Here is a 144,179-nt window from a genome sequence, read left to right on the forward strand (position 1 = left end):
ACTCTTCTCATTTTCGATTTTCATGATAACGCTTTTGTTGAACTCTGGTTTGCGCAATTGATTTTTCACGGTGAATGTGAAACATTTTCTATACACAAGAATAAAAAAGGTTGATTTTCAGAGTATAGTTTGTAATAAAGACATTTATACATTTTTCAATCATACAAAATCTATATTGAATTTGCAGTTAACAATTGTTGCGTCTAAAATTATAATAATTAAGAGCTTGACTGTTTAAGTTTATTTTCTATGAACAGGGAACGAAGATAAGTAAATTACTAAAATACAATTATTTTGCAAATGTCGTCAAGTGATTTATAGAAAAACAATGTAATACAAGTACAAATGTTGCTGCAAAAATGCGCTCAAATTACTAAATTATTCCTACGCACAGGTCATGTTATATTCAGATTAAGTACTATTATAGATTTTTTTCCGAATGTTTTGTAAACCATTTTTTTCATAAGTATACTTATCTTATGCACTGTCCATAATTAAAAAGAGGGGCCAGATATTTAATTTGAAAAAATGCTTTCACTGATGCCTACCTGTTACGGAAAGTAACATAAGTAACATCAGATGAAAAAAATATAAAAGTCTGTTTTTATTATTTAATTTATTATAATTGTAACAAATATACAAATAGTAACAAAAGGGACTTATATTATAATATAATAATATTACATGCATTTTTTATGTCAAATTAAAAAAAAATGGTTTCTTTCAATACTGATAGAAGACTGTTACCTGAATTTTAGGCAGGTATGAGGAAATTCACTATGCGAGTCAAACATAGAAAAGCTACTTGACATAAAAGATAAAAGCTATTGTTTATTGGGAATGAAACCATTCATAAAAAAAACAATACACCTCATGTTGAAACTGCATATCAAAGTTTCTTATCTTTCTATAGTCTATGCTTAATGAGGGTCCTTCCGCCCGTACGGGCACAAAATGAAGCTTTCGCTGTCGAGTACGGTTCCCGGACATGTCAACAATCATGCCCTTAAAGAGTTAATTTTGAAACACAGTGTTGATAATTTACCTCCGTGCAAGGCGTGCATTACCAATGTTACCACAGAAATGTTACCTTATATACTAAAGTTATAATTATTTCAAAACAACCAATATATCAACATGTTATTATTAAACATTTAGTTTCATAAATATTAATTAAGAATAATTGTCAAAAGCAAAATTATTAAAGTCTTATGCCTGAAATCTTCTTTATATTGACAAATTCAATCACTAATAGTATACTTGATATGCTGTGTGTAAATGTAATTCAAAATGTAACAAATTATAATTTCATGTACTACTAAAATAGGGGAATAACAAATTTATTACGTGTCTAAAATCAGAACATTAATAGCTATTTATAGCTTTCGATTTCATGTACAGCAGAATTGCTTTCCGGTTCTCATTTAATTAATATGACACGCTGCGAATCACCGAAGGGGGAACCAATATAATAATCGAAAGGAGTTATTAAATCCGAATTTATTTTTAGCTGTAAATCGAAGGGATTAATTGATAAAATCCGGGCCCATGGACAAAAAAAGTAAACACAAATAGCTCCGCGACTGTGCGCGCGGAGCAATGAATGTTTGATGGATTAAAGCTGGATTAAAGGTAAATCAAACTATTTTAAGAAATTAAAAATTTGGAAAAGGTAGAACGATTCAAGGAGCAAGTAATAATCTACATTTTATTTGCAATTATTGAATGATTTTGTCCTACTTATCAGCATTTCTCTACTGCTAGGTTGCTCCTGGTCAAAACATAAAGACGGTATAGGCATTACTTTACCGGGCATATCGGCTAACAAGTTCTGAATGCTCTTTCCATTGAAATAATACATCACTAATTTGATCATATATAACCAAAATGTTAAAACTTGCATAAAACTGAACGCCTAGAATGTATCAAAAGTTATAAACTTTTTATGGGGGGACGTTTGATAATTTAGCAAGTTGCCTTAAAAGTTCATTGTACAACGTAGGTTTATTTCTTTCTTTTAAAGGTGTGCTAGTTTCGAAACTGGATATATGACCAATGAAAATATTCTTGTAAAAAAGAGCAAAAGTCTTTATGATGATAAAACAAAGATAATAGTAAAATGTTTCAGTTTAACAATATGCAACATTATCTACAGCATTTAATTAATATCAGCATTAACTTTGAGAACCTTGTGACTTATAATTATATACTGTTTCTAATGGAACAGTACTTTTTCACAGTTAAAATCTGAAAAAGAAAAACCTTTAAAAACAGTGTCCCAATGAAGAATTCGTTCGGGATATTCAAATAAATGACACATCGGTTTGTAAATAACAGCAAAAATATCACTCCTAAGGCTTGTAAACAAAACGAGTGATAATATATTTATACTGTTTCTCACAAACCTATGTGTTATTTATATATTAACTTTGAATAAATCGGCTATACAGCTTTTCAAAAATCCCGTCAAGGTTGGAATTGAATTGTATGGATATTTTGTTCAATATATCCGAGCGTAAAAGGATATTTTCTTTAAATCTAATGCAACAAAAAATCAGCTTAAAATTACATTAAAACATTTGATTTAATAAGACCTTGAGTGACTTGCTTTCCATTTATAATTTATACTACCTCGTGTCTATAGCTCGTATTTACATTTTTCATTATGATTGTTGTTATGGTTTAATAATCTATTTTTGGAATCTAAAAGCTAAATGATTATGACATACTTTCTAAAGTTTATATTAATTGCGCATACACCAAAAGGAGATCGGTAAGCAAATATCAAACAAATAATAAATTAATATATAAAACTGCACTACAATAAAGTTTTGTCAACTGGCAGTTATTTATTAGGGGTATTCTAAAATGAGGGGGGTGGCTTTTTCATATCGCATTTAATGAAAATTCTTTACATGATATTTAAAGAAGAGAAAATGATTCTTTATTTTATAGAAAAGCATAAATTATGTTACAACCAATGATTTGTTCATATCATAATTATCCGTCAAGCTAGTTTGCCGTGTTTGCGGCATATATCAGTATTTCGAATACATGTAAGGTAAAATAGTTGATTGATGGATGCCCAATCATATTTTATCAATTACCTCGACTATAAGTGTATTTTTTCTCTTTTTGTTTCTCTCTATTTATTTGGCTAGAGAAATAAAATAAGACAAATAAAATAATAAACTTACTTCTTTTTAGAGTCGCTTCCATCTGCATTATCTGTAGATGTGCTTGGTTTTAAAGGTTTGGAAGCCATGTCTCCGTCCCTTGGTAAATTTGTTAAGATCTGAAATGTCTTTTTATAATAAAAAAACATATTTGCTAAAGAGATATTTTAAAATAAAATAATACATAATATTATCAGAAAAAATGTGTTATAGTTCGAAATATTGTACATTGTACTTATCTTCCAAAAACACAATCTTGATTGTACTTTTCAAAAAACAACACTGGCGCATCCTCTCTCAAAAAGACCAATAAATATCCAAACCGGCTAAAACGAAACAGAAACAGTTAAAAAAAACTTTAATCAATTGCACATCACAAACAACTGTTTCCTATGTCAGTTTTTTTTTAACGAGAGCTTGAAAATATATTTAAACTAACCTTTTATGGTTATGAGTTTTTCTAATGGTTATGAACTGGCAAACGCATGTATGTCCACCACCTAATCGGTCTGATATAATAACAACTAAACGTTTATCCGGAAGTATTTGATATTTAGGTACGGTAGATCGATATGTTTTATGAAAACAATTAGGGTATCTTAATCCCAACAATTTAAATTATACTTATTTTCTATAAAAAAAACTCTTGAACTAACTTTATTTAGTTTAATCAGTGTGTCAAATAACATTCACAATTTAAGTGGCAGTTTGCATTTTTATAAACTTATAGAGCTTTAAACTGTTGATGGGCGTCCGTGGCCGAAGGAACATGCTCGGTGGGACAACAAACAATCGATACCACTGAAGTATTGTGGGGGCACAGACTATTCTCTGCTTTAAAATGGCAAATGTTTTTATAATCTCAAAATGGTGATTTAAAGACAGCTTAAAGTCAAGTCTTGTGCAATTAAGATGTATTATTTGGCCCATTTCTTTTTAAATCTTAAATAGATTTTATGTTTTTTATTTGCCATTCATTACTATTTTAGGACACTTAAACAGTATTAAAAAGTGACCCACTTAGTTGAAAACGTCAAAATGGGTTTTTGTATTGGCCATTTTTACATCAAAACTTGCTTGAAAGGAGATATTTAACCTGAGTCATGGCAAAGCCTGTAGAAATAGAACTTGCTATGTCAAGTATATATTTTAACAAGGATTTGTGTCAAAGTAATTATAATTGTTCCAAAGATCTAAATAGCTTTAGTTTTTGATAATGAAAAGATTTGCCATACCCATAGAAAATGTTCAATACCCATATCATTAGTAACTACAATTAGTATTTAGTGCAGACAAAAGAACTTTTTAATAACTGTTATTTATCACTGTCGGTATAGGATGATAAATATTTTTGTCAAAACAACAAAGCTTCCGTGTCTTGTTTAAGTCATTCGGAAAAAACCTCAATAATTCAATAAAAAATGTATAAAGTAGTAAAAACAAATGCATATTTAAAAGCCAATTATGCCCCAGAAATGCTTTTATACTTATTTCTCAGAATTTTGTTATTTTTGTTGTCCTATTAAGTTTCCAAAAATATACTTTACCCGAGTCATGTCCTTTGCTTCTGTTGCTTTTTTTTTTTTTTTTTTTTTTTTTTTTTTTTTTTTTTTTTTTGGCAAGTAGTACACTTATTGTGATTTACTAGTTTGTATAGAAGTCAAAATACTAGAAAGTGACTATGTTTACATTTTGCTAACTTACTGGAGAGTAGCAAGTAATTTCACATGCAGTTCTACTTTCTTTCGGTAATTAGCATCTAGCATACTACAAAACTTTTATTTACACGTTTTAAAATTCATATTTGCTCTTTCTAAGAAATAAAAAAATGTAGTTATTTCTGAGACAAAATTTGCCGCCGGTTTCTAAGGCAGTGCATCTGGTTAATATAAAGAAACTTATAAGTTGCAACCATCCTATAACTTTTTGACATTCATCTGTAAAATTTATAAGAATTATATAAGCAGGAACTAGTTTTATAACAAGAAAAAATGTTAATTAAGTATCGTCAAGCCTACTACAAAACATTGTTATTTTGTAATGCTTTAAATTTGCTATATGTTAAGAATGATTTTGAAATTGAAATTTATTGATTGATTCGGTTCACGATTTAAAGAGACGCGCCAAATCACAATGAGCCAGCAGACCAAACAGTTAATCCATTACTGCATGAGCATTTTTTGTGAAAAATAGCTGTTTTCATTGAAAAGTCTCCCGTTACAAGTTCAAATTGCTATAAAACTAAAAAATCTGCTTCAATAGTAATCAAACTTGGCACAAATGTTAACTGGACCATTGACTTTGTAACAACGTGCTCAGTTTTAAATTTCCTGTTGCCATGGCAACGAGGGGACATCTCAAAATTGCCGAAAATCACTATTTTGCGTTGATTTTTTTCCATCAAAATTAATTTTAAAGTGCTGCAACTTCTCAATGGATTGAGATAGAGTCAACGGCTTTTCAGCGTTGGTTACAAGTTAATTTATGATCGATCTGTGGTCATTTGTAGCCTCTCACAAGTCCAAATTTTCTTGGCGATGACGGGGACTACCGCTCTCCAAAGCCCCGAACAGAAGGGGGCACATCCCCCTTCTGGAAACCGCCTGATGTATCTTTTGAATAGGGAGCCACGCCGGAAAAGTGGTCACTTTTTTAAACAACATTTCTCAAACAAAACAAGTGTTGGAGGCCTAAATAAGGCATTTTTTCACCATTTGAGACAGCGAAAAGGGAGGCGGGTAAAAAGGCGTTAAAATGCGTGTATATTGTGTAATGGGTTAAGATAAAGGACTATATGATGTAAATAAATTTTAATAAGATTACCTTCCTAGCGAAACAGGTCCCGAATCTCTACTAGGACTTTCAATTTTATTTTGTTGACCTATTTTTTTTATTTTATATTTTTTTTTGTGGCGGGGGGGGGGGTATTTTATAATTAATATAGAGACTCTTAAGGTGTTTCACCCTGTCTTTCAGGTCTGAATTCAGTTACTTATCTTACTATGGTATCAGTTAATCGGAAGAGAAATTGAGACTCGCGAATATTTTAGTGGAAAATGCAAACTTACTTACCTCACTTATTTTAAGTCTCTCAGCATAAAATTATTCCCTAGGGATGAATATATTTTGAAAATATGTTTAAAATGATTTTTTCTCTATATTACACTTTTCGTGTCCTCTAAATTATACAGTTACCTTTAAAAATTTGTTGTGACAATAATTCGTATAGTTCAGGTATTCTATTGGCTTTTAAAGTATATAAGATATTAAACTGTGAAAAATAATTATGTATGGGATATTATGACGTGTATATTCATGTCCTATACATTTTAAATAAATAACAACTTTTTTGCCTTGATAGATTTTACCAATGCATTTGATTTTGTGGTATGTAATACAATATGATTTGAATTGATAAGTTTGTGCGTTAGAGGAAAAATATTTGACGTTATTAGATCAATAAAGGACATTGAGGAACAATTCATATAACATGTATTTGTAAAGCTAGACATGTTTAAACTCTCTTCCTATGACAAATACTGATGATATTGATAATTTTGCTGAAAGGAAACGAGTTTACATAAAGGTTAGGATTTCTTGTTTGATTGCTGAAATTGAAAGTAACAGTAAATGTTAAAAACGGTTATGGTTTTTAAAAATGGTGGCAGAAGGGCAAAAGAAATATTTATTTTACATATAAAATTAACACTTTCGTATTAAGGTATTACATGTACCACAGGTGTTTCGTGAACCTTAACGCATGAGGCATTTGCCAACCAGGCCATATTAAACTCAAGTTTTATTAAAATAAATTCACTTATATTGATGTTAAGCATTTCTTTTTATTAGTTTTTATGCTATTTGTTATGAATGTCAAATATCGGGATTCAGAGAAACAAATGCTATGGACAGAATACATTTACAATAATGTAAACAGCTACCCAAACCCAAAATGATTTGGTCTAATACTAAGTCGTAAAGATTTAATTACATATAGGTTCATAAGTATAGCAAAATCATAAAGAAGTGGCTAGTTTTTGGATGTATTTTAGCATAGATGACGATTATTGCTTGCATCTTTGGAAGGCTCAATTTAGAAATTTTACAAAAAAACAGTTTATATATTTTTAATGGTTTAGATATCAGCTATATTAAGGAATTATAAAAATTACGAACATCTCAAAAGTTTTAATAAAAAGAGACATTGTACTTTTTTAACGGTAACCCTGACCTCATGTATATCATGTATATCATATATTAAATCTGTTATTATATTTAAGAGTTGGCTTTGTGATAGACCTTTTATATGTGCATCATGCCATTAATATGTATTGCAAATAATTGTACGTGGGGCATATTCTAATTAGAGGCAACTATTTAATTAACCATGATGTGAAAGTACATGTATAACATACCGTTGGAAAGATTGAGGTTTGTATACTGGTTGTAAGCATGGCTGAGTTGCTTTTAAATTTTTGATAGGGGGCAGGGCTTATTGAAAAAATTCGTAAGGTTAATGGTAAATGCGCGTCAGAAAAAAAAACGGATCAAATTTTTATTTTATAAAAAATTTCCCCATTTTATCTTCAATGTAAGAATCCAAATTTTAGGATGGTAAACTAATGTTAATAAGCTCCCCAAATATCCCCACCCCCTTAAAAAAAAAAATCAGTTGTCAAACCAAGTTATGCCAATGCAAGTTTTGCAGTGGGGGAATAAGTAAATCGTCCTTGGTGTTCATATTTTTTTCCATTTTAAAAGAAATATAAATGGGAAATGTGCCCCTTTTTGGATCCCCATATTTTTATTCTGCCAAAAGGGGGGGTTAAAAAAAACCCTGGGCCTTTTTGACTAGCTCAAATCATACAATAGCACCTAAGAAAATTTTTAAAGGGTTAAAACTGGCTTTATTTTATTTTTTTTTTGAGCCCGAAAAAAAAAACTAAAATGGGGTAGGTGAAAACAGCATCCCCCCCTTTTTTGCTCACTAGCAGGAGCGTTAAAAATATAATTTTTCTTTTTCTAGAGTATAAAATTTATGGACCTTTCCTTTTTCTAGATGGGTAACCGAACATTCCCTTTGGTCGCAATTCGATCCTAAGTCCCGGTCAAAAGCTTCCATACCAGTGTTTTAATAGTTAAACCCCAAAGCACGTTCAATAAGTTTTTCCCGGAATAGATTCTGAGGGTAAAAAATTTGTAATTCCATGATCACTTTTGAGTATTTCCTTATAATTAACATTTACATCGGTATTACACCCAAAATTTATACAAAATTGATAAAATACCAGGTTAAATTTGCTAACTATTAGCATAATTATCTTATAAAATTTCAGCAAATATCTATAACGATGACAATTATGAAATGTTTATGCCTCTTCTGCTGTCTTTCTATCCTTAGATGTAACATTATCTCTTCTGTCAGATCAACGTCTTCTTTTCCTTTGTGTTTGTGCGTTCTGTTATATTAATGCAGTTGAATATTGTTTATTCATTCTTATTATCTGTATTTGTTAATGTATCATTTGCCAATAAAAAGAAACGCTGTTGACGGTGTTTTCGTTATACGCGCGTACAATGAAGTAATTATCAATGTTGAAAATTTTAAATTTAACAAAACTAGTACTGGCACTCACACTGAGCCTGGCGGAGAATCAGCGACAAAAAGGTATTCTGTTAAAATTGTTTTTTTCCTTCCTTATGTTTTATCTATATAAATATATATTAGGAAAATATAACTACAATTATATTTAAAGATTATTATTAATTATGATTAATATAAAGTGGGATTACTATTTTATTTAAGCTAGAGCACCACGTTTTTCATTTAAATACTCGATCTAAAGTCCTGTCCTCCTAATTAAAAAAACACCTATGAAAATTGTGAATAAATACCTTTAAAAACAATGACTTTTGTCTAATATAAAAATTTCAAATAGAGATAGTGCCAACACATTGCTAACACATTGCACTCAGACTCTTTAAATGTACATGCTTTTGGGGGCTGTGCATGATTACATGATTTAGTTTAAACATCATCCTTCGACAAGTTACATTTATTCGTTTTCCGTTCATGTTAGTGTGATTAAGTTTACAAATCGAAATATGGCTGATTACATTTTTGCGAGATTTAGTTTACACGTCATGCTCAGTTAAGAATACAAGTATGATGATACGTTTTAAATGACACATCGCACTAAAACTGTTTACATGTTTTCGCTTACAGTATATACATGTACTGTTTCAGCTCTTGTTAGGGATATAGTGAGATTTGTTCTTTCAAACTAAACCCGGCTAAATCTCTGTAGCATTCTTCCTTGATCAAGATCACTGTACTAAAAAATGTGTTTTTTTATACTTTTGCCAACACAATTTTTATTTTTCAACAGATGGGTTTCATAACTTGCATGATATTCTTTGTTTTGATTGAGGTAGGGGTCAGTGGGTCAATGTAAATGATGCCAATTATGCATGTCTAAAAATTTGTTTATACAGCCTTTATTTTATGACTGGTGATTTTTTTATTTTGTAGGATAATAATTTGTATCGTCTTTTTCTTTTGGATTTAGTAAGGGGTCGATTTGGTCAACTGAAGGTCACAAGTAATTAAAATAGATTTTTACACTTTTGCCCATAAGACCTTTATTTATGGAGAAAAGTTTCATATTTGGAAGGAAGATAACTTTCATGATGGTCTCCCTTTCTATTGAGTAAGGCATCAGTGGGTCAATGTCAAGTGTGCTAATAATAGACTTGCACACATTTGCTAAAACAGCCTTTATTTTTTATGTATTTCATATTTGAAAGGATTTTTTTGGATTGAGTTTGGGGTCAGCTGGATCAAGATCATTAGTACTTAAGATTATTTTTACCGTTTGCCGCCCATTCAGCTTTTATTTTTGGACAGATGTATATTTTCTATATTACACCAACAATTTTTATCAAGAGGATAGCTTTTACACAGATACCACCTTTCTCTTCTGAAATTATATGCTAGTACTTTTATACATTTGATGGTATTTAATTTATGTTCTTAGATTAAAATAGATATTGCTTAAATGAACTATTGTAACAACACAATATTATAAACAATGCAATAAAAAAATCAAACGCGATAATTATACAGTCATCAATGCTATATTTGCTGTGCAATACATGCACATATGTTTTGTACGTTGACATAGGCCTTAATCAAATATTCAAGTTTCTAGTTTACTAAACAATACACAATACTATATTATAAACAATACTTTACAAATACAAACACGATATTATGCAATTTATTGTCTGCTGTACAATGCAATTGCAAATACATAATACAATTGCCGAACTATTCGCACTGGTCATCATGACGGCTGATTTCACTGTATGAGCTCCAGCAGAACCTTCATCCCGTCTTCGGGTATTAAATTACTTATACCTAGAACGAAAACAAATGCATCACTTAATATATCAAATGCAATATGTGCATGTAGATGACATTGGTTCGTAAAGCGCCATTTTGATAAACAAATGTGAATTGCTATTAACTTATTTTTGAGCATATGCATACATTTGTATTTGGAACAATTTTTATGACAATATGTTATAGAAAATTTGCCATCACATTTTTACTTTCTGTTTAATTCTAACTGTGATACGCTATTAATCTCTCTTCAAACAATTTTATGCACGGTTTTGCGTCGGCAGAGCATATTTTATATCTGGATTTGTTTTTAAAACATGTTTTTATTATAAAATATATATTTATTTATCCAGATTTTTGCTAATTTGCATGAAAACTTTGAAAACAAAAAGTAATTTATTTTAAAGTGAACAAAAATTTATTTACACATGCAAACTGCACTTAAAACCACGTACATAAACAAATAAAGGTGAAAATTTGCTAAAAAGCCCTAACTGCGTTTATCTTGCAGTAAAATGATCGTCACTAGTACTGCAAAATTAAAATTTAGTTCTTTTATTCTTTAGCTTTGGTTTTTTTATGTGACGATGTTAAAAATACAACATGTTTTATGTTTGTTTTGAACCTTACCCCTTTCCGTTAGTTCTGGCTCAGTTCTTATCTCCCAGGATGATTCATTTTTCGAATAGAATTCCCTTTCATTTTTGAATATAGCTTCAATGACATATCCCCGACTCAAGAGATATTTCACTGTAAATCTAAAAGATTTTTTCTGTCTGTTATAATCAATTTTCATGTCTTGCTCGTAAAATGTTATGAAATAAAACAAATTGTTAAAACGCAAAATTCTTTCAAGTACATTGAACTCCCTTTTCCTATTTACACAAATATAATCAGCTTGTTTTTAGTTTGCTGAACCTACAAAAACTAAAGAAGTATTTGGATGAAACGTTAAAAGATCATTAGATGATAAGGACGTACGAATTATGAATAAAAAGGACAAGAAAATGAACATTGAGCGAGCGTGAGATTAGGTTCCGATGACTCGGCCACAATAATTGTTCGCGTAAACTTTCCACCTGCTCAATTAGAAAAATTTGTCAAGCTTTAAATCCGAAAAAAATAATTAATTAAGAAATTAAGGTATTTCATTGTTACAAACATAAATACTGAGAAGTGTTGAGCCTTATCAAACTTCATTGTCAAAAGAATTACTATCCATTTAGGGGTGTCCAAGGTCAATTGGTTAAAGTCGTTGACTTCATATTACTAGCCCTTTCACCTATTTTGGTTCAAATCCCGCCAGGATGTTTTCATTTAAAGAATTAAATAGCTTATGTAACGTCAGTGGTACTACTCGGCCTGAAATAATTTATGACTAGTAAAGCTGTAAAGTCCCAATATGATCTTTATTTTGCAAGTGAGACTAAAATCAAACACGATCAAAGAATAATATTTCTAGCAGATTTACAGTAAATATTGAATTCTTTCTCGAACAGATAATTGTTGCTCTTTATTACAAACCTTACCTTTCAGAACTACTCAATTTGCAATTGATTCAGATTTTTGATATATTTAAATTATACATATGTTTTTTTGTTGTTTTTTTTTGTTATTGTGCAATTCGAAATTTGCTCTTGAGTGAAAGTATTTTGACAACTTGAATCAAAATTCATTAATAGTTATTCCAATAAAGAATTAATGAATAATAGGGGAAAACCCCTACTAAATAGCAGCAATTTGTTATTAATAATAAATTTTTTATTCAAAAATATATATCAGATGTTTTAAAGAGTTTAAAGCCGTACATATTGAAATATTTATAAATTTATTAACAGTAAAATTATATATTTCCATAGCTTTATGGTTGATTCAGAAAACATTTGTAAAATAAAATGTACTTTCTTTCACATTCATGCATATTGTACGACAACAGAATAAACTGTTCTGGAACAAAATATTATGCAGCTGCTTTTAGTAGGGTTGTAGCCGTTCAGCAATAACTTCCGTTTTTGCAAAATTCGCTTTTAAAGATTAATACAAACAGGCATTTTAAAAGTATTATATATTTTTCAAAATTAAAAAATAAAGCGTTTTGCTGCATATATATAGATAAACACTCTAAATTTAATAGATAAATTGAAGTATACTTTTCCATAAGTCCATTCTGTTCATCAACTGCCTTTTTCATGTACTCAATCAGGGGACTCTTTTCATTTTCGATTTCCATGAGAACACTTTTGTCGAACGTTGGTTCGCGCAATGGATAATTCACGGTGAATGTGAAACTTTTCCTTTACACAAGAATAAAAGAAGTTGATTTTCAGAGTATAGTTTGTAAAAAAGACATTAAATGTTTATACATTTTCCAATCATACAAAATCTATATTGAATCAAATAAGCAGTTTAAATTTGATGCGTCTAAAATCATAAGTATTATTAAGAGCTTGACTGTTTAAGTTTATTTTTAATAAACATAGAACGAAGATAAGTAAATTACTAAAACACAATTATTTTGCAAATGTCGTCAAGTGACTTAAAGACAGACAATGTAATATAAACGTTTGATAGATTAAAGCTTTATTAAAGGTAAACCAAACTATTTAAAAAAAAATTCAAACTTTGGAAAAGGTAAAAAGATTCTAGTAATAATCTACATGTTATGTGCGATTACTGGCTTATTTTGCTTTACTTATCAGCATTGCTCTACTGCTGATTCTAACTTGGTTGCTCCTTGGCAAAACATAAAGACGGTATAGGCATTATTTTGCCGGGCATATTGGCGAACAAGTTCTGAATGTTCTTTCTATTGACATAATACATCACTAATTTGATCATTTAAAACCAATATTTGAAAACTTTGATAAAGTTTGAGGAAATGTTTGATAACTTAGCGAGTTGGCTTTAAGGTTAATTGTACAATGTAGTTTTATATCATTCTTTTAATAGTGTCCTAGATATTTCATTATATGTTCGAAACTGAAAATATATCAAATGAAAATTGTTTTGTGAAACAGGGAAAATATTTATGATAATAAAACAAACATATTAGTAAACTGTTTCAGTTTAACAATATGCAACAATATCTACACCAATATCTACACTATTTGGATTAGTATCGCTTAAAACATCATCATTAACATCTCAGTAAACTATGTAAATGATAAATAATTATTGCTGTTTTGGGCCCCCACTGTGAAAGAGGGCATTTAGATTCGTGCGTGCGTTCTCATGTTGTGTCATGTGTAGCTCTTAAGTTAGCTCGTAAATAACTTTAGAGGAATGATGATCAGCATGTAAAAATGTGCACCTGGGGGTTTGCTTTTGCATGTGTTCAGATTGACCCGGAGTCATGAAACGTTTCAGGAATTATGCAGACTTTATAATAATTCATTTTGGATCAATGTGCGTTATTCTTACAGTTAAGTTAATAGTTCTTTGTGACTTATCATTCTGTACTATTCATAGGGAACAGTACTTTTGACAGTAAATTCTGAAAACGAAAAACCTTAAGAAAACAGTATCTCAATAAAGAATTCGTTCGGGATATTAAAATACCTGACATATCGGTTTGTAAATAACAGCAAATATAAAAGGCTTGTAAACAAAACGAGGGATAATATATTTATACTGTTTTTCACAAACCTTTGTGTTATTTATTTATTAACTTTGAATAATATCGGCTATACAACTTTTCAAAAATCCCGTCAATGTTGGAATGGAATTGTATTGATATTTTGTTCAATTTATCCGCGCGTTGAGGGATATTTTCATAATCTTATGCCAATTAAAAACAGCTTTAAATTACATTAAAACATTAAATTAAATAAACCCTGGAGATACTTGCTCTCTAATTTATACTACTTTGTGATACATTTTGTTTACTTCGTAGCTATAACTCGTATTGACATTATTATTCTTATTGTATATATAATTATAGTTTAATATTCTATTTTTGGATAGTAACTTGATAGAAAAAAGCATATTGATTATGACTTGTTTTCTAAAGTTTATGTAAATTGCATGTACACCAAAATGAGATCGATGGGCAAGTATTATACAAAAAATAAATCAATGTCGTATAAAACTTCACACTTGAATAAAGTTTTTCAACTGGCAGTTATTTATTAGGAGTATTCTGAAATGAGGAGGGGGTTCCTTTTCCCTTTTCATATTGCTATTTTTGAAAATTCTTTACATGATATTTAAAGGAAAAAAATGGTTCTTTATTTTAAAGAAAATCCAACTTATGTTAATAAAATTACATATATCAATGTATTGTCCAAATCATAATGATCCGTCAGCTAGTTTGCCGTGTTTGCGACATATAGCAGTTTTTCGAATACCTGAAACTAAGGTAAAATAGTTGATTGATTGAGGCCCCATCATATTGTACCTATTACCTCGACAATAAGCGGACATACTATATTTTTCTCCTTTAATTTGGCTGGAGAAATGAAAGTAAATGAAATAATAAACTAACTTCTTTGTAGATTCACTTTCATCAGCAGTATCTTTAGATATTTTTAAAGGTTTGGAAGCCATGTCTCCGTCCCTTGGTAAATTTGTTAAGATCTGAAATGTTTATTGATAATAACAACAAATTTGCTAAAGAGGTTTTTTAAGATACAATAAAACAATATCATCAGAAAAATGAGTAATGGTTTAGATATACATAATTTATACATTGTACCTATCTTCAAAAGACACAATGTTATTTGTACTATTCACTTGCGCATCCCCAATAAATATCCAAACTGGCTAAAAGGAAACGGAAACAGTTCAAACAATATTTTGATCAATTGCTCATCACCAGCAACTGTTTCCTATGTCAGTTTCTTTTTTTTTTTAAACATGAATTTTAAATAACCATTTAAACTAACCTTTTATGGTATTTTTTTCTAATGGTTATAAACTGAGATGCGCCTGTATGTACACCACAACATAATCGGTCTAATAGAATAACAACTAAACGTTTATCAGGAAGTAGTTGATATTTAGCTACGGTAGATCGATATGTTTTAGGAAAACAATCAGGGATATCGTAATATCAATAATTCAAATCATACTAATTTTTCTAAAAAAAAACACTCTTGAACTAACTTTATTTAGTTTAATGGGTGTGTCAAATAACCTTCAATATTCAAGTGGCATTTTGCGTTTTGTGGCGGTAGAAACATGATCGATGGTCGGTACAGCAAGGAAAAACACAGACAAAAGAAAAACATTTGAACTCGTTTAATGGACATCAAAGGAGCGATGCCACTGAAGTATTGTGGGGGCACGTTCTATTCTCTGCTTTGAAATGGCAAATGTTTTTATAATCTCAAAATGGTGATTTAAAGACAGCTTCAAGTCTCGTGCAATTAAGATGTATTATTTGGTCCATTTCTTTTAAAATTTTAAATATATTTTATGACTTTTATTTGCCAGTCATAACCATTTAGGACACTAAAACAGTATTAAAAAAGTGACCCCACTTAGTTGAAAACGTCAAAATGGGTTTTCGTATAGGTCATTGTTACTTCAAAACTTGCTTGAAAGGATATATTTAGCCTGAGTCATGGCAAAGCCTGTAGAAATAGAACTTGCTATGTCAAGTATATATTTTAACAAGGATTTGTGTCAAAGTAATTATAATTGTTCCAAAGAACTCAATAGCTTTAGTTTTTGATAATGAAAAGATTTGCCATACCCATAGAAAATGTTCAATACCCATATCATTAGTAACTACAATTAGTATTAAGTGCAGAAAAAAAGAACTTTTTAATAACTGTTATTTATTACTGTCGGTATAGGATAAATATTTTTGTCAAAACAACAAAGCTTCCTTGTTTTGTTTAATTCATTCGGAAAAACTTCAATATTTCAATAAAAATTGTATAAAGTAGTAAAAACAAATGCATATTTAATAGCTAATTATGCCCCAGAAATGCTTTTATTCTTATTTCTCAGAATTTTATGATTTTTGTTGTCCTGTTAAGTTTCCAAAAATATACTTTACCCGAGCCATGTCCTTTGCTTCTGTTGCTTTTTTGGCAAGTAGTACACTTATTGTGATTTAGTAGTTTGTATAGAAGTCAAAATACTAGAGAGTAACTATGTTTACATTTTGCTAACTTACTGGCGAGTAGCAAGTAATTTCACATGCAGTTCTACTTTCTTTCGGTAATAAACATCTAGCATACTATAAAACTTTTATTTACACGTTTTAAAATTCATATGTTTGCTCTTTCTAAGAAATAAAAAAATGTAGTTATTTCTGAGACAAAATTTGCTGCCGCCGGTTTTAAGGCAGTGCATCTAGTATGTAGGTCAATATAAAGAAACTTATAGGTTGCAACCATCCTTTTTTGACATTCATCTGTAAAATTTATAATAGTTAAGCAGGAACTAGTTTCATAATAAGAGTGAAATGTTTATTTAGTATCGTTAGGCCTACTACCAAACAAAGGTATTTCTTTATGCTTTAAATTTGCTATTTGTTTAGAATGATTTTGATATTGAAATTTATTGATTAATTCAGTTTACGATTTGATGAGACGCACCAAATCACAATGAGCCAGCAGACTTAACAGTTAACCCATTACTGCATGAGCATTTTTTGTGAAAAAATAGCTGTTTTCATTGAAAAGTCTCCAGTCACAAGTTCAAATTGCTATAAAACTATAAAATCTGCTTCAGTAGTAATCAAACTTGGCACAAATGTTGACTGGACCATTGAATTTGTAACAACGTGTTCAGTCTTAAATTTCCTTATACCATGGCAACGAGGGGACATCTCAAATTTGCTGAAAATTACTATTTTGGGTTGATTTGTTTCCATCAAAATTTATTTTACTTATCATATGGATTGAGTTAATATCAAAGGCTTTTCAGCGTTGGTTGCACGTTACCTTATGATCGATCTGGGGTCATTTTAGCCTCTCACAAGTCCAAAAGTTTTTTGACGATGAGGCGGATTGCCGCTCCCTTTCAAACCCCCAAACACACCCCCTTCTGGAAATCTCCTGATGTATCTTTGGATAGGCAGCCGCGCCGAAAAAGTGGTCACTTTTTTAACAATATTTCTCAAATAAAAACAAGTGTTGGAGGCCAAAATAAGGCATTGTTTTCATAAATTGAAACAGCAAAAAAGGGGGCCGGTGAAAAAGGCGTTAAAAAGGGGTGTATATCGTGTAATGGTTTAAGATAGACGACTATATGAAGTAAATAAATTTTAATAAGATTACCTTCCTAGCAAAACAGGTCCCAAGTCTCTACTAGGACTTTGAATTTAGTCGACCTCATTTTTTCGGGGGTTTTTCCCGTTATTATTATTATTTTTTTTATTTATTTTTTTTTTGGGGGGGGGGTATAATTAATAAAGAGACCCTTTAGATGTTTCAAAATTATTTATCATACTGTCTTCCAGGTCTGAATTCAGTTACTATTACTACTTTGATATCAGTTAATCGGAAGAGAAAATTAAAACTTACTTACTTACCTCACTTATTTTAAGTCTCTCAGCACAAAATTATTCCCTATGGATGTATATATTTTAAAAATATGTTTAAACGATTTTTCTCTATATTACGCTTTTCGTGTCCTCTAAATTCTACAGTTACTTTTAATAATTTGTTGTGACAATAATTCGTATAGTTCAGGTATTCTATCGGCTTGAAAGTATATGTACCACAGGTGTTTCGTTTACCGTAACGCACGAGGCATTTGCCAGCCAGGCCATATCAAACTCAAGTCTTATTTAGATAAATGCACTTATGTTGATGTTAAGCATTTCTTTTTATTACTTTTTATGCGAGTTGTTCCTGTATTAAGCTATGAATGTCAAATATCGGGATTCAGAGAAACAACTGCTGTAGAAAGAATAAATTTTCAATATTGTAAACAGCTATCCAAACCCAGACTAATATATAATAATATTTCTTATATGGAAAATTAAGTCGTAAAAATTTAATTACAAATAGATATGTATAGCAAGAGTATAAAAAATTAGAATACAAATGCAGAAAATATATTAGACATGTATACAATATGATGGTAAGAAACTTAGAAATGTATCCCAGCACGATTTCAAGGGCATATAACATTACAGATTTGTTAGTCTAAGACTATTTAGGTTTAAATCATAAGAAGTGGCTAGTTTAAGGAGCTGTTGTTGGATGTACTTTAGCATAGATGACAATTATTGCTTGCATCTTTGGAACGGGCCTTAGTGTGTCATATCTGTTTTGCATCTTAAAAGAGAGTTAAAGTGAAGGAAAGAATGCGCCCGTTGAATCCAGCATATGGTTAATTCTGACCGAAAACGGGAGTGGGTTGAAAAAGCCTTGGCCTTATTGACTAGGTTCAAAGATCGAGACCCTAGACGCTTGGGAGAATTGATCACAGGGGATAAAACGTGGTTTAATCTTTTTGAGCTCGACAATAAATTAAGTAATAAAATTCTCTTTCTTTATAGTGATGATATAGTGGCCCATGTCGCTGTGCCTGAGAGGGGTCACTGGAAGTTTTACCGTGACCTTGTTCTCACTGCCGAAGTAAATCACTACTTTACAAAGGACCTAAGGTCCTAGGTGCGCAAAATCAATAACAACTCCATGATAATGCACATGCGCACCGGTCAAACTTGGTTCAAGGCAATTTAGAGGAGCAGAGACTTGCAGTTTTGCTACATCCTGCTTAAATCTTGGCCTCTCTTCTTGTGACTTTTGATTAAATCCATACATCAAATCTTGCTTTTGTGGTCTTGATACCCTAGTGCCGTCGGAAGCGTTCACTACCAGTGTATACTAGTAAATAGTTAACCCAAAGTACAGTTCAAAAACGCTTTTTCGGAATAGATTTTGATGGTGAAAAAGTTTGTAGATGGTGCACATTTTGAAGTATTCTAAAAATTATACAGTTCTACATTGGTATTACAGCCAAATTTAATACAAAATTGATAAAATGCCAGGTTAAATTGGCTAACTATTAGCATATTCATCTTATAAAAATATCAGCAAATATCTATACAACAATGACAATTATTAAATGTGTATGCCTATACTGTCTTTCTATCCTTAGATGTAACATTATCTCTTCTGTCAGATTAACATCTTCTTTTACTTTGTGTTTGTGCGTTCTGTTATAGTTATGCAGTTGAAAATTGTTTATTCATTCTTTTTTTCTGAGTTTGCAGACTTAGAATACTAGAATACTAATCCCGTTTTATGACAAGTATATTAAAAATCCGTCTTTGAATAAATTGAGTTTTATCAATTAAAGTATTCCATCCATATGAATATTCATCTAAAAAATTAATTTTCTTATCAACGTTGGAGTAGATAAAGTGGATTATCTTGAAACAATCAAGTACATGTATGAACTTGAGACAAAGTTTGATAAAATAAGACCTGTAGTAACAATTCGCGGCTCATTTACAAAATTTTCAATGCAATAGCTTCAATGTAGAAAGCTTATAAAGATAGTATGGATTATATAGTCCGTATAAATGATGATAAAACGTTATGAAACAAATAAGGAATAAGAGTGTAACAGAAGATTCCTCCACCGAACATAAGCATTGTAGGAACAACTTGTAGACATGGACAAACGGCCATTCTATAGCTCGCTATGTAATATCGGATATATTTAAAGTTTTTTGAATTTTACTACCCCATAATACTTTGATAATTTGTGAAAGATGATTGGATTAAAAGGGTGTACAAAAAGAATTGCTCACCAAAAGTAAAAAAATCATTTATAAGGACATAACGCTAGAAACAAAGTGGACTTCAAACAACGTTCTCGACTTGATAAGACTTTAAAGGGACGAATAATCGTTAAACTACAAAGCTTGTCATTAGGTTTTATAAATTATTTTTGACTGTACAAAATATTTTTGTGACGTACATAACTCGTATGTTCACAAAAACAAAATAATTACCAGTATATATAATCAGTATCTTACATAATTTAATAATTAAGATATCAAATAATGACACGTTGTTTTGAAATGTTATCTGTAACAATAATTATATAACATAGAAAGTGTATAAAACGTGGCAGTCATAAAGTTATATTTCCTAAATTTGATCAAGGTAATTCATTTTCTGAAAATATATTTTTTCCCTCTCCCTAACAAATGTTGACAATAATAAAATTATGTATTTTTATATTGCTGCAAAAGATCTTATACATTTACCACTAGAGTTTTTTTCTTCATTGTAATTTCTTAAACAATTCTATATTATACACAATACAATACAAATGCAAACACCATATTATATAATTCATTGTCTGCTATGCAATGCAATTGCAAATACATAATACAATTGCAGAACTATTCGCACTTGTCATCAGGGCCGCTTATTATGAGGTCCAGCAGAACCTTCATCCCGTCTTTGGGTATGAGAGAACTTATACCTGAAACGAAAACAACATTCATATCAAATGCATTATGTGCATATAGATGAGACATTGGTTCGTAAAGCGCCATTTTGATAGAAATCATATTAACTTTTCATTTAGCAAAATGCGTATCTAAAACAACTTCCATGTCTTACTATGTTAAAATTGGCGCAAAGGATATTTGCCTTAACATTTTAAATTTTGTTCATTTCTTAGAGTTTTACGTTATTTATCCCTCTTCAAACATTTTAATGCACGGTTTTTGCCCTGGATAGAAGCATATGTCACAACAGGATTTGTTATTAATATATACGATAATAAATAAAATATATTAAAGTAGCATGCCTCAAGATTCATACCTATTTCCATCATGGCAATTTTGAAAATGTATTAAAAATGAATATCTTCAAGTGAACAAAAGAGTTATTGACACATTTAAAACTGTACTTTCATTCCACGTAAATAATCAAATAAACAGTCAAAATATGCTACAAAGCCCTTACTGTGTTAGTCACACAGAAAACAATTGCCTATAAAAACAGCAAAATTAGCCATTCGTTTAAAAATTAAAATTAAAACTTAAAATAACCTTTCAGATTAAGTGCGTATTCTAAAGCTTTTTATTTAGTTTGTCGGGAAGCTAAATTAACAATATTGCCAAATAAGTCGTGATAGAGATTGGTCTTACATGTCATATCTAACAAGTAAATAATCAAATACATGTATTGTGAATCGGCTTGTTTTATGTACGAACAATTTTGCAATTATAAAAGAAACTTGACTTTATCATATTAACTTATTATAAAGATTTATTAAAGTGGGAAAAGTGAATAAATTATTGAGCAAGTAAAGCATAACAGATGAACGGTAAAATGTTTTATCCTTACCCACGTTTGCTCGTCCTAACTCTGTTCTTATCTGCCAGAAGGATCCATCAACTGACCAGTTTCCTTTTGCATCATTGATAGCTTCAATAAAATATCCCAAACCACCAGAGAAGTATGTCACTGTAAATCTGCAGTTATAATAAGTGTCATGACTTTTTTGTAAAAGGTCTTGTGATAAAATAGATTGTTAAAAAGCAAATGTCTTTCAAGAACTCCCTTTTTCATTAATATATTGTCAAATCAGTATATTTTTAGTTTGCTGAAACTACAATAGCTAATCAAGCATTTAAAGTAAACGTTTATGGAGCATTTATGATTGGAGTGGGTACATGTAAATGAATTATATATAAAATGAAAGGAAAAAACGTTGTGGAGTTAAGTTCCGTTGACCCAACCACAATGAATGTTTGCGTAAACTTTCCGCCTTCTGAATTAGATAAATAGATTTGTGTAGCTTTGAGTCTGAAATAGTTGATAAAAAGGATTTTATTATCACAAACTGAGCTACCAGCTGTATTGTGCCTTATCATACTTCACGGAATTATTACAGGATTATAACTATCCATTTAAGGGTGTCTTTGGCTAAGTAGTTAAGGTCTAGCATAACTGCATATAAAAGATTTTTGATCAATTGAAAAAAGAAAAAGGGTTTTTTATTAATAAAAAATAAAGAAGATTTGAAAGGTTTAAAGCCATATATATAGACATATTTTATATAAATTTATAAACAGTAAAAATATATTGTTTCCATTGTCTTATGGTCTATTTTCAAAAGATTTGAATATTTAATAAAACTGCATAGTGTACGAAAACAGATTAAAATGGTCTGGAACAAAAAATATAATGCTGCTATTGTAGTACAGTTTTAACCGTTAAGCTATGATTTTGTGCTAGCACTGTTTGCTTTTGAAGAAATATACGCACATATTCTCATTTCGGGCATTCAGTCCTTTTTTTCAAAATTAAAAAAGAATTTTCTTTAAAAAAATATAAAAGCTTTATACTCTTTAACAATAGTTAATTGAAAATTACTTTTCCATTAGTCCATTCTGTTGATTTACTGCCTTTTCCATGTACTTAATCAGGGCGCTGTTCTCATCTTCAATTTCCATGACAACGCTTTTGTTGAACTTTGGTTGGCGCAATTGGTTATTCACGGTGATCGTAAAACTTTTCCTATACACAAGAATAAAAACTAATGATTTTCAGAGTATTATATATAGCTTGTTATGTAGGCATTTATACACTTTTCAATCATGCAAAATCTATATTGAGTCAAGTTTGCAGTTTACAACTGCATCTTAAATCATAATTATAAAGAGCATGACAGTTTAAAATTATAATAGTATTTCTAAAGAGTTTGTTTAAGTTTATTTTCAATAAACAGAGAACGTAGATAAGAAAATTAGTAAAATACAATTATTTTGCAAAAGTCGCCAAGTGACTTAAAAAAAGACATTGCAATATGAATGTTTGATAGATTAAAGCTGGATTATAGGTAAACCAAACTATTTTGAACAAATTAAAACATCCGAAAAGGTAAAATGTTTCAAATATCAACTAATAATCTACATGTTATGTGAGATATAACTGACTTATCAGCACTTTTCTACTGCTGATACTAACTAGGTTGTTTCTGGGCAAAACATACAGACGGTACAGGCATAACATTACCGAGCGTATCGGCTAACAAGTTCTGAATAGTCTTTCCATTGATATAACACATCACTAATTTGATCATATAAAACCAAAATTTTAAAATTTGAATAAAAATGTACGCCTAAAATGTATCAAAACTTATAAACTTTTTTTAAACGTTTAATAAAAATCATTTTACATCGTAGATTTTTTTCTTTCTTTCTAAGGTATGCTAGACACTTAATTTATTGTCGGTTCGAAACTGGATATATGACCAATGAAAATATTTTTGTAAAAAAGAGCAAAGGTCTTTATGGTGATAAACCAAAGATAACTATAGTTAAATGTTTCAAGTAAACAATATGCAACTTAATCTACAGCATTTAATTAGTATCAGCATGAACTTCCCAGTGAACTATGTAAATGATGTTTATTGCTGTTCTTTAATTCTTACAGTTTAGTGAAGAGTACCTTGTGACAAATAAATATATACTCCTCTGTTTTATAGGGAACAGTACTTTTTCACAGTAAAAATCTGAAGAAAAAAACCTTTAAAAACAGTGTCCCAATGAAGAAATTGTTCGGGATTTTAAAACAATTGACACATCAGTTTGTAAATAACGGCAAAGACATCATTCCTTAGGCTTGTAAACAAAACGAGGGATAACAAATTCATACTGTTTCTCACAAACCTAATAGTATGTGTTATTGATACATAAACTTTAAATAGTATCGGCTATACAACTCCCGTCAATGTTAGAATTGAATTGTATTGATAATTTGTTCAATTTATTCCCTCGTTAAAGGCTATTTTCTATCAATCTAATGCAAAAAAATCGGCTTTAAATTACATTAAACATTTTATTTTACATAACCTGGAGTGACTTGCTTTCCATTTATAATTTATACTTCTTTGTGATTATTTTGTTTACTTCAAGGCTATAGCTTGTATTTACATTTCTATTATGATTATTGCTATGGTTGAATCTAAAAGCAGATTGATAATTACCAATTTTCTACAGTTTATGTAAATTGCACATGCACCAAAAGGAGGTCGATAAGCAAAATATCAAACAAATAATAAATCATTGTATGAAACTGCACTACAATAAAGTTTTTCAACTGGCAGTTAAAAATTAGGGATACTCTGAATGAGGGGATGAGGGCTTTTTCGTTTCCTTATCGCTTTTAATGAAATTTTTTTTTCATGATATTTAAGGAAAAGAAAATAATTCTTAGTTTTATAGAAATCATAAATTATGTTAATCAAGTCACGTTTACCAATGAATTGTCCATATCATAATGATCCGTCTAGCTAGTTAGCCGAGTTTGCGCTATATATCAGTATTTCAAATACCTGTAACTAAGGTAAAATAATTCATTGATGGATGCCCGATGATATTGTAGCTATAACCTCAACAATAAGCGGAATAGATTTTTTCTCTTTTATTTGGCTAGACAAATAAAATAAAACAAATAAGATAATACACTTACTTCGTTTTAGAGTCACTTCCATCAGTAGTTTCTGAATATGTCCTTGTTTGTACAGGTTTGGAAAAAAAAACAAGAAGAAAGATTATGACTTGCGAATATATGCCAGTCATAAACACAGAAGCCATGATTCCGTCCCTTGGTAAATTTGTTGAGATCTGAAATGTTTTTTATTTATAAAAAACATATTTTCAAAATAGGTACATGTATTTTAAGATAAAATAATGCATAATATTATCAAAAGAATGTGTAATGGTTTGAATATATATACTTTGTACTTATCTTCAAAAGACACAATCTTGATTTTACTATTCAAAAAACAATCACTGGCGCATCATCTCTCAAAAAAGACCAATAAATTTCCAAACCAGCTAAAACGAAACAGAAACAGTAAAAAAATCTTTTAATCAATTGCTCATCACAAACAACTGTTTCCTATGTCAGTTTCTTTTGATAACAACAGCTTGAAAATATATTTAAACTAACCTTTTATGGTTATAAGTTTTTCTAATGGTTATGAACTGGCAAACGCATGTATGTTCACCACCTAGTCGGTCTGATATAATAACAACTTAACGTTTATCAGGAAGTTGTTGATATTTATGTACGGTAGATCGTAATGTTTTATGAAAACAATTACGGGTATCTTAATCACAATATTTAAATTATACCAATTTTCTAAAAAAAATCTTGAACTAACTTTATTTAGTTTAATCAGTGTGTCAAATAACATTCACAATTCATGTGGCATGTTCCGTTTTTATAAACTTATAGAACTTTTAACTTTTGATGTGCATCCGTTGCCTAAGGAACGTACTCGGTGGGACATCAAACAAGCGATACCACTGAAGTATTGTGGGGGCACGTACTATTCTCTGCTTTAAAATGGCATTTTTTTACAATCTTAAAGACAGCGTTCAAGTCTCGTGCGATAAAGATGTACTATTTGGTTTATTTTTTTTCCATTTCTTTACATACATTTTATGATTTTTATAACCATTTTAGGACGCTAAAAACAGTATCAAAAATAGTGACCCCGCTTAGTTTAAAATTCGTATGGGTCAATGTTACTTCAAAACTTGCTTGAAAGGAGATATTTAGCGTGAGCCATGGCAAAGCCTGTAGAAATAGAACTTGCTATGTCAAGTATATATTTTAACAAGGATTGGTGTCAAAGTAATTAATGTTCCAAAGAACTCAGTAGCTTTACTTAGTTTTTGATAATGTAAAGTTTTGCCATACCCATAAAAAATGTTCCATACCCATATCATTAGTAACTACAATTTGTATTGGATGCAGAAAAAATAACTTTATAATAACTGTCATTTATTACTGTCGGTATAGGATGATAAATATTTTTGTCAAAATAAGAAAGATTCAGTGTTTTGTTTAAGTCATTTAGAAAACGTTCAACAATTCAATAAAATTGTATAATGTAGTAAAATAAAAAGTAAATGATTACTTAAAAGCCAATTATGCCCAAGAAATGCTTTTATTTCTATTTCTCTAAATTTTATTATTTTGATGTCCTGTTAAGTTTCCAAAAAGATACTTTACCCGAGCCATTTTTGTTGCTTCCGTTACTTTTGTGAAAGAAGTACACTTATGGTGATTAAGAAGTTGTATAGAAGTAAAAATACTAGAGTAACTATGTTTACATTTTGCTACCTTTGGCAATTTCACATGCAGTTCTACTTTCTTTCGAAAAGAAGCATCTAGCATACTATACAACTTTTATCTAAACGTTTTAAAATTGATGTTTGCTCTTTCTAAATAATATAAAAATGTAGTTGTTTCTGAGACAAAATTTGCCGCCGTTTTTAAGGCGGTGCATCTAGTCTGTAGGTCAATATAAAGAAACTAATAGGTTGCAACCATCCTATAGCTTTTTTGACATTCATCTGTAAAATATTTAAGAATTACGCAGGAATATTTTTATAACAAGAAAAAATATTAATTTAGTATCGTTAAGCCTACTTCAAACCATTGGTATTTCGTTATGCTTTAAATTTGCCATTTGTTTAGAATGATTTTGAAATTGAAATTTATTGATTGATTCGGTTCACAATTTAAAGAGACGCGCCAAACCACAATGAGACAGCAGATTAAACAGTTAAACCATTACTGCATGAGCATTTTCTGAAAAATAGCTGTTTTCATTGAAAAAATCTCCCGTTACAAGTTCAAATTGCTATAAAACTATAAGATATGCTTCAATAGAAATCAAACTTGGCACAAATGTTAACTGGGCCATTGACTCTGTAACAACGTGCTCAGTCTTGAATTTCCTGTTACTATGGCAACGAGGGAACATCTCAAAATTGCCGAAAATGACTATTTTGCATTGATTTTTTTCCAGTCAAATTTGATTTTAAAGGGCTGCAACTTCTCAATGGATTGAGAAAAACTCAACGGCTTTTCAGCTTTGGTTACACGATACTTTATGATCGATCTTGTGTCATTTGTAGCCTCTCACAAGTCCAAAATTTTCTTGGCGATGAGGAGGACTGCCGCTCCCCTTCAAAGCCCCGAACAGAAGGAGGCACATCCCCCTTCTGGAAACATCCTTATGTATCTTTTGGATAGGGAGCCACACCGGAAAATGGTCACTTTTTTAAACAACATTTCTCAAATAAAAAAACAAGTGTTAGAGGCCTAAATAAGGATTTTTTTCACTATTTGAGACTGCGAAAAAGAGTGCGGGTAATAAGGCGTGTATATCGTGTAATGGGTAATGATAGAGGACTATATGATGTAAATGAATTTACATAAGATAATCCTTCTTGCGAAACAGGTCCCGAGTCTCTACAAGGATTCAAATCTTGTTAACTTCATTTATTTCATTTTATTTTTTTTTTTTTTTGGGGGGGGGGGGATTTTATAATTAATTTGGAGACCATTTAGATGTTTCAAAATTATTTATCATCCTGTCTTTCAGGTCTGAATTCAGTTACTTATACCACTTTGATATCAGTTAATCGGGAGAGAAATTGAGACTCGCGAATATTTTAGTGGGAAATGCAAACTTACTCACTTACCTCACTTATTTTAAGTCTCTCAGCACAAAATTATTCCCTATGGATGTATATATTTTAAAAATATGTTTAATATGATTTTTTCCCTATATTACGCTTTTCGTGTCCTGACAATAATAAGTTCAGGTATTCTATCGGCTTTCTATATGCTGTAAATATAGTCACGCTCCAAGATATTTAAGTGTGAAACATAATTATGTATGGGATATTATGACGTATATATTCATGTCCTATACGTTTTAAATAATTAACACTTTTGTGGCCTTGATAGATTTTACCAATGCATTTTGTGTTATGTAATCTATATGATTTGAATTGCTTAGTTTGTGCGTTAGAGGACAGATATTTGACGTTATTAGATCCATATAAAGGACATTGAGGAACAATTCATATAACATGCATTTGTAAAGCTAGACATGTTTAAACTCTTCCTATGACAAATTGCTGATGATATTGATAATTTTGCTGAAAGGAAACGAGTTTACATAAAGGTTAGGAATTCTTGTTCGCTTGATAAAATTGAAACTTACAGTAAATGTTTAAAAATGTTATGGTTTTTAGAAATGGTGGCACAAACAGAAGAAATATTAATTTTACATATAACGATCACGTTGTAGGTAATATTAAAACTTTTCCTGTTAAGGCATTACATGTACCACAGGTGTTTCGTTTACCGTAACGCACGAGGCATTTGCAAGCCAGGCTATATCAAACTCAAGTCTTATTTAGATAAATGCACTTATATTGATGTTAAGCATTTCTTTTTATTAATTTTTATGCTAGTTGTTCCTGTATTAAGCTATGAATGTCAAATATCGGGATTCAGAGAAACAAATGCTGTAGAAAGAATAAATTTTCAATATTGTAAACAGCTATCCAAACCCAGACTAATATATAATAATATTTCTTATATGGAAAATTAAGTCGTAAAAATTTAATTACAAATAGATATGTATAGCAAGATATGAGTATAAAATATTAGAATATATATTAGACATGTATACAATATGACGGTAAGAGACTTAGAAATGTATCCCAGTACGATTTAGGCATATAACGTTACAGATTTGTTAGTCTGAGACTATCTAGGTTTAAATCATAAGAAGTGGCTAGTTTAAGGAGCTGTTGTTAGATGTTCTTTAGCATAGATGACGATTATTGCTTGCATCTTTGGAACGCTCAATTTGGAAATTTTACAAAAACCAGTTACTATATCTATATGTTTTAGATGTCAGCTTTATTAAGGAATTGTAAACATTACGTACTTCTTAAAATGTTAAATAAAAGAGACATTGTACTCTTTCAACGGGAACCCTGACCTCATGCATAGCATGTATATTATATATATTAAATCTGTTTTAAGGATAAGAGTTGACTTTGTTATAGACCTTTTTACATGTGCATCATGCCATTAATATGTATTGTAAATAATTGTACGTGGTGCATATTCTAATAAGTGGCAACAATTTAATTTAACCATGATGTGAATGTACATGTATAACATACCGTTGGAAAGATTGAGGTTTGTATACTTGTTGTAAACATGGCTGAGTTGCATTGTAAATTGATAGCGGAGCATAGAGCTTATTGCAAAATTCGTAGGTTACTAGGTAAATTCGCGTCAGAAATAAAAACGGATCTAGATTTAGTTTATGGAAAAATACCCTTTCATATCGTACAATTACCAGGTGGGTGCCAATGTTTTAGGATGGTAGAACTAATGTTAATGATGGCCTGTCAATATTCACCATCTCTTAAAAAAGACATCAGTACTGTCAAAGCCATAGTTGATGCAGATGCAAGTTCACTACCAGTGTATAAATACTTAACCCAAAGAACAGTTCAAAATGCTTTTTCGGAATAAATTGTGAGGCTGGAAAAGTCTGTAGAGTTCTATGGTGCACATTTTGAAGTACTCTTATAACTATACATATCTACATTGGTATTACTGACAAATTTAATACAAAATTGATAAAAATACCAGGTTGAATTGGCATATTATTAGCATATTCATCTTATAAAAATATCAGCAAATATCTATACAACAATGACAATTATTAAATGTTTATGCCTCTACTGTCTTTCTATCCTTAGATGTAACATTATCTCTTCTGTCAGATTAACATCTTCTTTTCCTTTGTGTTTGTGCGTTCTGTTATAGTTATGCAGTTGAAAATTGTTTATTCATTCTTTTTCTGAGTTTGCAGACTTAGAATACTAGAATACTAATCCCGTTTTATGACAAGAATTTTAAAAATCTGTCTTTGAATAAATTGAGTTTTATCAATTAAAGTATTCCATCCATATGAAAATTCATCTAACAATTAATTTTTTTATCTACGTTGAACTTGATAAAGTGGATTATCTTGAAACAATCAAGTATGAACTTGAAACCAAGTTTGATAAAATAAGACCTGTAGTAACAATTGGCGGCTCATTTACAAAATTGTCAATGCAATAGCTTCAATGTAGAAAGCTTATAAAGATAGTATGGATTATATAGTCCGTATAAATGATGATAAAACGTGTGAAACAAATAAGGAATAAGAGTGTAACAGAAGATTCCTCCACCAAACATAGGCATTGTAGGAACAACTTGTAGACATGGACAAACGGCCATTCTAATAGCTCGCTATGTAATATCAGATATATTTAAAGTTTTTTTTGAATTTTACTTCCCCATTATACTTGGTAATTTGTGAAAGATGATTGGATTACAAGGGTGTACAAACCGCCTCCGTGGTCGAGGGGTTAGAGTCGATGACTTCTAATCCAGTTACCTCTTTGGCGTGGGTTTGATCCACGGGAGATGCTTTGGTAGTTTAGCACGGAGGAGGGTAGTCTAGTACTGGTGTAACTCTCCAGGAACGATGGTTAGGAAACTATCCGCCTATATGACTGAAAAACTGTTGGGAAAAGGCGTAAAATGAAATAAACAAACAAACAAGGGTGTACAAAAAGAATTTCTCACCAAAAGTAAAAATTAATTATAAGGACATAACGCTAGATACAAAGAAGGTGGACCTCAAACAACGTTCTCGACTTGATAAGACTTTAAAGGGACGAATGATCGTTAAAGTATAAAGCTTGACATTAGATTTCATAAATTCTCATTTACCCGATGGAATACATCTTCATAATGGTAAAGTTTTCGTAACTTACAATTACATTCGTTATTAATAGGTCAAGAAATTAATTGAATTTACTACGCCGAAATAATTCTTTTCTGTACAAATTATTTTTGTAAAGTATGTCTACAAAAACCAAATAATTACCAGTATATCAATCAGTATCTGACAGTTTAAACTAACATATTTTAAACATTATTCTTCAATATATTTTGGGATATCAAATAATGGAACATTATTTTGCGATTGAATATGTAACAATTATACTAAAACCTAGAATATTAATCAAACGTGGCAGTCATATCGTTAAATATGATACTAAAAGCTTTTCAAACTTTGTCCAAGGTCATTCATTTTCTGCAATTACTTTTTTCTCTCCCTCACAAATGTTGACAATAACAAAAGTATGTATGTTTATATAATTGCTGATCTTATCCATTTACCAGTTAAAATTGTTCTTCATTATAATTTCTTTACCAAATAATTGTTATATCCTTTTTATTTATGTTTCTTTGATGAAATACAATCATTTTATAAGTTCAATTCTGAATATAATTATATTTTATCAAATAGCTATGCATGAGATGTTTGCACATAATGTTTATCAAGTAATAGAAAATATTACAACGTCTGTCAGATGTTTTGTATTTTCCGTGTATGAAAAGAAGAATTCGACAAATGTTAATTCAAACAAATAGTCCTAAATATTTAACAAATATTAACAGTAGACAAGAATATAATACTCTCCGCTGTGTCATATTTATTGTTTATGTGGTTATGAATATATAGAGGGTATATGTTTGTTTTGCATGTAAGATTGAAATATAATTTCACTGAGTGAACACCAGATGCAATGTTTTCACGAGTGGCGTAGCCACGAGTGTAAATATAATAGCTGGTATTCACGAATGAAATATATTTCAATCTTATATGTAAAACAAATTAATCTTTTTATTATTTCATGCTTTTAAGTGATTTTAAGTATTTTTTACTGATTTTGCCGCGTAATGTCGGACATTCTCCTTTGTGACGTCATCACATCATGACGTCACATCGTCAATTTTGAAATATAGTTATGTTAAATTTCTCTAACTTTGCTCCATTCTTAACATGATGTATGGTGACATCGACTTTCTTTTCCTTTAGAAGCAAAATGTACGCATGACAGCATTTATTTCTGCCTGTTATTCCATTAAGTTATGATTTTCTTTTCATCAGCATTCAAATATAGTCCGGCTACAGTGAAAATTATATTTTATAAATTTCACTAGAGGTTTATCAGAATATAATCATCTGATATATTACAATAAAACACGGGAACGCATGAAATAGGAACTTATCGTTATTCATTCAATCATGCAAAATGCAAGTATGTGTCAATAAATATTATTCATGTTGAGAATGCATTATATGCTTTGTCATGAATAGCATAGAAACTTGAAATTTTATTTATAATACCTATTGTATTTGCCAATAAATGCCATGAAATAAAATGTAACCAAAATTGACGCATACTGAAAAGTAACTGTCAACCTTGAAAATTCTGAATTTAACAAAACCAGTACTGGCACAGTGACTGTTAACTCATACTGAATCCAGGCGGAGAATCAACAGCAAAGGGTTTTCTGTTAAAATTGTGTTTTTTTCTTTCCATTTCCTTTTTAATGACATTTGTTTCGAAATTTTGTTTTAATCTCATTTTTGTAGCGATTTTCTTTCTGAATAAGATAGTGAAAACTATTTTTAAATCAAAAGATTATTTATTGAGATAAACCTATTTCAAAAACGTCATATATTTGAACACTTTATTAACAAATGACGTCGAAAAAATTAATTGACGTTTATTAATTGAAGAACTTTAAAGCGGCAATTTTATTTATCTTAAATCAACTCAATTAGTTTGATCTAACTGTAAAACAGTAGTTTCAAAGTTTATTTCAGAACTCAATTCATGTACACACATGACAATATGAGCTATAGCATATAAGCATACATTACATAAAGAGGCATGGCATAGCATACATATGTAAATTATAATATTAATAAAATTCATCATATGCCTCTGTATATCAACAATATTAAATATTATTTTGTGCACATTTAAAAAAATTATTTACAAGAATGGAACAACTTGGACAGCTCCGTAAACATGGTTACGTGACTGAATTTCATATACTGTTACTGTCAGTTTGTGAAATAATAAAATTTAAGACCATCCTTACTTATAAAATCAATTTAATTATAGAAGGAATGATATAGAATGTATCTTATGTTTAAATCTTTTACTAGATTTGGCTTCAATATACTCGTTAAGGACCACGAATACGTTCTAATTATACGGTTTGGACATTTTTGACTACATGTTATTATAAAAATGTAAGTAAAGTAAATTAGAGTTACTGGTAAACGATTAATAAAAACAATACACCCTTACACTTTCATGTGTAAGATATTTTCTCTTTCAATGGTACAGCAACTCCGACTTTAAGTAAATTACTATTACAAACCGTTTGACCATTATATCATTGTAAATAATTTGCTAAAAAAATACCGAGTGTATCGACAAGGCAGGAGTCTAATTAACTTGATTCTGCAATGTCCAGTTTACCATCGACAGCACAGCGTCAGGTTCGCTTGTCCCTTTGCCATCTGGACGACCTATCATTTGGCCTTCGTCATTCAGGAAGTTGAGTTGTTGTAGGATGTCATCCAGTCTGGATTTTACGCAGGGTTAAAAAGTATATTGGGCTCATCTGGTGAGAAAAATAGAGGCAAACTGATATTTTGACTGAAGTGGCAAACATTTTTCTTCAGTATCACGTGTGGGAACACTACGCCGTATACCCTCATTACCTATGAATTAACAAAAAAGAAATCCATAGTTAAACATAAATTAATGTGACATTATGCCTATTCAAGTATAAATGGTAGTTGAAAAGGTCAAAGTCAAAACAACTTGAGATTTTTCGATAATAGGTTTCAATTTTAAATTTCAGATAATAGTCCATGTGAATAATTAATAACAGACACGAATCTAGATATCCTTCGGAATATGCCGTTAATGCACCATTGATAAAATGAGTGGTGCAGGCCTTTCATATTTCAGGCAAATTATCTTATTTTATCCTTGGCAATTTTCATAATCAACTGCTTTTCAATGGCCATTATAATAGTCAATCTTTTTAAATATATAGTCAATTGAACTCAATCAGACAGATTGAGCTTAATGTTCCTTGAAGATAGGGGTAAAACAGCGCTTTTGAACCTTATTAAAGCAATGATCTTGATAATTACGGTAAAAAATCACGATATCACCTGAATAGGTAACATATGGTACTAGTTAATGCTTTTTAATTCTTTACTTTTTAATTCTTTATTTCGTTCAATATATGAAAATATAATTACGCTTCAAACCAAAATATATATTATTTATACAGAAATTCATACTAGGACTTTCGAGATTGACATTTTATCATAATTTGAGTAAATAACATCAATTTACTATTTTTGTCATTCATTTGTCAAAGTATCCCTTTAATTAATTCTATAAAATATACTTTATAGATACTTACTTCAAACTCCTCCTACATCTTATAAACTCTCCTCAGAATTCCGTGTTAGGTAAACTTTAAAAACTTCAATAACACAGTCATGATAAAAAGCATTTCCGTGTTAACATGCGTTTACGCCAGAAGACTGACGTCATTTAAATCGCTGTAGTGCATTTTATTGGCGTGTCATTAAGACCGTTTTTCTCGCGTCGTGCGTCATATGTTTTTCATACTTGTAAGGAACATCTCTTAGACGATCCAGTGCTGGGTGTCACAAGGTCAACGATACCAACGATACATCTTTTTCACTACTTATACATCCTTTGTATTTGCTCACAAATGTATCATATTTACAATACATACCTAGGGTTGTTCTTTAATTTTGGATCGAGTTTGGGGTCACAGAGTTCAAAATAAGTCTTGCATTTTTATAAACTTGATAAAGTTAAATACTTTTGACTTGCCAAATAATATTTTTTCTTAATAACAAAATGCCATGACTCTGTCAAGTTAATATATAACTGTTTTTTTTTTTTTTTTTTTTTTTTTTTTTTTTTTTTTTTTGAAACTTTTGCTGACAATATCTGCATAGTGGATGAACATTTTTGAATATTGTTATTGACAAGAAAAGAACCTAAGCCGGTGCAGTTAGTGTTTAGTAATCACGTTCTTGTTTAAATTTAAATTGTATCATAAATCGTATCATTATCGCTTATTTGTGCATCACAAAAATAATTGCCTATCTATTTGTTCGATTTCAAGTGTTATATGCTTTTTATTCCCCTTCAAACATTTTACTGCACGGTTTTTGCACCGGTTAATAGCATTTATTATGAACATTTTTCATCACTGGATTTGTTTTTATTAAGATAAGTTATTATGAAAGAGCATGTCTCTTGATTCATGCTTATTTAAATAAAATGTTGAAAATGTATTTAAAAGTTATCTATATTCAAGTGAAGAACATGTAATCTACAAATTGCAAACTGCACTTTCAATCCACCTTAATTACCAAATAAAAGTCAAAATGTACAAAGAACTATTAATTTGAAATTAAAATTAGTCAAATGTTAAGTTCTTATTAATAAGCTTATCAATTTTGGTTCGTCTGGAGGCATGCTTCCTTAAACAGCAATCATTCAACTTGATTAAGATTTGATGTTCATTATTTTTGTCATATAATTGAAATCTGAACTAACTAATCTTGTAGATAGATAATCAGGTTGTTTCGTGTATGACAACTTTTGCGATTATAGTAGAACTTAGAAGTTAGTTAGTAAAGTCATTTGTTCAACAAATGTTGTTTTACTTTTCATCAACATTACCTCTAGGAAAATGAAAAAAAAAATAAAGCGTTGAAGCATTACAGATAATGTTAAAAGGACACTTTGTTCGTGCAGAACCTTATTCGTTTGTGTTGGTCCTAACTGATTCTTCATCAACAGGGTTGCTTTTGCATCATTTATTGTTTCAATTGTATATTTAGAATCAGCGTCGTATGTCACTGTAAATCTAAAGTGTATCATTTGTCTGTTATAGTTTTATTTTATGATTTGCTTGTAAAAAGTCATAGATAAAAATAGATTGTTAAGAGGCCAACTTATTTCAAGCACTTCTTTTTTATTTACAACATTGCCAAAATCAGTAAGTTTCTAGTTTGCTGAGTCCCCAATAGCTAATGAAGCATTTGAATTAAAAGTTTATGGACCATAAGATGATTAGCGATTTTGATTTGTCAAGCAGCTGCTGTAAATCTTAAATAGTTCATTGAAAATTTTAGAGATTTTGTTATCACAAACTTAGCTACAGTAATTATTGAGACTTATCAGACTTCACGAATTATAACAAGATTATAGCTGCCAATTAAGGAGTGTCTTTGACCAAGTGAATGAGGTCGTTGACTTCAAATAACTTATATCATAATTGATACATAGTTTTATATGTAGCATATTTGCATATAATAGATATTTTTATCAATTGAAAAAAACATTTTTTTTTATATTTACAAATATATAGAAAATATTTGGAACTCCACTGAGGCTCAAAAGCCGAAAAACACAAAATTTGATTGTTTCACAGAGATCAGCTGGGGCACTTAACGAGAAAGATAATTAATGCAGAAGATAATTCAGAAAAATTCTCAGTTGAAAATTGAAAATCTATTTTTCTCTTTTGTCCGACTTAAGTGAAAAGCGTTGCAACGCTTTTCAATTTATGGTCAATTTTCATAACTAAAACAAATATTCTGGAAAATCGGAGTTTTACGTAAAAGTTACTATTATTGCATTTGTATACAGAAAACAACATAATGAATTCATGTATAGCATTTTTATTCCATATAATTGTACCATTGTTATTCTTTGTACATTAATCTTGTTTTGTCGTATTTAATATTTTATCTAAATCCAATGTGCATATTAATTTTGTCAATTGTTTAAGGAAATAAACAAGTTTTTTGTTCTTGTTATAACACTTTTTAAAGATCAAGTTTGCCGTGAAAGCAAGGCCATACTTTATAACTTGGTGAGATTGTTACTCTAAGTGAGGTCTGATAATCATTATTACAACACAGTAGTTAGATTATTTTTTATAAACGAAAGAGTCTATAAAACAGCTTTAACATTTTATATGATTTATGTACTTGGTGGTTTTTACTTTCTTTTAATTAACCGTTTACCTTATGAGCATATTGTGAAAAATGGCCGTTTTCGTTGAAAAGCCTCCTGTTTCAAGTTCAAACTGCTATGAAACTATGAAAAATGCTCCAATACTGATGAAACGTGGCATAAATATAAATGTTTACTGGACAGCATGCTCAATCTTATATTTCATGTTACCATGGCAACGGGAGACGTCTCAAAACTGCCAAAAATCAATGTTGTGTATTGTTTTTTCCCCATCAAAACTGATTTCAAAGTGCTGCAACTTCTCAATGGCTTTAGATCATAGAGTGAAAGGTTTTTCAGCGTTGGTTACACGTTACCCTACGATCGACCTGAGACGATTTTTAGCCTGTCAAAATTTTCTTGGCGATTAGGAGGTCTGCCGCCACCCTTCAACCCCCCCCCCCCCAAAACAGAGAGGGGATGTGCCCCCTTATGGCAACCCCTTGATATACCTTTTTAAAGGGGACGGCGCCGAAAAAGTGATTACTTTTTTAAACAACATTTCTAAAACCAAAAACAGTGATTGGGGCCTAAATATGGTTGTTTCTCACTGTTTAGGGCCTCAAAAGGAGGGCCAAAAAGCAGTCATAACATGTCTATATGAGGAAAAGGGTTTAAGGAATACTGTTAAATTAAACTACAATTCAATACCATACGATATAATATACAATACAATATAAAACAAAACGATTCGATATAATACACAATTCAAAACAATATAAACACGATAAATACACATTTCAATATCATTCATTACAATATAAAAACGATATAATACACAGTTCAATTCCATTAAATACCATATAAATATTATATAATACACAATTCAAAACAATATAAATACGAAATAATACACTATTCAATATACTACGATATAATACACAATTCAGTACACATACAATGCACAATACAATACGATATGATACACAAATAGAATTTATCATTGGGTACGATAGAGGATAGGGAATCCCCAACCCGAGGATGATCGGTTCAATCGGGAACGAGCCTTGGCGAGTTCCCGATAAAACCGATTGCTGGAGGGTTGGGATTTCCATATCCTCTATCTATCTCAGTGATTGATTATTTGTCTGGACACACAAGAAACAAAATATAAACATCAGTGAAACTACTTCCTATGCGCATTGCATCCTAGTTTGCAAGGCGGGGACGAGGCTTAGGCGCCTTCTATGGGTTGACAAAAAGCAAACAAAAAGCATTTTTATATCCGCAGTAAAATTCTACTGATCCAGATAATGTGTGAAATGAAAAAAAAAATACAAATGAGATTCCTCATTAAAATGCAAGCTCATCATGACAAAATACATCAATAATAAAGCCGGGAAATATCACAAAGTTAGTGTTTATAAGGAATTTAGTCCATACATCAACTGGTTGACAAAAGCGTTTTACCTTTTGCAGGGATTTATCTACTTAATATTCTATTATTTTGGCTAAATATTCAGTCAAAAATACATTAAAATGAGATTCGTCATCAAAAAACCTCGTTATCATTTCAGAAAACTTGCATGTTTTCAGACAAAGTGTCAACATATACGATTTTCCGAAGAATTTCGCGAATTTTAAAGTGTGCTATTTTTAGTAACAGATCGATAAGGAAAACGTCGGACCAAGATAGAGTAGGACTCATTGAAGCGTAAAAGTTAATATCATTTTTTTATTCTTTGTACAATTAAATAGTATTCCATAGTATATTCATTGCAATATTCATAAAGACAGTTTTTGGTTTATTGTCACAGCAATATTGTTTATAAAAATATATATATATATATATATTTTCTCCGATGATATATTTATATTGAACACATTTGCATAATGCATTGGTACAAATAGATCTATTTATCAATTGTAAAGGAAATGTTGGGGATTTTTGTATTAAAAATACATAGCAAGATTTGAAGATATCTATCGAACTGTTTTATATATTAATTAACAGTAAAAATATATAGTTTCCATAATCTTAGGGTTAATTATCAAAAGATTTGTCAAATAAAATGTCTGTTAGTTAACAAACATGCATATTGAACGAAAACATATGAAATTTCCGGAACAAAATATTATGCTGCTACTTTATTCACTGTTGTTTTAACCATTCAGCAATGATTACGTGCTTGCATCATTTGCTTTCAAAGAAATATACGAACAGTTTGGAAGTATTATTTCTTATTCAAAATTAAAAATAAAGTGTTTTGCTGCATATACATGTATATAGCTAAATACTCTAACTTTAATAGATAAATTGAAAAATACTTGTCCATAAGTCCATTCTTTTCAGCAACTGCCTTTTTCCATGTACTTAATCAGGGGACTGTTCTCATCTTCATTTTCCATCTTAACGCTGTTGTTAAAAAAATCTTTGTGCAGCTGATTATTCACGGTGAATGTAAAACTTTTCCTATACGCAAGAATAAAAACTGATGATTTTCAGAGTATAGTTTGTAATATAGACATTTATACAAAGATTGAAATATGTCAGACATATTGTTGGTAATACAAACTTGGATATTGTCTTAAACAGGATAATATCATGGGCGAATTACGTTATATATCATAGGGAGAAAAGACCTGCATTAGTAACTTTTGAGGCGCAAACCATTGCTAATTTAATATTGACAATGTTTTGTCAAACAAGTACGAAAAGTTGGAAAAGTCATGGAAAAAAATAATAGTCTTGTTATTCCAGTTTTACCACAATAGAGAATATCATATACATGTACTTCATAGGATTGTTATGCAATTTCTATTTTTTATAACTACACACAAAGCATGACTAGTACTGCAGATAAATCAGAACCAAGAAAAATGTTTTTTGTTGTTGTTGTTGTTGTTTTTTAATTATAACCCAACACTTTTATGTTATCTTGTCCTTCGTCGCCTTATTAACAAACTTGCTGATTCTTTTGTTCTATTTATACTTTCACTTATAAGTGTCAGTAAGAAGGAAACACTGTAAAACCTTTAATCTCTCTCCCTCACGAAAGTTTACCGTCTTCGTATTTTTAACATTTATATTTATACTAGCAAGACAAAAGATATCAATTTTTATTTCATAAATGTCTATAAATCTGTCTATATATAATTTGTAAAAGGAGAATAGAAGTCATACTGTAAAAGAACTTTTTCACATTAACAAATTGAAAATTGTAAACATCAACTTATTCGTTCAAGCATTTATGCATAAAATAGTATTGCCTATCACTATATCGAAAGAGCTGATCTTATGGTAAATTTACTCTATACTTTGTGTAAGGGTGACTACGCCTAAGTCATTCCTGGAAAAAATGTCACTATGCGCGGTAGAGTTTACTCTCTTACAATTAAAGTTCATAAGCAGTTGTTATTTTTTGTCTTTCTTTCACATCTAAGACTTTGTACGACAACACCATAACCTAGATATGGTACGTAATTTATTTCTGGACGTGTAAGTACCGCTATCTAGTCTCAACATATTTACATTTCTTTTAAAAAAAGAGATAACTAAAATTTTGGCGTCAATAAAGTAAATGATTGACCTAAATCAATATTATAAGAATAAGGCAAACGAGTCATTTTAACTGATAATTTGCGATGAGAATTTACTGGCAATATGCATATTAGAATCATATCTAGATTACCGTAGTCTGTGAAAAAGGTTAGACAGTTTTACACTTATGATTGAATGTAGGCATTAAATATGTGAAATTGTCAGTAAAGGCAATATTATCTGCAAATTAAACATGACAGTTAGCTTTACCCAGAAAGGATTTTTAATATGATATTTGAACTGAGAAATATACCCTCGAGAACAAAACGCAGTAAAATTATTTATGCTACATTTTAACAACATGCACAACGTATGCAAAATTAATAGTATAGAAATAATATTTAGAATATTGTTAACACCTTTAAGGAATACGTAATCAAACCCAATGTAGATTTGTCTTTTGGAGGGACAGTCAAGTAGACATAAAAATAGGCTAATATGTACAGTAAGATATTTGATTAAAATATTACAATGCAAATATACAAAAATATAACATGTATAAAATACGATGTATAGATACTTAAAAACGTATCTTAAAAACATGAAACATTACAATCCTCGTGTTTCAATCATGTGTGGCTATTCTTTCGATGTACTTCAGTATAGTCTGAATAAAAATGAACACTCAATCAGAACAATTGATAACAGTCAGGACATACAGACTACATGTTTTTTCAAGTTTTAGATATCAGCCATAAGACATTGTTAAAATATAGAAGCTTACAAAACCGATAATGCCAGCCCATTATCTTGAAGTAAAAGCAGATAGATGTCATAAGCCACATACGATATTACTTGATCAAAGTAAATGTACTCTATGTAACACTATGGATGATGAATTTCATTTTTTATTCGGATATTCACTGTACTAATATGTTAGACAAATGCATATGGAGAAGACATAATAAACTAAAACTTAGAAAATTACTTGAATCGGAAAATGTGTGCAAAGTTAAATACTTAGAGATATCTGTTTTAAAATGTTTTAATAAAGCAGACAGTGTACTTCATCAACGATAATTATATTCTCTGACTGTAACGTTTATATTATATATTAGATAAGTTATAATGAATAAGAAATGACTTTGTAATGGACGTGTTGCATGTATATCATGCTTATATCATGCAATTGATATGTAAATAACAATTGTATTTATTTTATTACTGTATACTGATGGACATACCGCCTTTGTATAAAGAAAAAAATATTGAAATATATAAACTGAACAGTGGAAATGCACAAATAAAGTTTACAAGGGGAAAACTTTATATTCTATATCAGTTCACACATTTTAAATGTAATCAATGACCTTCCTGTGTTTCAAACAGGTGCAATCATTAAGGGATCCATTCTTATCAATTTAGCCTCGCTCTTATCAAGTTTATGTTTTATTTCATTAAGCCTCGTTCTAATTTTCAGTAACTAATAGATCTATATCAAATCTATAATGTAATCTTATTACGATTGCTGCTTGTTGCAGCTTGTACATAGCTACAATTTCTATATTGGACTCGACTGAACCTCGGATATAATAGTTTTGACAGCTGTGTGCTCGTCCAATTGAATTCACTATTGTACTCAACGATGTTTAGCAATCTTATGATGTTAAACAGTACCAGTGATGCACACAATTTCGAGTGAGACTAAATAAACGATTGGAACACCACACTAAATACCGTATTCCGGTATATACCGGACAAGGCGCTTCAATGATAAAATGCTAAAATCTTGCTTTTTCATCCAACGGAATGAACTTTAAATCGTCTAATTGATCTTTTCACACCGATTTATGTCTGATAATGATTGAAAAATGTAAAAATCCGCGAAAAAAAGATATTTGTCTATTTTGTGATCATGATTTCTGCAAGCGTCTACAGGTATTGCTCCAATCCTGTATTGAGTTAAATCCCACAATTTCCCAACTATTAAGATAATTATGAATAATATTACTACTCGCGTTATGAGTACAGTTAAGAGGATGGTTTCCTTATGTTATATATCATTTGTTATAGAAGATACATTAATTGTTGTTTCATCAAAATCTGTGGTTTTGATTTAGATAAAGAAACAGAGAATACCTAAAGGGGTGTCCTTCATGTCTAACTCAATGGTAGATCTGTAATCTGTTCAGTACAATGAAATACAGTCACACAATACAATGCAAAATAAAACACAAGACAATACAATTAAAACTACAAATACAATCATTATAAATTTAATTGTGTTCGTTGTCTGGAGAGCTGATAGTAAGGTTGAATAGGACCTCCACTCCATCTGTTGGTATAAAAGAACTTACACCTGGAATTGAAAACGAAAAACGTATGAACTATGGTAAACTAGATCAACAAGGAAACGCAACCCCCACACACGACCCAGCAAAAAGAATCAGCGGCAAGGAGCCCAGGAGCAGTTTTATTGAATTGTGTATTGTCATTTGAAAGAAATGAAAGAAAAAGTCATTTTAAATTAATTGCCAAGAACACTTAAAAAACATTTAAACAGTGTATTGGAAGACACTGTTTATATTTTTATATCAAGTTGAACCAAAGATTTTTGCCATGACGTTTGGCCTTAATTTATGGCTAATAAACACATATTCTTAGGTTTGTGTATTTGACAGAAATCAAATTTAATTTCTTTTTCTTTTGCGTATGACAAACGTTGTGATATTGTTAGTGACTTGAATTATCGAATCAAATTATTTGTTTTTATTTTGTACATATAGAATATGAAACTACAAAAAGCTTACACACATATTATCTTACCCACTGTTGTTGGTCCTGTCTGTGTACGTATTTCCCAGTATGATTCATCAACTGCAAAGGTTCCACTAACGTTATTGATAGATTCGATGAAATATCCCAAACCAGAAAAATACGTTGCCGTGAATCTGAAGGATCAAAAATTCGACATACACTGTTTGATCCTTCAGATGGGCTATCAAATTTTGATAAAGTCATATGATAAGGAAAAGACGGCATTGCTTTTAGAACACGAAAATATTGCAAAAGAAATCTGCTTTTTACTTGCAGAAATTGAATACACATGGAGTAATCATTGATTAACGAAGTGAGAACGCGATAAAAAGTAACCATAGTAAAGTTCAGCTACAGGAATCACACAAAATGATTGTATAGATATTGGAATGGCCATACATGTATAAGTGGGACATTTTTTTATATACTTTTTTCTCTTTGTCAGAAAAATGATGAAATAACAGATGCGTGATTTTGAAATATACACCACTTAATGATGTTTTTTATTTCTTAATCAGCTTTATTATTATATTTATTCCTCTATTACTTATGAAATCTCTCTGTATTATTTTAAATTTACGTCTTTTTTTGTCTAGTAATATGTGTTTAAATGGTCTTCTTACAACCACACAGAATAATGTTTGAGGATTTTATTATTTAAAAAGACAATGTACCGAGAATATAAAATGCAACGTTTGTCAAATTAATTAAAAATAATTTATAATATAAAGATAAAATAATGAAACATAAATCTACTTTGTAAAAAGTGTATTATTTTGATCAACTGCCCTTTCCATGTAATCAATCAGGGTACTGTCTTCGTCTTCGATTTCCATGGAAACGCTGTTGTTGAAAAATGGTTCTCGTAGCTGATTATTAATAGTGTACGTGAAGCGCTTTCTAAAAATATTGATAAAAAATACATTTTATTACTGTATCAAAAACAAAGTAAAAATAAATGCCCTATCCATTTTGAATATATGCTTAAAATCGATACTCATATTTTCATTTCCGATAATTATTGGTAGTATTCGTGTTTCTCATGTCAAACGGATGATTCAGTTTCAATAAAACAAAGAATGAGTAAATAACACTAACAAAATTGTAACTGTCGTCAAATGACTGCTTGAATATTCGAAAATGTATAAGTTTGACAAAACAAATTAAAGCGTCGAATGTCTGCCATGTTGGTTCCATGTACATTAACTACAGTTTCTAGGCACATTGTGTGGAACAATTGCCACATATATGTACATTTGGCATATAAAAACAAAAATCAAAACTTTGGAGAAACTTCATTTCCTTCATTGTCATATTTAAATGATGATATTTAATATGATTTTTAAACTCTGGAAAAGGGGGAACTAAAATATAAGAGAGAAAAAAGATGAAAGTTGTAATAGGGATGCAGTTTTGCAACCGGAATGATGAGCAGCCAGCAGAATCGGGTGCTGTCAGACATAATGACTGCACATGCTCGTATTTTTTTGTAATAGTAAAGTTGGATGGAGGAAGGTCACAATTTGCGAGTCATTCTTGTAAATAAAACAAGTTGAAGGCGTTTTGTTGAGTTTCTAGTCCCATCAACACCGGTCATATGGCAACGTTCTACCTTAATTGGTTAAACTTAGGTGCCCATTTGTCTGTAGTCACTCGAGTAGAACAACCGACCATACATAACAAAATACGAGGTAACTGGCTGTGTTGAAAAATGGTTCTCGCAGCTGATTATTAATAGTGTATGTGAAGCGCTTTCTATAAAAGATCCTGTTTGTTTTTTTATTGATATTGTTATTGTCTGTATACCACACTTGCAAAAAAGTATACATGTATATAATTATGCAAATAAAACAATTTTCAAACATCGAACAATATGTAAAATGTGTACTGCATATATTTGTGCACATTATATTTTATCAATAAATTACATGCATTCATTTCTTATTGAAATTGACTAAGAATTTATAGAAAATAAATTTCTAATTACCTCCCTTTATTTACATGAAATTTTAAATTCGGTAATATCTTTATAAATAATTCTTATTGAAACTTACAATATTGACAAATCTTAATTTAAGCATCAAAGTTATGAAATAATCCTGAAAAAAATGTGTTACAGGATCTTTAAATAGAATGTCGCATTCGCACGACTATAAGGTAATATTCATATATATATCAATAAATTAAAGCAGCACGCCTCCAGATAGTTTAAGAATAAAAAAAAGTTTGCATAGGCGTGAAGCGATTAATGAATGAATATCAATGGAAATACACAAATTCTACCGGGGAATCACGAATTTTACCGAAGAATCATTGATGCTATGAATCAAAATGTTAGGATCACAGATAATAACGTTTAATTCGCAGACTGAAAAGATTGAATACTTTTGAATCAATGTTTTCAGATGTACGATTTCGCTTTTTACATTATGTAATTAGTTTTAAAGGTAAATCAAATAAATACGCTATCATACACGTGGCTAGAGCAAAGTTAAAATGATATCTGATGATAAAACATTTCCGGAAGAAAGTGAGCGTTAAATGTTTTTTGTTTTGTTTTTTTATCATTAAAGTATACTTTTGAAAACGAATATAAATTAAAAAGAAACACATTTTCCATGAAGTCAACAAAACTTCCGGGTTAAGTAAAATGAGCTGTACTCAAGCGTGATAAATTTTTTTTGCGTCGTAATATTACAATTTGTTCATATCGTGAATAAATTTATTTTTACACGCTATTTTGGGATTGGTATTTCGTACTTAAAAAACAAATATTTCATTCCGTTCTGTACAATAGGTTTGCAAATATATTGCGCAGTAAGGATTTTAAAATTACTAATATACCACTCAGTGTAAACATTTTTCAAAATGTGTATGTAAACAAGGTATATTAAGAAAAAAAATAATTTCAACATATCTCATAAAATTACATGTATAAACAAATAGACTACAATTAAATATCCGAAATAGAACATTTATCGCTAATTATTACAATAGTGTAATTGTTTAAACATATTTATTAAATATCCAAGGGTATATTGTGAGTGAACAGGTGAAAGTCAGATTAAGTTTAAATAATACAATGATACCTTTCGGTGTTAAAATTTCCTTCGTATGAACAATAAATAATTTACGTGGCCTTATGATAAGATTGGGGCAGTTTTATATAAATAGGCATATCAATATTTTATCCTTAGCATTTTAAATCATCAACTGTTGTACAATCATCCTTATGACAGACAATGATATCAGAATAAATCGTCAGTTCAGCTGTTATTGCGATTTAAAATAATTATCCCGGTCCAAAAATGTATGCACATTTTTGTTTGTATAAAACATTATGGATATTAATATATTCAGTGGAAAAATTAATGCCAATGGTAAAGATATATCAAATGTTTTACTGAATCTTACTCTGTATTACAGTTGATTCATTCAGTCTTTGGAGTGGTTGGTCCGTAAGTTACGGTCGTTTGTAAAGTGCTAGTAGTCTTGTCTCCGTTCTTTAGCCAATCTGGGAGATTCTGAAATTATTCATGCAAATACTATAATCATGGAAGCAATCGTTGAGAAAGAAATATATGCATAGAATTGAGTCATTCAAAATATTCTGTGAAATTTGATTTGAAATAAAAAGCATTCATTTTTAGATGTTTATGTATTATTATAATTATAAAAACTGAGAAGAAAATACACTTATAAAAAACCAAAAAAACATATGATTTTTAATTTATATACATTTAATATATACCTTGCAAGAAACTTCACTATCGGGTCCTCCATGATATAAGTAAATCCCAATTAGTATACCGCCGGCCAAACCAAAACAGAAAAGGAACACTCCGATTAACTGAGCGACGCACAACACCCGTTTTCCTGACATAACTTCTGATTTATGAGTTTTTTTAAAATAAAATGAGTTTGTTTCAAACATTTAAGCTGTTAAATACACCAACTACCGTGTATGCTAAACCTTTTACGAATAGTGGTATACTTAAACACACCTGTATACATCACAACATCAACAAAGCGTGGCATTATTTTTAATTTATACGCGCACCAGGAAGTGGTATAACGAAACCTAATGTAGCCGAACGAATGTTTTTTTACTTTTTGCCTTACCTTTTCGTCAAATAAGAATTCATTCACCTTAAATAATTTCTGACATTGAATTTCCCATAACACTGTCTTCAGAAGTGTTTAGCATTTATTTTAATCGTCGCGTTTATCTTGATATGCGCGCCTATCAAAACTAATTCAACGTCTAATTAATAAGAAAAAAAAATAGAAAAGCAGATGAACGTATAAAACAGTTTCTGTCATTCATTTGTCCCCTCTTTGGATGATATAAAATACGTATCCCTGTTTAGGCAATCAACTTTCGACTTATGGAACAAGAAAATGATACATGTGATTGCGAAATTTGTTTACACAATCTTTAAAATAAAAAATTAAAAGCTGATGCCCTTTAAAATGGTTTGAGGGAAAAAGGAAAAAATTTTAAAAAAAATGATCTATTATGCCCAAATTCAAATTCCCCGAAAAAATTGGGGTATGGAAAAATAAAAAAGGGGTAATATTTTTGAAAAAATATTTCATTGTTTGTTATCTTCAAAAAACACAAAAGTTAATTGGTTTCAACAATTATTCACCTTTGGGGCCCTTTTTTTCTCAAAAAAGACCCCAAAAAAATCCCAAAACCGGGGGGAAAAACGAAAAAAAGTTAAAAAAAACTTTTCGGGGTTTAAAAATTTCTCAACACATACAACTATTCAACTGTTTCCTATGTCAGTTTCTTTTTTAACATGAGCAAAGAAAAAAAACACATTTAAAACTAAAACCCTTTTTTGGTAAAATTTTTTTTTTTAATTTACTATATAAAACCCTTTTGTCTGGTTAAAGGGGGTTCCCCCCCCCCTTTTCAAAACCCCAAAAACCCCGGGCCCCTTTTATAATAAAAAAGTAAAAGTTTAAAACAAAGGGAAATAGTTTTTTAAAAATTATATGTTTTATGAAAAAAGTTGCGAGAAAGGAACTGTATATCACAAGGCATTTAAATCACAAAAATTAACTTATAATTTTTTTCTAGGAGAGAAAAAAACACTTTATTGGTTCACTATGTAGCCAACAAATTTGGGTGACACATTGATTTTGCTTTCGTCGTATGTCTGTCCGTTTGCCGGTCCGTCCGAATTAAGCTTGTCCGCCTTTCACATGTCAAACTCACAGGAGATTTCAACCACACGGAACAGGTCAGTACCAGCCCAAGCTGTGTATATACACCGCATCTTCCGCTTCGCTACACAAAATTGCCGGAAGAGCTATTAATAGAAAATTAAATCTTGTCTAGCTTTCACAGGTCACCACTTGTGGGATTTCAATGAGTGAAAGAGTGTTCAGTAACACACCTAGTTTGTATAATCTTGTCCGACCTTCGCAGATCAAACTTCACAGGAGTGATCACACCGTACCTAGTTGTGCATATCATTGGCATGTTCTCTTCGCTAAACATAAATGCTATAAATAGAAAATTCTTGTCTGATATGTACAACTTCTTGTTGTGCATATCGCCTGCACGTTCTGTTTCAATGCTCACAATGGCCGTCAGAGCTAAAAATAGAAAGAAAATCCTTCTCCGACATTCACACGACAAGCTGCTGGCAGGATCCAATATTACTTAATAGGAGTGATGGGAAACCAACCATAGTTGCAATGGTATGTCCGCTTCAGTGCACGAAATAAATAAATAATTTTGTTTGGCCTTCACAGGTCAAATTGTTGGGGTGGTTTTAACGAAATATCATAGGTCCTAAAATGATCGGTACCAAACAAAACTGTGTATATCGACTGCCCCTTCTGCTTCGCTGCATAAAATGGTCGCCAGAGATTAAAAGTATAAGATAAAAATGTTTGGCTCCAACATGTTAAACTGGTGGTTGTATTTACATGCCGCTGTTGCATCCTTAAAGTTATACATGAAAGACGTTTGTTTTTTGACATCTTGTAGTTTTAAGTAAGTTAAATTAGTGTGTATAAAAGTCGGCACAATTTTGCATTTTTGTCTATGACCGGGAGGAAAATGTCGTTTACTTCAAACCACTTGCCCCTTTTCCGCGAGCGACTTTGCATTATTTCATGTAAACAAGCTATCTAGATTGTTAAAAAATCGGCGTCGGTTGTTCTACGCAGGTGCCCATTAGCGCTTGACAACATCTGAGGTCTTTCTCCTCCAGTTAAGCTGTAAAGTTACAGTATGACTATGTGTCGTTGCGTTGAGGTAAAACTACCGCAATATAAAAAGATATAATAATTGAAAACAAGTGACCGTTATATGAACTACCCATATTTCTTCTGTTTGTGTAACCTTTTCTCACCGACGGAACCTTATATTTAATACAAAATATCATTTCGGGGTATTGGCGGGCCAGGCGTTAAAAGCAAAAAGCTTTAAGTTATACAAGATGCTGAGGGAATTCACGGAATATTATGGCTTGGATGAGATCACTATTATTCGAGGCGTTGGACGAGAGTTATATTTATGTCAGGAAGGCTTTATATGCCCGTATATCCTGTCAGTACTCTGTTAAACGAACTTATAATAACGCAAATTGTAAGAAAACCCGTCACCTAAGACAGATTTTTAAAAAGCAACATTTTAGAGTAAAGAGGTATGTTAAAATTAAAGTGTAAATGAATTTCTTCAAGTAAATTATATTCGAAAATTGCCAAAGAAACTTAGTAACAATACACATATTCCTCAACGGTTCGGACTTATAATAAAGGATACAAAAGGGTGAAGATCAGTCTATAAAGTAATGCAGTATGTAGGGCATTTTTCTAATTCTTTACTAAAATGGCGAGATGAATTATGAGATATTACAAAAGCGAATTTGTTTAAGGAATTCAATATATGATATGAGTTGAGATCCAAAGAATATATATAACAATTAAGGATTAACTATAAAATACTGGCACCAAATCACTTGCTGAAAAAATTAAGCTTACTAAATTATATGAAGATTGTCCTTTTTGCCAAAGTCAAAGTCAAAGTCAGCCAAAAACTTTCAATTGATTAAACAATTCTGGCTGCAACTTCATTTTCAATTAGCAAATATATGTGGTCTGATTTTCAATGATGATTTAAATATTTCAGATACATTATTTGGACATTGTCTAAAACAGGGATAATATTATGCACGAATAACTAACTATTTTATAGTAAAAAAAAACAAAAGACATGCATAAGAAAATTTTGAGGCGCAAACCATTGCTTATTTAATAATGACAATGTTTTGTCATACAATTACGAAAAAATCGAAAAGTCATGGACAAAATAATAGTTTTTATAGCATGACTAGTACTGCAGATTAATCAGAACCAAGAAAAATGTTGTTGTTGTTTTTTGTTTTGTTTTTTAATTATAACCCAACACTTTCATGTTATCTGGTCCTTCGTCGCCTTATTTGCAAACTTGCTGATTCTTTGTTCTTTTTATACTTTCACTTATAAGTGTCAGTAAGAAGGAAACACTGTAAAACGTTTTATCTCTCTCCCTCTCTAAAGCTTACTGTCTTCGTATTTTTAACATTTGTATTTATACTAGCAAGACAAAAGATATCAATTTTTATTTCATAAATGTCTATAAATCTGTCTATATATACTATGTAAAAGGAGATGTAAAAGAAATTTTTCACATTAACAGATTGAAAATTGTAAAAATAAACTTATTCTTTCAAACAAATATGCATAAAATAGTATTGTCTATCACTATATCGAATGAGCTCATCTTATAATGAAATTACTCTATACTTTGTGTAAGGGAGACTACTCCTAAGCCATTCCTGGAAAAATTGTCTCTATGCGCGGTAGAGTTAACTCTCTTAACAATTAAAGTTCATAAGCAGTTGTTATTTTTTCTTTCTTTCACATCTAAGAATTTGTACGACAACACCATGACATAGATATGGTACGTAAATCATTTCTGGACGTGTTAGTACCGCTATCTAGACTCAACATATTTACATTTTTGAAAAAAAGAGATAACTCAAATTTTGCCTTTAATAAAGTAAATGATTGACCTAAATCAATAATTTAAGAATAAGTTCCTTAGTCTGAAAAAAGGCAAACGAGTCATTTTAACTGATAATTTGCGATGTGAATTTACTGGCAAAATGCATATTAGTATCTTATTTAGATTACTGTAGTCTGTGAAAAAGGTTAGACAGTTTAACACTTACGATTGAATGTAGGCATTTAATATGTGACCTTTTAACAGTAAAAGCAATATTATCTGCAAAACATGACAGTTAGCTTTGCCGAGAAAGGATTTAATAAGTTTTAATATTATGATATTTGAATTGAGAAATATACCCTCAGTAAAATTATATATGTTAGATTTTAACAACATGCACAACATATACAAATAGTATAGGAATAATATTTAGAATATTATAAACACCTTTAAGTAATACGTAATCAAACCCAATGTAGATTTGTCTTTTGGAGGTACAGTCAAGTTGACTTAAAACTAGGCTTATATGTACAGTTAGATATTTGATTAAAATATTACAATGCAAATATACAAAATATAACATGTATATAATACGATGTATAGATACTCAAAAACGTATCTTAAAAACATGAAACATTAAAATCTTCGTGTTTCAATCATGTGTGGCTATTCTTTCGATGTACTGCAGTATGGTCTGAATAAAAATGAAAAAACTTGATACTAGCCAGGACATACAGACTACATGGATTTCCATGTTTTAGATACCAGCCATAGTAAGACATTGTTAAAATAAAGAAGTTTAGAAACGCATTAACAAAACACTATCTTGAAGTAAAAGCAGACAGATGTCATCAGCCACATACGATATTACTTGATCAAAGAAAATGTACAATATGTAACACTCTGGATGATGAATATCCTTTTTATATGCCCGAAACAATTTCGGGCATATTATGTTATACCCCCTGGCGTCCGTCCGTCTGTCACGTCCGTCCGTCCGTTAGCAATTTGGTTTCCGGAGGATAACTTAAGTTCCATTTGGAGCACAATATTCAAACATCATAGGATGATTGTCCATATTGGGTGGAAGACCCCTATTGATTTTGGGGGTCACTAGGTCAAAGGTCAAGGTCACTATCACCTTAAAACTGCAAACAGTTTCCGGAGCATAACTTAAGTTCCGTTTGGCCCACAGTATTCAAACTTCATATGATGATTGTCCATTTTAGGTAGAAGACCCCTATTGATTTTGGGGTCACAAGGTCAAAGGTCAAGGTCACTATTACTTTAAAACTGAAAACAGTTTCCGGGGCATAACTTAAGGTCTACTGGGCCCATAATATTCAAACTTCATTGGATGATTGTCCATATTGGGAAGAAGACCCTGATCGTTTTTAAAGTCACAAGGTCAAAGGTCAAGGTCACTATTACTTTAAAACTGAAAACAGTTTCTGCAGCATAACTTAAGTTTCGTATGGCCCACAATATTCAAACTTCATAGGATGATCGTCCATATTAGGTGGAAGACCTCTATTGATTTTGGGGTTACAAGATCAAAGGTCACTTTTACCTTAAAACTGAAAACAGTTTCCCGAGCATAACTTAAGGTCTATTTGGCCAACAATATTCAAACTTCATAGGAGGATTGCTATTTGGAGGAGGTAATACTTTATTTAATTTATGTAATGTCTTACAAATGCTTCATCCTTACTAAAAAAGCACTTTCGGGCATATTATGCTCCGCCTAGCGGTGCCCTTGTTTTTATTCGAATGTCTTCTGTACAAATGCTGGACAAATGCATATGAAAAACTATTTTGGAGGATACCTAATGTAATAAAAGTTAGAGAATTACTTGAATCTGAAAGTGTGTTGATAGTTAAAAAATATCGATATCTGTTTCAAAAGTGTTATAAAATTGACAGTGTACTGTATCCACGATAACTTTATCCTCTGACTGTATCGTGTATATTATATATTAGATATATTATGATAATGGATAAGAATTGACTTTGTGATAGACCTGTTACGTGTACATCATGCATATATTGACAATTGATATGTTTTGTAAAGAACGATTATATTATTACTGTATACTGATGGGCATACCACCTTTGTATAAATACAAGAAATGTTCAAAAAAGTTGAAAAGGGAAAAACTTTTCACACCTAATAAATGTAACCAGTGAACTACCAGCTGTTCAATCAAGTTATTGTCTACACGACATCATTAAGGGGTCCATTCATATTAATTTAGCCACGTTCGTATAAAGTTTATGATTCATTTTATTTAGCCTCGTTCTTATTTTCAGTGTCCAATAAATCTATATCAAATCTATAATGCAATCTAATTCCGATTGCGGCTTGTACACAGCTACAATTTTTATATTGGGCTCGACTAAACGCCTCGTCGAATATAATAGTTAATACAGCTGTGTACTAGTCCAATAGAATTCACAATTGTACTCAACGATGTTTAGCAATCTTATGATATTAAACAGTATCAATGATGCACACGATGTCCCAACTATTATAATGATGAATAAATTTGTCTAAACCTATTATAAAAACGGTTAAAAGGATGGTTGCTTAAAGTTATATATCATTTGCTATAGAAGATACATTATATGTTATTTTGGTTTTGGAGTGATATATGTGGATATATTACCTGCTAAGATTTTATATCACCCGAGCCGTCAGGCGAGGGTGATAATTTTATTACCCTTCCCCTGCCGAGTTTAGACGGTTTTTTAAAAAAACATCATTGCTGTTTCAAATGAAACGTCGAAATAAGATTCCCTTTAGGGTACCCCTTCATCACAACATGACGGCACATAAATACATGACGTATTTTCCCCGTACCTAACGAATGTAAGCAAGAGAAAAGGAGTAGTCTATTGAACGCACTTTTTTTTATTACTATCAAGCTTTCACAAGGTCATATTTGTTTTCAATACTGATGAGAATATGTATCATTACTCTACTTTGGTAAATATTTTTCATTTGACAGTTAAAAAATGCTTGTAAATCGGAATTTACACCGCGTAAAATCGAACCGTACGCGCATCACCTCAGCGCATGTTGTTTAGAACGTGGGGTACACAACGGGGAAATTTAGTGTTTATATTACCCGTCTGGCTCGGTAATATCAATTTCTTTTGGGTGATCAATATCCAATCAAAAAGGCGGAAAAAATCTGGAAGGGTAATAAAAATTGTTGTCTCATCAAAATATGTGGTTTTGATTAGATAAAGAAACAGAGAATACCTTAAGGGATGTTCTTCATGTCTAACTCGATTGTGGATCTGTAAAATATGTTCAGTACAATGAAATACAGTCACACAATACAATGCAAAATAAAACACAAAACAATACAATTAAAACTACAAAAAATAATACAATCTTTATAAAGTTAATTGTGTTCGTTGGCTGGAGAGCTGATGGTAAGGTTGAATAGGACCTCCACTCCATCTGTTGGTATAAAAGAACTTACACCTGGAATTGAAAAGGAAAAACGTATGAAGCCTTTATTGGATTATGTATTGTCATTTAAGGAAAAAAGGGAAAAATACATTTTAAATTTAAATTCACATGATACTTTAAGAACATTTAAACATATGTGTATTTGAAGGCAGTGTTTATATTAAGATATCAAGTTGATCCAAAGCATTTTTGCCACCACGTTTGTCCTTTATGTTATGCCCAATAAACACATAGTCTGAGGTTTGTGTATATGACAAAAGTCAAATTTAATTTCAAGGGAATTTTAGTAACGACGACTGTATGTAACAATATAATTGTTAAACTTGAAGGTAATCCTCTTCATAAAAAATGCATCAGTACAACAAAGTACAACGTGATACAATACAAAATAAAGCTAAATGCACTACACATACTATAATTACAGTTTATAGTGTTAGTGATGGGTAGAACTGATAGTATGGTTTAATAGGACATTTACTCCTTCCCTTGTATGAAAGTCTTTTGACTTTGCAAAGAACTTGAATATTTTCTTAGAATACATAATTGACTAAAATAATTATACACATGTATAAGCATATTTATAAGTAAAACTTTGAATTCATATTAGACACGATTTGTGTCCATGATTTATGTCACAAGATGAAATAAGAATAAGTTCTTGTTTTGTTTTTCTTTGCCTTCTTTTGCGTATGACAAACGGTAGTGGCAGTAACTTGAATTTACCGAATCAAATTATTTGTTTTTTTATTTTATAGATATAGAAAAGCATACACAATATATAATCTTACCCACTGTTGTTGGTCCTGTTTGTGTCCGTATTTCCCAGTATGATTTATCAACTGCATAGGTTCCACTAACGTTATTGATAGATTCGATGAAATACCCCAACCCAGAAAAGTATGTAGCCGTGAATCTGAAGGATCAATTATTCCGACATATACTGTTTGAATTATTTTATTGGCTATCAAATTTTGATAAAGTCATATCATTAGAAAAAGGTCGCATTGCTTTTAGAACAAAGCTTTTAGAACATAAAAAGTTTTTTAAAGACTGTATGAAGTAATCTTTGATTGCTCATAACGTAAACGGAATGGGGCCCAAATAATAGAATAAATACACTTAAGCAAGCAAAGAGCATAGTTATGTTATGTTATAGAAATCACACCAAAATATTGCATAAAAATTTGAATGGTCCAACATGTAGAAGTGGACCACTTTATATATTTTTCTTTGTCGGAAAATAGTTGCGTGATTTTGAAATACTACCCACATGCTGATTAGTGGAACTAAAACTATGCATTTAAGCAAAATACAGTGTACTTCTAATAATAAAAGAAAACGATGCATTGTTGGTGAGTAGTGGCAAAACAATAACCTTTAATACTTAATTTATACACATAAGTTTATATCGTTATTATATGTAAACCCTATATATATGGAACTTATTTACGAGCCCGTATTTTTGAAAGAAAAAGTTTGAGGATTTTATTATATACTACAAGGCAATGTATCGAGATTAGACAATGCAAATATTGTCAAATGAATTGACACTATAGAGATATATAACTGTGACATACTTTGTAAAAATTGTTTTATTTTGATCAACTGCCCTTTCCATGTAATCTATCAGGGCACTGTCTTCATCTACGATTTCCATGGTAACGCTGTTGTTGAAAAATGGTTCTCGCAGCTGATTATTAATAGTGTATGTGAAGCGCTTTCTATAAATATGAAAAAAACACTTTATTCACTGTTTCAAATGTAAAATAAAATTAAATGCACTATCCATTTTGAATATTTGCTTAAAATCGATACTCATATTTTTATTTCCAATAATTATTGGTAGTATTCGTTGTTCTCATGTAAAATGGATGTTTCAGTTTCAATAAAAGAAATAATTAGTAAATAACACTAACAGAATTGTAACTGTTGTCAAATGACTGTTTGAAATATTCAAGAATGTATAAGTTTAACAACACAAATTAAAGCGTCGAATGTCTGCCATTTTGATTCCATGTACATTTACTATAGTTTCCGGGCACTTTGTGTCGAACAATTGCTACATATATGTACATTTGGCATATAAAAACAAAAATCAAATCTTTGGAAAAACTTCATTTCCTTCATTGTCATACTAAAATGATAATATTTAATGATATTTTATATAAACTCTGGAAAGAGGGGAAATAATAATAGAAGCTTGGAACAGATAAAAGTTTTTTACAGAAATACCAGGCATATTATTTGAAACCATTCGAAGGGATTGCAGTTTCACAACCGGAATGATGAGCAGCTAGCAGAATCAGGTACTGTCATACATTATGACTGCACATGCTCGTATTTTTTGTAATAGTAAAGTTGGATGGAGGAAGGTCACACCTTGCGAGTCAGTTTTATAAATAAAACAATTTGAAGGCGTTTTGATGAGTTTCGAGTCCCATCAACACCGGTCATATGGCAACGTTCTACCTTAATTGGTTAAACTTATGTGTCCATTTGCCAGTAGTCACTCGAGTAGAACAACCAACCATACATGACAAAATACGAGGTAACTGGTGGCATTCGAACCCAATGAAGAGAGGGGACAATGGTCCTAAGTCAGGTCAGCAATCTTAAACACTTGGCTACGAAGCCCCATGTTATCGGTTGGTCGTGTCTGACATAATGCATCCCTTAAAGATCCTGTATGTTTTGTGATTGATATTGTTACTGTGTGTATACCACACTTGCAAAAAGTATATATGTATATAATTATGCAAATAAAACAATTTTCAAACATCGAACAAGATGTAAAATGTGTACTAAATAAATTTCTAATTACCTCCCTTTATTTACATGAAATTTTAAATTCGGTAATATCTTTATAAATAATTCTTATTGGAACTTACAATATTGACAAATCTTAATTTGAGCATCATAGTTGAAATAAACCCTGAAAAAATGTGTTACAGGATCTTTAAATAGAAAGTCGCATTCGCACGACTATAAGGTAATATTCAACTTATAATTCGTCGAATTAAAGATATATCAATAAATTAAAGCAGCACGCCTCCAGATAGTTTAAGAATAAAAAAAGTTTGCATAGGCGTGAAGCGATTAATGAATGAATATCAATGGAAATACACAAATTCTACCGGGGAATCACGAATTTTACCGAAGAATCATTGATGCTATAAATCAAAATGTCAGGATCACAGATAATAACGTTTAATTCGCAGACTGAAAAGATTGAATACTTTTGAATCAATGTTTTCAGATGTACGATTTCGCTTTTTACATTATGTAATTAGTTTTAAAGGTAAATCAAATAAATACGCTATCATACACGTGGCTAGAGCAAAGTTAAAATGATATCTGATGATAAAACATTTCCGGAAGAAAGTGAGCGTTAAATGTTTTTTGTTTTGTTTTTTATCATTAAAGTATACTTTTGAAACGAATATAAATTAAAAAGAAACACATTTTCCATGAAGTCAACAAAACTTCCGGGTTAAGTAAAATGAGCTGTACTCAAGCGTGATAAATTTTTTTTGCGTCGTAATATTACAATTTGTTCATATCGTGAATAAATTTATTTTTACACGCTATTTTGGGATTGGTATTTCGTACTTAAAAACAAATATTTCATTCCGTTCTGTACAATAGGTTTGCAAATATATTGCGCAGTAAGGATATTAAAATTACTTATATACCACTCAGTGTATCAGTTTTCAAAATGTGTATGTAAACAAGGTATATTAAGAAAAAAAAATAATTTCAACATATCTCAATAAAATTACATGTATAAACAAATAGACTACAATTAAATATCCGAAATAGAACATTTATCGCTAATTATTACAATAGTGTAATTGTTTAAACATATTTATTAAATATCCAAGGGTATATTGTGAGTGAACAGGTGAAAGTCAGATTAAGTTTAAATAATACAATGATACCTTTCGGTGTTAAAATTTCCTTCGTATGAACAATAAATAATTTACGTGGCCTTATGATAAGATTGGGGCAGTTTTATATAAATAGGCATATCAATATTTTATCCTTAGCATTTTAAATCATCAACTGTTGTACAATCATCCTTATGACAGACAATGATATCAGATAAATCGTCAGTTCAGCTGTTATTGCGATTTAAAATAATTATCCCGGGTCCAAAAATGTATGCACATTTTTGTTTGTATAAAACATTATGGATATTAATATATTCAGTGGAAAAATTAATGCCAATGGTAAAGATATATCAAATGTTTTTCTGAATCTTACTCTGTATTACAGTTGATGCAGTCAGTCTTTGGAGTGGTTGGTCCGTAAGTTACGGTCGTTTGTAAAGTGCTTGTAGTCTTGTCTCCGTTCTTTAGCCAATCTGGGAGATTCTGAAATTATTCATGCAAATACTATAATCATAGAAGCAATTTTGAGACAGAAATATAGAATTGAGTCATTCAAAATATTCTGTGAAATTTGATTTGAAATTAAAAACATTCATTTTTAGATGTTTATGTATAATTATAATTATAAAATTGAGAAGAAAATACAGGTATAAAAACAAAAAAATATGATTTTTAATTTATATAAATTCAATATATACCTTGCAAGAAACTTCACTATCAGGTCCTCCATGATATAAGTAAATCCCAATTAGTATACCGCCGGCCAAACCAAAACAGAAAAGAAACACTCCGATTAACTGAGCGACGCAAAACTCCCGTTTTCCTGACATAACTTCTTCTGATTTATGAGTTTCTTTTAAATAAAATGAGTTTGTTTCAAACATTTAAGCTGTTAAATACACCAACTGCCTTGTATGCTTATCCTTTTACGAATAGTGGTATACTTAAACACACCTGTATTCATCAAATCATCGATCAAGCGTGGCATTAGTTACAATTTAAACGCGCATCAGGAAGTGGTATAACGAAACCGAATGTAGCCGAACGAACGTTTTTTTACTTTTTGCCTTACCTTTTCGTCAAATAAGAATTCATTCACCTTAAATAATTTCTGACATTGAATTTCCCATAACACTGTCTTCAGAAGCGTTTATTTCACCATTTATTTTAATCGTCGCGTTTATCTTGATAGGCTCAACGCGCGCCTAAAAAATCAACGTCTAATTAATAAGAAAAAAGAATAAATAGAAAAGCAGATGAACGTTAAAAACAGTTTCTGTCATTCATTCGTCCCCTCTTTAGATGATAAAATACGTAATCCTGTTTTGGCAATCGACTTTTGACTTATGGAACAAGAAAATGATACATGTAATTTCGAAAAGTTGAAATGAGCTTGACAATTGCATCACAAAGTTTTAATAATAATATTTTTCTTATTAGCGTCTAACTACGCATGTATTACACAATCTTCATAATAACATTATAGCTGCATGCCTCAATATGGGTATAAGGTCAAGAAATTTAAACTAATGATCTATTATGCAAATTCATTCCAGATAAATTGTGTATGGATGTAAGCGTGTTAGTACATTTTGTAAAAGTTTTATATTTTTACAAATACAACATAATAATGTAATCATTTCTCCTGTTTTTCTAGGAATAAGTAGAATAAGTAGAAATAATTATAAATCTGGAGGAGTGCAACTTGAAAATAAAAAGGCTAGAGGGAGGGTGGTGAATTAGAGTTATGTTTAGATTATTAATTAACATGTCCATAAAAAGTGATTTAGAATTAGCAAAATAAAAATTAGTATAATGCTATATCACAGGCTATATTGCAACTCGCGACTGTATCAGCTTAAATAAACAATGAAACCTGCAACATCAGAAAAGAAGAAGAAAAAACTAACGATCTTGATTATATTTTGGACTAATCGGTGCACTAACTACTTAATTACTTAATTAATGATATTTCAATGTGGAGAAAAAGGATTGAATTTCATTATTTTACCAAAAATTGTAAATGAAATAATAGCTCAAAGCGAACAGTTTAGAACAAGATCAGAAGACACGGCTGATCTTGATCTTAGGACAGAAGCTGATTCCAATTGATTATTGAGATCAACATTAATATGCAGTTATGTCTGTTTATGTCCAAGTTTTATATATAGCACCCTTTTCAACATTTAGATTTCAATAGCATTGTCAATCTGATTTACAGTTCGGAAACTGATGCCAAATGGAAATTCCAAACCCGTCTTGTTTTAGTAACATTGTCACGTTATGCTTTTAAACACAAATGAACTAAAAAAAAGGCATTATACGTGTTTTTATTTTGTTTGTTTTCTTTTCTTTTATTTACTTTATAATGGTGCTCTAATGAAATGTTTTAAATGTGTTCATGTCACATTGATTACACGATGATAGTCAACCGTATTAGCGAGAGCTGCTGGTGAAATTCAAAAGAATCATCACTCCGTCCATCGGCATGTAAGAATCTATACCTGCAGAAAAAAGGGACAAATCAAAGCAAACATTTATTACAATGCTTTTTTGTTAGCAATAGGTAAATTCCGTTTTCATTCATAAATGTTCTTAATGTTCTTAATTAATGTTCTTAATTGTTAAATGTGGTAAGGCTTCCTTTATGTTTCGTTCGGCAGAACTTTTAGTGCATTGAAGAAAACAAAATGTAAATAAAAATGCGTATTTCTTATCGGACCTCATTTCCAATGGTTTTAACAGTGTTAACCTACACCACTTAGGTGTGAGATGATGCGCATGTTTAGATAAAGCCGTTGCATTTTGGAATAAGTCATTGGCTTCAAACGACGTCACCACTCGTTTACTGAATAATTCATACGATACTTTTAGAAAAACAAATGTGCTTAATAAACCTAAGCTTTAAATATCTGCTCTGGAATAATATTAACTATAACAACTATGGTATGTGCAAGAAATAGACACGCAGGTTACTTGTAAAGACGAAAATATCCGGTTCTTTTCTGGTAAATGTTTCAATCGCTATATATATTTACTCTTATTCGCATGAACAGACAGTTTAAGAATGTAAGAAATTATTGCATTTGGTAAAAGAAATATATCCATCGAGATATATAATTATAATATAATAAAAAACTCATTTCTAAAAATAACACATCCAAATAAGCCGAAAATTATATCACTTTATTTTATAAAGTTACATAATTACATCTTCAACATTACAACTGGAATACAATGGTAATTGACTATTATAATAGCTTATTTATAGGAAATCATACGTCTTTCCTTTTGTAGACTGTCACTTTTTTACAAGGAGCCGGCTTGCTTTATGCGTAATATCGTATTTTCGATTGATTTCAAAAAGCCTTAGTGTTTGTCTTTGCGCTATTTTCAACCACAAGACCAAATGCAATTAACATCACGCCTTACAACACGCCATGTTTGAATACCGACTTCTTTTTGTGTTGTTGCGCGACACAATTTGCATAGCAGCACACAGAGGATATAGATATACACCAAGCCAGCATAGAAAATAGTGTTAAGACTTACTCTTTGGGGAAGGTCCTTCTGATGTTGTTATTCGCCAAAAGGTCTGATCTACTGCATAGTTGGCAGTTACGTTAATGATAGAACTGATGAAGTATCCCATACCGGAATAGTAAGAAACTTGAAATCTGAAAATACATATTATTGTACATTGTCATGCATGTTGTTCTTAGTAAGGTATAATACAAAGTTTGTCTTTAAAGGCTGGTGCTAGTTTTAGTGTTGTGTAAACGTGTATGCATGTATCATGTGTAGAATATGTTTATATAATTGCTCCTGTCAAATTTAATCATCATTCCATATAATATTTTTAAAATAACAAAATAAGCATCTACGCATGAATTTTATAGAGAATATTTCAGTGGTGAAATTCCGAAAGGTAAATCTAATTTAAACGGTTATAATGTCACGTTTAAAGAATATATATACACTCAGCAAAATGAAAAAAAAACTGCATATGGACTTAATATGGGCATATTTCAATTTCCTCATGATTATCTGCTTAAGATAGTCACTGTCTAAAACGTAAAGTGATAAAGAAACTGATATTGAAAAAAGTAAATGAAAGCTAGAAAATCACGTGAGTGGATGGATAAAGAAACTTTATAAGAATATGTTTATGATAAACATTCAATATGATAATGAACAGATTGGAACATGGGGATAAAATATGAGTGAGTAATGATGGGAGGGATACTGAAAGGGGAAGCGACATAAACGCCCCCTGCCACAAGCGTAAATGTTGTATTTAATCTTAATTTTTTTACAGACGCCACATATAACTTCATAGTATCTGATATTACTTACTTTACATATGTTTAATTGTGAAATTCCGAAAGGTAAATCTAATTTAAACGGTTATAATGTCACGTTTAAAGAATATATATACACTCAGCAAAATATAAAAAAAACTTCACATGGACTTAATATGGGCATATTTCAATTTCCTCATGATTATCTGCTTAAGATAGTCACTGTCTAAACATGTAAACGTAAAGTGATAAAGAAACTGATATTGAAAAAAAGTAAATGAAAGCTAGAAAATCACGTGAGTGGATGGATAATGAAACTTTATAAGAATATGTTTATGATAAACATTCAATATGATAATGAACAGATTGGAACATGGGGATAAAATATGAGTGAGTAATGATGGGAGGGATACTGAAAGGGGAAGCGACATAAACGCCCCCTGCCACAAGCGTAAATGTTGTATTTAATCTTATTTGTTTTACAGACGCCACATATAACTTCATAGTATCTGATATTACTTACTTTACATATGTTTAATTGTGAAATTCCGAAAGGTAAATCTAATTTAAACGGTTATAATGTCACGTTTAAAGAATATATATACACTCAGCAAAATAAAAAAAAACTTCACATGGACTTAATATGGGCATATTTCAATTTCCTCATGATTATCTGCTTAAGATAGTCACTGTCTAAACATGTAAACGTAAAGTGATAAAGAAACTGATATTGAAAAAAAGTAAATGAAAGCTAGAAAATCACGTGAGTGGATGGATAATGAAACTTTATAAGAATATGTTTATGATAAACATTCAATATGATAATGAGCAGATTGGAACATGGGGATAAAATATGAGTGAGTAGTGATGGGAGGGATACTGAAAGGGGAAGCGACATAAACGCCCCCTGCCACAAGCGTAAATGTTGTATTTAATCTTATTTTTTTACAGACGCCACATATAACTTCATAGTATCTGATATTACTTACTTTACATATGTTTAAATATAACGGAAAGACCTTGTTATATTTGTTGTTTGTTGTTTTATTTTACGCCTTTTCCCAACAGTATTTCAGTTATATAGGCGTTTCCTAACCATCGTTCCTGGAGAGTTACACCAGTTCTAGACTACCTTCCTCCGCGCTAAACTACCAAAGCATCTCCCGGGGATCGAACCCACGCCAGAGAGGTAACTGGCTTAGAAGTCATCGACTCTAACTCCTCGATCACGGAGGCGGCTAACTCGTTATATAATGTGCCACAAGATATACGGGGGAATATAGGGTTCAGAAATTTAAACATAACACACGGTTAGCGCCTAATTCCGGCTAATATGTTCTACCGTACATATTCGTTCAGCAACCAATATAGCTGAAGGAGGAAAAACATATCGTCATCTTAGTGTAATAACTGATTAACTCCTATCAAATTTAGAAGGACTTAACCCTAACTGTACGAAGGTGACGATATAAATATACCTGTTGAAACTTGAATTATCTTCATCAGCAGCTCTTTCCATATATTTCATCAGAGGCAGGCCTTCTTCTTCAATCTCTATAGTTATTGTATTGTTGAAATATGGCTCTCGTAACTGATTGTTTATAGTGTATGTAAAACTCTTTCTGTAATGTAAAATGTTGGCTTATTTTTGATGGTACTCTTTGTATAACGATTTGAATGATTTTAATTATGATATCATTTTTCCTGAACAATTCGATTTTAAGTAACAATTATAGGAAAGTCTCCTGATTGTGTTATAGCGATATGAAAAACGAAAATAAAAACACAAATAATATTAATAAGTATAATCAAAATGTTGATGCTACGTTCTTAAATTGTCACGATATTTTCAATTAAGATATTTTCAATTAACCGAATTTTAACATAATTATACAATGTGATGTTAGATGATAAGAAAAAAACCTCTGCATAAAGTACATTTAGCTGGATGTTTTGGGCATTCACAATAAATAATGCTTTAAAATAACGTCATTTAAAAAGAAGGTAAGGACCGTATAATAATACTATATACACGCCAGTTAGTCCTTGCACGAGATATTATGAGTAAAATGAAAAGATAAGAGTATTATGTCAGCTATAATTTCATTTTTTAGATATAAAAAAACACACTGAAGTTCGTAACATTTTAAAATAAATGGACATACGTTTTACAAACTGTGCAGTCGTCATCGTCCGGCATTTCTGTAATTGATTTCGGACTTGTTGTTGCAAGCTTTGTTGTTACAGATTCAGTTGATTTGTAGCCTTCTATTAAACATTCTGGGAAGTTCTGAAATGTTTCATTAGAACATTTTATCGGGATATTCAAAGCAGCTAAGATTATTTCCGAAATATTAATTAATGATATATTTCAGAAGTTTGAACAATTTCAACGACGTACTTGTACTAATAAATTTTGGGGACAGAGTATATTAATTAAGTGTAGGTTTAATACTTAGTTTATTGTAGGAGTTAAACAAAATATTATATCATTCAACAGGCTCAATAAATGTAGTATTGAGCCTGCTTCTATGTAATATTTGATTAATCACAGACCCATCATAAAAGCAATGTAAAATTCATTTTCCCTGACGCGCCTGAGTATAACGCTAAAATACACAAGTTTGTACGTGACGTGACGTTGCAAGATTTTTTCACGCGCATATTATTGCGTTTATTAATGGTTTTACTACAGTCTCTTGCGTCGTAGTGTATACGGCAAAATATTATATTTAACTTGTAAATTTGTACCTTACAAAGGACTTGTCTGTCTGGTCCCCAAGAATATGCGTATATACCAATTAATATTCCACCAACCAAACCGATGCAGAAGAGAAAAACGCCAAACAGTTGCGCAAAACAAAACCCTCGTTTTCCTGTCATAGTTCCGTGTGATTCCCTAATGTCGTTCAGAGTAAAGGAATAAACAGCGCACATTTGTTAGCACTTCTGAATCAAAAGTAACTCATAACTTGGACAATTTCAAACATTGTGCTTCTCTTAATTCTTCAAAGACAAAATTATGTTTTCAAACACGTTCCTGTGTATGTATATACGCAAATGAAGCGTGATCAAGCTTAATTTAAGAAAAGATGGACGGTTAAGATAAACAATAAATATAGTCTTCTCTTTATCAAATAGGCATAAAAACAATAAGTCATCCGAACTTTGGTCATATATGATACGTGATAAAATGTTACCAAATAGCACGACTGTCCTTAGGCACGAAAGAGCTTACCTTTTGTTAAATAATTAGGGTAAGTACTCTTTGACAATAATATGAATGAATTAAACCAAGTTTCGTCATTAATTTTGAAAAGAATATGCGGGTTATAAAGGTACACGATGTCGCTAATGTTTTTGCTTAAACAAATCAAAACATTTTATTAAGAAATTTGTTGGTTTTTCTTAAACTTATTTTATATTAAGTATATTGTTTTTATTTTACTTATTGTTTTGTTCCAGCGTCAACTAGATGTAGTTATTTTTATTGATAAAGAAGTTATATTTTTCATAAAACATGCATGGATAGACTATTTTTGCGTACGGCGATCTTATCTTAGCGTGTCTAAAGTTAGCGATTTTGTTGTTTACGTTTTTTCTCTTAGAGGTAAACACAATGATGCTTTTTAGAACGGTTTAGAAATGTTATGATTGTTATCGTCGTCGTCGTTGTTGTTGTTGTTGGTGGTGGTGATGGTAGTGGTGGTGGTGGTGGTGGTGGTGGTGCTGCTGCTGCTGCTGCTGCTGATGATGATGATGATGATAATGATGATGATGATGATGTTTTCATGTCATATTGAAAGTATGCACAAGCCTTATGATGCCTAGAATATAAGGCCAGTATAGGGTCTCCTATCTTGTTTGCGTGTAACAAACATGAAACAGTATCATATCATTTTACTATTAAAATAAAAGGTACCTGATATAATCAAGCAACAGACAGCTTAGAAAGAATAACTGATTCTGGAAAAAAAACTTATTAATTACCGAAATGTGGTACTAGTTACTTATCATGGATAATTAATTATCAATGAAATGATTTAGAAAACTTGACAAAAAATTAGAGTTTTATACTGAATAATTGACCAGTAAGGTAGGAGAAATATCACTATCATGAGGAATAAAAGCTAGTCTTAATCGCCTTGTCAGCAAGCACCTTATGATTACGTGCCAGAACGATACTTAAAGAACTCAGTCACCAATCTTGCGAGATAACGATTAAACTAGGGATTTGTAGACAATGAAAATTCATATTCTATAACTATTTGCAATTATTTTGTCAAACATAACGATTTAAACTAGTTAAATATACTCTTATTTCTCTCATAGGAGTTTAAATCTATTTTCTGGGAAAGAAATCCGTTTATCGGTTATTCAAATAATTCGTTTTTCATGAGGATTGAAATTGCTTTTTGTAATGTTTCCACTCAAGTAATTGCCGCTTTGAGATTTGAAGACGTAACGCCAATACTTTATAGAAATAAAATATTGAGTCATAAAATTATTTATACTTTTGTTACAATTGATTTTATACGACATTTTGTTTATATAAACACGCCTTTGTTTGTTTATTCAAAATGACAATATTAAAACGGAATAACTCTTCAGTAACATAGTCAAAGTTTAAACTGATTAAAATATTACACAGATTAATATGCTATTAGATCAATCATCTTTTTTTATTTTTAGTAAAGAGTTATTTGTTCAACATATTTTTGTTATGCATTTGACCCATGCACAAAGAATATCCAATTACTTTAATTTAGACATACTTGAATGATTAAAGGAGCGACAGAGTTCAAGGAACTATGATGTTATTCAAGCAAATCTTGGACAAGAGAATTCTTTGAAGACAACAAAATTTTAAGACAAATTGCAGAATCGGTTTAATTGAGTATGTTCATGAGAGATTATGTTAAATCGGAACATTTCCCACGCCAATCTTCACCCCCTCTCTACTCACCCCACCCTTTCAACGGCTTAAGCGTTATTCAGTCTTCAATATAAGATGTGCTTGAACCAATGAAAACTATGAAGATACTGAAGTACTGACAACTTCTTATAGCTATTTTATGATACAAATTAATAAGGAATAAATGATATCATGAATAGAACTAAATAAGAAAGTCATTCAAGTCATACTTTAATAGGTGCGGCGATGATGTAACATTTTTGGAATTTAACCATCATAATTTCAATGGAGGCATAATTTATATGATGATACTCACATATACAAAATAAATAGATACTAATTTTAATGTTACTTTAAATCATTTTCTTATTATAACATTTTCAAAAGAATTTCCTATTAAATATTTTATAAAATCTTTATATAGTAAAATTATGTTGTTTCGTTAATCTTATAGATGATTCTTTAAAACGTCATAGCATGTAATATCTCTGTTTGTTATGTAACATACATGGATATCGTATGTAAACAGAATGAAACATTATGCTGCTATTTCAGGTAGGGTTATAACTGATAAGCACTGATTTTGTTCATTCACAATTTACCTTTTGGTAGATATATAAACATATTATTTCATTCGTACATTTTAAACTTATCCTTTTTCAAAAATTAATTATATTCAATTCTAAAGCTGATATATATCTTTATAAACTTTTAAGTTGCCTCATATATCATTAATTTTAATATTACTCTTTAATAATCTTTGTCCCAAATTTTGTTTTTAAGCAGCAAAAATATTCTAGTAAACAACTTTGTCATTTACATTTCCGGAATACGTTTTAATTCATCAACCTTGAAAGCTTTGATATATCGTCTGGAATTTTCTACCACAATGTTAAATACTTGTCTCAGCAGTTGCAGCTAAATGTTAAGCCCTGAACATTTGGCTTCCGTAAATCTCATTAAAACATTGCAATTCTATACATTATGCCTGAAATAAACCTTTTAAGTTTTAAAGGCTAGACGAAAGTGCCATATGCAATTAAAACATACACTCGTTTTGTCTGCTGTATCATTTGCGCCAAGGAGCATGTGCACTTTGTGATAATATCAAATGTATATGTACGTGGACAGAGTGTATATACGTGTACAGAGTTTATGTACGTGTACAGAGTGTGGCGTACATGTATAGAGTTTATGTACGTGTACAGAGTGTGGCGTACAGTAGATAAGTGCAAAATGACAAAAAAATGAATTATGATGCATTGTTTAGGAAATTACTAAAATCATTTTCTGCTACAAAGTTACCATGCTTTTGGTTCTAAAGATAAATTAATGTAACGAATACAAAGTCTTGATGTTGTGCATGCGCTATACCAGGCAAATATTAAATTCGAGAAATATTTAACCAGACCTTAACTGTGACTTTGTAAAATTACGTTTTTAATTTTTGGAAATTTTATTTAGATTGAAAATAAATACCTAATTTTTGCAAACAGTGCTATTATTTTTATGAAACATTAACAGTGATGTAAACTTAGTAGTATTTTATAAGTCTGTCCTTCGATTATATGAAAGCAAACTAGTTTCATTACAATAAAAATATGTATTGATTGTAAGTAAAAATATATATTTATAAAAGAGTTAAAATACAATATACCCTTTCCCCGATGCCCCGCACTCACCAAAAGATTACATTTCTTAATAATTTCAAATACATGTTTTATATATGTGTAGTGGAATGCTAAAATGGGGCTTCTTGACGTTGACGTCGTTATCGAGAAAATGCGAGATCTTTGACGCCATTTTTTCTTCATTATTTTTCCGTTCATCTGGCAGTAAAACAGCGCTTAATTATATAATAAATGACTTGTCAGCACATGGGGTCCTGATTCATACAGAGTAATCAACGGCAAAAATAATTTGCTACCGTTCATCCTATGACAGTAAATTAAATTATCACGGGAAAAGATTTTTACGAGGACAACTGATTACGTCATCTGACATTGATTGTTGATAAAATATTGGTGAATTGATTCGATGTTTTTCGGTGTTTTAAAGAATATTTTACACTGTCAACGTCTGCTTTGACAAAAATTATATATAACTGGATTATTCGGGTTAGGTGAGTATTTATTTTTTCTAGTATTTTGCTTAAATATGTATTTTATCGGAAATAATTGTACCCGGAAGTAGAAACAATTGCAGTTCCTGGACAACGGTTTGTTGATAGCAACATGGAAAATGGCAGCCAAGTAATTATTAACTCAATGCAATTAAAACCAAAATTTATGTAATTAATCTCTTAGATAAAACAACCATCAAAGTGAGGAAATTTAAGATTTTCAAGAATTTTAATCTTTACTTTCTTCCATGCATACAGTACTGTACAGTACAGTACATTTGTACATGTATGAGAATAAAAAATTGAGCTGTTGAAAACTTGTATCCCAAAAGTGAAAATATATCTCTGGCTCCATTGTTTGAGCTGTTTAAATTTTTCAGATCTTTAAAATTAAAAGTATAGAGATGTTGCAGTTTCCATAATTTCTCATAACCAGACTCAATAAATGGAGGGTATTGAATGAGTGCATAGGCATATATTTTTTCATTGACACAACTAGACTAGAGTCAGTGTACCCGGAGTCGTACACTTTTTTAAGTAAAAATAAGAAAATTATCTTATAGTTAAAAATTCTTCTTATAATAGATATTATTTTGAAAATTACATCCTTTGCCCATAAAAAACTGATTACCGAAGTATATCTATCTTAAGTAGGTCATACTTCTAGGCGCACTTGATTTTAAGCAACAGGAATGGGCCAAATATGATAAATAGTGGACTCGGTTCCGCACACAAGGCCATTTTTATACTGAAAGGTTATTTTACATCTTAAACATGTTTTATAAATTATTCAACATCTGTAAGTCCAGATAAGTTATATTTCTTTGCAAATTTTCAGGACTTCAAATAAATTTAATTCACATTCTTACTACAGTATACAAACATTTATTTCCAAGCATAGTAGCACACAGGAAACATGTAACAGCAATTGAAATATACTTTTTACCACTTGTATGTAGTAAAGACAGACATAAAACATTATAATTATTGAAGTTTTTTTCATCTGTTTAGTTATGATTTGTTTGATTAAGAGTTTGGTATCATTTTAAACAAAAGAATCAAGGTGAAATGACTTGACATTTGGTAGTTGGGAGAAGTTAATTCATGTGCAAATAAACTAACAGCAAATTTGCCATAACAAAAACATACATTTCTTTTCAAATATATATTTTATAATGATCTTAACATTAAAATAGAAATTAGCATGGTTTAATTGCTGAATAAGTTGTTTTTATGTGTGACCTACACAGCCATGTACATGTATTTACATTTTCGTCTGCACTGTCTAGGGAGAGGCTAGGGTGCAAGATCCCAGATTATGTCATATCCTGTTGAAAACATGCCAGTTCAGTGAAACACAAATGAAAACTAAATGAATTCATTTGATTTTTTTAAGAAAAAATGAAAAATGGGAAAGTGTGCGGGACCGGGTCCTGTGCGGAACCGGGTACACTGACTCTACTGTATAGTGTAATGCTTACACTTAGCATGTATTTACACTATGTTGCTGTAAGGCATATGATGTCACATTAAAATGTTTGTTTACACTTTAATAGAAGCACATCAATGAATACCTAAGCCTGAACTTGTTTGAAATGATTTAATATTTTAATTAAAAAAAAGTCACAGCCCTATGACAAGCTTTCTAGAAAGGATACATATTAAAGGAATCATATCTGCAGGTGCCTTATTAGCAAAACTTGAGGACCTCGGGAAAGTCTGACTGTTCTATAAATTGTAAAAACTGTATATCAATAAAACATAATTTATAAATTTAACTACTGTACATTTCAGGCACTTCACCATGCACTCTTGATGTAAAGTACTCCAACCATTAGGATTATGCCCAACAAGTGCACTTTTCCCATCATTCTCAACCGGGTGGTTCAATATGTTTTAGGACACCAAGAAAGTTCCATGTGTTAGGTGTTTGTGTAGAGGGATCAGGTTAGTTTGCCCATAACATTTTTTGACATATTTTTCATACATGTGCATATTGTAAAAACATGTTTTAAAATATTATCAAGGTAGATTTATATATTTTTTCTTGTCAGATGTGTTCCTTTGTCATGAATTTTATTATTATTCTCCTATGCCATAGTATTTTCAGTTGCAAAAAGAATATTCAGTTAAATATAATCTTAATTTTAAGTATTATTTACTTAAGTACTGTCTATTTATATCCTATGCAAACTTTTTAAATTTCCAATTTATATGTATTTTAGGACTTCATGGAAGTGTCAGTCTCAACATGCTTGGTACTTTTATATCTGGAAAGTGAAAAACTATGCAACAGGTTGCCTAAGTGTACTGTCCTGAAGTCATCAAGATATGGGCACAATATCCTACAGCTTATACATGTAGATGATCCAGAAAATCCCTAGGAAGTCATTTCTTAAGTTAAACCCCTCAAACTGTTATCCAAATACCAACATTTTTGTGCAAGTGCAATGGAGCCAAGTGTTATAACAATTTTACATGTAAAGAATATATTAACTCTGTGGAGGTAAAAATGTATTTACTGAAACAATTGCCTCCCAGAGGTTTTACCTGAAGTACAGTAATGATGCAGCAAGACATTAGTATCTGCATGTATTTAAACAAATTGGGCAGTTCTTCAAATCTGACATAGCTAAAATACTGTGTGGCCAAAACCAGTTATCCCAAAAACAGAAATAAAGTTGGATATTGACAATTATGTGAAAAAGGTGGAAAGAGAAAGAGCAGTCTTTTACTCTCGAGTATAATTAGAGTTCCTATAACATAGTGGTCATGTATGGACTGTCATTATTTTCTTCATTTCAAATATAGCTTATGATACAAGTAGATACTTCATAAAATAAGACTGCAAGTGTGTTGCATAACTGGTGCTCTAAGGACTAATGCTATATTAACAAGTGTGTGGATCATTGATGCATAGATATTAATTAATGGCTGCCTATATTATTTTTGGATGTCAGTTTACCAGTTACTAATTTCCATCATTTTTACAAAATGTTTATTAGATTAAGTTTAGTGTAATACAACATTTGTCATTTTACTCTAAGTTATAGAATTCTATTGAACCTATGCATGTTATGAATTGATCAACTGTCAACTGATCTTAAGCTTTGATCTAGATTGAAAATGACTGTATGAAAATGTAAAGTAACATTAAGCTTCAGTACTTGTTGTCAAATTTTAAACATTTTATAGTTGTAGAATATGAAAAATACTTTATCTATAACAATGATAGGTCAGTTGAATTTTTATGTTGATATTAGTGTAGAATCACATTGTAAATTATCACCAATCCTTAAAATTGTTAAAAGAAGCAGCAAAATCAAAGAATATTCAATGGTAGCTAGGCAACCAATATTCCCTTCAGTTGGGAAGGATTTTAAACAGGTGCATCATAATAAAAATACTTTATATGTTTGATCACATTGTAACTCTATAATTGAAAAATAATCATCACTAAGTTATAAAATATCAAAATATAGAACCTTAAATGTACCTGAAAATAAATGTTGTGAACATGATATTAGAAGTATCATTTTTAATTTATATTATTAAGGAATGGTGAGGCAGGCTGTTCTCTGAATACCTTATTAAGTTCAGTTACACATTATTTGTGGTATTTTTTTCATTTTTTTTTATAATAGCACAAATTGCTATTTTGTTGTAATCTCCTGTATGCTTGACAAAATTGGGAAATTTAGAAATTTATAAAACAATTAATAATCATTCATTGGTTGCTAAGCAACCTAATTATATGCAGAGACAGTTTTAAGTAAGGAACATTTTTTGTAAGAATTATCTTTATGTCTTTTTAATTAAATATAATGCTAGTCAATTCAAAGTCCTTACTTTGTTGTGAAACAGTGTAGTTAACACCAGATGTTACTGAACATACTTTTATGAAATTATGTATATTATCTATATAAATTCAAAACCTATAGTAAAGTGAGTTTAAGTATACTTTGATTCAAGAACTATTATTAAGATTGTATTTGCAGTTTTAATAGTTGTAATTTGTTTTTTGTAATCATGCTGCTTTGTTCATGGTATTTTGAGATCTTTTTTAATCAAACTTAAAATTTGTAAAATTTAAAAGAAAATTATGGAAGATATTGTGGTTGCTTGGCAACACTGATTAATTTTTACTTATTGCTTAGCTATTATGTAAATCAGTTATACAGCAGATAGATATATTTATGTAGTATGGAAAGTAACTGATTTGATCAAATGCTTATTGGTTATTGCAAAACATACAGAGCTATATACATGGCAAAAATACTGAGTTCTGCTAAAATTTGCATGACTTACTAACACTAGTCAAGTGTACAGAACATGGATTGTATGTTATATCTTCAATGGAAAATTATTGAAAAGTAATTAATAGGCATTGTTTATAATTTTATTGAAAATTTATTTACTTCTGCTGCTTTGTTAGCTGTATTTTACCAAGAAATTTGTATATTTACAAAATAAATTACAAAAATTAAGGATATTCCATGGTTGCTAGGTAACAGAGTATAGTTTCCTTCATCTTGTATTTGTGTAATGATGCCCTTTATTTAGTGTTACTACCTTTGATGATGTTATACTTGAGTCATCTTTCATTTACTGTTGTATTAAACTGTTGTCTGCTGTCACAGTAAATATCTGAATAAAGTTAATAAATGAATGATAAATGGACACTGTGTTTAGTTCTTTTGAAGTTGTATTATGATATCTCTCAACAGTAATATGTCCTGTTAACACTGTAGAAATGCAATAGAACCATTTGTAAATGTGAAAGAAGAATATATTTCGTATTGATACTTGCAAGTGTTATAAAATAAACCTAGCACATAACTTTTTACACGAAAAAGGCCAGGAAGAACCCAGGAATAGGTCCGTTGCTAGGCAACATAATGTAAATGATGCTTTAATTATGGTGGCTGTATTCCAAAAATATTCTACAACATTTATTAACTTTAATAACATAAAACAATTTTTTCACAAAATTCATTTTAGCTTCAAAAGTTGTTTTCCTCATGCACCTTTAAACATCACAAAGATCAAAGATTTTTATGTGTATTTTTAATTACTTACTGGACACCATACTCACAAAATTATGTATATCTTTGTAAATAAGAAAGACACGACCTTCAAATTTTCAGGAATTACTTCTGATATTTCATAGATTCAGAAAATTAAAAAAAGTGAAAATCAAAAATTTGGTCAAGAAACCCCATTTTTGCATTCCATGACACATATATTAATGCGAATAATTTGTGCATTTTATTTGCATCAACGTGCCAATTATCCTCGTATAACTCTCAAATTCCTATAATTGACGGATAGCTCAAACGCTTGTTGTGCCAAATATTTTTTCACATTGATATTTGTCCTGTAACTTCAATAACAGGAGCAGAATACTTCATGTCATCAACATTGCAATCCCTGGGGCATGAAAATGCTGGCACGTCGGCATTACAGTTACTTTTTGAAACGTTTTTTTTTTTTTTTTCGAAATTGATATAAAACAATGAAATTTAAAATCAACTATCGGCATTCGAGGATTAAAAAAAATCACCGACAGAGCTTTGCGATTAATCATAAGGTAAAATGAACGATGAGCGGAGCATATTTGAGCGAGTATTGGATTTGCAACTCTGGCTGTCGCGAGTCAACGAAAGATAATTTGATTGGTTAAGAGAACCTGGCACGAGGGAATTATATTGTTTTCACGGATAAATATTCATTTTTGAAATACATCTGCGGATAAGTGAAAAAGTCATTACTTTTTACCAAACTAAATCAGAAACGCAGTATATTTTCTACATAAAAGTGAAGTGAATACGTAAAGAATAAATAAATAGTATGGAGCAAATTTTGAAATATCTGCTTTGCGCTGTTGTATGTCTGTCCTTTTTAAATGGTAAGTGAACGCTTATATTTTAGACTCTTTATTTAATAGTTTTTTTTAAATATATGGTGATGTAAATGATTATTTTAGAATATTTGGAAAACAGTTCACTTTCTCTTTTTCCAAAAATATAATTTCAATATATTTTATCGATATATTTATTAACTGTTTAAAAAAAAGATATTTTCATAATGTACATATGTAGGAATACTCAAAGCAAGTAGCATTTTTATTCAAAGTTAAACAAACATGTCTGCGAGAAAGTTATAATCATTGAACGAGATATATATTACATATCCTAGGCCTTGTTATCGACATTCCATATGATATATAAACTCAAATCATGATAGTCTTTTAAACAATAAAATGTTTTTCATGCACATTTAATAAGAAAGAGTACTCCGCAGGATAAATTATTAAAATTATAGTATAAAACAGCTATCATCTTTAGTTTACTATGTTACTAGTTGTTTTAGTTAAATCAAGTGAAATTAAAACAGGATTGTTTAGTTAAATAATGGGTTGTTAATTGAAAGTAAAAAAAACAAAACAAAACAAAAATATTTTAATATGGAGGTTTCAAGTTTAGATCGTCGTTGTTCAATAATGATTTTCTTTCTAACTAAAAAGCAGTGCAAAATTCTAGTACATTGTAATGATTTAAGTAATGTATGTTTTTTTATTTTAAGTGTGGATATGGTCAATTTGTTTTTCCTAAAGTATTTTAATAACAACTCTTATGGCCAACGTGACATTCATACAGACATGTAAAACTCGTAGTCCTGACACAGTCAGTGTGTAGTTTTCCTTAATATTCCACAACATGTTCATTCCTACTTGGCCAATACTGAATGTCATGTAAATGAATGCCCAATTAATTCCTGGACTAATCTAATTATCGTGATAACCATTACTGTCCAAATCGATGAGCACCAATGTTTATTTTGATATGGAAGACTTGCATTATGCCTTCTAGCATTTCATTTCCCATTGGTATACAGTTGTTCAGTTGTTACTCATTCAAAACTATTAAATGTCTTGTATCAAATATGGTGTGTTTCTTGACAGCAATTATAGCATGAACAAAGTCTTAATGTCGTATTTCAAAATTTCATTTTTTTTATTTATTTAGCATAAAAAGGTGTTATTAAGCTCCATATTTTCACTTAGAACGATGATTAATATTAATATAATTAAATGAATTCCTTTCGTTGAGTAGTACTTATATTTCGTAAAAAAAAATGAAGTTTTTGTTTTCAGTTATATGCGTGTGCAATTCTTTAAAGTAGAAAAATATTTTTAATTATGTATACATGCGTGCGCTGTATCCACAATAACTATTAAGTCTTAAACTTGCAGAAGGTTGGTCAACAATTGGCACATTTTCAGTAAGTACTAAAATATTGATAAAAATAAGAGAAATGTATCATGTGGTAATTTTAAAAAAAATATTTCTTTAAACAAAAATGATGATCGAATGAGAATGCATAAACTTTTATATGATGAATAGTAATATTTCGGTCAAGAACAGTTAATTAGCTGCTTTGTCGGATTTTGGAGGATCATATATCTCAGACATACAAACAACATACATATACATTTCCTTCCTGGTTGTTTGACACGTATAATAATAAAAGAAACAATATAATTTTAGTATGGACAAACTTACCGTGAGCGTTTCTACAATACGATATCTTTTCTCCATTTTCTATCATCCTGTTGTTTTCTTTTTTTTCAATAGTAGCATTACACCCAGCAATACAGTGTAGTGCTATTATATTTGATGAAGTCTCATAGGAGAGCACAATTGTTACAATTAGAAAGACAATTGACGCTATATTTCATATAACTGCTTTAGTTCAATCATAAAGAGACCCACAACAATGTCAATCTTTGGCTTTCAGTGCCTTTATTGCGTCATTTCGTAACATACAATTCTCTATCGTTCCTTTCTTATCAATGTTTAGCTATAATATTAAAATTTTCTGCTTTACTTGCAAACAAAAGAATAATGTCATTCTGAAGAAAATAAAACCGAAATTTATTAGAAATCTATCGATAATTGTCATAAATGTTTGCTCCATTTCGATATAATTTATGTTTCAAAAAAGGACAAAACGCCTGTAGAAATTAATTGATAAAAAATTTCAATATTTGATTGATATTATAATTATATACTTAACATTGGTTCTTTTACATAATTATTTAGCTAATTACTTATCAGCAAAGTTGTAAAAAAAACGTGATCAATAAAGAAGTCGTAATGAGTTGATGTCGATTTATAGATAAAAGTGCTTTCATGTTTAAATAAAAAACTATACTTTTAAACGATCTTGTGTAATACTCAGTGATTGATTCTGAACATTTCAAATAAAAAACAGACGCTAAATTAGGTAACTTTACATAATTAATCTTTTTTTAAATATCCTTTATCCTGACAAAACGCATTATAGCAAGAGACGTTATTTGCTAGTTTTAATGATTTCATATAAAAACATTTGAAAATATGCGTTGAACAAAAGTGTACAGTCATATAATATGTGTACAAACATTTTAGTTACAATCTTTCTTTGTAGGTATTGGTAAGTTCTAAATATTTGCAAAATATCATAAACACAATACGTTGCAGTACTAAGAATAAAACATGTTTATGTTCTGAGGAGCAAAATTCATTCAATCTAAAAGTACACACATGTTTACAAATAAATCTATGAAATAGTGTGTCTAGAAATTGTTGCCTATTAATTAGATATGAATTAAGTTCTTTTCCTACATAAAGTAGTTTATCCGTTTTTAAGTCATCTTTTTTGGATATATGAGACGAGCCTTGAAGTGGAACTTTGCTAAGTAAACGTAATCTTTAAAATATTATCACTAAAGTGTCTGCTCAAAATGTCATATCTTGTTGGGGTTTTTGGGGGGTTTTCTTATTATTTTTTTGACTTTAGGTAATGAACTAGAATAAAGCCAACGTTGAAAACACACAAATCCTTTAAAGGTAGTTTAGACCTTAACATGCTAACGGCAACTTGTTCTGACTAAATTCAGCAGCATTTTTTTATCATAGTATTGCTCAGTGATTTAGTCAGTACCTTTCTATTTAGCTATTTCCTTGAAGTGAATTGGTTTATGACGAAAGGTAGTACGTACCATAGTACTATAAATAATCATTTTAAAGTATTATACGTAATGACAAACCATGAAATAATTATATATGGACGTTAATGATCATTGTGAGATACATAATTTGAGATGACATGCCTTTGTTAAGAAGGTATGAATAAATTGCTATGAAACAAAATATGATTATTATTCATATACGTGGGTTGTCCCAATATTCCTTGACAAGATTGTTTAAAAGCTAAATAAAATAGGTACGAATTTGATATTTTGATATGTTATAAACCCATATACTTGAAACATTTTTACAAATTTATATAGCAAAATATCAACAAACAACAAAAATATGCCGTTAACACCATTACAACTATCTGAATCGCGGCGCACGTCAAACGGCAAAGACGAGTTAAATCTCTATTAGGCACCTTTCTCAAATACTCTCAATGGCTTTCAACGCAAAAATGGTGCAGCTTTACCTATAAATCGTCAATTACAGACTTAAATCATGTGGTTGTTAATGTCTGTTGAATGTATGGATGGCATACATTAATTTTTGCAATACGCGAACTTCCGGTCTCGTTGCACCTTCTTTTAGCTGTAGGAAAAAGGCGACGGAGATCGGTCTTCCTATTCGTGTTTTCCTTATTTTCGCTTTTAGTACTGCAGAACTCTGGTTCCGTTCATGCATTTAGTAAACAAATGCTCAGGATATGTTGCTAAACAGTTCTTTTTGAAAATCGTAACATCTGACATCTCGAAATACTCGAGAAAACTGAGTGACCTGTTCACTGCGCCGCAAATTCTTCGAACGTCGCCATTTTAACTTTCCTATTTTCTATGAGATATTTTCATTTATCCGTATCTTGTTCGTTTCTTGAGTTATTTAACTAAGATTTTCTGAGATGATGTAAACATAGCAGCAGAGGAAATCAACGTAACATTGTGCTGACACATTATCAGATATTTGAAATATACGTTATTAAGTTTAGCCCATCCATAACAAAATGCAAATTATTTGATTGCGCCGGCAACTGAAACCAATGCCGTTAATACTGAAAATTTCTAAGTAACTAAAGTAAATATTTTGAAAATGATTTGTTGTAATGTTAAGTAATAAACTTAACGGTTATATGTGTGAATTATTATCTATTGGCGTTAAAAATGAACCGTCTATAAAATTTGTCACGGACTTTAGGGACAACCCTCGTATATGTCCAAATTAAGCCATTTTAAACTCTATCAAATATTTTTCAAAGACTAGTTGATAACAGTATCCAAATGATGCAGCTTTTATTGTTAATATTGATATTTGAAATACTTAATAAATATATGCCCATTGTAGATCAGTTCACTTTGAATAACTTAATTGAAAACAAGCCCATTTAAGATATTTAACATAGGCGATAAATATGTCTGATGAAAAATAGCTTTATACAAGCATTTTCATAACGATATTGAAAGGTATTGAATCTTTTCTTGAAATGTTCACTAAAAACAAGTGTTTGAAGATAATAAGTTAGATTATTACTTTTATAAAGTAAATTATCTTAATGCTATTCAAGCTTGCCATGTTGTAACTAAACATTGTTTTGTTTTTTTGTTTTTGGTCTTCAAGTGATCTTAATACAATATTCTAGATTTTGATTTTCTTTTATTCCGAATGCATATTTGTGTCACCAAAGCTTGCAACCATTTATAAGTAATGAAACGAAAGATAAAATGAATGCAACAAAGACGAGGCAGCAAGAGTTCTTTCATAAAAACAAATCTCTTACATTCTCAAGATTACAAATTCAAGAGTCGTGACGAATTCTACGAAATTAGATATAATTTAAGGTGTAAAACCTTTGTCACTTAGATGGTCCTTTACACTTTGGAAAACTATAATTCCCTAATGGTTGTTGTCACACGTTAAATTAGTCAGTAATATGTTCTGCTTAAGATGAGGTTTTTGTGTGCATTTTTCTAATAACGTTTCGATTTTTCACATTTTTCTGGTTTTTAATTTGTGTCATATAGCAGTTTGAAGCAAACTGTGTTTCTCTAGGCAATTTTTTTTTCTTAAAATCCTAATGTCAAGATGCTGACAAAAATGATGCAAATGAATCATTTCTCTGTGACATTTTCGATGTTTTTATTTGTTTGTTTGTTTGTTCCTATGTGTGGAAGAAATCCAGCTATCTTACGAGATACCAGCTATTCTATTCAGATAGCACGCGTATCGGAATAAATGTCCAGAGGGGCATAAGTTGCCTTGCTCAACATCACTTGCAACGTTGAACAGAAATCTAAAGAATATGAACTGTTTCTTTTGCAAAGATAAAGGCTACATTCTTAGAATTTCCGTTCAACAATCTTGGTGAATGAATATATTAAAATTATATTTCAACATAACAGGATGTTATGATACCACAGCGGTAACTACAATAAACTTTAATAGCAAACAATGTCAGTCGGTAGAATTCTTTGCAATTAATGTCAAAACAACATCGTCAAGTCTTAAATAAATGTCTTTAATCAATGTTTGTCTACGAGAGACATTCATGTTTAAGACAGTCAAATTGTCCATGATTAAACCTGTCATCTCCTAACACAGGAATCCGGCTTTCTATGATTAATTGTATAATGTTACAGAAAATTAGTACATCATACAACACCGCATATCAGTTTCTGAACAAATATTATAGGTATAAAAACAGTTTCTCTTTTTGTATTTAAAGGAATTTATCATTAAAAATGTACAATTTCTAGTTATAATCAATTTTTATGCTTCCCCTTGTACAGAATATATTTGACTTTTTTTCCGAATTATGATTGTTTCCGTTTCCAGTATATGAATGCTTTTTTAAAGAACAACTTACAACTTTATGCAAGAAGTTTTATGACAAGGTAACAACTGTCTGACAAATACTTGATTACTTATAATGCTTAAGGATAAAGGAAATCTTAATCAGCCTTTATGTGTATATTTAACCATTTGCCTGCAGGCGGAATCTGTGCCGTTTGATCATGGTCGGTCTTGCTAATTGTTCGTTATTCAGTCAGTATTCATTTAGAATTTTTTCCTTAAAGTATTAACAGTTTAGTCAGGATTGAATGATTAAATTAAGATTTAGCGTGATAATATGTAATATAATCAAGGTCACTTCATGATACTTTTATAAGGATAAAATCACATTATCATTTTTGCTTACAAGTTTAAAAAAAAAAATTATTTACAAATTCTCTTAAATTGCACATAATTTTTAAATAATTATATGATTAGGGAACAAAGTTTTTACTACAATTATCTATTTTTAATGCAATATATGATTGGGGAACAAAGTTTTTACTACATTTATCTATTTTTTTAATGCAATATATGATTGGGGAACAAAGGTCCTACTACATTTATCTATTTTTTAATGCAATATATGATTGGTGAACAAAGGTCCTACTACATTTACCTATTTTTTAATGCAATATATGATTGGTGAACAAAGGTCCTACTACAAGTGTCTATTTTTAATGCATTATATGATTGGTGAACAAAGTTTCTACTACAATTGTCTATTTTTTAATGCAATATATGATTGGTGAACAAAGGTCCTACTACATTTATCTATTTTTTAATGCAATATATGATTGGTGAACAAAGGTCCTACTACATTTACCTATTTTTTAATGCAATATATGATTGGGGAACAAAGTTTTTACTAAAATTATCTATTTTAAATACATTATATGATTGGGGAACAAAGTTTCTACTACAATTATCTATTTTTTTAATGCAATATATGATTGGGGAACAAAGTTTCTACTACAATTATCTATTTTTTAATGCAATTCTTGTTTAATATGGAAAGGACAAACAAATATCAGAACGAAATCAATCTTTTCATCTTTCATTGCATTATTTGTTTCTTTCTTTTCATTGCATAATTTGATTCTTAATTACTGTGTTAAATATGCTCAGGTCATGTCAATATATCTTATCTTTTTATGGCACATTAGAAGAATAAAGAAAAGAAAATGAAATGAAAGAAAACGTATCAGCAAATACTAAATTGCAATAATAAATATATCAGACGTTTTGTACAGGTTCAAATATCTTTTAGGTCGTTTAATAAGTGCTTATATACCATTTGGTTATCTCTTATCAATTCGATCTAACGTTAGATAACTGTCAAAAGATATATATTTATCCATTCTACTTATTACAAATGAAATGTTATTTGATAAAATGATATCACATGTATAATTAATTACATTACCTGACAATAATGTGATCAGTCTCATGAGAACCAGGTTAACGAACTCGTAATTTCATGAATCATTCCCTCATAGAAGCAATCCAATTGAAGGCATCTAAAATGAAACATAAATGTAACTCCTTAAATAGTCGGTCTTTTTCTGAAATGACAATTCAGCATTAAGTATCATGACAGTTGTGTACTTTACAGAAAAATTAAGTTTATATTTATACAATTGTTAGACTGCGATAATTTATGGCAATATTCAAATTATTTAAAATGTATGTATCATGGCATAAATATGGTTATTGACTGGTTTCAATATTGCGTGTTTTTGTATCTTTTGATTATATAATTATAATATCATAACCAATATCAACACTATTGGAAGCTCAAGACACATACTTTATAACAGTAACATTGGAAGGACAAACATGAGTATTACATTTCTTAAATAATAGTTTTAGAGCATATTAGATGTGCCATAACTGAAGAAAGTAGCGCTAATTGTGAAATCATTTGGCATAAAAGCGGACAAATATACTGTAGTATTTTTACTTCCATACAAAATAGTCAATCGCAATTACTGAACTTAGTGCCGAAAAGCAACATAAGAAAATATGGTTCAGATAATTGTCATATGAGCAACGTTTTAGAAACTATAAAAGTACACCAAAAATTAAAAACTTTTATGAAATCAAAAAAACATTTTTTAGGCATATCAGGCCTTTAAACATATGGCTTCCTGGTTTTTGATGCAATAATTATATAATTGACGTAATTCGATCAAATATCATTTCTGTTAATTCATAATGATCTGGTCCTCAGCACATTATTCAATTACTCGCAATTTAGCAAACAATGTGTTTTTTATACCATTTTTTTATGCGTTGCAGAGATACATAGTGATATTCATAATTAAAAGATATAACTGATATCAAAACTTAGATTTTTATATCAGAATTTGTGTTGATAGAGAGCTTAAAGGAAACATGCAAATCGAGGCAAGAAAAGGAAATCACGGACTGGATTATACCTATTCTGACCTACCTTTTATGATGAAGGTAACACAATCCACATATCCTGAAAATGACTTGAAGCTTGCTTTAATGTAGTCACCAGCATTGGTTAATGATTAAACAGGGGTAAAATATTGAATTTTATGGAAAGAGCAAATGTTACAAGTGGGCCATTTACTTCGATGACACGGAAAGGGAACTTTATATATTTATGTTTGAACACAAAAGAGCAAAACGTTTTTTATCAAAATTTAATTTTTAGAAATAACAATACGAGTGCCAATAAGTTTTGGACAAACGCTTTTTATACAAAATACTCAACGGACTTCTAATATTTTACTGTTTTAATAATCCATTGCTAAGCACAGATGCGGAAAAACAGCATGATATCATTTAACTTGAATATGAATAGAATAAAAATATGTAGAGCTATACCTTTCATAAGACTACCTTACTGAATACCGTCCTAAATTCTTAAATAGAACAGAAAACCTATTGATAGGTTTGAATTGAGGGATAAACTATTGTTCTCAAATTATTTATAGATATTTGTATATTTCATAATATGCCTTGACGTAATTTCATATAAGCGTCTGGTTGTCACATTATAAATGCATTATTGTTTACAAAATGAAAGTTTTGAAAACGTGTCTACCTCAAAATTGTACTAAAGAATTGGTTACTTCTGTGTTGTCATATATTGCACGTTCTTGCTCCAAATACAACAAAGCAATCATCTACGAACCATGATATTTTTGAAGGCATTGTTTAACTTATCCTTTGAATGGAATATCCCAATGTATACCAATGTATGTATCTATCCTTCAATAAAATGTTAATTGTTCTAACGTATTGTCTATCTACTTATTAAACTGTTAAATACAATGTGACACATTTTTGTCATATTGCTGGTGACCAAAATACATGAATTTGATTTGTACATCAATAGTATTTTAAAACTTGTAATTAATTGTAATTTTATACTTAACCTTTATCTGCTTAATTTGTGTAATATGATTTTTTGCTTTCTTTGTATTAAAGCTCTGTTTGTTCGATTCCCGACAGGGACTTTGGATCTTTTCATGTGAGGAAGCTGTCCAGGTAGTTTACGGAACGTCGGTAATTTTACTCAAGTGCACGTTCGTGCCTGAAATAATACATGAAATGGCACCTAAGAACTTTCTCCATCAGTAAAACTGGACCCCATATGACCTATACAGTGTAAGTGCGGAGTAAAACACAATAAAACGTGTCAAACCAGCTTTGGGTTAATATCAGTCTATTTAAGTTTAAAAGATTTCAGTATAAAAGTTCAAAACCTGACTCACAAATGGTAATAAGTTTGGTAAGACTGCACCGATGTGTCTAGCTATGACTGGTGACAATGGGTCAAGAAAACTGTCCGTCTGCAATAGCAGTTTAGTTAGTAAATGATTTTTAATGATTCATAATTAAATTTTTAATTTGTTGTACAAGTAAACTAGGTCTGTCAACATATTTAAGATTAACTGCTAGATATATTTTTTACAGATTTAATATTCATAAAGTTTGTGCGCAACAGCAATTTTAAAAAGGCAAATGTGATTGTGTAAAAGTCCATTATTATTCAAAACAAAAGTCAAATTTATTCGTTCTTTTTATCAATATTCAACAAAACATTTTGGGTTTTTTGTTCCCTGTAGCAAAATGTCAAATGAAATAATCTCAAAGTGCTTGCTTCATATATTCTACTTTGTGCCAAGCAATTTATTTAAAACGTAAAACACATAATTGTAGTTTTCTCGAGTGAATATCATGATGATGGATGCTCTGAAAGTTTTGACACATTGTATGTTCGCAGACAAACTAACAATATTTGTCACAAAAAGTATTTGCAAAATTCTGTGAAATATCTATCTGTTAATTGTTTGCAAAAGTTGCTGTAGGTAACATTGTGCTTTTAATGTTTTATGTTTACTGTCCACAAAGTAGAAGATTGTCGTGTGTGTGTGTACAAATTTTGTCTCTTCAAACAAAAATGGAGAACATAAATATAATAGAATTTAACAAATTTATAACGTTACGTTAAATTGTATTGCTTAACAGAATTCTGCACAAAAATGTCATTGGGTCATTATAATTATATAATTGTTATCACCTTTAAAAATAATGCATGAAGTGATGATCAGATAGTTTTAATGTGACGATGCTATCCAGCTAGCTTTATATAATGTTGGTGGTTCTACTCAGGTTCCCGTTTTTGTCTGAAATAATAGACAGATGAGCACCCAAGGTCTTCTTTCACCATTAAAGCTAGAAACTGACCTTATGACCATTACAGTTATGCGAATAGACATAATACAGAAAAAGGGGATAAAAAATAAAGGGTAATGTTTCACTTAAATGCATTAATAAATATCTAATAGTTGATTATATCTATAATTAAAAGCATATGGATATAGTTTCTCCAAAATAGTTTAATATTAATACGACAATCTGAAATAAGACATAGATTTCTTCATTAGAAAGAAAAAACATCATCGTTAATGTTTATTATTTGTCACAGGTCATGCTCAGAATATATTTTGCTACGTGAGCATTTCTAGCTGTTGTCTTTTCTCCCTTTTTTCAATGCATAACAATTTTACTGTAGGATCTATGAGAGAACAATATTTCGTAAAGCACAATTTTGTCAGTGTGTTTTTTTTAATTCCTGTTAACTAATTTGTTAATTAATTAATTAATTTAGACGTTATGTTTTAAATAATTCCATTTGTATTTTTATTTCATTGATATCTCATTTATAATCAAAACGGAAGGCAAATATCAAATGTGTTAATTAGTTAATTACTTAATTAATTAAGTAATTAATTAATTAATTTAGACGTACTGTTTTCAATAATTCTATTACTATTCTTATTACATTGATATCTCATTTGTAATCAAAACGATAGGCAATTATCAAATGTGCCTATCATAAATCATTGGTTTGACATGGCATTTAAACAGAATAGTATAATTGATAACGAATACGAAATTAAATATGTAAAATGCAATCAATTCATGTCTAATATAAACACATATACAAATCCCAATGCAGCCTTTAATATTGCGATTAACCAGATAAAATTTACTCATTTGTTATCATAAATTTGCATTGTAGAGGCCCATTGTGCCCAAGAAATGCTTTTCTTTTATTTCTCAAAAGCTTTTATTTTTGGTTAAAAAATATTAATTAAAAAAGGTACTCACTGGCCAATTACCTTAACGACCTTTTTCTTCTGTTGCTTTGTGGCTATTAGTATAGTTATAGTTATAGTGATTTAGTATTCAGTATTTTGTATGGAAGTAAAAAATTACATTGTTTACATTTCTCTACTTTTATGCAAATAATTTCATATTAAGTGCTTATTTCTTTAGGTGATACACATCATCAAACATGCTGTTAGCCGTTATTGCAACGTCATAAAACTCATGTTTGCCCCTTCAAAAGATGACACAAATCATTCGTTTTCCAGGAAATAATATGCTTTTAAATGTTCTAGGCTAATTGTTTCCACTTTTTCGACAAAATTCTATCCATCCATCCACTCAAAAGTCTAAAACACGAGGGACAGATATTCCTCAACGAAACCACATAAGAGATATTTTATTCTGGCATATTGTACAATATTTTAAATGTTTATCCTTTATAAAAAAAATGTTCACGTAAACTTATGTCATTCCAGCCATTAGAATTTTATCTAAATAGCGTATGTATTTATATCTGCATTCGTTACGTCAAAATGACGTCATCTTTAGCATGTAGTATATTAATTACTACGCGGCGTCATTTGGGAGTGTGCGGCTCATCTGGTTTCCCTATACTAAATGAAATGTCCAACATGTGATTAACAAACAGAAACACCAGTTTGTGGTAGAATAACCAATCTCAAATACTTCTCAAAACAATTGCTATCAATATTCAACCATATATCATAGGTTTTCAATTTTAATAAGCCTTTATCACGATATATTTCAAGAAGAAATGTATAAAATTCTTCTTGTAATCAAATTACCTTTTACCCTTGTGCAAAATATTTTTCATATTTTCTAGAATTATGACAAATACTTAAAGTTAATACAAGGTTTGCAGTAGATTTAAAGAAATATCTGCTAACTTTGAAATAACAAATGAGATATTATCATATTTTTTCAAGATTTAATTTTGAAGCGGTAAGCATTATCAGTAATGATTATTTGAAATAGTTTATAAACATAAAGGAGGGGATTGATAATTGTAGTGTATTTGGGTTTCGTCATTGTTGTTTTAGAGCACTTTTAATTTGATATTATGAGTTTGAATTATATAAAAAGCTTATACAAACGAGTCTAGCATGAGTATATGAGGGGAACATATGGTGAACGCTTTATAACTTATGACTTCGGACCAAGTTCTGGTTATTGGTATGCGAAATATCATTGCATTTTTTGTTTATGAAAAAGTCGCAGTTTTATGGATTGTATTATAATGAAAAGTATAAAATATAAAAAAGTTCGCAATGTTTACCTAAAAAGAGGCTCAATCAAACCGAGCCTGCAACATTTTCAATTTTGCCGAGTTTGGCTTTCTTTAAGGATTCTTAATTTCTCTATTTATCGTCACATCAGCGTTTTTTGTGTCGTGTGGAGGCTGTAAAAAGTCGACCCGTACATTCAATTAGAGATGTTATATTTTCAATCCTTAAAGATCGTTCAGCACTACTTTATTGTTGTGCTTGTGTTAATTTTGTTCTTTCTATTCGGCTATTTTCTTGTTGGGTGGTTCGATTATTCCCACTTGAATACTGTTGAATCACCCTTAGGATGTGTGGCCTGCTTTTCTTTAATTTGTCTTTTGATATCTTATCCACGATATGCAGGCTTCGTAACCTCTGATCCCCTTCCAAAATTCCATTTTATTTAGTTCCGCCCATTATTTTCTCGTTTAGGGCACAAACATTTTTTTTACTTTGGGACCATATGTCGCTTTTCATGGAATGGCACATAAGTGTCACATTGAAGGTTCCATAATAACCGCCATATGAACACATCTGCGGATGTTTCAAAATTCAAAATTGTACCAGTTCATGTTAAATGTTGAATTCTGGTGCTAGGAGGCGTGGATTATAATTTGCACTTTCCATTACCGTTCATGAACAGGCTCAATTAAATCGAGTCTACAACATTTTCAATTTTGCCGTGTTAGGCTTTCTTTAGAGATTCTTATTTTCTCTATTTTGTAATTATATATTTATATAATTGATACAGAAGTACAAATGAGATGCATTTTCAGGAATTGTTATTTTGCAATACACAGTGAGTTTTTTCAAAAAAGTAAATGAACTTAGTTTTTCGCATTTGTATAAGCATATGCAGTAAACATAATTATAAGTAATTTTTATACAATGCAAGAAAATTCCAAAATTATTTTATTTTTAAACAAAACACTCATTGTACAGTAAAGGTAAGGACCAATGAAGTACACCGATTTGTTAAAGGTATATAAAGATATATTTCATTCAAGTTGTTAATTCATATCACGATCTATGGTCTGCGCATTCAAATTCATCAAGTACTTAAATTATCCTTCCCAGCAAATACAAGTACACATATACATGTTTTGTGAAATAACTTGTTAATAATGATCGATTTAACACTTTGAAATAATACAGATTATTATGAACCTTTTCAATAAGTTTTTTTTTCATTTAGTTTTAGACAAATCACCATTTTGTAGCACTCAACTTTTTGTTAATGGGCACAGTAAGGCTATTTTGTTCTCTTCGTATTAGGAAGATCTATGGTTGGATCACAAGCCTTAGGGTATTGTCAATCATAAAAGAATTTCCAGAACTGTCCTATTTTAAAGGAATATTTTTATAAATAACAAGTAAGTGTGTGATTTACAGTATTTTTACGAGGGATGGTATTTTGCTGTTACTAACAAACCTATATGCTATTTAGTTTATTACCCGGAACAAACACTTCATCGGGACACTGTTTCTAAAGGTTTTTAATTTTCAAATTTTTACTGTGAAAAAGTTCCGTTACTTATGTAACAGTACAAAAGTTTTAGTGACATAATACATTTGATTAAACAGTAAGAATAACTCCCATTGGCCTTTGGGAAATTAGCGTTACAAATATTATGAGGGGTAATAATGTAAAAGTGATAAAATGATAATAAATGCATAATTAATTAGATAACTGGGCAATAACCCTTTGGGTATAGCTTAAGCAGTGTCAATGACCTCTTTAATTACAGAATTAATTATCTTATATATAGACAATCCAATTACTATCAAAGCATCTGGAATGAAAGGCAACTATGTTTCTCCCGTTCATATTATTGTTTCTTGTTTTCCACAATATTTACTTAAACATGAACTATTTGCAGTTTTTCTTTGTAATAGTTAACTTAATCATACTAAGGATTAAACACAATCCTTTAAAAAAAACTATTTCATAAGCGTCGTTCGATCCCACTAGCTTGGTGTTGGTTAACAGGTTTACAAGATAAAAATATTTTTTAAAAACTTATTAATTAAGTAAATTTAGTATTTTATCTAAATTGTACCAAAATGAGTTGTTGTTTTTTGTTTTATTTCTTTGATAGATCACATTGCTTATAAACAATTTATTTCATATAAATCATCATCGCGTTTATCACATAAAAAACAAAAGCACTGAGGCCTATCTACATTGCCCTTTATCTGCTGTTAAACGAATTGAATATGGCAATCTGGTGTCTAAAAATCCGAAAATGCTCATTTATAATAAAATGTCGTGTTCAAAACTGTAACGGAACTAGGTAAGGTAGATCAATATGAAAAATATCATTACTGTCGACATATTGATAAACGAATGCTGAAAAGAAATATCACATGCCTATAAGAATAAAATGGATGCATTTCTGAAGATTAAAGTATCTAGAGAAATGGAATCTAGGGACAACTTGTTGTTCTCATATGATCAATAAATGGTTTGATGTTACATAATATGTTTTGTCTTAATTTGATATAAGCGTCTAGTAGTCACATCATGACAACATTGTTGTTAATAATTTTGAAAACGTATCCTGAACAAAACTATTACAGAAAAAATTGCTGGCGTCTGTCGTATTTACTTTGTGATTATATATATTTAAGTTTTTTTCTGACAAGAAAAAAATAGAAATTTCTGATATTTTTTGTCCCCCGAGGAATTTAAGAACCGTACATCGTAGCGCATTTTAAAATAAAATTAGTTTTCGCTTGTGTACATCCAAACTGGCGATTTATATTTAATTTGTTCTCTTCATAAACTGTCATATCACGTTGTTTCCATATTTTTCATATTTTTTACACTGAAAAATAATAAAAATCATCATTGTAATTGAATATACATGGGTATTATAAATAAAAAGAATAAATTGTCCCAATACAACAATAATTTTTAAAAATTAGTGTCATCATGTAAAAAATATTTGACAAACTGAATTTAATTTAGCAAAATATATTACATTGTACTAATTAGTTTTTACAGTTTTTTATTGTACGCATTCAATACTGTTTTGTACTAGAAATACTTTAATGTTAACTATAGATGCATCTACCATCAATGTTTAATGGAAGATAAAGGACTTATACACTAATGCTTACCATTTGTATATTATATGGGATGTATATTGGATGTTTTTCGTCATTTGTTGCTATAAACGTATCTCACAAATTCAAACTTTTCGTACAATGAATAGTATGAGAACTACGTGTTTTAACACCATGTGTTTCGGCAGACAGATTAGTGATATTTGGCAAAGCATTTGCAAAGTACTGACAATTTGTCTGTCATAAACAATATTATGATAGGTGTCCCTAAAGTGCAATTAGTTATATATTGCTCTGATTGTTTACTGTTTTGGTTAAAAGTTATGAAACTGTGTTGTTCACGAATTTACAGGTGTGTCCAAAGTATTAGTACTAATATGTTCTCATCAAACATAAATGAAAAATTGACAGTATATTTGACAGCATATTTACCTATTACTCATTGGTGAATCACTTTATGAAACTTATATATATTGACAAAGTAAAGAGATATTGGTACTGTAAAAATAAGTTTAAAAATATATAAACGATACTCATTTGATATTAACAAATGGATATGCTACTACATGAAAAGATAATAACAGTGCAAGTTCAATCCTCCAATGAATGAAAACAAACAAAAACATAGATAAAGTGGCATTATATGTCTCTCTTTTTTAGCACTGTGTGCGCAAAGACTGTGTGTGTTTGTTTTTTTTAATTAATTCTGTTTGGTTATTTGCGCCGCGTGTAACAATGTTTGATATCATATTGACCACCTTGTTGGCTTTTTTTATATCTTACCATTACGAATTTTCTGCAAGTGACCAACTACTGACACGACATGGTTTGTGAATCAATGACCATAAGACTTAATATCAGAGATGTGTTGTCACGCATAAATTTCTCCCCGTCCAAGGTTTGAACCATCTTCCCAGGATTCAAAATCATTATTGAGTAAAGCGGGAGACATGACAATACATATATTTCCTTTTCCTATTCCACCAATAAAGTTAGCCAAAATTACATTAAACGCAATGCATCTTAGCATTAAATCTCTTATAAATGTAAAATTTAACCAGAATTATCTATTTTTTGGTTAATTTCCGTACACATACAAGGTAATATTTTTGCAATAGCTATCTTTTGTTTCCTTTAAATTGTGCTAATTTAATTAATTTTAAAGTTATTTATAGATAAATGTTTAGATGTAAAATGTTACCTTATCAATAAAGGATACAATTTCCTGCAACGTCAACAAAGCTGTGTAAAATGTTTGGCTAAAACGATTAAAACTTTAATAATTGATAAAACAGGGAATGAGCAATTGCTAATATAACGCTTGACACATACAAAAATCTGTTTGGCATTTTAAAAATAGTCATGATTGACAACATACGAAGTTGAAAGTTTAATAGGGCAATTTATCCCACGCTTTCCTAATATAATTATTAAATCCCAATACACAATTCAATTGGCAATACAATAAAACACAACTGATAATTAAGAAAATTAATTCATTCGTTACAATGTTTGCAAATCTCATCTTCTCTCAAATATATTAACCATCAAATCTCATTCATCTATAAACAAAGTACATAAATAAATTGTATTCAACTTTATCAAAATCATCACCAATTTGATCTTTGTTTTTATATTTAATGAGATATACATGATATATCCGTTAAAAGAATATGATCATATGATAGAATTTAAGTCATTCTATGAGCTCGTGCTGCGAACATTTTCTTACGTTGCTAAATACAGTTGTCTTTAAATGTATATTCATTGTTTAAAACATTAATTATGAAAACATTTTGCTCTGAATGTTTCCTTTTTCTGATTTAAATTTATAGAACTGTGTTGTCCCCAAAAATTAAAGATGTGTCCAAAGTGTCAGTACGAATTTATTTTCATTAAACATAAATGAAAAATTGTTAAATATGCTTCTGACAACATATTCACTTATTCGCATTGGTCAATCATTATATGAAAGTTATAGATATTAACAAAGTAAAGAGATCTTGGTACTGTTAAAATAAGTTTATAAATATATTCATGATGACAATCAGATGTAATCAACAAATGAATATACTTCTCCTTCAAAAGATAACAATCCCGGGAATAAGGTCAAGAACGTAGATAAAAGACATAATGTGTCTCTCTTCGGGTTGTATTAGCACTGTGTACGACAAAATATTGTGTGTCTGTTGTTTAATTGTTTAATTTGGGTTTTTGTGCCGGTTGTAACAAATTTTGATATCATCTTGACCACCTTACGGCCTTCCTTTAGAACTGTTTGTTTGATTGGTTTTACGACATCGCCAATTTATCCGCATGAGACCGACTATTGTACCAAATGTTTCTGCAACAATGAACACAAGACTTTATGTCCACCAAAACATTGGGCCAAATGAAAAACGCAATGCGTCCTAGCATTCAATTACCAGTATAATCTTTTTGGGACATTATACCAAGCTAATATTTTGTTATAGCAATTTTTTTGTTTCCAATAATTTGTGCTTACTTAATTACTTTTAAGGTTACTTGATAAATGTTCAGATGACAATGTTACCAAATCAAATAAAAGGATACATTTTCCTCCAAAGTCAACAAAGCGGTGTGACATGTTTGGCGAAAACAAATTAAAATTAAATAATTGATAAAACAGGGAATTAGCAATTGCTAATATAACGCTTGACACATACAAAAATCTGTTTGGCATTTTAAAAATATTCATGATTGACAACATACGAAGTTGAAAGTTTAATAGGGCAATTTATCCCACGCTTTCCTAATATAATTATTAAATCCCAATACACAATTCAATTAGCAATACATAAAAACATAACCGATAAATAAGAAATTAATTCATTCGTTACAATTTTTGCAAATCTCATCTACTCTCAAATATATTAATCATCAATTCTCATTCATCTATAAACAAAGTATATAAATAAATTAGATTCAACTTTAACAAAATCATCACCAATTTGATCTTTGTTTTTATATGTTATGAGATATTTCCGTTAAAAGAATATAATCATATGAGAGAATTTAAGTCAATCTAAGCACTCTTGCTGTGATCATTTTCTTGCTTTGCTTAATCGTATGCTTCATTGTTAAAAACAATAATCAAGAAAAAATGTTTAGAAATCTAATTTTTAAAACAAAAGTCTTATATATCGATTATATGTGTTATCGTCAGAATAACATTTTTTTCGACATTGTTTTCAGATAAAGAGACTGTAAAGAAAATAAAAAAGAATCTTCTTCAAAGTTGAAAATTGTCAAATTAAAACTGATTGATAATATGATATAACGGTCTTGTATCGTCACAGTTTCTTTCCAAGCCAGGAAATTAAATCAAGATTTCTTATGTTGAATTGTTCAATGTCAATATTTGAACCAATTCCAAATCTGAACGCAGTTTTCTGATTTATTCAAACATATTTTACGCGCAACTCGTATCTTTGAAATTATGTTTCAAAAAGCCATGAAAGATTTTGAGACTTTTTATCAGTTTTTCAAGTTTCGACGGCTTAACTAAGTGTGTTAATGCCACTTGAGTTTAGGTAAAGTTTATATAGGCAACGTCTTTTTTTCTTACTGAAGAAATAAAATCAAGGATAAATGTCTAAATCGCTTGAATTAATAGACAAAAAATGTAACAACAGTGAGATTTGGTCTTGTAATACTTCTCACAATTGCAAAATGGCACTTAATACCTTCAATTTCGATTTTAACGCATGATCACAAATACTGATTACGATGCTATTAAATACATAGTACCTTTTTCAATAAAAGAATGAAATGATTACTAGTAATTGTTATGTTATTTAGGCTTGGAGTTAGCGTTTACTTATGAACATCTTTGATAGTAATGTTGTGGTAAGATTCAATTAAGATGGTATCCCCCACTCGAAAGAACATACGACCTGAAACAAGATGGCCGAGTTCGGCTCTATGTGGAGCCAATAAACTATTCAACAATGTGGAAAAATAACAACATTGGAAAGCAGAAGCACTACTTTAATATTACTAATTTTTAGAGACATTTGCTTGCTAAACATTTGATATTTTATGTGATGTATGTGTGTGATACATGTAAATCAAATGGGTATCTGTCTTGATTTAAAGTGTCTTTATTCACTGAAAATATATTAAAACAGCTTGATGGATAACACATAATTTCTTGTAATCACAAAGTAATAAAATATATAATTATAATAAAAAGAGATATACTGATATGCATAAATGAAATTTAAAAGTCACAGAAATGCTGTATCACTGAGCATCGTTTCGTAACGTTTCTAACGTCGAAAATCAAAGTCATATGTACCAGTTAAGGCCTCTTACATATTGGATTTGATAAAATTTAGACAAACTATTATGCATAGCTCTAACTGATTTTGATGACGATAATTTTAAAACATTGCGCGTCGTTCAATCACATTAGTTTGGTGTGGTTAAAGGGTTTAGAGCAAAAGAGACAAGATAAAAATGTGATACTATTTGAATTATTATTTATATGTAAACTCTGAGTTTAAGCACGCATCATTCTGGTACAACTACAACATGGCTAAAAAATAAAAAAAAAAAGTTTCTTATTTCCATGAAGTTGCAATTTACATCAATTCGTTTTACGTATTCCTATCTTAATTGTACTATAATTAGATGTTGTGTTTTATTTTATTTCATTGATAGAAATTTATTAATCCGATAATGTATTTTCTGAAAGAGTTTAATTGACAAAGGAATTAGAAAAAAAGGTTGGCAAATAGAATGAAGATATTGCTAAATTCGTAAGGTAAACGAATAATGTGACAAATTTAAGTGAGCTCTTTTCTGTTATAACAATTTTGTTGGCATGTTTAGGGTTCCTAAGGGCAATGAAAATTAGCTGCAACGGCTATTAGCGTTCGATTTGATTTATTGCGTGGTCAAGGTAGCATAATCAACATATCACATTGCTGACTAACGATTGACTTTATATAAAACTCATCATCCTGTTTATCACATCGTAAAACCAAATACTTGAAACCAATCTACGTCACCCTTTATCTGCTGTTAAACGAATTGAATTGGGCGGTCTGGTGTCTAAAATACGAAAATAATCATTTATAATAAAATGTTATGTTTAAAACTGTAACGGAACTAGGTAAGGTAGATCAATATGAAAAATATTATTACTGTCAACATATTGATAAACGAATGCTGAAAAGAAATATCATATGCCTATAAGAATAAAATGGATGCATTTCTGAAAATTAAAGTATCTAGAGAAATGGAATCTAGGGACAACTTGTTGTTCTCATATGATCAATAAATGGTTTGATGTTACATAATATATTTTGTCTTAATTTGATATAAACGTCTGGTAGTCACATCATGACAAAATTGTTGTTAATAATTTCGAAAACGTATCCTGAACAAAACTATTACAGAAAAAATTGCTGGCGTCTGTCGTATTTAGTTTATGATTATATAATTATATTTAAGTTTTTTCTGACAAGAAAAAAAATAGAAATTTCTGATAATTTTGGCCTCGAGGAATTGTAGAACCGTACATAGTAGCGAATTTTAAGATAAAATTAGTTTTCGCTTGTGTACATCTATAACTGGCGATTTATATTTAATTTGTTCTCTTCATAAACTGTCATATCACGTTGTTTCCATATTTTTCATAATTTTATCACTGAAAAAAATAATAAAAATTATTATTGTAATTGAATATACATGGGTATTATAAATAAAAATGATAAATTGTCCCAATACAACAATAATTTTTAAAAAATTATGTCATCAAGTAAAAAATATTTGATGAACTGAATTTAATTTAGCAAAATATATACATTGTACTAGCTTAAAGAGAAACACTTTTCATTAGTTTTTACAGTTTTTTTATTGTACGCATTCAATACTATTTGTACTAGAAATACTTTAATGTTAACTATAGATGCATCTACCATCAATGTTTAACGGAAGATAGAGGACTTATTACACTAATGCTTACCATTTGTATATTATATGGGATGTGTATTGGATTTTTTGTCATCGTTTGTTGCCATAAACGTATCACACAAATTCGTACTTTTCGTACAATAAATAGCTTGAAAACTACGTGTTTTAACACCATGTGTTTCGGCAGACAGATTAGCTATATTTGGCAAAGTATTTGCAAAGTACTGACAAATTGTCTGTCATAAACAATATTATGATAGGTGTCCCTAAAGTGCAATTAGTAATATGTTGCTCTGATTGTTAACTGTTTTGATTAAAAGTTATGGAACTGTGTTGTTCACGAATTTACAGGTGTGTCCAAAGTATAAGTACTGATATGTTCTCATAAAACATATATGAAAAATTGACAGCATATTTTGACAGCATATTTAAAGTAAAGGCTTTATTTATCGAGGCTACACATTTGGTTTCCCAATCTTCCATGTGGGCCTCTAAGAAAAACATAATTTACAATATATACAACTACAATATTTTACTTATCACTCATTGGTGAATCACTATATGAAAGTTATATAAATTGACAAAGTAAAGAGATCTTGGTACTGTAAAAATAAGTTTAAAAATATATAAACGAAACTCATATGTTAGTAACAAATGGATATGATACTACATGAAAAGATAATAACAGTGCAAGTTAAATCCTCCAATGAATGAAAACAAACAAAAAACATAGATAAAGTGCATTATATGTCTCTCTTTTTAGCACGCACTGTGTGTGTTTGTTGTTTAATTAATTCTGTTTGGTTATTTGCGCCGCTCGTAACAAATTTTGATATCATATTGACCATCTTATTTGGCTCATCTTTATATCTAACCATTAATTAAGAATTTATTTTCTGCAAGTGACAAACTACTGACACCACATTGTTTCTGAATCAATGACCATTAGGCTTAATATTCGATATGTGTTGTCACAGATAAATTTCTTCTCGTCCAAGGTTCGAACCATCTTCCCAGGATTCAAAATCATTATTGAGTAAAGCGGAAGACATGACAATCCATATATTTCCTTTTCTTATTCCAACAATAAAGTTAGCAAAAATTACAGAAAACGCAATGCATCTTACATGTCTTAGCATTAAATCTCTTATTAATGTAAAATGTAACCAGAATAATCTTATTTTGGTTGATTTTCGTACACCATACAAAGTAATATTTTTGTAATAGCTATCTTTTGTTTCCTTAAATTGTGCTAATTTAATAACTTTTAAAGTTACTTGTAGATAAATGTTTAGATGTAAAATGTTACCTTATCAATAAAGGATACCTTTTCCTGCAACGTCAACAAAGCATTGTAAAATGTTAGGCTAAAACGAATTAAAATTAAATAATTGATAAAACAGGGAATAAGCAATTGCTAATATAACGCTTGACACATACAAAATCTGTTTGGCATTTTAAAAATAATCATGATTGACAACATACGAAGTTGAAAGTCTAATAGTGCAATTTCTCCCATGCTTTCCTAATATAATTATTAAATCCCAATACACAATTCAATTAGCAATACATTAAAACACAATTGATAAATAAGAAGTTAATTCAATCGTTTCAATGATTGCAAATCTCATCTACTCTCAAATATATTAATCATCAAATCTCATTCATCTATAAACAAAAAATATAAACATATTAAATTCAAGTCTAACAAAATCATCAATCAATTTGATCTTTGTTTTTATATTTAATGAGATATATCCGTTAAAATAATATAACTATGTGATAAAATTTAAGTCATTCTATGAGCTCTTGCTGCAATCATTTTCTTTCGTTGCTTAATCGTATGTTTCATTGTTTAAAACAATAATCAAGAAAAAAATGTTTAGAAATCAAATTTTTAAAACAAAAGTCTTTTATATCGATTAAATGTGTTATCGTCACGATAACATTTTTTCGACATTGTTATCACATAAAGAAACTGTAAAGAAAAATAAAAGGAATCTTCTTCAAAATTGAAAATTGTCAAATTAAAACTGATTGATAATATGATATAATGGTCTTGTAGCGTGACAGTTTCTTTCCAAGCCAGGAAATTAAATCAAGATTTCTTATGTTGAATTGTTCAATGTCAATATTTGAACCAATTCCCAATCTGAACGCAGTTTTCTGATTTCTTCAAACATTTTTTACGCGCAAATCGTATCTTTGAAATTATGTTTCAAAAAGCCATGAAAGATTTTGAGACTGTTTATCAGTTTTTCAAGTTTCGACGGTTAAACTAATTGTGTTTATGCTATTTGAGTTTAGGTAGAGTTTATATAGGAAACGTCTTTTAAAAAAAATTTGCGCATTGTAACATTCTCTTTACTAACTGTTCGTGACCAATTCACTACAAGTGTCCAATTCTTTGCTTTGTCACCTTAATCAGGTCACTCATGATACTTAGTTATTTTCCACAACAAATTATATTTAGTTTATGAATGATATCACATCTAAAGCAATCATCTGCGACTGTCTACAGTCCTGCAATGACACGTTATGTTTCCATTTTCATTGTGCTTTTATTAACACTGCATGTAGTAAATCGAGCTCTGCAAACCTATTGTACTTAATAAAATTATATAACATTACGTACGGCAAACGGTTCATACTAACAGTATAACATTTGACAGACTTTTTAGTGATTTGAAGATAATGTGATAGGTTTGCATAATAATAATATTTAGCTCGTGTCTCATTCGTATACATTCGGTGTGTATGTATGATTAAATATCCAGTGTATGTATATGTTGTTGAGATAATGTTTCTTATTGTACAAAATTGTTTTTGGGAATGTAATTTCGGGCTACAACGAGTGTCCAGGGACTTGTGGGATACCCCTTTGAAAGACAGTAAAAGCAGTCTATAAGATGAATAATCAAATTTAGTTTGGATCGTTTGATCACCGGAAAATGTATTTATATTTCTCTGGAATTTATTGTTATGTTATCTTTGTTATTTTGATATTTTTTCTTCAAATATTTTAACCTTTTTTGTATTTTATAAATTGCATCATTTTAAGGAAGCGTATTAATCGATTATAGATAATACAAAAACTTTAGGCACAATGTATGAAGCGATTTAATTCCCCACAATGCCATCAGCAATGTTTGAATTTGATGAAGTCAAAATGAAAAAATCAACTATTCATCAAAATAATGTTCATTGATAGCAAAAAGTCTTTGACTCACATCTTTTTCTGTATCTTTCTAAGGCAGGAAATTAAACTAATACTGTTCAAATTGAGATAAGCAAACAAACTGATCTTACTGATCAAACATTGATTTATTTAAAGCAAATATACTTGAGCGCTCTTATTATTAAACGTTAAACACATTTACAAAGAAATCATAACCTATACGTCTTATCTTATTTACTACGAATTAAGTTCCGTCAGTGTCGCAAGCAATTCCAATTTGTAAAGTAAATTTTAGTTATCGATCAATCACTTTTACTTTTTTTATCTAATAGTTTTCTAATTTTACATACTAAATGATGCTTCAGTATTGCAAATGACAAACCAGAAGACTTGTAGGGTATTTGATTTGAACAACAACGCAAACAAAAAACAGTGAGTGCAATAAAAATATTAAAGAATGATAATTAAAATTATCTTATCATATTTTGTCATGTGTCAGTATCACACTATGAAATGATTTCAATTAAAAACTAATAAGCATTTGAGATAATGACTGAGGACATATGTTATAAAAAAAAGACTGAAAGCGCTTCACTGACGTTTTTTGTTGTTGTTTTTTTTTACATGATGGGACTGGGATTTTTGTTCCGAGATTTGCATACGATTTGATGTAGATCTGGCCAAATAATTGTAGGCACATTTTCAGATTATTCCCGTCCCTTATTTTCAGAAAAATCAATTTCATTATGCAAAATGATCAAAAGTTGAAACGTCTTGCAATGCTTTTAATCAAAATTGGGCAAGAAATCGCCCACAAAAAATTAATCGATATTCAATAGAATTTTGAGTATGATTTTTATATTTGCTGACTTTTCGATTTTAAGAGCTTCACTTGATCAAAGCAAGAATTTCAGAATTTATGTTTTTAGACTTATTTACCTCAGTGGGTATTATGCGTCACCATAAACTAATTAAAACTTTGTTATATGATCATTATGGAATAACTTTTCTGAAATAGTTATTAAAACTGTCGATAATTCAAAAGAAATTCAATTAAATAATACTACATTTCTCTACATCCTTCTTGTTTAATTATCAGAGTCATATTTCTCAAGTTGTAGATTTGATACGTTTAACACAATAATAAGTCTGTGATTTCAGAAAAAGAAAATGGACTATTGAGGGAAAACAGATAATTATATTATTTTATTTAATTAAAATGATTGATAGTTATATATTTTGATGAAATAACGCTTATAATTCCGATGAAATACTTATATGCCACCAAGCATATTTTAACAGCGATATTTTTGTAGAATGTTAGACTATACCATTTTAAGTTTTGTAGCTGAATGATATCTACATTGTTCTTATATGTTCTTATATTTTTCTGATCGTTATGGTGTTTCTGATTTAATCACAGCTTGCAACATCATTTGTTTATTGCATTATGCTAGGTGTAAAATGTCGTTCAAAGTTGTTACACAGTTGCTTTTCATAAGCGTTAACTCACCCTGTTATAATGGCCATGTTCATATCTTGGTCCTGAAATTTCTGTTTAAAATTTTATTGTGAAATTTCGATTGAAACGGTTCAATATTAAAGTGAAACCGCCTGTTTTTTTAAGTAAGCACATTTAATCTCAAACTCGTGTGTATTCGTTGTTTTATTTAAACATGTCTATTTAATAAATGTTTGACAGTTACATTAATAACTATTCAATATTGTTTGATTTCATCACATTTTGTTTTTTACATAACATAGTAGAATTTCACGTTTCATTTAATTAATGTAAATTGGTTCTTGATGATAATTTTTGTGTTGCTGTTAAAAGTCATTTAATTTCGTTATTATTTAGCTGATGAAACATGAATATTTTGCATTGATGGAAATGGGATTCACTTGATATTTCAAAATCATCTCCAGATTAAAATATTAATCATAAGTTGTTCTGTAAACATTTCACAGTCAGATTTACAAGAATGATATTTGTATCACACTTTAACATTTTTGTTTCAAATTGGACGCTCATAGTTTGATTGCTTTGCAATATGGCGTCATTTAACACAAATTGGTGTTCAGGTATAGAACCCAATTCAAGATATAAAAAAATCGATTAAAAAATATGATACAAAACATTGTTAGATATTCAGTCTTTATTTTCATTCCAATAATGGTCTTGTGAAATCATTTACAAAATGTGTTGTATAATTCGTCTGCTATTTTCTTCTTTCTTTGTTGGTAGCATGAATTGATTTATAAAGCACGAACCTTACATACAGTGCATATGAAAAAGTGAGTATTCAGTTCTCTTAGCAAACATTTTAAACTGCACGAGGGCAACTCATATTTAAACATTGAAAATTATTTATTGTAAAGGAACTTGTGTTTCAAAAGCATAAAAACATAACTTTTTATTTCCTTACATTAATCAGCTGGGTCACTTAAAACAGATAGAAATACAGAAGATAATTAAGAGATATACACATGAGAAATTGCAAACCTCATGTTTGTGCTATTCTTAGTCCGATTGGAGTAAAAAGCGTTGTAACGAGAATGATCTGACATTTTTTCATACAAGTTATTGGTCTTAACCTACATCAAATCATCCCGAAACAATATTTCTAATCCCGTCATGTCAATATTCTAAGTGGTGTCCCTTCAAAAAACAAAAACAATGAAACAAACAGTGTGCCAAATCACAGACAAGTACTATAACATGTATAATGCTAAAACATTCGTTGCAAAATTCAATCCAATTGCAATTACTCTTTAATTTGATACACTCAAAAAGATATCAATGCAGTTTTGTTGAAAATCTTCACGGTGGAGAATAAATATTTATCTTAGGCACGGTCTTGGATTTAAATGATATATCAATGTCTGTTATTAAAAGTGAGAAACGAAAGTTCCTGTCAATATACATATAATTTATAGTTTTATTTTACGATATAAATATTTAACATGAATTCAAACTAAACGATCATTATTCTTTCACACTCGTATAATTTGATAAAATAACATTAGACAGTTATCAATTACTAATACATTTAAAGCTTGAAAACAACAAATTTATATTTCTAACCTCAAGGGCTCTATTGATAGTTAATGAAAAGAGACAAATCTCTTCCACTCTTACCGTTTTAACAGTATTTCCTTGCTGTCAAATAAATGTAATGTATTTTGATATAATTGTGAATTGAAATATCGAGAAGAACACTTGTCAATGCGAAGCGTCAGTTAAAATAGAATAAAGCCAGCAGCTCACGGCTTGTTTGTTTGTTTCTAAGCAAGGAAATTAAATCAAAATCGCTTCAATTGAGTTTTGCATCTTTTTAAAATGGTTGGTTTCAATTGTTTCAAACAAAACTGGAATTCTGATGAAATAGTGTTTTTATGAAACCGGATTTAAAGAAAATAAAAATGTTATATCTTATCTATATATAGAATACTGATCATCGAAAATATCTATCATTGTTGAATTTAGATCAAACTTCAAGTATTGACAGAAACATATTTCATACTATGATGTTATTGGTCTTGAGGGAACACTTACGTTCAGATTTTACATACATTGAAAGCCTTTCCTATAACTGACGTAGTTTATTTTGAGTTGAACATGAACATGTGCACTACAAAGGTTTGATAACAGACAAAATGATATATCTGACACTTAAAAGAGTTGTTGATAAGTTACAGACATAAATGAACAAATCTTCATGTTGTATATTTGACCTTTAACACTTTTCACACTAAATAAATTCAAATGGAACTGTTTATCGTTCAATATTGACAAAAACCGTCATTTTAGGGAAATTTACAGAGTAGACGCTGACTTAATAGCAAACAGTAGAAATTATGACCAGATGGCATGGTTTAAATATGTTCAACTGTTAGTTAAATATAATGCATTTTCATATAATTATCTGTAACATTTATAGAAATTTTACCAGTTATGTATTAGCTAGTTCAATATTCTAAAGACACGCCCGTGATGTATTTTAGTTGAAAATTCAATTCATCCATTACTCTTTCTTTTATGATTTTATCAGAGAATATCATCTCAAGAATAAAAAAGTGTCACGTGTGAGGTTCATTCAAATTTTTATGTTTATTTTTCATGACATGCAAACTGTTTAAACAGTGTTTCAATTAAAGCCATCTTAAGATGTGATCTTTCCTACGATTTCGGAATTGTTTCTACTTGTAAAAACAAAGAATGATGATGAAAACTGAAAAACAAAAGCAATAGCAACAGTACCGTGTAGACTCCCACTTTCATGCAAATTTGTTTAGCAAGTTAGAGCATGTTTTTAAGTGTGAAATTTATTATTTCATACAATATCAAAAAATAGTCAAAGCAATAAATTAAAGCCCACATAAATTGTATAAACCCTGCCAAAATGTCTGGCAAAAATGCCATGACTCGGTTAGAAAAATTATAGATAAAAATGCAAATTCGGTATTAGGAATATTATTTTCTGTATTTGATATGCGTGAATAATGACTTATAAAACATATCTTTAACACTGAGGCTCAAAAAACAAGACATTAAAAGTAAAATTTGAAAAATCACAAACTTAAGTTATTCACTTTAAAAGGAATAAAATGGTTAAGAATTGTTTAAGAACTATATTCATAATCAAAATGAAAATCGATTTTTGTAAAATTCAAAAAAAGATTTGAACGCTTTTCACTTTTGGGTCATTTTGCACAACGCAAATGATTATTTTCAAAACAAAAACAACGTGAAAGAATGAGCTGAAAATTTGCACACAAATAGTTGGTCCAACTGTACATCAGAAGGTACTAAAATTTCCTAAAATAATCCCAGTACCGTCATATTAAACAAAACTCAGTTGAAATGAATATTTGTTTCTTATGAAACGTTTTATTTAACAATAGCTACTGATCAGCAACATTTGTCAGTTGCACCATTAAATTGTAATAAATATCGTAATAAATCAGGAGGAAATCAATTCAATAAACCTAAAATAGTCGCTCAATTCATGACATTCATTTTTTTTTTTCACATCTCCTGTCGTATGAGAAAACAGATCATTTATATGTTCCATCACGATGTGCAAATCTTGTTTAATGTGTCCGACAAAAACTCTACAGATAATATGATATTGAAATGAAACTAACAATCCTAGGCGGTCGTGCTATGGTTATAAAACAGTCAATATACACCAGGGCTTTGCTGATGTAATTCTCTATCTATAGTTATTTTAAATCAGTAATGTTTAACAGCGACTTGCAAGTGATGACTTGATATTGTCTTTTCATAAACCGTGACATCATTATATAATGTCTTTGCAAACAGGTAATATGACATTTGGTTACAATTAAGTGCTTAAGCATCGCAACAAAGTATAAAAACTTTAATTCTTACTTTACATAGCCTTACATAGCCTTTCGCCCAACAGCCTAAGCTTTGGCCAAAAGAATAACCCTGCAATTAAATAATATTTGCTTTGTCCCGAACATTGATAGAAATTGTCATAGCCTCGCGAAAGATTTAAGCATCATTGTCCTTATATTTAAGTTAATTATATAATCTTCTTGTAAATAATGACAATAACCTTGTATTCCCATGAATATATAATTTCTTTCTATTCCAATATAATTATATAATTATTCTGTATTCTCATTTGTATAATTACTTTGTATTCTCAAATATACACGTCAATTACTTTCTTTACCCATACATGTATTGACAATAACTTTGTTTAACTACTCAATGTTAGGTTTGGTTTTGTATTTTATTTTATTTTATTATGTTTAAGAATTATTTTTGCACTTGTTACTGGATTATTGACAAGTGGTTTACAACCACCTTTTTGTAGATGTTTCTAAAGTGTGCATCAAGATCGCCTCTAGACAATTAGCCATTAGGCATTTGGCTTAAGAAGTGACTGTATTTCTACTTTTAGAGAGTCGCAAACGTGTGTTGAATATGTTTGTTTTCAAAATGTTGAACATAAACTGGAAAAGATATTGTTCAGTCAAGTGTTTGCGGAAATAATTTACTATGGTACAATACTTTTAATTTTGCTGGAATTGTTTTTGTGCTATTTGATGATGTTTGTCTTTTTTATTTTCAGCATTTACAATAGCTGCTTCTCTACCATACGACATAGACCTTGATAATTTCAGTCCCGAGGAGATAGAACAAGCTATGCAGATGGTTGATGATGTCCCGGTAAAGAGAGGAATGTGTCGTTCTGGTTTCATATATCAGGCAATAACTCGTGATTGCATCCCTTCACTTGGGGTAAATACTGTTATATCACGCATAAATTCTAATTTAGTCAACAACGGTGAAATGCGGTGGTCCTTTGGCCATCATTGGATATTTTGATGCGCAAGACTGTATCGTTTGTAAATACATGAATTGACAATATTCATGTTGATAAACGTTAAACTTTCTACTAAAACTTCAGTATTAAATTATTATAAGTTGGCCTGCTGTTTTTTGTATTTTCTAAATAATGCCTAAGACCACCAAAACGGATATACCGAACTTTAAAAGTAATCAATGACTATGAATTTCCTATATTGAGCAACACTATAGGTTTGTAACAATGATATATTGTTAAATCATTTATAACTATTATAAAAAAAAATATTATTACCAGCAAATATATATTAAATGTATTGTGCAGTACAATCAGGGTGGTATTAAGTACTATAATGATCAATTATTTTCGATTCCAGGTACTTCGTGGACGAGGGCGTCACGGGAGACGTGGACGACGTGGTTTAACAGCGTGGTCCTGGAGACGAGCTTAAAATGATGTTGTACGCGTGTTTAAAAAAAAACAGTTATAAGTTATTGTTCTATGGTTGTGCCATAACATAAGCTAAAACTTTTGATCGAAGTATAATATATTGTAAAATGTTTATTCAGTTTTGCTATCAAGCACAGCAGTTTAATTTCAATCATGGATTATAAATTGCTGAGTCGTGTCTACAAAATAAAGATATCCCTTTTCGAAAATAAATAAAATGTGATGAATGTGGGTGATATGTAGATTTATAACCTCATGAAACTTACTTTTACAAACTAAGTTATTGTAAGAAAAACACGAATGATGCTACATCAGTTCTTATTTATATTTCATATTGTATTATGAACATTAAGGATTATATGTGCACATTGCTGTTTGTAAATTTGTTTCCGTTTTATGAAGATTAAAAACATTACTTTTTGTGTAATTATCATAATATCATATTAAAAGTTGTGTCAAGTTAAAGAATAGTAAAGGCATATGGACAATGTTATAAAGTTATATTTCAGCAAGATTGAAATGATAATATAATTCACTTAATTATTAAAAAGAGTAATATGTTATTGTCTAAATTTAAATAAATTCTATATTATAACTTTTTCCTCTTGGTATTTATTGCAATAACAGAAAGGGTAAAATTTACAAGAAGTATCTTTAAAAATGATACCAACAGATTCCACTGCAACTGTCATATTCCATATGATAAATTTGATCTAATTTAGAGAACAAATATGAATTTCAATCTTCATATAACTTATTTAATTATTTTTCGTATATATCTGCACAGCAGAACATAATAATCTTTTATTTTATGCTTTTCATTGGATTACTGATTTATCCGTAAAAATTATATTTGATAATTTCACAGTGAAAATTATCAAAATATAATTTCACACTTTTCAATGACAAAACTACTTGTTTAAGATTTTCCCCATGTGATACCTCAATTTTATTTTTGCTGACACTTCTGACAATGTCAGGCTGTGTAAAGAAAAAGCAAAGCTGAAATTGATAAATAACTTAAATGTCAAAAGTAATAAAAAGAAGAAAACTTACTTCTATTCATTCAAATTCCAATCACCAAATTTCGTCTCTAAATTTTTTTGTTTCATTTTTACAGTCTGAAAAATACATTCCTTCCCAATGCAAAACTGCTCTTGATGACATTTGGGCATATTAAAGTATCCTACGAGCAATAACTGCCGTATGCTTTATGAAAAATTGAAAAGCAATGACAGCCATCACTCGAAAAATAAGTAAAACAACCAATCGTTCCTGAGCAAGCTTCCGAGTTTCCATATTCCTAGCTCCTTTTTGAATGTTTTCACATCTGTCAACACTTATTTTTTGTCTGTTACAATCCTCAAATAAGTTTCCTTTCTTTTAAAAAGGTGTATGACTAACAAATCCAAATTATATCCCTCTGTATCTTACACAATTATTTTCCTCCCATGAAATACACAACTTTAAAAAATGGCTGCCGCTTACATTTTACAAAGCCAGGTCTAATATAAATTCGCAGTAAGTAACAGAAATATGGATAGATGGTTGGACTTTTTCTCCTACACGAATTGTTTGTTTTTATTATTAAAACAAGCTATCATTCATATTTTTTAATAAAATGAATAAATATCACCGTCATTTAACGTTGATTGGCGGACTTATTTTGCAGCTCAAAACTTCTTGTTTTAATGAGAAATTCCGACTAAATGGGGCTCTCAATGGGGAAAACAGATTTTAATATTAACGTTAAAATTATGAAAATTTCGTTTTTACTTGTTTATAAGCATAAAATAAAAAGAAAATTTGTTTGTTTATTGTGTAAGATGTAATTTTATTTCATCTCGTGAACTCTAAAAACAGTATTCTCACTCGTGGCTACGCCACACGTGAGTATACTGTTTTTAAAGCCCACTCGATGAAATAAAATTTCATCTTACACACAAACAAACAAATATCCTCTATATATTATGAAAAACAATATTGTCCAATTAAAATTAATATTTACTTCAATGCGATTTGATTTTTCTACCAATTTAACCAGTGATTCTAATTTACACAATATTCAATATACTCCTAAACACACTTTATATTTGACAAATGTTTGCTTTTTTAAAAGTTTTCTAGTTACTACACTTTACTAAAATTTCAGTATTTGATTTATGTAGATGTCTTATCCGAGTGGTTTTAAACAATGTTGAAAGCTTATTCGACAAGTATAATATCCTTGAGACAAACTTTATGAAAAATTTATGTGCGTCGAACGAATTCGCTTGTCTTTTTGTTTATATAATGACATTTTATGCCTCGGAAAAGAATAAATTTAAAGGAGCAAACATTAGTTTACAACGTTTAAATAAATACTTGATTTACAATTATGTTTAATAAAAATAGCAAAATGCAGACAAAGTTACTATGATATTTTGACTTCCATACAAAATACATAAAATCACTATAACTGTACAATTGCCAACGTGAAACATATGCAAATGATGGTTCAAGTCATTGGTAGTCGTCCCGTAAACTATGTAAATATAAGCATCGTAAAATATGGTGGGGATGGAAGTTCTTAAATGCTCAATCCCGTAATTTGCTTTAGAAAACAATATTGGACATGTTGAAAATATTTCTATTATCTTATTCTAACAAGATGCTAGGTTTTAAAAACAATTTTAATTTTGCCTATATGTCTACTTGAAAACTCCAGAATCGTCTTTGAACATTTTTTTTATTACTTCTTTGGCAGTGGAAGCTTCAATTTTAAATGCCACATTGTATTTGAAGCTATATCGTCCTTAACCTGATGAGATCAAAAAAGATCACCCTTAAGTATAGATTAAGAATAGTATGACCAGTATTTGGCGTTGTTAGAGTTTTATTGTTTTTGGGCTCTCTTTAAGGATGCTATTTCACTCTATTTTCTTAAAGATCAGTTATGCCTCGACAATTTTTCCTTTTTTACAAAGGGTACAAATGTGTTTGATAATGATTTTTTAATGGATGTTAAAGGCATATATGATCATTTTCACTCACTGGATTACATGTAGAAAAATAATGTCATTAAGGCTTGGGGGGGGATAGCAAACGTAAAAAGTGATACTTTCAATTCCAATACAAAATACTTAAACCATTAATAGTGTAACAAGAGACTTAAAATACAATTTAGGACAAAATTCTCCTTAAATTCTGGTTATTTTTTATATCTGAATCCCTTAAATATGATGGCTCTGATTTACGCCATGTCGTGTTTTCGCTTCTTTGCCTCGAAAATCCAAAAAGGAGAAAACACAAAGAGACGACAAAGTCCAACTTTTCGCATTTGAGGCAAAGACGCAAAAAATATAACATGGCGTAAATCGGCCACCATACTAAATGTTGAATTAACCGCTTCTTAATTCATAGCGAGACAATTCCATACACATTCAGCAAAAAAAAAAAAGACAAGTTAAGGTTAAAGTGGATAGAGTTATATATCTGCTGCCAGCAGTTTACTAAATGTTTCTTGAACTTTTTAACGTTTCGCAATGCCTGGCTTAAAGAAATGCATTGGAATATTTCAATTTGACCAAAATGGGCCATGCACAAAACATTGCTAAACAATTCAAAATAGAGAAAATAAGAATCATTTAAGAAAGTCCGAAACAATAGAATTGAAAATGTGTGCAGATCGATTTGATTGAGCCTGTTCATGAACGGTACTGTCAGGTGCAATTATCGCCCATGCCCCTAGTACCATACGGCGGTTATCATCGAACCTTCAATGCGGGACTCAAATGTCAGCGGGTTCCCAAGTTATTGAAAGCATGTGTCCTAACAAGAAAAACAATGGACGGAACTATACAAAATGGAATTTTGAAAGGGATCAGAACTTAAACCCACATACGGATAGCAGAGTTATTTTTATTACGGAACATGTCATTCTGCACAGTTTCAGATGTGTTAAATAAGAGAAATATTCTTTGTTGAGAATCGTAAGATTTACTGCTTTAATTTTTTCTATTCACTAGGTATAATTATACCCTTCAATTTAATTCCACAATAAAACTTTCGACTGATTACCTAGCAAACACAATAGAATATGACTCTCTTTCCTGAGTAACGTTTACCCATGAGATTCAATCAAGCTTTTATACTTATCATCATTCTATCTCATTAATTTTAGTGATTCATTAACAGATGATATTGATCAATACTCGTATCACCGAATTATGTCATTATTTTCATACATAATTAATGCTTTGCTCACCTAGAAAAAATCATTTATTGTTTCTATCGTAATGATTATATTTATATAGTTTTTAATGTAGTTTTTTACAAACCGTAGGAGACACAGTCATGTAAGTTGGCGGGCACAACATAAACGCCAACACAATCTGATACGCTAGTTTTCTTCCAACCTTTGTGTAGAGCGTTTTAATTCGTTCAGCTTCACCATTTTCAATTTAGGTGATTCATACATTGTCCAGCATGAAATTTTTGCAAATCCGGGTCAGTATACAATGTTCCTGAATGGGCGGAAGGGTCCATATAAGAGAGGAAGCCATATATAGTTTAAAGATAGATTACCAACTGGACAACTATAATCTACATTTTAGTCTACAATGTTTGATGTCAAGGTTATTTGATCGAGATAAGGCGCTTACCTAGTAATATACAAGTGTAACCGCAATACATAATTATTTATATTGAAAAATTGCAAATAAATTGCAAAATTTTAAAAAGTAGATATAAAATATTTTCTTAGATATCCGGTACAGAGAAATTACTATGTGGTTTGCGTTGCTATTGTTAGTTGTTGGTTGCTTATTCTTTCCTTTTTTTTTTTGAAAGTTCATGTAATCCTTATCATCTAACTTATTAAAATGTTTATCTTTTTCACGAACATTCTTGAAACTGAGCATTAATAAATTGGAATTTTAAGTTCTTTTTGTAATAAATATATAAATATGTAAAAGAGGAAAGTATATATATCTGAAAGTACAAGTTATCTGCGTACAAAACACAAACCATAGTTGGTTGACATAGATTCATATCAAGATCAGCTGTCATGTTTAAACCAATAAAATAGGATCAGACGAGCAAATGCCACTAGGCTTTGATGGACATAAACCTCAAGAGGAAATATTTAGTTTCATCTGCCATTAATGTTTTAGTGTGACTGTAATAAAACCTTAATGGGGTGTCACTTTTTCAGCTAAGTACATCAATTCACAAAAGCAATATTGCAAATACAATTGGATGATTCATTTTTTATCTTAGGAAAGCAACGTTTTACTACCTGCAGTTATCGCCTTAATAGTCTATCAAATATATGAAAATTATAAGTCTACACAATACTTTTGTTTAATAGCAGATATCAAATATTTGGTTCAAAGCATAATAAAAAAGACATTCACGGAGATTTAATTGTACCCTGAACTTTTCCTGTCACCTATTTGAAATTTTCTCCTTTAACGGTGTCCTGAAATCAGATTATTGTTCCTTTCCTCTTCATCATTCTTAATTTCCTGGTCCCGGGTGTGACTTTTATTATCATCTATTGTTTCCAACATTATTATTGTTGTTTTTGCTTTGTCATCAATCGTTACTCCTTTAAACTGAGAATTGAGCACAACAGCAATTTTGATATGTTTTTTCTTATTGTTAATCATTGGCAGCGTAGTTGCCAAAGAAATATTTCTCGACTTTAAGTCACTAAAATAACTTGTGCCGGAATAAAGAATTTCAAGGTTTTTTTTCTAATAAATAACACTGCTGTATGAGTGTCCTCAATAAATGTTCCCTTTGATATAACAAACAATGAAAACTTTCGAATCTTTTTGCAAGTTTTATCCGAGTTAAGTTCTGAAGTTTTCGACCTTTGAGAACAACTTTGTACAAGCAATTGGAGGAAATAACGTGGCAATAACTAGTCAACCAACTAGTCGATACGTAATACCTCGTGCACCATCTAGAAATATTTAAGAAATAATGATTAATCATGCTTTAAAGAAAATAAGCTGGGCATTTATTTGAGGAAGAATAAAACAATGATCAACACATTGTAATTTGATGTTTGAAAAAAGGATATATTAATGACCAATGATTCGCATATATAATTGAATATTCAGTTGAACTGGTACCATTGTAGATAAACGAAACCACTGTACCCTGTCTTGCGAGTCTATACGAGTCAATGTGTACAAGTCTATACGATTCAATACGTTTTGACTTCTGATCAGTGTATCCGTCTTGGATACCTATATTTTTCAACTTATACCTATCTTAAGATAACGGGAACTAGACTTGTTTATATACTGTGGGTACTAGGTTCTACTAAGAGTTAATTGATGTGAACATTATATTTGTATAAACCATATATTATAAGTCAAAAGGGAAAATACAATTACTCAAATATAGGCCCGATGCATATTTCGTATTCTTTATACCTTTATTGCATAGACTAGGAATCCCAATGTCTAAATTAGAAATGTCCACTTGAGAGAAAAAAACAGGTTTCTTAAAAATCGTCGTTATTTCCTTGTGAAGAGGATAATATCAAATAACGAATGGAGTGGATGCAACAGTTCTTACTCCGTTCACGTCATAATGGAAGTACAGAAATATATATATATATCTCACAACTGTGATTTTTTATTCTATGAAATAATCGCCAATTATATGGTACTTGCGACGCATTGACATATATTTATATATTTGATTTTTTTAGACATTTGTTTCTGTGTTAACATAACATATATATTTAAAAAATTACATGAAGAGCGTGGTGTCCTGAGGTATTTTTCATAAATGCGGGTTGAAGTGTTAATTTCAAATTAAAGAAGAAAAAATGAAAATATTGATATATACAACACCACAAATTATGCTTGAATAAGAAATGAAATGTACCTATTACATGTATTAACAAGTTAGGCATTGAAAAAGATTTTAAATGATGATTGTTTGAAACAATAATTTACAAACAAATTTAAAGTATTTTTTGTTTTTGTTTTTGTTTTAAAGAAAAGAGGTTAATAAAATATAACAATTACCTAATATAATTTGAACCCAGCTGTATCATGTTGTATATATAACGGCAATAAATAATTTTATATTATCTGCTAGTAACTGAAACGGAATCAAATGCTTTCATATGAAGATGGATTCGTCTCATGAATAATGCCAGTTTCTGTATTACATGTTACAAGAATGACCTGGTTATTTCATTTACAGTCACTTCCCTCTAAAACCGATGTTGTGATATTTAACAATAATACATTATTCCACCCTTGGGTAAAATGGCATGCTTTGTTACACCTTTTCGTTGCCTTGAACAGATTTTTAATGTCATATTATTTTTTGCTGTGCTTTTTAAAAAAGCTGTTTTGGATTGGTCTTTGATTCTCACTTTTTATGTCATGCGATCATTTATCAATGCCAACACCTCTTGCGTGGATCGGACAAAAACATTTTAATTAAAAACACTGTCGCACTAACCACTCTTTTGTTCCAATAGTTTGAAGAAATGTTGTTAAAGTGAATTGGTGGTCTTCATTGGTAACGTTTTCAATAAGTTTTTCTAATATTGATCAAAACAATAGAACAATATGATCATTTTTATATTCTCATGAACAGTATTGCTAGAAAAAAATGATGATAAATAAATGTTAAAAGTGATTTACTATGCACATTAATAAGAAAAATATTTATTTTAGAATATTTCATTATCTATACGTAATATCTCGACATTGCCATTAACATTCATACATAATTTGCTTGTAGTTTGTTGTTTTGTCGGATACTAAGTATTATCAACGTTATTATTTATTGTATAACAGACATTCCGTTAGAGACCAATTTCCTTTTTAATAAACAAATATTATAAAACTGAGTGATCTGTGGTTTTAATTTTTGTAGCTGCAATCTAAGTTTTGAAGCAAAATTAAAATTTAGACATTTTGAATGCTTTTTATTTCTATAACTTTTGCCAGTCAGATTTATATAGACAAATTATTATTTACCTTTACCATTTGATAATGTCCCATTACGTATAGATATGTTTACTTTTACTGTGACACTTAGATACATGAAAAAATATAATAATAAGTATTTTTCAACAACATAAAATCTATAAAAATACAATTTTTCATAACAATACTCCATTTGATCAGCTTCTTTGTCCGCTTTGTCACTTTACTGGTGGCGGAAGACCTCCAGTGCTCTCCCGTGCATTATATACACGATCAGACACCTGAATAGAACCACCGATGTACCGTATACTAGCTGGATAGCTTCCACACATTAAAGAATCCAAAGTCCCTTTCAGGATTTGAAGCCACAGCGGTGAGGGGCAAGTCCTTCGAAACCAACGACCTTAACCAATCGGCCATGGACCCCCTACTTATCTAAATAGTGAAAGCATCGAATTCCTAATCAGGGGTCGCGAGATCGATCTTTTGGCAAGGCGAAATTTATCCGTGACAATCGAATCTTATGCTCATTTGTCTCTCGCCATTTATTTAGAAATCTTGTGGAATTACTAGCAGGTCAATCCCGGAAAAATTGAAAATTGAAAGCCGGTAAGGTAGATCGCTCGACAAAATATGATCACAAACATGTGCAATTCGGGGTATCAGACAAACAAAACACTTTTAAGCAGTGGATTGGTCTTGTTTTTGTAAAAAGAAGCCGCAATATGACAAAGTCTTTGTCACCTTAGCTTAACCAAATAAAATAACTTCTTGAGGACTTACTTATTAACAATGAAATTTCATTTTATGACAACAGTTTATTTCCAGTGACAAATCTATATTATTTGTTTTCAGAAAATGTTTGCAGATGCCAGTTAACTAAGAGACAGCACCAATGGCGTTGTTCAATTGAACTATGGCCAAAGCTATTTGTTGTCCTCATGAAAAGCATTTTACTGTCATTATCACCTTTAAAATTGTCAAAGGGAACAAATGAACGATTGACATTTTGCTTGTAAACGGCAATAATGCATCGTCTAGAAATACCATTGCACCATGAATATCTCTTTTGTGGTAGTTTCGACAATGAAATTGTTTTATTCAAGATTTATTTTCAACGTGTAACACTTGTTTTCATAAAATCAATACATTGGTTTTATAATAGTTGTTCAAAAATCTGGAGGCTTTAAGCAACTTCAGTTTATCTGAGTCGTGTTGCTCGTGAATTTTGAATCTAAATACTACAAATTAGGAGAGCTCACAAATAACATCTACATCTGAATCTCCTTTAAAACTTCCCTTAAAACTTCTTTGTTAAATTATTGCTTGATTGTATTGCTAAAAGGTTTTATATCATATAATTATTTACCTTTAATTGTCGCTTAGAATTTTCTGCTTGACTGTTTTTTTATGTTACATTAGTAATTTGTATAATCGCCAATTTATTAAACCCAGTGGAATCAAGTGTCTGCAATACAAGTTTTATTGAAATCATACGAATTGCATATCACGTGTTAGACATTGATAAACTAATGACTTTTTCCATATATCATTTCCGCTTTTACCACATATACACCCTGTTAAGACACCTAAGTAAGATATACATATAATGTTTAAGGTTGAATTTTCTACAAGCAATATACTTTAAACTTGAAACTTGAAACTTTTTATTTACTTAAACGCCTATTTTTACAAAACATTCATATTCAATGGCGTTGTACAGCAATAATAATGTATTTAACAGATTAGTACATTAATAAACGTTTTGTGTAATGGAAAAAATTTCATGAATAAAATGTTCATATTCTCGTGGGATTGTGTTTCTAAGTGTGAATTGCTGCTTTACACGTGCTTTGTTACTGGCTATTGACGTCATACTGTGATAACCAGCTTTGACCAGACGAGAATGTTGATATATGATTAAGAACTTAATTAACTTCAGTAAAAACAATGTAACAAATGGTAAATATAAATTACATAAAAAATAAACAATAATAAATCACTATTAAAATTGAATTACAGTGAAAAATAAACAAATTGTAAATATTATGAGTATCAGTTTAACATCAAAATGTCATTTTGGAGACCCAGTAAACGTTAGAAATACTTAAAAAAATTATCATAAACTTTAATGTTTTGTGTACTTTTATTGAAATAAAGTTTCCAAAAGATTGCTCTCTGGCCAATTGTCAAACCATGTTTTGTTCTGTTGCTGTTTTGGCAATTAATTGAGTTATAGTTTTCTATGGAAGTAAAACACTTTCATTAGAAATAATTCCAAAATTATCGCTACTCATGGTAACAAACATCTAACATTTTCTTAACCATTATTAAAACATTATAATACTTACGTTTGTCTTTTCCTTAAAAAATATAGAACTTTATACCGTACCTTTAATCATATTTATTTAACTTGCTAAGAAGGAATTAGCATGCAAATGATATAAATATCATCAGGCGAGTAGATTGATATGGGTTGGCATAGGGAAGTAAATCAACACAAATCTGGGGGCTTGATGCTTTACACAATATTCATGTACTTTATTGTAATATCTAATCCCATGATAGAAATAACTGGAAATATGTGACATGTTCATGACCGATATGAGTGTTGAAATGGTTTATAGTTGACTTAACATAAAATATGCATGATCTAATTCTATTATCTAATAATTATTCCATGATAGTGAAATAAATAATCAATGACTAGATGCTTTTAACATAGAATGGTCGCCATTTTTAGGAACTTTTCCAATACATTATATGCTTAAAATTAGAAAAGAAAAATATATCCCACAATTCTAGCATCTCTATGTAAGCTAATTAAAATAGTTTGCATTTAAAAAATGTTGTACTTCATTTATATTTACAATTGACCTAAATTACCTGTTTACTCTTATTCGGTCAGTTTTATAATATATTGAATTTGTGCAAACGAAGTTTTTACAAATCAGTTAAATCTTAAAGATCATGTAACACAATTTGTTATGGGTTTATAGCATAAATATAATGCTCATATGAAGATTTATCAGTATTGTAAGTTCTATTAAGCATTATGTGTAATATAACCGAATTTACTTTCTTTTTATGTTGATAAAGAGAGGTAATTAAAAATATATTTCTATAAAGTCCAAGTCAATTTTTCAACAAGAAATGAATACATATATTTTAATGATTAAATACATGTATAATGTGAACAAATATTCGCAGTACATTATTTACATATTCCTCAGTGTTTAAAAATTGTGCTAGAAGCATAATTATATACCTATATAAACTTTCACTTAGGTGTGGTATAACCTTAATGACAACATACAGGATCTTTAAGATTATATTCTTATACAACGAAGAAAATAATTCTTGAATGTACAGCGGTAAAAGTGTATTTTATGATTATCATTAATTTTGTTATTATTGTTGTTTTTTGTTTTTGTTATTTAATTGTTATTATTTTTTCATTTATTATTATTATTATTATTATTATTATTATTATTATTATACCCGTTGTCAAAACAACATCTTGAACAGATTATTAATATATTTCCTTGGCGATTAAAAAGATTTGCTATAAATGAATCATTAAATAATTTATGACATAATTTGTTGATTAGATAATATCAAATCAATATTTCCCTAAAGTAATGTAAAATAGAATTGATACAGATAAAGAGCGGTAACAAAAGCCAGTTGTGACGTAGATACTGTATCGTCATTCTTTGGTAAAGTATGAACATCATTACAAATGATGAGGTTCTTATATCTGTAAAAACAACACGGCATGTCATTAAGTATTTAACTGCATTTAAAAGAAAATTTATATGATTGTGTAATAAATAAAATGTTAAATTTAAATGTACAAACATACAGATATTTCATTTGTTTTTCTTCCTTATATAATCATAATAAAACCAAAGTCGGGGCTAATAAAATTAAAAATAGAAACAAACGATGTCTGTTAGATTGTTTAATCTATTATATATTGTTGTTTCCAATGTTTCTGTTTTATTATTTTAATGATAAAAACTATATATTTGCAGGACTGTACTTTGTTTGACAATACGGAAATTTCATACATTTTAGTACAGACATATCCAAATAATCAGATTTGACTGATCAAGAACAAAGACGTGGCAAACATAATTTACACCCGGCTGGTTTATAAACTATTTGTAAGAGATATCCGTTATATAAAACAGTTTCGACTGATTATCTAGCAAAAAACAATAGAATGTGACTCCCTTTTCTGAGTAACGTTTACCCATCAGATTCAATCAAGCTTTTATCACTTACCATCATGATATCTCATATGTGTTAGTTATTCATTAACTTGATGATATTGATCAATTATTGTATCACCGAATTATGTCATTATTTCATACATAATTAATGCTTTGTAATCTAGAAAATCATTTATTGTGCTATTATTATAATTATATGTACATAGTATTACATGTATTTTTAATAACCGGTGAGAGGCATAGTCATGTAAATTGGCAGACACATCAATATCGCCATCACTAGTTTTCAAACCTTTTTGGTAAGAGCACTTTTAATTCGTTCAGCCGCACCATTCAATTGAGGTGATGTGTCCGGGTCAGTACTCAATGTTCCTAAATGGGCGGTAGCCAAAGTGTCCTTATAAAAGAAGGAAACCATAATGTATTTAAAAGATAGATTACCAACTTGAGAATGATTATCTACATTTATACATTAATTTTATATTTTTAAATTTCTTACCTAATAATGTACTTGCTGCAACCCACAAAACATAATTATATTGAAAAATTGCAAATAAATTGCAAAATTTAAAAAAATTATGTATAAAGTGTTTCCTCGATATCCGGTACCATCAAACCTCAAGAGGAAATATTTAGTTTCATCTGCCATTAATGTTTTACTGTGACTGTAATAAAACTTTAATGGGGGCCGCTTATCCAGCTCATTACATCAATTTGTCACAAAAACAATATTGCATAAGCTATTGGCAGATTCATGTTTGTCTTCAGGAAAGCAACGTTTTTACTACTTGCAGTATTTTTGACAGTAATTGCCTTTTATCAAATATATGAAATATATTTATGATAAGTCTACAAAATACTGATTCAAAGCATCATCAAAAAGACATTCACGGATATTATTCTTATTGTACCCTGAACTTTTCCAGTCACTTATTTCAAATTTTCTCCTTCAACGGTGTCCTGAAATCAGATTATTGTTTCTTTCCTCTTCATCATTCATAATTTCCTGTCTCGGGGTGTGACTTTTATAAACATCCATTGTTTGTAAAAATATCATTGCTGGTTTGCTCTGTCAATCGTTATTCTTATTAACTGAAAATTGAGCGCAACTGCATTTTTGATTTAAGAGATAATGATTTTATCAAGCTGAAAAGAAAAATGTTAAAATTTGTCTGAGGAACAACAAAACTTTGAGCAACACATGTTAATTTAATATTTAAATAAAGGATGCATTAATCGCAAATGATTTGTGAATATATATTGAATATCCAATTGAACTGGTACAACGGTAAATGTGATATACGGAATCACTGTACCCTGTCTTGCGATTACAATCACATGATTCTTCCGATAATTGTATCAATCTTTGAGCCTATATATTTCAATGTGTACCTTTCTTGTGATAACAGGAAGTAGACTTGTTATATACTGTGGCCTGGGTACTAGCTTTTGTGTTAATAAGTGAGTTTCTTTTTCTATTCAGAACAGTAATTATATTAAGCTTTATACTATTGGTCAACGGGGAAAATACAGTTATTCAAAGATAGACCTGAGTCATGTTTCGTATGTATTCCTTTAATTGCATAGGCTAGGAATCCCTTTGTCTAAATTAGAAATGTCTACTTGAAACAAATAAACAGGTTACTAATACATTGTCGTTATATCCTGGAGTGGAGGATAATATCATTGTATATGATTGTATACAACAGTTCTTATTCCGTGGATGTCATAATGGAACTTCAGAAAGATGTATTTTTCACAGTTGTGATTTTAGATTTAATAAATTTGATTTTTTGTAACAGACCACTACGTTTGCTTCTATGTGATCTTAACAAATGTATTGGAATAATTGCAGGAAGAGGGGAGGGGCGGGTCCAGAGTTATTTTTCATTAATTGGTGGGTTGAAGTGTTAAATCTAAAAGTAGGAAAGATGAACATATTGATATCATTTTATACAACACAAATTTTGTCCGACTATACAAATGAAATATATCTATTAACAAGTTAGACATTGAAAAAGTACTAAAAGAATGATCGTTTAACATAATAATTCACAAACAAATTAAAGAATTTTTAAAGGAAAAAAGGCTAGTAAGATATTACACTAACTTAATATTATTTGAACCCAGCTTATCATGTTGCATAAATGATTGGATTTTTGCTTGTAATTGAAACGACATCAAATGCTTGCATATGTTGAAGATGAGTTTCACTCATGAACAAAGACAGTTTTTGTATTGCATGGTACGATGATAACGCGGTTATTTCATTGACAGTCACTTCCCTCTAGAATGGTTGCTGTGATATTTAACAATGGTACATTATTCTACCCTTTGGTATAATGTCATGGTATGTTACGCCTTTTTGTTTCCTTAAAAAGATTTTAATGTCATATTATCTTTTTACTGTGCTTTTTAAAAAGCTGTTTTGGATTGGTCGTTGATTCTCACTTTTTTATATCAAGCAATCATTTATCAATGCCAACACCTCTTGCGTGAATCGGAGAAAAAAAACATTTTAATTAAAAAATAATGTCGCACTAACCAACCTTTTGTTCCAATAGTTTGCAGAAATGTTGTTAATGTGAATTGGTAGTCTATATTAGACACGTTTTCAGAAATTGATTAAAACAGTAGAAGTGTATGTTCATTTATAAATTTATAAATTCTTATGAACAGTATTGCTTGAACATACGTTGATAGTCTTTAAAGTGATTTACTATGCACATTAAAACGAAAAAATAATTTCTTGAGAGCATTTTTTTATCTGCTTTTATGACGACAGAAAAGTTCCTGCGGAAAATCTATATTATTTCTTTTTACCTTTTTTTGCAGATGCCAGTTGACTTAGACAGTTCTATCTATTGTCACTAACAGCGTTATTCAATTGAACTATGGAGAAGGCTATTTGCTTTCCTCATGTAAAGCATTTTAACTGCCATTTATCACCTATACAATTGTCAAGGGGAATAAATGAACGATTGGCCTTTTTGCTCGTAAACGACAATACAGCATAGCCCAGCAATGAATATATCTTTGATTATTGTTTTGACATTTGAATTGTTTTACCACATACTTTTTAAGATTTATTACCATTTTCTAAAAAGCATAAAATATTAGTTTAAACAGTACTTTATTCACAAAATAGCACATGGTAGATCTATTACATTACAAAAAGTACTGAGTATGTAATACTTATATTAACTCATTATGAAAAAGAACGAACACAATATATATCTATATAGTTTGGAATGGACATGAAAACAAGTATCATAATATATAATATAGATATCAATAGGGCAAAACCCCGTATTGATATATATTGCGATACAGACAACCCGTATTTTTAATTTGTACCGTATATGTGTTTAAACAATGACATGTCAATATCTAACAAATTACATAAAAATAAATTCTGCATTCATATATGTGTTATATGGTGATAAGCGAAACCTTTAGATTTTACATAGTGTTACATATACTAAATGTAAAGAACTATTCTTTATATAAGTAATTTTCAAAACAAGAAAAACACCAAAAGTTTGAGAAGGAATAAAAAATCACTACTCATATGAAACTGTAAATGTAGTGTGCAACATATTGCAGAATAAACTATTAACGTCTTCTAATGGAGTAAGCAATGTTTGCATTTATTTTTTTTTAATTCATGGCTAATTTCTATTGATGATAACTACCTGAGGCTTCATGAAATAACAAAATTTGTATGTTGTAAATTTGTTTCCTCATATCATTACCGTAAGATTATGTTTAGGTTACACATTGCATTTAATTCTGAGTCTCTGCATAATTACAACACCCCTTAAAATTCCTTGTTAATGTTTTGCCAAATTGTGTTGCTCAAAGGTTAAAATGTTTGATATCATAAAATTATTTTTTTAAATCGTCGCATAGAATTTTTTTTATTGTTATGTTACGTTAGAATATGTTATTATCTCCGGTTTAATAGTCAATTATGTGAAACATTTTTATTATAACTTTTATTGAAGTCTTTCGTATTGCAAATGACATGATATACATTGCTATACTCACCACTTATTCATAAATCTTTTTCATCATACACACTGTAAGGACTTTAGTAAGATATACATATAATATTGGGAGATGTATTTTCTACAAGCAATATACTTTTAGCAAATGTGATTATTAATATATATTACCCATAAGATATAATTTACTGTCCAGTATGTATTAAACAATACTCCCACATATAGATTGTAAGCAAAATAATGCTATTTTAACAGATTAAAGTACATCAATAAGCGCTTTGTGTAATAGAGTAGGTAGAAAATGACCAAAATGCAGACGTTTCATACATTAAACATATGCGTCAAAACTTTTGAAACGATAATACAATATAATTAACAATAAAATGTTCATATTCTCGTATAATTATGTTTCTAAGTGCGCATTGCTGCTTTACATGTACTTTGTTACTGGCTATTGTAGACAAATGAGAGTAAAGACATCTGATGCTGCTTAATAACCAGCTTTGTCCAGACCACAATGTTGAAATATGATTAAGAACTTAGTTTTATTCTGTTCAAAAACCGGTATAAATGTATTAGGACCACTATACCATAATTGTTATGAAATACATGTATGGTGATGATATGTAGTTCTTGAACAGTAAAATTAATTTAACAAATGGTAAACATAAATTACAATAAAAATAAACAATAATAAATAACTTTTCAAATTAAAATTACAGTGAAAAAAAAAAACAAATTGTAAATAATATGAGTATAAGTTTAGTATTAAAATGTAATTTTGAAGACGCAGTAAACGTTATAAATACCCTAATTTTTATTTTATCAGAAGCTTTAATTTTTGTGTACTTTCAAACTAAGTTTCCAAAATGTTGCCCTTTGGCAAATTGTCAAGCCATGTTTTGTTCTGTTGCTGTTTTTGGCAATTAATTCAGTTATAATAATTAGGTGTTTTCTATGGAAGTAAAACACTTTCATGACAAATAATTGCAAAATTATCGCAAATTATCGTAACAAGCATCTAACATTCTCTAAACCATTATTTAAACATTATAATACTTACGTTTGCTCTTCCTTAAAAAATATTTAACTTTATTTGTTTAAAAATACAGTACCTTTAATCATATTTATTTAACTTGCTAAAAAGGAATTTGCATGCAAATGATATTGCTATCATCAGGCAAGAAGATTGATATTGGTCGGCATAGGGAAGTAGATCAACACAAATGCTTTACACAATATTCATGTACTTTATTGTAATATCTAATCCCATGATAGAAATAACTGGAAATATGTGACATGTTCATGACCGATATGAGTATTGAAATGGTTTATAGTTGACTTAACATAAAATATGCATGATCTAATTCTAGTATCTAATAATTATTCCATGATAGTGAAATAAATCATCAATGACTAGATGCTTTTTACATAGAATGGTTCGTTGACTTGAAACCACTTGCCCCTCACCGCTGTGGGTTCGAATACCGACAGGGACTTTGGATTCTTTCATGTGAGGAAGCTATCCAGCTAGCTTACGGAACGTCGGTGGTTCTACTCAGGTGCCCGTTCGTGCCTGAAATAATGCACGGAAGGGCACCTGAGGTCTTCCTCCACCAGTAAAGCTGGAACGTCGCGATATGACCTATACTGTGTCGATGTGACGTAAAACCCAAAAACAAACAAACACAACATAGAATGGTCGCCATTTTGAGAATCTTTTCCAATATATTATATGCCTAAAATTAGAAAAGAAAAATATATCCCACAGTTCTAGCATCTTCATGTAAGCTAATTAAAATCTTTTGCATTTAAAAATTTTTGTACTTCATTTATATTTTCAATTGACCTAAATTATCTGTTTACTCTTATTCGGTCAGTTTTATAATATATTGAATTTGTGCAAACGAAGTTTTTACAAATCAGTTCAATCTTAAAGATCCTGTAACACAATTTGTTATGGGTTTATAGCTCATATGAAGATTTATCAATATTGTAAGTTCCATTAAGCATTATTTGTAATATAACCGAATTTACTTTCTTTTTATGTTGATAGAGGGAGGTAATTAAAAATATATTTCTATAAAGTCCAAGTCAAATTTTTCAACAAGTAATGAATGCATATATTTTAATGATTACATACATGTATAATTTGAACAAATATTCGCAGTACATTATTTACATATTCCTCAGTGTTTAAAAATTGTGCTAGAGGCATAATTATATACCTATATAAACTTTCACTTAGGTGTGGTATAACCTTAATTACAACATACAGGATCTTTAAGATTATATTCTTATACAACGAAGAAAATAATTCTTGAATGTACAGCGGTAAAAGTGTATTTTATGATTATCAATAATTTTGTTATTATTGTTGTTTTTTGTCATTGTTATTTAATTGTTATTATTTTTTTTATTTATTATTATTATTATTATACCCGTTGTCAAAACAACATCTTGAACAGATTATTAATATATTTCCTTGGCGATTAAAAAGATTTGCTATAAATGAATCATTAAATAATTTATGACATAATTTGTTGATTAGATAATATCAAATCAATATTTCCCTAAAGTAATGTAAAATAGAATTGATACAGATAAAGAGCGGTAACAAAAGCCAGTTGTGACGTAGATACTGTATCGTCATTCTTTGGTAAAGTATGAACATCATTACAAATGATGAGGTTCTTATATCTGTAAAATACACGGCATGTCATTAAGTATTTCACTGCATTTAAAAGAAAATTTATATGATTGTGTGAGTTTCATGTAATAAATTTACAAACATTCAGATATTTCATTCGTGTTTCTTCCTTATATAATCATAAAAAAACCAAAGCCAGTACTAATCAAATTAAAATTAGAAACAAACGATGTCTGTTAGATTGTTTAATCTATTATATATTGTTGTTTCCAATGTTTCTGTTTTATCATTTTATTGATAAAAACTAAATATTTGCATGACTGTACTTTGTTTGACAATACGGAAATTTCATAAATTTTAGTACGGGCATATACAAAAAATCAGGTTTGACTGACCAGAAACAAAGACGTGGCAAGCACAATGTACACCTGGCTGGTTTATTAACTATTTGTAAGAGACATCCGTTATATAAAACAGTTTCGACTGATTATCTAGCAAAAACAATAGAATATGACTTTTTTTCTGAGTAACGTTTACCCGTGAGATTCAATCAAGCTTTTTTCACTTACCATCATACTATCTCATATAATGTAAGTTATTCAATAATTGTATCACCGAATTATGTCATTATTTCTTACATATTTAATGCTTTGTCACCTAGAAAATCATTTATTGTTCTATCATTATATTTACATAGTAATACATGTATTTTTAATAACCGGTAAGAGGCATAGTCATGTAAGTTGGCGGACACATCATTATCGCCATCACTAGTTTTCAAACCTTTGTGGTAAGAGCACTTTTAATTCGTTCAGCCGCACCATTCAATTGAGGTGATGTGTCCGAATCAGTATTCAATGTTCCTGAATGGGCGGAAGGGAGGAAAATATGATAAACAAGATCAACAAGGAAAGGCGGCGTTCAATGAACGCAACCCCCATATGACCCAGCAACAAGAACAATGGCAAGGAGCCCAGGCGGACCCCAAACAAAAACAGGACAGGGCAAAGACAGAGCACGGACAGGTTAATCATTAAATGATAAATATTTGTAACTGATTAGGAATTCAAAGAAAAGAATAATAGGCCCACAAAGGGGAAGGGGACAGGAGACCGGGGGAAGGGGGGAGCCATAATGTCCTTATAAAAGAAGGAAGCCATTATATATCTAAAAGATAGATTACCAACTTGAAAAAGATTATCTACATTCATACATTTATATTTTTAAGGTTCTTACCTAATAATGTACTTGCTGCAACCAACAATACATAATCATATTGCAAAATTGCAAATAAATTGCAAAATTTAAAAAACATTATGTATAAAGAGTTTCCTCAATATCCGGTACCGTCAAATCATTTTGTGTATTGCGTTTTTTGTTGCTGGTGTAGCTATTGCGTAACTATGTTTTTCTTGAAAATAATGTAATTCTTATAATCTAACAAACGGTCTTAAGCTGTGCATTAATATATCGGAATATCTTTTAGTATTTTATTTATGTAAAAATGAGTAAAGGAGGCAAATATATGTATATATCTGAAAGTGCAAGTTGGTTGACATTCATAGATTCATATCAAGACCAGATGTCATGTTTAAACCAATAAAATAGGATCAGGCGAACAAATGCCACTAGGCTTTGATGGACACAAACTTCAAGAGGATATATTTAGTTTCATCTGCCATTAATGTTTTAGTGTGACTGTAATAAAACCTTAATGGGGTGTCACTTTTTCAGCTAAGTACATCAATTTGTCACAAAAAGAATATTGCATAAACAATTGGGAGATTCATGTTTGTCTTCAGGAAAGCAACGTTTTTACTACCTGCAGTTATCGCCTTTTAAAATTTATCAAATATATGAAAAGTATAAATCTACACAATACTTCTGTTTAATAGCAGATATCAAATATTTGGTTCAAGGCATCATCAAAAAGACATTCACGGAGATTATTCTAATTGTACACTGAACTTTTCCTGTCACTTATTTGAAATTCTCTCCTTTAACGGTGTCCTGAAATCAGATTATTGTTCCTTTCCTCTTCATCATTCTTAATTTCCTGGTCCCGGGTGTGACTTTTATTATCATCTATTGTTTCCAACATTATCATTGTTGTTTTTGCTTTGTCATCAATCGTTACTCCTTTAAACTGAGAATTGAGCACAACAGCAATTTTGATATGTTTTTCTTATTTTTAATTCATGGCAGGCGTAGTTGTCAAAGAATATTTTCTCGACTTTAAGTCACTAAAATAACTTGTGCCGGAATAAAGAATTTCAAGGTTTTTTTTCTAATGAATAACACTGCTGTATGAGTGTCCTCAATAAATGTTCCCTTTGATATAACAAACAATGAAAACTTTCAAATCGTTTTGCGACTTTTATACGAGTTAAGTTCTGAAGATTTAGACCTTTGAGAACAACATTGTACAAGCAATTGGAGGAAATAACATGGCAATAACTAGTCAACTAACTAGTCGATACGTAATACCGCGTGCACCATCTAGAATTTTTTAGGAAATAATGATTAATCAAGCTTAAAAGAAATTAAGCTAGGCATTTATTTGAGGAAGAACAAAACAAGATAACAAGCACATGCTATTTCTGGTCAGTGTATCTTTTGTGAACCTATATATTTCAATCTTGCGATAACAGGAAGTAGACTTGTTTATGTACTGTGGGTACTAGATTTGTTTGCTGGTAAGTAAGGTTTCTCTACTAAGAGTTAATAGATTTGAGCATTATTTTATACCAAATATTATTAGTCAACGGGGAAAATACAATTATTCAACTTTATACCTTTATTACATAGGCTAGGAATCCCTATATCTTAATTAGAAATGTCTGTTGAGAGCAATAAATTACAAATCGTCGTTACATCCATGAATGGAGGGTAATATCATTGTAAAGAAGTGGAAACAACAGTTCTTATATATTCCGTTCACGTCATATTGGAAGTTCAGAAATATCTATATTTCATAAAATTAATGTGATTTTTAGATTTAATTAGATAATCGCCAATTATTTGAGCATAGAACTTGTGACGCATTGACATTTATTTGATCTTTTTAGCAGAAAGCAATCATTTGTTAACGTGTTAACTGAACAGATATTGGAATATTTGCAGGAACCGGGGCGGGGATGGAGGCTGAGATTTTTTCATACATGTGTGGGTTGAAGGGTTAAATTTAAAGAAAAAAGATGAAAATATCAATATATACAAATTATGTCTGAATAAAGACATGAAATGTATCTATTACAAGTTAGGCATTGAAAAAGAACTTAAATGATGATTGTTTGAAACAATTATTTACAAACAAATTTAATGTGTTTTTGTTTTAAAGGAAAAATGCTTATACTATATTTAATATAATTTGAATCCAGCTGCATCAAGTTGTACATATGACGGCAATAGATCATTGGATATTATCTGCTAGTAACTGAAACGAAATCAAATGCTTTTATATGTTGAAGATTGATTCGACTTATGAACAAAAACAGTTTCTGTATTACATGTTACAAGAATGACGCGGTTATTTCAATCACTGTCAATTCCCTCTAGAACCATTTCTGGGATATTTAACGATGATACATTATTCCACCCTTGGGTTAAATGTCATGCTATGTTACACCTTTTCGTTTCCTTGAACGGATTTTAATGTCATATTAGTTTTTGCTGTGCCTTTTTAAAAAAGGCTATTTTGGATTGGTCCTTGATTCTCAATCATGCGATCATTTATCAATGTCAACACCTCTTGCGTGAATGGGAGAAAGCATTTGAATTAAAAAATAATGTCGCACTAACAACTCTTTTGTTCAAATAATTTGTAGGAATGTTGTTAACGTGAACTGGTGGTCAATATTGGGCACGTTTCTAATATCAATTAAAATGATAGAAATATATCGTTTGTATATCCTTATGAAAAGCATTGCTAGCAGAAATAAATGTTGATAATGTTAAAATTTAATTAGTATGTGAATTGATTTGATAAATAATAATGGGTTGTTCTAGAACATTTTATAATCTGCTGTATTAACATATGTGATATCAGATCGTGTATTTTACATTTGCCAAAACCATTCAAATATAATTTGTCCGTGGTTTGTTGTTTTGTCTGATAATAAGTAGTATCAACGTACTTATTTATTGTATTACAGACCTTCCATTAAAGACAAACTCACCTTATCGAACATTACTGAATTGTACAAATTGCGTGAAGCTTAGATCTAAGTTTTGAAGCGGATTTAGGATTTAAATATTTTGAATAACTCAATCATTATAAATTTTATCAGTTTAATTTGTAAATATATACTAATATTATTTACATCTATCATTTCCTAATTTCCCAGTACATATCAATATATATATACACCTTAATATTACATTAGGATAAAAGAAACGTTATAAATATGGCACACTGTAATGACATACATGAATATCTTTTTCATACGAGATATTTTAGAGTTATTTTTTAATGTTAGCATTTTTACCAGAAAAAATATGTAATACTTTCCAGCTTGAGCTTTACTAATGGAGGAATACCTCCGGTTCCTTTCCGTGCGTGCAATATTTCAGGCACGAACGTTCTCCTGAGTAGAACCACCAACGAATTGAAAGCTGGTTATGTGGATCCATCGACGAGATATGATCTCAAACTTGAAGAATTCGGGTTATAAGACAAACAAAACACACAATTGGCAGCAATGAATCAACCTAGTATTTGAAGAATATGACCTTGTCTTTGTCACCTTTGCCTAATCAAATCAAATTACCTCTTTGCGACTTGCTACTAACAATAAACTTCAATTCATGACAACAGTTTATTTCCAGTGACAAATCTATATTATTTGCTTTCAGAAAATGTTTTCAGATGCCAGTTAACTAATAGACAATTCTATTTATTGTCACCAACAGCGTTATTCTATTGAAATTTGGCGAAAGCTATTTGTTGTCCTCATGAAAAGCATTTTACTGTCATTATCATCTTTACAATTGTCAAAGGTAACAAATGAACGATTGACCTCTTTGGTCGTAAACAGCAATAATGCATCGTCTAGAAATACCATTGCACCATGAATATCTCTTTTGTTATAGTTTCGACAATGAAATTGTTCTATTCAAGATCTATTCTCAACGTGCAACACTTGTTTACATAAAATCCATATATTGTTGAGGTTTTTATAATAGTTGTCCAAAATCTGGAGGCTTTAAGCAACTTCAGTTTATCTGAGTCGTGTTATTCGTGAATTTTGAAACTAAATTCTACAACTTTAGAGAGCCTCACAAATAACATTTACATCTGAACCTCCTTCAAAACTGCCCTTAAAATTTCCTTGATAAATTATTGCTTGATTGTTTTGCTAAAAGGTTTGATATTATATAATTTATTACCTTTAATTGTCGCTTAGCATTTTCTGCTTGACTGTTTTTTATGTTACATTAGTAATTTGTATAATCGCCAATTTAATAAACCCAGTGGAATCAAGTGTCTGCAATACAAGTTTTATTGAACTCTTACGTATTTCATATCACGTGATATACATTGATAAACTAATGACTTTTTTTTCATATATTATTTCCATTTTTACCACATATACACACTGTAAGGACACCTAAGTAAGATATAAATATAATGTTTGGGTTTGTATTTTCTACAAGCGATATTCTTTTACCAAATGCGATTAAGAAATATATATTACCCATAAGATATAATTTACTGTCCGGTATGTTATAAATAATACTCCCACATGTGAGATTGTAAGCAGAATAATGTTATTTTAACAGATTAAAGTACATTAATAAGCGCTTTGTGTAATGGAGTAGGTAGAATATTACCAAAATGCAGACGTTTCATACATTAAACATATGCGTCAAAACTTTTGAAAACGACAATACAATATAATTAACAAATTGAATAAAATGTTCATATTCTCGTGGGATTGTGTTTCTAAGTGTACATTGCTGCTTTACACGTGCTTTGTTACTGGCTATTGACGTCATACTGTGATAACCAGCTTTGTCCAGACCAGAATGTTGAAATATGATTAAGAACTTAGTTTTATTCTGTTCAAAAACCGGTACAAATGTATTGAGACCATTATACCATAATGGTTATGAAATACATGTATGATGAAGATACGTAGTTCTTGAGCAGTAAAATTGATGTAACAAATGGTAAATATAAATTACATAAAAATAAACAATAATAAATCACTATTCAAATTGAATTACAGTGAAAAATAAACAAATTGTAGATAATATGAGTATCAGTTTAGTATTAAAATGTCATTTTGAAGACCCAGTAAACATTAGAAATACTTTAATATTTATTTTATCAGAAACTTTAATGTTTTGTGTACTTTTATTGAAATAAAGTTTCCAAAAGGTTGCTCTGTGGCCAATTGTCAAACCATGTTTTGTTCTGCTGCTGTTTTGGCAATTAATTCAGTTATAATAATTGGGTGTTTTCTATGGAAGTAAAACACTTTCATGACAAATAATTGCAAAATTATCGCAAATTATCGTAACAAGCATCTAACATTCTCTAAACCATTATTTAAATATTATAATACTTACGTTTGCTCTTCCTTAAAAATATTTAACTTTATTCGTTTAAAAATACAGTACCTATAATCATATTTATTTAACTTGCTAAAAAGGAATTTGCATGCAAATGATATTGCTATCGTCAGGCGAGAAGATTGATATTGGTCGGCAAGGGAAGTAGATCAACACAAATGCTTTACACAATATTCATGTGTTTTATTGTAATATCTAATCCCATGATAGAAATAACTGGAAATATGTGACATGTTCATGACAGATATGAGTATTGAAATGGTTTATAGTTGACTTATCATAAAATATGCATGATCAAATTCTATTATCGAATAATTATTCCATGATTGTAAAATAGATCATCATTGACGAGATCCTTTTACATAACATGGTCGCCATTTTGAGGATCTTTCCAAATTAATGTTTTGCTTAAATTAGTTTGAAAATATTCCACAGTTCTATTATTTTCATATAAGCGATTCAAAATTATTTTCATTTCAAAGTTTTCGTACTTCATTTATATTTTTCACAATGCAAAGGAAATACACAAATGACCTAGATTATATGTTTACTCAGCTTAAATCCTTATTCAGTCAGTTTTATGATATATTGAATTTGTGCAAACAAAGTTTTTACAAATCAGTTAAATCTTAAAGATCCTGTAACTCAATTTGTTATGGATTTATAGCATAAATATAATGCTCAAATGAAGATTTATCAATACAGTAAGTTCCAAAAAGCATTATTTGTTAAGATATTCCCGAATTTACATTTCATGTTACTAAAGGGAGGTAATTAAAAATATACTTCCTAAAAAGTCTGAGTCATTTTTTTCAATAAGAAATGAATGCATATATTTTAATGATTACATTCATGTATAATGTGAATAAATGTTTGCAGTAAATATTTTACATATTCTTCTATGTTTGAAAATTGTTTTAGACGCATAATACATTATACATATATAAAAGTGTGCTAACACATACAGGATCTTTAAGGTTATATTCTTATACAACGAAGAAAATAATTTTTGATTGTACATCGATAAAAGTGTATTCTATTATTATTGTTTTGTTGTTATTATTATAATTCCCGTTGTCAAAACAATATCTCGACCAGATTATTTATATATTGCCTTGGCGATTAAAAAGATTTGCTATAAATGAATCATTAAATAATTTATGACATAATTTTTACTGTATCGTCATTCTTTGGTAGGTGTAAACATCATTAATACAAATGATGAGGTTCTTATATCTGTAAAATACACGGCATGTCATTAAGTATTTAAAGTTACATTAAATAAATATGTTAAAATATTTTTGCCGTCGGCCTAAAAACCAAGCATTCTACAGTTTCATTAACCTTTTTAACAGTATCGTTGTAAATCTCATCAAATATTGTTCATAAATTAGGATTTTAAATGGAAAACCCCACGGTAACACTAAAGTTCGTATACGAATTTTAACATGCAAATGAAGACTATAATCAGCTCGTGTACGCGCTACGTCACGGAGTTATAGTTGCTATCCGGAACACAGCAAATATAAGATTTTCTTGTATCTTGTAACAGTTAACACACTTTTACCGTTTAAGCTTCACGGTGCACTAGGCCTGTGGTTCAGAAAAAATAATCATCTCATAAAACAGATTAAATTTGTATGAAAATATCCGTTACAATGCGGAAATTAACCGTTAAATTAGGACTGCTACTTATAGTCATGTTTGTTGATTTAATATTGATGTACGGATGATCTGAAGGCGGAGTTTCTCATGCAAACAGAAATTGTACTTCCGAATTCGCCACAATAAGGTTGCACATTTGTATGCTCATAAAACTCATTTTGGTTGCCTGGACACTAAAATAAGATCTGGAGTCGATATGAAACCCAATTTATTAATGAAATTTCGCTATTTGTTTTTTTATGAAATTTATTTAATGTAACTTTAACTGCATTTCAAAGAAAATTTATATGATTGCGTAAGTTCCATAATGAATTTAAATGTACAAACATACAGATATTTCATTTGTTTTTTTTCCTTATATAATCATAATAAAACCAAAGTCGGGGCTAATCAAATTAAAATTAGAAATAAACAATGTCTGTAAAATTGTTTAATCTATTATATATTGTTGTTTCCAATGTTTCTGTTTTATCATTTTAATGATAAAAACTGTATATTTGCATGACTGTACAAATGTACTTTGTTTGACAATACGGAAATTTCATAAATTTTAGTACGGACATATCAAAATAATCAGATTTGACTGATCAGAAACAAAGATGTGGCAAACACAATGTACACCTGGCTGGTTTATAAACTATTTGTAAGAGACACCCAATCAGAGTTTCGACTGATTACCTAGCAAAAAATAATAGAATATGACTCTCTCTCTCTTTCTGATTAACGTTTAATCATGAGATTCAATCAAGCTTTTATCACTTATCACCATACTATCTCATATAATGTTAGTTATTCATTAACTACATGATATTGATAAATGATTGAATCACCGAATTATGTCATTATTTCATACATATTTAATGCTTTGTCACCTAGAAAATCATTTATTGTTCTATCATTATATGTACACATTAATACATTTATTTTTAATAATCGGTAAGACGCATAGTCATGTAAGTTGGCGGACACATCATTATCGCCATCACTAGTTTTCAAACTTTGTGGTAAGAGCACTTTTAAATCGTTCAGCCGCACCATTCAATTGAGGTGATGTGTCCGGGGTCAGTATTCAATGTGCCTGAATGGGCGGAAGGGAGAAAGCCAAAAGAAGGAAACCATAATATATTTAAAAGATATATTACCAACTGGAGAATGATTATCTACATTTATACATTTATATTTTTAAGGTTCTTACCTAATATTGTACTTGCTGCAACCCACAATACATAATTATATTGAAAAATTGCAAATAAATTTCAAAATTTAAAAACATTATGTATAAAGTGTTCCTCGATATCCGTTACCGTCAAATCATTTTGTGTATTGCGTTTTTGTTGCTGGTATAGTTATTGCGTAACTATGTTTTTCTTGAAAATAATGTAATTCTTATAATCTAACTTTATATTATCTTTTTCACAACGGTCTTAAGCTGTGCATTAATAAATCGGACTATTTTTTAGTATTTTATTTTTGTAAAAATAAGTAAAGGATGCAAATATATATGAAAGTGCAAGTTGTCTGCGTACAAAAAACAAACCAGTTGGTTGACATTTATAGATTCATATCAAGATCAGCTGTCATGTTTTAACCAATAGAATAGGATCAGGCGAACAAATGCCACTAGGCTTTGATGTACACAAACCTCAAGAGGAAATATTTAGTTTCATATGTCATTATTGTTTTAGTCTGATTGTAAAAAAAACATTAATGTGGTGTCACTTATCTAGCTAAGTACATCAATTTGGCACAAAAACAATATTGCATAAACAATTGGCAGATTCATTTTTTGTCTTCAGGACAGTAATGTTTTTACTACCTGCAGTATATTTGTCAGTTATTGCCTTTTATCAAATATATGAAAACTATTTATAATAATTCTACAAAATACTTCTGTGTAATAGACAGTTTCAAATATATGGTTCAAAGCATCATCAAAATGCCATTCACAGAGATTATTCTAATTATAACCTGATTTTTTCCTGTCATTTACTTGTAGTTTTCGCCTGTAACGGACTCCTTAAAAGAGATAATTGTTCCTTTCCTCTTCATCATTCTTAATTTCCTGTCTCGGGGTGTGACTTTTATAACCATCCATTGTTTCCAACGTGATCATTGCTGTTTTGCTCTGTCGTCAATCGTTATTCTTATTAACTGAGAATCGAGCGCAACTGCAGTTTTGATCTTCTTATTCTTAATTCATGGGAGGCGTAGAAGTGAAAACATCTGTTCTCGACTTTTTGTCAATTAAAATCATGTGCCGGAATAAAGAATTTCAAGCTTTTTTCTAATTAATAACACATTGATGTGTGAGTGACCCTTTGAAAAAAACAAACAAGGAAAACTTTCGGATCTCTTTGCAAGTTTTATCCGAGTTCTGAAGTTCTTAGACCTTTGACAACAACATTTGTACAAAAAAACAATCTGCAGAAATAATGTGGAAATAACTAGTCGATAAGTAATAGCTCATGCACAATCAAGAAATATTTAAGAAATAATGATTTTATCAAGCTTAAAAGAAATAATATTGAAATTTTTGTGATGGACAACAAAACTATAAGCAACACATGGTAATTGAATATTTGAATAAATAATGTATTGATAAATGATTCGCAAATATATATTGCATATTCAATTGTACTGGTACCACGGTAAATATGATATACGGAGTCACTGTACCGTGTCTTGCGATTACAATCACATTCTATTTCCGAGCATTGTATCAATATTTGGAGCCTATATATTGCAACTTGTACCTTTCTTCCGATAACATGAATACACCGTGGGTACTAGCTTTTGTGTTAACAAGTGAGTTTTTTTTCTATTTAGAACAGTAATTATATTAAACGTTATACTATTAGTCAACGGGGAAAATACAGTTATTCAAAGATAGACCTTTAATTGCATAGGCTTGAAATCCCTATGTCTAAATAAGAATTGTCTACTTGAAACAAATAAACAGGTTACTAATACATTGTCGTTATATCCTGGAGTGGAGGAGAATATCATTGTATATGAGTGGATGCAACAGTTCTTATTCCGTTGATGTCATAATAGAACTTCAGAAAGATATATATTTCACAATTTGATTTTTGATTTAATAGAATAATTGCCAATTGTGACGCATTGACATAAATTTGAATTTTAGTAACAGACCACTACATTTGCTTCTATGTGATCTTAACAAATATATTGGAATAATTGCAGGAAGAGGGGAGGGGGCGGGTCCGGAGTTATTTTTCATTAATTGGTGGGTTGAAGTGTTAAATCCAAAAGTAGGAAAGATGAACATATTGATATAATTTTATACAACACAAATTATGTCCGACTAAACAAATGAAATATATCTATTAACAAGTTAGACATTGAAAAGTACTAAATTAATGATCGTTTGAAATAATAATTCACAAACAAAATTTTAAAAAATAACTTAAAGGTAAAGGGCTAATAAAATATAACACTCACTTAATATTATTTGAATCCACCTTTATCATGTTGCATATATGATGGCCATATTTCATATTTGGATATTTGGATTTTTGCTTGTAATTGAAACGACATCAAATGCTTTCATATGTTGAAGATGAATTCAACCCATGAACAAAGACAGTTTTTGTATAGCATTTTACGGTGATAACGCGGTTATTTCATTTGCAGTCACTTCCCTCTAGAATCGATGCTGTGATATTTAACAATGGTACATCATTCCACCCTTTGGTATTATGTCATTATATGTTACGCCTTGTCGTTTCCTTTAAAAGATTTTTAATATTATATTATATTTTGGCTGACAAATAAAACAAATAATTTTAAGCAATAGATTGACCTTGTATTTGGAAAAAAAGCTGCAATATGAAATTGACTCTGTCGCCTTAGCCTAACCAAATCAAATTATTTCTTGAAGACTTACTATTAACCATAAAATTCTATGACAACAATTTATTTCTAATGGCAAATCTGTATTTGTTTTCAGAATTCTTTTGCAGTTGCCAGTTAACTAAGAGACACTTCTATTTATTGTCACAAACGGCGTTATTCAATTGAGCTGCTATTTGTTGTCCTCATGAAAAGCATTTTTACTGTCATTATCACCTTTACAACTGCCAAAGGGAACAAATGAACGATTGAACTTTTTGTTAGTTAATGGCAAATAAACATTGCACAAGAATACCAAGGTACAATGAATATTACTTTGACATATTGTTTTGTCATATGTATTGTTTTACCAGAGTTTGTTTTCTAAGATGTATAACCTTTTTCTAAAAAGCATAATATATAAATTTAAACAGTATTTTATTTACAAAATAAAACATGGTAGTATATTGAAAATTAATTTGAAATATTAAAAAGAAAAATTAAAATTATCAATATTATTATACTTTTAAAGGATATGAAAAAAAATTATAAAATTTTAAAACATTTATATTAATAGGGGCAAACCCCCCTATAAATATATATTCGTCAGACAAAATTTGTTTTGTTTAAAAAATGCGTGTCCATATTTAAACAAATTATATAAAAAAAAAATTTGCATTAACTATGCCCTATCTGGTGATAAATGAAAAATTTGTTTTTAATAGTTTTTTAAACATTTTGGGAAAATCAAAAAATATTCTTTTAAAATTTCCCTGTTCTAAAAAAGAAATCTTAAAAACACTTTTCAAGAGATAAAATTTAAAAAACCAAAGTTTTAAAAAATGCATAAAAATTTTTCTATTCATATGGAAAATGTGAAATTTGCGCAAAATATTTAGAAAAAATTTTATCATTAAACTCTATTTAAATGGGCGAGCAATGTTTTTCATTTTTTTTTTTGGCAAATTTAAAAGGGGGTTTAAAATAATTTTGGCAGATAAAAAAATTTTTAATTTGTATAGTTAAACTATTTGTTCTAAATCAATCATTGTCTTTATAAAAATTTCCCAAAACTGGGGCTTTGAACAAAATCGTTATCCCGGAAAGTGGTATCCCCGGTATTTTTAAATTTAAAAATTCCGGGAAAGGGGTCAAAAAAATTTTTTTTGTCTCCTCCTTTTATTACCCCTCCCTTTTAAAATTTCTTTTTGTTTTTGCTTAAAGGGGAAACTTAAAAGTTTATACGTTTTAATTAAAAAGGGGAAAACCCCTCCCTTAAAATTTTTTTTTTTTGATTTTGGGCTTTTTAATTTTTCCCAAAGTAATTTTTTATAAAATTTTTGTTTTGATTTAAAAACCCCTGGAATAAAATATCTTTCAATATAAATTTTATTGATTTTCACGGAGGACTTAAAAAACTTTTCCACTTTTTCCCAAAATCTTTCCCTTTTTTTTTATTTTACCTTGGGAAAAACTTTTGATAAAAAATACTTTTAATTATTTTGGTTAATTTTTTAAAAAGGGATTACTTTTTGCAAATTGATTTTAAAGTTTTAAAAACCCTAAAATTAAATTTTCTTCCCGTCTTTTAAAAAATATCCAAAAATGTGAGATTGTTTAAACAAAAAAAATGCCCATTTTTTAAAAATTAAATAATTAATAGGCATGTGTAAAGGTTTGGGAGAAATTACCCAAAATCCGACGTATTTAATTTTTTCATATTGCGTTTAAAAAATTTGAAAAAGCAATTCAATAAATTAAAATATGCAAATATTTGGGGATAAAATTTAAAGTTTTTTTATTTTAAAATATTTTTTTCTTTTTTGAAAAATCCCAAAAATATTTTTTTTAAAATTTTCCCTTTCTCTTTAAAAAAAGAAATTCCCTTTAACCAATTTCAAGAGATAATTTTTAAAAAACCCAAAAGTTTTAAAAAAATGCATAAAAATTTCTATTTATGAAAAATGGAAAGTTTGCGAAAAAATTTCGAATAAACTTTTATAACATTAATTCCCCATTAAATGATGGCCCAAAGGGTTTTTTTTTTAAATTTTTTTGGAAAAAAAATGGGGGTGGAAACTTTAAATTTAAAGGGTAGATAAAAAAAACTATTAATTTGTATAGTGTACAAATTTTTCATAAAATCAAAACATTGTCTTTTTAAGAAATTTTCCCAAAACTGGAGGCCCTTTAAAAAATATTAAATCTATCGGAAAGTGGTATCCGGGTTTTTTTAATTTAAAATTTCAAAGTAAAAATTTGGGTCAAAAAATTTTTTTAGTCCCTCCCCAAATTTCCACTCCCTTTAAAACTTTCTTTGTTTTTGTTTAAAAAGTAATTTTAAAATGTTTGGGTAAAGTTTTAATTTAAAAAGGTAAATCGCGTTTTAAACCCTTTTATTTTGTTTGTGGGTCTTTTTATTTCCAAAATAAATTTTTTATTTAAACCATTTTTTAAAAAGCCCCTGGAAATCAATTTCTGAAAATAAATTTTTTCAGTGGGAAAAATGATTTAAAATTTCCACCCTTTTTCCCTATATCATTTCCATTTATATCATTTATACACCTTGTAAAGACTTTTGAGTAAGAAATACGTCTAATGTTTGGGGTTGAATTTTCTACAAGGGATATACTTTTAGCAAATGTGATTATTAATGTATACTACCCATAAGATATAATTTACTATCCAGTCTGTTATAAACAATACTCCAACATGTGAGATTGTAAGCAAAATAATGCTATTTTAACAGATTAAAGTACATTAATCAGCGCATTGTGTAATAGAGTAGGTAGAATATTACCAAACTGGCAGACGTATCATACATTAAACATATGCGTCAAAACTTCTGAAAACGTCAATACAATATAATTAACAATAAAATTTTCATATGTTCGTGTTATTATGTCTCCAAGTGTGCATTGCTGCTTTACAAGGGCTTTGTTACTGGCTATTGACGTCATTCTGTGATGTATGAGAGTAAAGACAAAAACACAAAGCATCGGATGCTGCTTAATAACCAGTTTTGTCCAGAACAGAATGTTGAAATATGATTAAGAATTATAGATGAAAGACTTAGAATAACTGTATAAATACATAAGAATATTTTAGCTATATATTGCGGTTTATCTTGTTCAAAAACTGGTACAACTGTATCAAGACCATGATAATGTAATAGTCATAAAACTTGTCGATGAACGTGTAAAATGTTTATGCCAATTAATTATTTGACTTGACTTAACTATGATATAGAATCTACATGTAAATTATTTAATATGTTTGCCCTTTCTAAAATGGAGAATGTTATTCGTTTCTTAGGCATAAGGTACCTTTAATCATATTTTGTTAACTCTCTTAAAAGGAATAAGAATGCAAATGACTTTTGATATTAATATTATTAAAGTCGAGGAGGTACGTAGATATGTGTCGGCAATGTACGAAAGACCGGTGGGGACATTTCAACTTCATGCATAATGATTCCCGATTTCATCTTCATGAGTTCATGAGAAATCGTGAATTCGTGAAGTTGAAATCGGGAATTCATTAAGCTGAAATCGTGAATTCGTTAATTCCGTATGTTAAAAACGTGAATTCATGAAATTAAGATTGTGCATACATGAAGATCAAATCGTGAAATCGGGAAATGGTCCTGCCGATCTTTCGTACAAATCTCTTGTCGCGCTGCTTTTCACAATATACATGTACTTTATTGTAATATCTAATCTATGGTAGAAATTACTGGAAATATTTGGCATGTTCATGACCGAAATGAGTATTGAATGGTTTATACTTCTCTATGTTAGGCAAATTTATATATATTTCATTCCAAACTTTTATAATTCACAAATGTAAAATAATCAGTTAACCAAAGTCATTTGTTTATCTTATTATTTCAGTTTTATAATAAATTAAATGTGTGCAAACAAAGTTTTTACAAATCAGTTATATTCTTAAGGTTATATTATTCTTATACTATGAAGAAAATTATGTTGATTGTACAGCGATAAAAGTGCATTTTAATCCTATCATTATTATTATTATTATTATTATTATTATTATTATTATTATTATTATTATTATTATTATTATTATGATCATCACCATCATCATCATCATCATTGTTATTATTATACTTTAATGCCCGTTTTCAAAATGATATATCGAACAGATAATAATTATATTATCTGGGCAATTACAAAGAATTGCTATCAATGAATATCATAATTCAATAATGTATGTCATAATTTGTTGATTAGATAATATCCAATCAATATTTCTCTAAAGAGATGTAAAATTGATTCAGATAAAGAGCGATGAACAAAAGCAAGTTGGAACGTAAATACTGTATCGTCATTCCTTGGTAAAGTAGTATTACTTTGGTCATTGTTTCGTTTTGAGTAAGCATGACCTCTGTATTATGTTTGCATGCATATGCTTTACCCATTTCTGAATAAATCGTACGTTTGGACAGCATATGGGGGTCGTGTGTTCATAACATGTTTTTGGTAGTGACTTTATTTTCAGGATGCATTATTAAGATCTAAATGTCGATGAATTTCATTAAATAAGAACTGTCGATGGTGGTCTGAATTTTGCTCATTTATTCAAAAAATAGAAATACGTTTTCTCCGTCTGTTGCGTTCAAATTATGGCAAAAACCACTTTCAATAAAAGCATATTACAATACTTTGTAATAGTCGTCTGGTGACACCTATAAATGAATTCAGGATTTTACTCTAGAAATTGGTTTAATAGGGGTAGTTTGTGATAGGCTGATTGATTAGTTGTTATGACAGTTGTGCATTTTAGTACATTTTTTCATACCTCACTTTGATATATGATGGCATAAACATTTAGGTATTTAGTCTTGACAAAACGTATGCATCAAAGGAACTCTACATTTAAAAGCAACCTTTACACTCGTTTTATAGGAACATATAAACTTAATAAAGTACATGATATATGTTAAAATCATTTATACAAATGATAAAGTTATGGAAGTATATATGTAAAGTAGACGACATGTCATTAAATATTGAACTACATTTAAAAGAAAATATGGCAGCTTCATTTCAATAAGCATTTAAAGA

At 29.8% G+C, this 144,179-nt stretch overlaps 6 protein-coding genes and 2 long non-coding RNA genes across 10 annotated transcripts in view; 2 read left to right on the forward strand and 6 right to left on the reverse strand.

The window, feature by feature from the left end:
• LOC132743028 (uncharacterized) overlaps positions 1–6,775 on the reverse strand; it is a 9,418-nt gene extending 2,643 nt beyond the window's left edge. The window contains exons 1-3 of one of the 2 annotated variants that reach the window (XM_060731540.1): positions 6,249–6,775; positions 3,198–3,304; positions 1–88 (exon numbers count right to left, since the gene is read on the reverse strand). The exon at positions 1–88 is cut by the window's left edge and continues 62 nt beyond it. In XM_060731540.1, coding sequence (XP_060587523.1) covers positions 1–88; positions 3,198–3,265 — 156 coding nt within the window. In that variant the 5' untranslated portion in view covers positions 3,266–3,304; positions 6,249–6,775. The remainder of the gene's footprint in view (positions 89–3,197; positions 3,305–6,248) is intronic. The other variant, XM_060731539.1, reaches the window with a different exon arrangement.
• A 3,519-nt stretch (positions 6,776–10,294) lies between these two features.
• On the reverse strand, positions 10,295–18,246 carry LOC132743029 (uncharacterized). Its single transcript, XM_060731541.1, has 5 exons — positions 18,068–18,246; positions 15,065–15,156; positions 12,732–12,875; positions 11,212–11,339; positions 10,295–10,596 (listed from the first exon to the last, which is right to left on the reverse strand). The coding sequence occupies exons 2-5, from the start codon at positions 15,124–15,126 to the stop codon at positions 10,538–10,540; spliced, it is 393 nt and encodes a 130-aa protein (XP_060587524.1). The 5' UTR covers positions 15,127–15,156; positions 18,068–18,246; the 3' UTR covers positions 10,295–10,537.
• A 2,325-nt stretch (positions 18,247–20,571) lies between these two features.
• LOC132743027 (uncharacterized) lies at positions 20,572–28,155 on the reverse strand. 2 transcript variants are annotated; one of them, XM_060731535.1, is made up of 5 exons: positions 28,028–28,155; positions 24,993–25,147; positions 22,893–23,036; positions 21,861–21,988; positions 20,572–20,988 (listed from the first exon to the last, which is right to left on the reverse strand). In XM_060731535.1, exons 2-5 carry the CDS (start codon positions 25,115–25,117, stop codon positions 20,906–20,908), a joined length of 480 nt encoding a protein of 159 aa, XP_060587518.1. In that variant the 5' UTR covers positions 25,118–25,147; positions 28,028–28,155; the 3' UTR covers positions 20,572–20,905. The 2 variants fall into 2 exon arrangements, with proteins under 2 accessions (XP_060587518.1, XP_060587521.1); XM_060731538.1 differs by lacking the exon at positions 28,028–28,155 and adding an exon at positions 25,476–25,525.
• A 12,260-nt stretch (positions 28,156–40,415) lies between these two features.
• LOC132743031 (uncharacterized) lies at positions 40,416–47,692 on the reverse strand. Its single transcript, XR_009627517.1, has 5 exons — positions 47,419–47,692; positions 47,082–47,191; positions 44,424–44,567; positions 43,677–43,801; positions 40,416–43,209 (listed from the first exon to the last, which is right to left on the reverse strand). It is a non-coding gene; the product is annotated as an uncharacterized LOC132743031 (long non-coding RNA).
• A 6,728-nt stretch (positions 47,693–54,420) lies between these two features.
• Positions 54,421–60,033, reverse strand: LOC132743030 (uncharacterized). The gene is made up of 5 exons (XM_060731542.1): positions 59,748–60,033; positions 59,423–59,532; positions 56,737–56,880; positions 55,948–56,072; positions 54,421–55,171 (listed from the first exon to the last, which is right to left on the reverse strand). Exons 1-5 carry the CDS (start codon positions 59,931–59,933, stop codon positions 55,089–55,091), a joined length of 648 nt encoding a protein of 215 aa, XP_060587525.1. The 5' UTR covers positions 59,934–60,033; the 3' UTR covers positions 54,421–55,088.
• Positions 60,034–60,475: 442 nt separating this feature from the next.
• Positions 60,476–66,339, reverse strand: LOC132743025 (uncharacterized). Its single transcript, XM_060731533.1, has 5 exons — positions 66,102–66,339; positions 65,516–65,640; positions 64,829–64,972; positions 62,602–62,726; positions 60,476–61,553 (listed from the first exon to the last, which is right to left on the reverse strand). The coding sequence occupies exons 1-5, from the start codon at positions 66,285–66,287 to the stop codon at positions 61,486–61,488; spliced, it is 648 nt and encodes a 215-aa protein (XP_060587516.1). The 5' UTR covers positions 66,288–66,339; the 3' UTR covers positions 60,476–61,485.
• A 3,655-nt stretch (positions 66,340–69,994) lies between these two features.
• On the forward strand, positions 69,995–75,067 carry LOC132743032 (uncharacterized). Its single transcript, XR_009627518.1, has 3 exons — positions 69,995–70,387; positions 72,182–72,334; positions 72,613–75,067. It is a non-coding gene; the product is annotated as an uncharacterized LOC132743032 (long non-coding RNA).
• Positions 75,068–76,027: 960 nt separating this feature from the next.
• On the forward strand, positions 76,028–109,406 carry LOC132743026 (uncharacterized). Its single transcript, XM_060731534.1, has 3 exons — positions 76,028–76,295; positions 107,469–107,638; positions 108,082–109,406. Exons 1-3 carry the CDS (start codon positions 76,238–76,240, stop codon positions 108,154–108,156), a joined length of 303 nt encoding a protein of 100 aa, XP_060587517.1. The 5' UTR covers positions 76,028–76,237; the 3' UTR covers positions 108,157–109,406.
• Positions 109,407–144,179: the final 34,773 nt, after the last annotated feature.

The sequence above is a fragment of the Ruditapes philippinarum genome, unplaced genomic scaffold (assembly GCF_026571515.1).
Source record: "Ruditapes philippinarum isolate M1 unplaced genomic scaffold, ASM2657151v2 ctg2417_1_1_1_1, whole genome shotgun sequence".
NCBI lineage: Eukaryota > Metazoa > Mollusca > Bivalvia > Venerida > Veneridae > Ruditapes > Ruditapes philippinarum.

Bases quoted from the DNA above. Each gene is read 5' to 3' on its own strand.
- LOC132743030 (XM_060731542.1), bottom strand. From the start codon at position 59,933: ATGTTTGAAACAAACTCATTTTATTTAAAAGAAACTCATAAATCAGAA. The intron at 59,533-59,747 runs GTATATATTGAA...GAATAATTTCAG, and splicing joins ATAGTGAAGTTTCTTGCAAG to AATCTCCCAGATTGGCTAAA. The intron at 55,172-55,947 runs GTAAGATTATAT...TTTCAATTCCAG, and splicing joins AACAGGACCAACAACAGTGG to GTGTAAGTTCTTTTATACCA.
- LOC132743029 (XM_060731541.1), bottom strand. From the start codon at position 15,126: ATGGCTTCCAAACCTTTAAAAATATCTAAAGATACTGCTGATGAAAGT. The intron at 12,876-15,064 runs GTTAGTTTATTA...TCTTGTGTAAAG, and splicing joins GAAAGTGAATCTACAAAGAA to GAAAAGTTTCACATTCACCG. The intron at 10,597-11,211 runs GTAAGGTTCAAA...TTTTCGTTCTAG, and splicing joins GCCAGAACTAACGGAAAGGG to GTATAAGTAATTTAATACCC.
- LOC132743025 (XM_060731533.1), bottom strand. From the start codon at position 66,287: ATGTGCGCTGTTTATTCCTTTACTCTGAACGACATTAGGGAATCACAC. The intron at 65,641-66,101 runs GTACAAATTTAC...GAAACATTTCAG, and splicing joins ACAGACAAGTCCTTTGTAAG to AACTTCCCAGAATGTTTAAT. The intron at 61,554-62,601 runs GTAAGTCTTAAC...TTTTTTCTGCAG, and splicing joins AGAAGGACCTTCCCCAAAGA to GTATAGATTCTTACATGCCG.
- LOC132743026 (XM_060731534.1), top strand. From the start codon at position 76,238: ATGGAGCAAATTTTGAAATATCTGCTTTGCGCTGTTGTATGTCTGTCC. The intron at 76,296-107,468 runs GTAAGTGAACGC...TTTTATTTTCAG, and splicing joins ATGTCTGTCCTTTTTAAATG to CATTTACAATAGCTGCTTCT. The intron at 107,639-108,081 runs GTAAATACTGTT...TTTCGATTCCAG, and splicing joins ATTGCATCCCTTCACTTGGG to GTACTTCGTGGACGAGGGCG.
- LOC132743027 (XM_060731535.1), bottom strand. From the start codon at position 25,117: ATGGCTTCTGTGTTTATGACTGGCATATATTCGCAAGTCATAATCTTT. The intron at 23,037-24,992 runs GTAAGTGTATTA...TCTTGTGTATAG, and splicing joins GGAAGTGACTCTAAAACGAA to GAAAAGTTTTACGATCACCG. The intron at 21,989-22,892 runs GTAATTTTCAAT...TTATAACTGCAG, and splicing joins CAGAATGGACTAATGGAAAA to ATTTACAGTGACATACTTCT.